We start from the raw sequence: 123,534 nt of genomic DNA on the forward strand, positions 1-123,534 counted from the left end.
ACTACAGTATCAGCAAAAACGTCACTTTCGGTACTCTGGTGAATAAAAAAATTCGCAAAATAATAATAATAATAATATAGTTTTTTTAAATATAAAATAATCAAGATTATTTCTTAATTATTATTATTTTTTCTGTAAAATTGAACATTAATTTAATATTTATAAAATCCATTTGAGGATATAAACTACATCTTATCGATAACCGGAAGTATATTCGGCAAGTAGGAAATGGCGAAAGGAAGTTGTGGAGAATGGATGAATCTCTTATTGATATTTTGCTTTTTACGTTTAAACGGAAAATAATTTGGTAAAATTTGAATTAACTATTAAATACCTTTAATTTTTTACGCTTCTACGTAGAAACGTGTAAATTATGACATTTTTAAACCCATAATGTTACATTTATTACATGTAATGTTAAGAAAATACATCAACGAATGGGCATTACACAATGCATAATCTAATACACAATTTAATCATGAAATGTTTAAGTGTGTATTTAAAATATTAAATCTTTACATTCATTTTACATCTTGAATGTTTGTATACATTCTCAATACTACACATTTAAAATTATATGAATCTAAAGCATCATATTCTGTTTAGATCACACTGAAATAACCTTTTTGGCAAGGGACCTTAAAGTGGAGGTTACATAACAAAAGTCATTTTGTTTTAATTATATACACTCCTCATTTAAAACATTTATCTTGTCTTTATCTGTGAATATAATTTGCACAACAGCAGTGAAGTTCTTCTGTTATCAACATGATTTTGCTTAAAAATTTTGTAATTAGATAAGATTGTCTTATTGTTGTAATTGTAATCAATGGATTATGATTGTTTAGAAAATAATTGTGGATTATTTGCAATATATTACTGTTCTAGTGTAATTTAATTATGTTGAATAATTATAATACAGGGTGAAACTAACAGTAGGTGGAATAGGGTTTGTGTTAGGGTTATACTATAACGGCGGTGTATGTTTAACTTGGTTATGGTTATGGTTGAAAAATTACGTTGGACACGTATTTCGAGAAATTAATACGTGAAGATACTTGTGCAAAAATGTTTGTCAAAGTATGAAATGGTAAAATGTAGACTTTGAAGCTGTGTAAATTGTGATGGATGGCAGTTTGAGAACCTGCATTGATAAAATTGTATTGTATTGTATTAGTACATATAATTGTATATGTAATCTCAATAATGGTTCACCCTGTATGTATGTTAATACCTTCTGCATATTTATTATTAGCATTTCATTTTGTCAACTTGTTTTTATGATTAGTGAATTGATAAATTATTATACTTTCTGGTAGAGTATATTTTATTACAATTAATCCAAATCTATATCCACAGATTCTTGTTATGCAGTTTTTAATGTATTTCTGCATAAAGTCAAAGTTATAAGGCTAATATCTGTTAAATACCAATCAAGTTAGATATGAAATTTCATTCATTTTAGTAAAATCTTTCACAATCTTAATGATTAGCATAATATATTATTATGCTAAGGAATCATAATATAAAACAATCATATCGTAAACAGGAATGTTTGACTTTTTTATTTTATTTTTTAACATTTCAGTGTAGTTGACAGAACATAGAAACATTAACCCTTGAAGTAAATAAATACAAATATCTGAAAAAAAATCTAATACTTAAATACATCAAAATAAATGTTGATTATAACAGTTGTATATATGATTACTATTTGCAGTTCTACAAAAAAAATAAATAAAAATACATAACTAAATGGGTTATATTTGCATTAAAATTGCATTGAAGTGTGTGTTCTTCATATTTTATGCTCATATATTTGCTGAGTAAAATTCCTCCTAGTATAATTTTCTAATGTAGACAATAATTATGATAATACTGTTTATCTTAGGGAGTATCCGGTGGAAAGAACTATTAAAGAAGAAGGTGTTAAGTATTCACTTTTTTTAAAATACAATAGAACTTTGATCATCTGAAGTAATGTGGACTGATAGTATCTGGGGTAATCAAAAACTTGGACTAAAACAGACGACCACAGTCATTTTAAATTAAGAGTATAAAAAATTTAATGAATTTAATCATTTAGAAAAAGAACGTTTTTTACATCAGTTACTATACTTTTAATATGAATGATTTGTCTCACATTAAAGCTAAAGGATGAAAACTAACATAATACAAAATGATTTGTTTCTATGTTATTGTTTTAAACTTTTCTATAAATTACAGTGTAAGAAAATTAATAATTTCACTTACAAGTTTGCCTCAGATAATTGAGATTCTACAGTATTCACATTTATTTTGTTTTCATGTTTCTATATACTTCTGATAATTAGCACTGAGTTCAGCGTTAACGTAGATTCTTCTTTTTATTGCAAGCACTTTCGACGAAAAGTTACGATCGTCGTCTTCAGGCGAATGTGGAAAGAACAAATTTGAAAGAGGCACGTGCCGAACGTTCCAAACCGAATAACGGAAGATTTTCGTTGGCGAATTTTTAAGAAATATAATGTATTCTTTTAGCGTTCGGTAACTTCGCCGGTTCGAAGGAGATTTTAGATCGGCACGAATTGACGGTGCATGCGCTGAAAAGCACACACGCTACGTGTGCGCTTGTCGGCGTGTTTGAGTGTTTATGCGCTTGTAAAGAGTGACCCAAATTTCGGGCAAGTCCAGGGTGGGGACGTTGCATGCCTCTGCTGTTATTGTGAGGATCGCTTCCCAGATGAATATTATTTTTCTATTGTTGGAGCTTTTTAGGAGCGCTGTTTCTGACCAAAGCGGAGTGTAACCCTGTTGTAGAACTTTTCTGGTCAGCTCTGTTGTTTGCCTTCCTTTATTTATATCATCCTGATGTTCCGCGATACGGCAGGCGATCATTCTTGTTGTTGCCCCTATATATTTCTCTATTTCTCCTGTTGTTGGATTTTTTTTTTTTTTTATTGCAAGCTCTTTCGTCGAAAGTGCTTGCAATAAAAAGAAGAATCTACGTTAACGCTGAACTCAGTGCTAATTATCAGAAGTATATGCAACTTTGGCGTGAGTTAACTTTTATTATTTTCTATTTCATGTTTCATTCTAGAAATTCCATGAATTGTTCTATGTATCCTGATAATGATCTATCAAATATGCTGATTCTGTTTTTTATTTAAAATGTTTTCAATAAACATTGCTGTTTATGGCATAATTGTTTGCTTAATAGTTAAAGCAGCATTGATATCAAATTTGAACTGTAATATTATTTGAAATTAATTTCTTAATGTATGAATCATTTATTAAATTATCTAATATTAGGTATTTTAATTATTTATTGGATTTTTGGAATAAAATCATAAGCTGTTGAAGAGTTATGGAGATAATTACTAATTCTTTTCTTTTTTTCCTTCCTGAATGTACCAAAAAGTTATTTCTAGAATATATTTCAACACAAAATATCATTTTTCTTCATTAATTATCTTCTTTACAGTTAGACAAATAATAAATGAAAAACAAACATATTTGCATTTTTTCCTATCAGTTTGCTTTTCTGAAATCTTCCTTTACCAAAAATATTTCGAATAGCATTTTTGTACAATTAACATGTTTTTCTTTTCCAGCTATTATGTACATATAACAAGGGAAAGTATTGGAATCATGTCAAATTTGAACCTCTGAGTTTTTTTGCAAATCTCTGCATTTTGAGTCCCCTTGAACCAAAAAAGTCAAAAGAATGGGGAAAAAAATTCCTCTTGTGTATGTTGGCATCAATTTTATTTAATATCTCACAATGGGGTAAAGATTAAGAAACAAAATTTGCACTCTCTGGAACCTGTAACTGGCATGTAACGCATATATATTGTATATCACGGGTGACAAACATTTTTGAACAAGTCAACTAGTTAAGGAATTCCCTACATACACTCTGTCCAGGGAATTCCTTAACTAGTTGACCTGAAGAAGAGCAACGTGCTTGTTCGAAAATGTTTGTCACTCACGCTATACAATATATATGCATTATGCACCAGTTACAGGTTCCAGAGAGTGTAGATTTCACATCGGTGCTCAAGTTGGAATCATTTCTGTGTTAAACAAAATTTGGCATGGTAATTCATATATAAGAGGCATTGATGCTATTAAATTTTGGAGGTTAAAGGTTAAGGGGTTCAGAAGATAGATGAGGGTCATATGTCATGTGCTACTTCTAGCACCAGAGCCTGTTGAGATTTTATATCTCAACAGGCTGAACTTAATGAAGATTTTACTTGTTAGTATTTTACAATTGTTTATAACAAAATCTCATTACAGCTGGAAAGTTACGCAACTTGTTACTGGATATTTCAAAAATGTGATTAAGTAAAATTAAAATCTGGCCAATGCAATTTTGCATTTTTTTGTGGGGGTGTAGCCTCAAATAAAAGGTCATCTTTATATGTGAAAATTGCTTTGAATTGTCAGTGGTGTCAATTAATCCACCATTAAGAAATTAATTTCAATTAATTGAATTGAATTGAATTGCCACTGGTGTTTTGAAATGACAGAAAAAGGAAAAAGAAGAGAAATTTTGTATATTTGTGATATTTTATATTTTTATGTAAATGAAAATATGATTATTGAAGATAATTGCTTATAATCATAATTTTAAATGTTTATATAAATATTTCTTTTATATAGATTATTTATATATGAAAATACAGTTTGGTTTATTTTCTTGGAATGGAAAAAATTTCATGATGACAGGAAGATATCGGAGAAGTGTACTTAATCTGTAAGTTTTTTAACTAGTTCTTTAAGCATTTTTTTTTAATTGTTGATTACTAATAACTAAATTATTTTAATTGAAGACAAGGAATACAACAATCTGTAATTGATAATCATCCTTTACCTGAAATAGTTGATGGGACACCTAAAATTGAAGATTTAAAATTAGATGATGATTATAATTATTCAAGGTATAAGAATATAAATTTTTCATAGACTAGACTAATTATCTTAACATACATTTAAATAAATTTACTTCATTCGGAGCTATTTTTAGTATGCATTCTAGTATGCATCAGTCTTAGCCACAACCAATTCATTGGTGAACACTTCAGCAAGCTTCTACTGGAACATCTGGCAACCTAACAAGATGGCAGATGTAAACAGCACTATATTGGCATTCGCAAACTTATTTTGTCAGAATAACTTGGGATTAATACTGATGAATATTAAAAATGATGATGATGATAAAACATTTTCATTCACTGCTACTGTTGCTATGCTAAAAGAACTTCTCTCTATACTAAAATGATAACATTTCATACCATTTTCATGCATAGTCTTCTACTTACTTCTAGCAACAGAGCCTATATGTTTCATTGTTTATATCACCAAATAATCTTATATTTAATTACAACATATGGATTAAATAATATTACATGTTAACTGTCTTGTTCAATTTTTATGATTTTTTTATAAAATCATTAAATATAACCATGCAGGCAGCCATATTGCTTTATTGGAGTTCAACATATCCATGACCAGATGAGTGCAATGCGCATCGGTTGCTGCACCGGTGAACTCATCGATGAATATCGGAACACATTTTTGTACATTGCGGTTTACCAATGTGCTGTTTAAAGCATACTGGAATGTACCCAATGTCTCCATTTTCTATAGGCAAACACAAAACATATCAATAATAACAATCTATCTTTAATAATGAAATATTATACCATGTAGATAATAGCAATTGTCATTTGATTATTAACTGCTTAATGTGGCATTAAGATTTCATTTCTTTTGATTTACACGACCAATTAATAAAAACGTTGGGCTTTGAGATGTTTCCATATACCTCTCTCGTAAACCTTGTCACCGGTGCTGCCAAAATTCATACGCTAACGTTTTCGGCCCTTTACTAGGTCCTTCTTCAAGCAAAAATTAGCCTTAGTTAGGCTAACGACAATCTTGCGATAGTAATTATCAGTCGACATAACTTATCAATACAATTCAGTTCATCTATACACACCGGGGTGAAACCATATACCTCTCTCGTAAACCTTGACTATCGCACGATTGTCGTTAGCCTAACTAAGGCTAATTTTCGCTTGAAGAAGGACCTAGTGAAGGGCCAAAAACGTTAGCGTACGAATTTTGGCAGCACCGGTGACAAGGTTTACGAGAGAGGTATATGGTTTCACCCCGGTGTGTATAGATGAACTGAATTGTTTTGAGATGTTTCTCTTTGTTTTATCATCATTCAGTTTAATTCCAAAAGTCTACAAAAAATTGTTTGATATTATACCTCTGTCATTAAGTTAATATATTTTACTTTAAACTAGGGTAAAAATTTATTGTCAAACAAATGTAAAATAAATGAAAAAAGCCGAATTTAGTGGATTTTCTTTCCATCTGTACTTACAACATGCTAAGGTGCTTGTATTTGGCTAAACTATGGTGGATTTGACCATGTGCCAGTGACACAAATAGGATGTAACCTTGCAGTTGGCCACTCTCTAACCACTTAATACTGTAGTATAAGTAGGCAATGATGTAATGAATGACTGTACTGATTAGAGACAAAGTAAATGATGTTTCAATTTCACTTTTATGATACAAGATCCTCACATTTTGGCTAATTTTCCCAATTAATGTCTTTAGGCATAGTTAAAACATTATTTTATTTTTTGCAGCTAATATCATAATATTTTTACACTTCAAATTTCGCCAGGATTGTCTTAATTTCTTCCAACCTCATTTTTGCAATCGGCGTATTCTGCCCCTCTGTATTCTGTGTGTGACTATAGAAACAAAAGTCTTATATAACAGGCTGGTCAAACCTTGTCTTGACCCCCCTATTGTCCTTACCCTATTGTTATTATCCTCAAATATATTAGAGCTGCATCCCCTATTGGAATGGTATTTTATATTAAATATGGTTAAAATAATACAGTTACCATTGTTCCATAGTAAATGTCCCTCTTACTTTATTAATACTTTATGAATATATCCTTAGTTTTCAGTTGCCTGTTAAAGGTTAAGTTTTAAGTTATGCTCAAAATTCACATGTATGTCACACTACATAATATCAGTACACTTACGAAATATTATATATGTGTAAGTATTATGTAACAAGTTTATAAAAAGAAATTGCATAAATATACAGGAGCAGCAGTTTAAGTACAGGATCTAGAAAAACTGTAGTTTGGCCACCATGGTTTTATAAAGACAATGATATTTCAGTTACATATTCAGGAATACATAATTCAGTTTTTGTGATTACTATGCGTTAAAATCACATTATTTCATAGTATTAAAATACAGATAAATAAAGATAAATAATTATAACAATGATTTTATTAAAGTAATAATGAGATTAAATTTCATATGTAAAAAAATTTTACAGATTTGATTCAGATGTAATACAATACTCGACAAAATTAGAAGATAGAAATGAAACATATGCATTATCATCTGATTTTACCAGTGGAACAAGATGCACACAAAGTGTGGATTCGTGGTGTGATGATGTAAGCAATTATTTAATTAGTTTTTCCATAAAAACTAAAATAAAAGATAATAAATTAACTACAAATGTAAAATAATTAAAATTTTTTTTGTTAGGAATTTGAAAGAGAATGTACTAAGAAAGTTGAAGAAATGTTAGAATTTATAAATGGAATAATGTATGATGATAAACCATTTGAAGATATAAATCTTGAACTTAAAAATGAATGCAAGTTGTGGATTGAAAAATTTCCTCATTTTAGGTGATAATTATGCTAATATTATGTTAATTTACATAAAAATTATTTTAACAATAAAAGAAAATTTTTATAGAATTACAGGAAAACAAATAGTACAAGTTGAAGATAACAGCATTCAGTTTCATGTTTTTTCATATCCACCATCATCTCCCATTCAGTCTGAAGTAACCTTTGATCCATATTTCAAGTAATTATGTTGAAATTTTTAATAATTATTATCATCAAATTTTATTAAGTAAATGATTAGTATTTTCAATCATTAATGTTTTTTTTTTATTATAGAATTAAAACTATTACATTTATTACTGAACAAAATAAAACATGAGTTATTAAATGTAGAACTAATAAATACTAGTTAACTCTCTTCAATAAACTGTTATAGATTTTGAATCATTTGAATATTAATATCATTTATCTGTTTGTTTCTTTAAAAAGATTTTTTTTGTTAATATGTTATTTCTAGATTTTCTATATTTAAAAACTCCTGTTTAAAAATGTAATCATCATAATGTTAAAAAAATAAGCAAGAAAAACTATAATTCAGTTGTATAAAATTTTTCCAGGACTTTCTTTGTAACTATGATAGTAAACAAAAGAACCACAACACAATTTACATTTAGTTTTAGCTAATGGCTTTAATCAGAATTTTATAAATAATAGTAATATCTTAAGTAAATTATCCAGAATAAAACTATTTATGAATATTTCACTGGATTCGTCTGCATAAATTTATGGATTAAATTAATTTATAAATCCTAAATCTAATATAATATTATTAATCACTCACTAATATTAAGTGTTTGAGTAGAAGCAATTTCTTATAGAAAAGCAAAATGGTACACTTGAAAGATGTCAAGTGTTACCAGAAAAATATCAAAAAGTTAGATGTTTGATAAACTATGTGATGTCAAAAGGTATATTGGGAGTCCAAAATCAATAGCAAAAACATTTAGCATAATATAAAGACAATTGGACCCTTGAACCTTACACACCACTAAGAAATGAGTAAAAAAGTGTCATTGTCAATTTGCCTTGAACCAAGATCTGAAGAAGTAATGCATACTTGGCTCATCTCTCAGTTTAAAATCTATCTTCCCGAGAGAATTAAGAACTTGTAACTACGGACCAGTGTATTGAAAAGCAGAGAAACTGTTGAAAAATTTTTCTTGAAAGATCATTTTCCCATTGTAATAAATTTTATATGACATTGCATTTAATGATTGACTTATCCATATAATTCAAACAACCAGAATTTACAATAAATCAGCTATCAATCATTGCTGGAGTCTTTCTAGATTATAAACTAATTTATGTTATTTTCATCTAGGTTAAATTTAAAAATATTGACTAAATGAATTTGAGTTTTTTAAATTAATATAATTTTAAGTTTTCAGGTTAAAGGAAAACAATTACCAATTCTTCCAAGTGAAAAAGAAACTGCTACATTAATTGAAAATGATCTCATTAACAATGAAAATGCTAATGTACCAACATTTGTTGAGGAAATTATTGCTCAACATGGTGAATATGAAGAACTTTTTGCCTGTCATAAAATGTATATAACTTTTTAAATTATTTAAATAATGCAAAATGTGTTTTTTTACTTTATTGATTTTTTAAAAATTATTTTAAGCAGTGTACATACTTCAAGCAGAGAAAGTTCCTCTTTAGATAATAGTGCATTACATCATTTAAATATTGATTTTGTTAGGGAATGTGTTCTTGATAAAATTATGGAAAAACTGTGGCCAGAGGTATGTATAAAATTCAAATTTGTTAATTATCAAAGTTTATTATACATTGATAGTATGTCATTTATTTTAGTTACTTTTGGTGTCACACATAATTCAAGAAGAACAAAATGATAAAGGTATTTTATCAATCGATTAATGAATGTTGCTTGTTTTTCTTGTATACACTAGAATCTGTTTATTGTAATCACTTGGAGACTCCTATTTATTATTTATAATAATATTTATTCTGCTTACTCTTGACGGTATAGTAACACTAAAATTAATGGAAATTCTGGGTTTTATTTACTCTTGATATTTAAAAGGATGTTAAAACAAAAGAAGTTATAATTAATAATCTTCAAGTTATACAGTTATTATTAATATATATACAATGTTATTTGCCTTTAGTTTTTCATACTATTTTAATAATGTGGTGTAAAATTGAAGAAATGCCATCAGTTTAATCCATGGTATTGTGAGTTAAAAACAACAGTTAAAAATGTTTAAATATTAAAAGCATTGATTAAGATTGATAATGTTTGTATGTTATCAGTCACATACTGAAGCTGATAACACAAAAAGACAACTTAAAAATGCCTATTTGCTTGAAAAATAATAATGATGAATATAACCAAAACTCTGATTTTGATAACATTAGATGACTGATAATAATATCCATGGTTACAATAAGTGGATTTAGTTGTATTTTATAATTATAAATTGTTAAATTTCTATGAACATTATACTTTTCTAATTTATAAATAGAGGAAATGTCAAAAAAAGTTCTACCATCACTTCCATCCACCATATCATATTTAAGAAAGTCTCAGTGGGATCCTGAAAAAGTAGGAAATCCATTAGATGGTATATTGACAGTTTCTTCAAAAGTTCTTCAGAAAAGAGATCAGCGTCTCAGGTAACAAATTGCATTTAAGCAAGAAATTTAATTATACTTACAACTGTTATTCAGTTTTTTCCTTCCATATAGTGTGGAATCAAATATTGTAACAAGACCAGGTTCCAGTTTAATATCACCAAATAGACTTACTTCCCTGAATTCACTCATACCAACAATACAAGAAGTGCCTTTAATTAAAACTACAACACATCACTCTAATTTTAATTTTCCAAGTGTTCCAAATAGTCGTACATCTTCAGCCCTTCAGCAATTTAGAAAATTTTCAATAAAGGATTCAGAATGGCCAAAAGTGCTTCAAGTAATATATATTTAAATATTTTATAATTAGAGATGTAGTGAAAAACTAGTAGTGTTGGAATTTAGAACAGGAACAAATTTGAAATGATGTTAGAATAATTTATAATAAAGAATATTATATATGAAAATCTCTTAATTATATTATTGAAATATGTTACTATAGAAAAAAATGATATATTATAAGAATGAAGTGTGGATTAACTTATGATTATAGAAATTTATCAATAATTAAAAATATAAAAATTAAAAAAGTAAAAATAATACATAATGTTTTACATTTCAGGAAGAAACTGAAAATTTACCATCAGTTACACATACATCTATGATCAATGTACAAAGGCAAATTAGTGAACCATTTGATGAAAAAAGTGAAACCAAATTTCCATCTACTCATTTTTCTCTTCCTCCAATTATCAATAATAATAATAATAATATAATAATTTCCAAACAGGTAAATTCTAAATTTAAAAGATTATGAACAAAGTCAAAATGTTTAATATATTGATTGCTTTCTCATTTGCAGATAATTGACATCATACAATGGTAGAAATTTATACCAGTGTAATATCAGTTCTATTGTAGAATTTAATTTTTTCATTTAGTTAAAATCAATTTGTCAAACCGAAGACCTTTGTGTGAAATCAGTAAATTAAACCTAACAGTTGTTTTTTTATTTATGAGCTTGCAGCATTATTATCATCTCTGTAGGTAGAAACCATAGGCTTATAAGGAATTTTTACCATAAAAAGAAAATTTAAAATTTCACAATGTTTTTTTATTTAAATCATCAAAAATTCTCAAATTTCTAAGATTATTGAACTTTATTAAATGTTCTGTTTAAAAGAATCTTAAAATATATTTTACCAAAATAAAAATGAATTGACATTTAATCCATTTATATTTTCTGGTAGACAATTTTTCCGATTGTTTATTCTATATATTGGCAGTTAGACAGAACAATCAAGTGTTTTAAACAATCATCTGTCATTGAGCAACAAAACAGAATTATAATCAGAAGATAATTGATATTTTATGTCTGTTTTATTTCCAATTTATTAATTACATTTTTAAATGTTATTTAAAACACATTGCAAATCAATTTAATGCTGTGTGCTTACAATGTAAACAATAACAAGGCAATCAGTATGTTAAATTCAAAAAACATTTGAATTATAAACAATATTGAAAATAACTTTTTTTTTGTTTCAGAGTGTCAAATCTCCATTGTTTCAATCAATGATTGAAAATCCATCAGAAAAATTTTCAAAACAGCTGAGTAAAAATGAAAAAGTGGATTCAAGACCCAGTACTTGTAAAAGTAATAAGGTAGAAACTCTGTATAAAACCATATAATTCACGAATATTTAAAATAATATGAATATTATAATTATATTTTAAAATTGGATTGTCAGGATAGCAACCTGGACTAAGGTTTACTGTTGGGTTTTTTTAATACAAAAATTAAATTAAATACTTTTCTAGAATACTTCTAAAGGTAGTTTTATTTTTTATTATAAGGTTTATCAAAGCAGAGTTACTAATCTGTATTGTAACTGATCTTTGTTTTTTGTGCATAAGAAATTAAATTTTCTGTTTATGCCAGAATGATAAGACAAAAGATAGGCTATATATTTTCTTGTAGGTTTGTTATTTTAAATCTTGAAAAGATAGACTTATGCTTTACATTAAAATAATTGTTCTTAAAAAAAAGCTGTTTATCATTTGATAATTATTTATTTAGAATTTCTTTTATTTTGATTCCAATTTTCTTTCAAATCTGTTTATTTAAATCTATAAATAAAAAATGTATCAGTAAATTCAAATTCTTTTAATACATATAGAAATTTAAAAAAATTTTTTCACACTAATATTAATATCTATTTTATTTTAGAGTATCAGAGAGAAGAAATCTAGAATAAAGTAAATTCTAATAATCAGCAAACATACAGTATGTATAAAAGAAATTTTTTAAATTTATTAATACAATAAATGAACTCTTTCTAGTAAATTAATTTATGTTCTAGACCCTTTTGATGTACCAATATTGGGAGGATTATCGGAAAAATTACTGTCACCCTATCAGTTTAAAGATTCAGAAGCACATCTGCCATCTTTGGAGCCTAATTTGAATACAGATCAATTAGTCACGTTGTTTCCAGTTGTAAAATCATTAGAATTGCAAAGACAAGAAGATAATAAGAGAGTAATTAAAAGAAACCAAAGTGCAAAAAAATACAGTTAGTACTTGTTAATATTATTTTATCATAAAATATTAACCAGAAATTCTAATTGTTTATGATACAGAAAATGTACTATAATTTTAAAAATTTTAAAATAGTACATAAAATTAACATAAATAATTACCTAAAGACTGTCACAAAAAATAAAACATCTCTAATTAATTCAAGTTTTAAAATTTTTAAATGTTTTTCTTTACAGATGTCTTAAATCGAATAAAAAGATGACCTTCTTATTCATCCATTTTGTAAGAAATTCTATATATTTATTGATACAGATACTACAATATTTTACTAATTTAAATTGTAAATGATTCTGATGTGATAAACTGTACATAACATTGTTATATAAATTTTAATAATAAATAAGGAAATTTTTTAAATGAATTTGCCACAGTTTTTATATCATTGAATATTACAAATCAAGATTACAGTATAAACCTACTTAAATTATTAAATTATGATAAAAAAATATTTTAAAGTACAAATAAAATTAAATTAATTATACATTTAATATCATAAATGTGTTGTATTTACAATATGAATTTTTTGAGTACCAGTATTTGTAATACTGATGAGTAAATGAAAGTAGAATGTGGACAAGTAACATTCAGCATTGGATTGAAATGATATGAATTATAAGTTAATTAAATATTTTAATTATATATCCAGCAGAAAGATGAAGTATCTAGTATGAGATCTTCAAAGAGAGAGAATTATCAATTGGAATACATTAGTAGTTAGTTTAATATCACAGTGAGTCATAAGTGTGGTCAACAGTTCATTCCTTGAAAAGACCACCCAGTAACTCCCTGTTTGGGCTCATCGGGAATTTCTAGAATGCAGGCGTTAACAACGGAGACAGAATGTCTTTGTCCCTGGAGTAGAGGACAAAAGGACTTCACTTTTGCACACAGACCTGGTCCTGACAAAATGTATATTTAACTGTTCCTGTTGTAACCATTATTGTGATAATAACCTTTGGTTATATTACAACATATATAAAAGAAAAATATGACAATCATTTTAAGAAAACTGTTAAAATATTAGAAAGAGTTTACAATAAAACATCGGTTTTCAACTTATTTTTATCACAGAACTCTTTCACTTTACTAAGAAATGTTGGAACCCTGACAATTTTTAATGATTATAGATAAAACAGCAAAAACAATTTATTGAAAATGCAAAAAAACAAAATATTAATGATGGAAAGCAAGTATTATTACTTAATTAAATTGTGAAGGGTTAAACTTCTTTTCTTTCAATATTTTAAACAGTGCTATGTCTGAATTTGTACCTTTATTTGTATCCTCCCTTTCAGTCTCCTTGTCAATAGAAACATTTGAAGTACTTGCTATATTTTTCTTCAAAACTCTTCTCTCAGCCAATGCTCTGTGATTTTTTAACCCCTTGGCAACATGTGACACTCCTCTGACATGAGGGTCCCATCACTAGTATCGTAGTAAGTACAGTATAGTACCATCAGGCATCTGACTGGCCATTCCTGTCATTAGATTCAATAGGCTTCTGCTGCAATTATTGACAAATTAAAGCATATTTAACGATTGTATTATTATTATTTATAAGTTGGATAATTTTTAAGTTTATTTTTGGAATTATTTTCTAGCTTTAGGTTAAGTTTTACCCTATTTATGTTTTCATTAACTTGTCAAACATTATATCATGATTTAGGATTGTTCCATTACTGATAAATTGGTCCCCACTGTTTATACGGCTACAACTCTAGCACGTGTACAGGATGTCATAAGAGGACTTGATCTAAGGTTAGAATAATTACACTTCATATCCCAAATCTGCATTGGCACATTCATATATCACTAGACTCAATGGATTTTATTGTGGAATCCCAAATTTTATTGGCAGAACACAAGTTGGGAATGCCTGCCAATGCCTGCATTTTTATTTAGATAGCCAGAAAGAGGGTTTTATTATATTTAACATGTTTGGTCATTTCTGTTTTTATTCTTTCTGCTTTGTGGGCAATAATAAGGTCTTTTAATCTGGCCCATCATGGATTGGCCAAATCTACAATAAAGGCAATCTTTGGTGATGAAGGACTGTCTTGATGTATCTAGGATGGATTGCCCATAATAATTCCTGTGGTTTTAAATTTTTAGTTGTTAGTACAAGGTGCAGCGTGGGAACTTCCTTATTTTAAAAAATCATAAAACAAAAAGTATTGGAGATATCAATTTAATTCTGTTTTTTTTTACATAGAGGTACATTTAAAATTTTATTTCATTAGGTTTTGAAAATGATATTTTGAAGGTGGCCTCCGTTCTGATCAATACATTTGGAGAGTCGAAATTGGAAGTTTCAGTCCACTTTGTCCAGCATGTCTGTGTTTATGTTGGCAATAGCAGCATGAATATTGTTCTTCAGCTCACCCAGGGTCTTTGGATGATTGGTATACACCAAGGATTTAAGATATCCCCATAAGAAAAAATCGCAGGGGAATCTGGGAAGCATGCTGGCCACTGAAGATTGTCCCTCAAACAAACTCGCATAGATTTAGTTGTTGCACCACTGCCAGTGTGTATGGATGAAATCTCGGGTCTTTGTGAAGCATTCGTCTCATTGTGTGATCGGAAATTCTAAGTGCAGCTGCATGTTTGCATGCAGATCACTTAGGGGATTTCAAAATTGCCAGCCTTACTCTCTCAACATTTTCTGATGTCCTGATAGTTCTTAAAGGTCCTAGTTTCTTTTTCTGCACACTACCAGTATCCATAAACGTGTCCATCTACTGAACAATCAATTTTCTATCAGGAACACGACCTGCAGGCACGATATTAAACTGTTTCCTGATGCATGCTGGGTTGAAATGACCGAACGGCCATTGGAAAAGTAAGTTGCCATGGCAAACACGCACTCCTCTCTCGTCCACTGCACGATCGTTACTAAACTAACCATACAAAAAAACATTAGGCCCTACCCTTTTGAATGCACTCAACCCCACTCTCCAAGGAGTAACGGCTGCCATGTGGCGCGTGATTCAAATAAGGAAGTTCCCCGTGCCGCACCCTGTACAATGTGATTAATATATGCTATACTAACATTTTAGTAAGATGTTGATAACAGGTCATGTGCAAGACATGTCAGAATCTGTAATTAGTACTAGATTGGTTATTCAGGCAAGCAAGCAAAAATAACTAAGAGAAGCAAGTAATATCTCACTCAAAGGTTTACTGTTACTAGGAAAACATTGCAGGAAAAGACAAAGTTGTGTGGTCACTTTGCAATGGAAAATATTTTAAGACTTAGTAAATTAAATATTGAAAAGGTTTGTAGAATGAGGTACTGCAGAATATCAAAGGAATGAGCAGACCAATATCTAGAGACACCAAAAGAAAGTAGGGCAGTAGGACAAACTTTCAAGAAAGACCCTGAAACATCTGTTGTAAATATGACTGCAAAGCATGTCTTAGCAATAAGTATTCTATATGATGTTAAAGCTGGGAACCACTGTACACAGGAAAATAACTAACCCAAAATATTTCCTGAATCAAGGAAACTTTGCAAAATCTAATTTCCAAAGCTTGTAGACATTAGGTCAAAGTATAAGGTGTTGGTTTTGGTGATGAAACTTACTGTCCACATGATCCAAGACAAATTGTTGTTAATACAAATTTATTACAGAATTAATTATATACATAATATTTTTGGATAAATAAAATTTTCATGTTACAACTGCCACACAAAAATGCAGATTTTGCAGACATGGGTCAAACATGCATTCATTAAGAGTACAGAATTCAAACCTCTGTAATAAATAATATTTTTATACATTTCAAAAGAGCCATTGCCATGTTAAAAGTAACAATATCAATCAATCCCAGGTTAGAAGCTTATAATTATTTCTTAAGATTATTATTAAAGTAATTTGTATTATTGAAATAGTAACCTATTGAATGTGTTAAATATATTCATGAAAATTATATAAATCCATTAAAAAGTAATTTAAAAATGGTGTAATTTATAGTTTAAAAATAGTGTTTTTGTAAAGCCCAACAAGCAGTATTATTACTTGGATGTCTCCCAGACTGCAAAATAATTGAATAAAAAGGAAATTTTATTATGCAGATTTGTTGTATCCAGAGAACAGTCACAAATTTGATTATCATACTTAAAGTTTTCAAAGAAACTTGCTTTCTTCACTTTATTCAAAAGGAAAATGAAGGTTTACCTCTCTTGAAATACTCTCTGCAATGTTTTTGTCCAATTTATTTATTTATTTATTTATTTATATATAAAAATAATAGAAAAGAAAACATGTTGACAAGTTTACATCAAAATATTGTTATTTAACATCTTAAAATGATTAATATTTTAAAAGATTTAATAAAAACTTGAAATGTTTCTAAAAATATAATATTTTTTTTAACCAAATGGATTTATTTCACATGACACAAAAGTTTTAAATTCTCCATAAAAAAATTGCTTTTGAACTTAAAATATATCAATTATTCAACATTCCAACTAATATTTATTTTCTAGTTTTTTTTAAACAGATTATTTTTAAAATTTCCATATGGTTTCCATACGAATTTAAGTTTACGAAACATACAAATTTTACATATAAAAATGGCGGAAAAGTCAGTTAATCCAGATATTATATAAAATGAAGATAAGATCAGATAATATTAATAGACCTCATCAATTCGCATCATCAGAGTAATCTAAATGGAACTTTAGATTATTCTAAATTCTTAAATGAATTAAAAAATTTACATATTTAATTTTAACAGTTTCCAAATATTCTATTGATTTATTATTATTTTTTTTCTTTTAGATTATTAGAATTTCATTCAGTAGACTTAGGACTGTTACAACAAACTGATTAGTCGATATTTTTTGGTGAAATTCCTAGAAACTAATTTGTTCCTACCTAAATGATGAATAATGATACTAGAATCATTAATCAGAGAAGAATGTTCGAACAAAACTCGAGAATTAAAGATGATGATTTGAACTTTTCGTTTGATGCTGAAGAAAAGTTCGAACGTTCTTTAGTTCTCTAGTTGTATTCAACGAAAAGCTAATTTACTACTGTGAATTCCATTTTTAATTAATGATCGATTGAAAGCTTATTCCATTAGTTATTCGAAAATTTCCTGTATATATATATATATATATTTTTTTTCTAATTTAGGCTATAATGGATGCAGTTATAAATCAAAATCACCATCACATCAAAGAGAAGAATTAAAATATTTTTCCAAAAGAATGCAGGAATGTGTAACACAAGTTATGCATTCCAAAAATAATTTTAATTTTTTTAGGGTATGCAAGCGTATAATTACTAAGATTGCTTAAGTAAAATTACGTTACTATCCATATAGTGTAACGTAAACAAACGGTCTGTATGCATATTATGTTCCTTTATGGTATAAACACGTATACGGTCGAACTTATACGATAAATTCTGCGAAATTTCATAATTTACGTATGAAATATCACACACTAGCAATGACAATTACCGTTATTATTCGAAGAGAAGTATGCCATATTATTACATCGACGTCACCACAAAGGGCCTTCTTGTTGGATGGATACTGGAACAGAAAGTTTTTCTGTTTTTGTAAAAATAACTTACGCTATATTTTTCGTGTAATAAGTCTAGGAATAAGGAGGCCAACATAGTGCTCACAAGTATGGGGGAGGACAGGTAACTTCGGCGTACAGGGCAAGTTCGTCAATTTAAATTTTCTTTAAAACAAAATAAAAGGAGACTCTTTTTAGAGGCTAGACGGTTTAGTTTTAATGACGGTTTGTTGAGTGTGGTGTCTGTGTTGTTCTCCGACAAGCGTAGTTGAAATATCGAATGAGTTGTATGTTTCATTCAATTTCTTATAATATTTTGCTTCCATTTATATAGAATTTGCATGTTTTGTTATAATTCCATAATAACGAAAGTTACTTTTCCTGTTAGAAGGATAAAACATTAAATTATTCATGTGACCAGATCATGGCTCGGTACCCTATTCTCAGGGTTCCACTTAATGTTTCTAAATCATAACTATTGGGGCATCTTCGGCAGTATTTCCGATCTTGTTCCTAATCGTGTTTTGCTATGGTTTGATTTGACCGCAAACAACAACAAGCGGCAGAAATAACTGGATCCCATACAAAGCCACACTAGAAGCCAAGGCTAAAGTTAAAAAATCAGGAACTTGCAGAAGGGTAATGGATTTGGAGAAATCGGATTCACTTTGACTCCCCCTTCAATGGGTGCTCTGATCGTGGTGCTTGGCGGGATCTTAGGATTCCACTAAACTTTAAAGATCGCATAAAAGTCCTAAAGAACCGGAAAATGACGATAAAAATACTTATTGCATATATTGCAATGAACAATATAGAACTGCTCAGGAAAAGTGGATTATGTGCTGCAAGTGTGAACTGTGAGTCCAACGCGGCTGTACAGATGTGGAAAATGAATTGGTTCAATTTATTTGCGATATACGTAAGGCATAAACAATTTGCTGTTAAGCATATTTTATTTCTACTGTTTGTTTGAGTTCACTAATTCATTTAACTTTATATTGCTTTTAACTTGCGTCAGAATGTTTTCATTTGTTATCTGTTTGATTATTTTTGTAATTAATTTTTGTTTACATTTTCTTTACTTAAATATGCCTTTGAACTTTTATTTCGTTTTTATTATATTAAATAAGTCTTTGGAAAAGCATTTATTTGTTTTAATAGTGAATTCCAACTTATACATTGTTAATAACACAAATTTATATGCCTGCCTATCTTGCTCCATTACTGTTGCCGAAGTTGCCCCTGGTATGGGGGCAACTTCGGCAATAGCTATCTTTTTATAAAGTTGTTATTATTATGATTACTTTTATTTCCAAACTGATTTTAACCAGTTCTATGGTAAGGATACATTCTGGTAGACAATAAACAACGCTTTTCTTTCATTTTACAGCAGTATTTGTTACACAAAATTTAACTTATTCTTAACATGTCGAAGTTGCCCCGTCCTTCCCTATACTAAGGCTAAACAAGAAGCGAATTATAGTATAGAACGGGTGAGCAAGCAAGAGTTCAGTGGGAGCCGAAATGTAGGGTTTTGCAAAATGCATGGGAGTCGCAGTTTTGTACTGTCGTGGCAGATAGTATGGTAAGGCGTGCGATTTTATTATATAATATAAATAAAATATAAAACAAACATTGAATTTTTTTAATGAACATATTTTCACAAAATTATAAAAATAAAATTGTAAAAATAATACTAAAAAACAAAAATTAACACTTTCAGCAAGAGCCGCATTTGCCCATGTCTGGTATAGAAGTTAGATGAAGTAAACGAAATTCTAACAGGAGTCAATATATGGATTCGTGGTTGTTGTTCTTTGCTTTGCTTAAACCTCGGCTTCCTGTTTAATTTCGGCAAAATTCGCTTATCTGTATTCATAATTGGCAATTTTTCTCAAAATAAAATTCTAACTAAATAATTGAATTTCTATTTTTGTTAATATTTATTCAATATTGATAAATTTTTATGTCTATTTCTATGTTAATTTTCTGAAAAAATGTTCATAAATATAAGCCAGGTCTCGAAGAGGAACTAAGGATTTTGAGATTATGGCCTCCTAGGAGATGAGCCTGGCGTTGCTCGGGCAAAAAACAATAACAAACATTAAGATTATTAGATTATTTTGTACTTCTAACCTTTATATTATATTATAGTATTTGATTTATAAAAGTAGGAATGTTACCTTTAAGAAACTCACAACCCAATATCAAATGGTCATCTGACAACGAATCAAATTTCGCGAAAAACGGACCAAATATTTAAACTCGACACCCTCGAAAACCACTTAAATCGTATTTTAGGCAGGCTGGTAACCTGGTATTTTGTATTTTCCAATTCCAACGCTGGTCCGATGGAAATTCGGGATCGTTGCGGAAGGGGGTTGAAGTAATTCTACCAAAACTAGTAGTTGACCTCCTCCTGGAAGAGAGGTTACTCAACGACTACTAATTAATACTGGTCTACTATTAACATTTGAAAAGTGATCCGGGTTAGACATGTTGTGATGGCCCCGCACGTGATCGAGTTGCTAACTGTCTATCCTTCCTCAATCTCGAGAAAGGAGTTAGATACATGAATGTCATTATTACACGTAGAAAGCTTAGGAGCAGGAGGCCCAGCTTAACTATGTAGGAACTTTAGATTTAGAATGAATGTCACGTTACTTCGATTCAAAATTTTCCCTCCGAACGAAGTTAGATGGATCTCTGGCACGACTCTATTAATAACAGGGAAAGTATAGTGTACTGTACAGGGGCAAAACCATCACTAAAAAATTGAGAACATTGTGATGAAAAGTTGTAGGCCTGCATTATGACGATGTTAGGATAGATAATCGCTGGTTAGAATTACTTTGGTTTATTTGGTTACTGCAACGCGACACGTGAGCGATCTGCCAGGGGAATGCATCCCAAGAAAACTCACAGGAAGCTGGACCCTATTTAGGTGAAGGAAATCCGGAAAACTCCACGTTGCCAACCCGTTTCCCATGCCCTAACCCACGACTACTAAATACCAGAAATCGGTGGTTTTATGCACTCGGTTACAGGAGAGCGCTTATTAGAATTAATAAAGTACCGTTCAGAAATGAGAAAACCGAATCGTTAGATGTGGAAAATTAAATACTTATATAGATTATTCACAGGATAATACTTTCAATTGCACGCAGGCAAGTGCTATATGCTACCTGTCGCAGTAATTATATAGCGCAACTATTTCGCGCTATATCATTGTCGCAGTAATTAAGTGAACATAACCTATATATTTTAAAAGCATATTTTTTTTTCATAAGAATTATATTTAGTTTATTATTTTTTAAAATTTTTTGTCAACTACGTGTAAATCAACAAATCGAATGTAAATAGAATTTAATTGATTTCCAGAAATTCGATAGATATTTTGGGATGGAATGTACGACATTATCTAAGTAAAGGGTATAAAATGTAACTGCCGAGTTTCGTAGCAATTGGTCGAACGGCCTAGGATTGTATAGCGAACAAACAAACAAAAACAAACAAACAGACAAACAAACAAACAAACTTTCTCACTTTAACTTAATAATTATACTATCACTCTCTTCTTTATTTTAAATCACATTTTCTTTTTTTTTTTTTTTTTTAATAAGGAAAACATTGACATTCTTAATGTATTCCAAGTGTTTGTTTGCTTACTTCGATTTTTATGAACATCACATCAATCATTTTTAAGAAAAAGTTTTTAAAATCGAAAAAACTACAATGCCAAAAATAGCATCTGAGAAAATAGCATTGATGCTAAATATAACCAGCAACGAGTTGCTTAGCTTTACCGACTGTTATGAAATTTTATTTAAAAAATAACTTTTACATTATTAATTATAATAAATAACAGATGGCGCCATATACAATTTTATAAAATTTTATTATAAAAAACTTTTTATATTATTGATTACTATAAAATGGCAAAAAACTTAATTTTAAGGGTACAGATGAGTTATACTGTATATATATATATATATATAATATTGTTTATGGTAATAACGAGTAAAATCATCATTAAGTCCGACTCCTCTCGATATATGACATATGACACCCCTGTCTCCAATCCCTCGACCTTTAACCACCAAAATTTAATAACATCAATGCCCCTTAAATGCAAGCTACCATGTCAAATATTGTTTCTTAGTCTTTACCCCATCCTGAGATATTAAACAAAATTGATTACAACACACACTGAATTTTTTTCCATTTTTTGACTTTTTTGGAGGGTACAGGGGTCTCAAAATGTGCAAATAAAAACCAAGGAGGGTCAAATTTGACACGATTTCCAATACTTTCCCTTGTCTTTCTCTTGTATGATCTTTTAATGGTTTCTTTCTCTTCTAATTTTTTTTTCATTTCTATTGAATGTTACCTCATTCTTTGTACAACATAAATCGGAAATGAAAGTTTAATAATCTAATTCTGATTTTAAAAAAAACAGGACATTTCGGTTTAGATTTTTTTGTCTGATCCTCTCATCTCCATCATTCTGGGGAAGACAAGAGAAAAAAATCAATGAGTATAGTTGTTCCTTTATGTTGTAAAGGTGCTAAATTGTAGAACAATTAAGTTTAAGGGAGAGAATTATTGTTATAACTTATAACAAATCAGAATAATAAAATTTTCTGTTTTGTAATCTGTCTTACAACTATAACCGTTTGTCATTGTCTTATTTAGATGTAATTATCGGATGGTAGATGTATCAAATCGGAAATCTTTGTGTTAAATACTTTGTATATGGATTAAACAGATATAACAATTCTTATAAAACAATTACGTGAATTAAATTGATATTGAAAATATCAATTTGTATTAATCTTATATAAATTATGCCGTATTTATAAAAGGTTAACATCAATAAAAACAATTTATTGTGAATTATCTAGCAGTAATTAGACTGAAAAAATCGTCGCTGAAATTGATAACAAGTAGAAAACCTTGTTAGTCTGATTTATATTTGAAGATTATCCAGTTAACTTTATCAATTAGATTAACTAAGAAGGAGAGATTCAGTATAAAAAGGTGTTTTCTTAGCTTAAGAAAGCAATTGGCAAGATGGAACGATCGTGCTTGTACTCTCACAGTTCCTTCCTTATGTTTCTGTGTTACATAATTTTTTCTATTTGCATTTTCTTGCAAACAACAGAAGCAATTCGATCTGAAAAAGAAGATGAAGACCAGCAATCGGATTTGGTACCAGTCATTTCGAACGATGTAGCTAAAAAACGACCACCTGTACCCTTCCACATCACTCAATATTTCAATGAAGACTACTTAATAGAACCGGATGAAAAAGATATTACATATAATGGGAAAAGAGCAGATATTTTTACTTCGAGCTTACGTCGAAGATATGAAATCGAACATAAGCATCCAGCCGCATCTTTGATGTCTCTGAATACCGTTGCTTCTCGAGGAAAGCGCTCTCATTCCTCTATCGAAGTACCAATAGGTTTCATCGCTGCTCGTGGAAGGAGATCGAATTCCATTCTAGAAGTTCCAATAGGATTTGTTGCGCCTCGAGGCAAAAGATTAGAACCGAATTTTCAGGAACCGGGTTTCGTGGCACCCCGAGGGAGAAGATCGAATCCTTCTCTCGAATTACCAATCGGTTTTGTAGCAACTCGTGGATAAAGAAAGGACACTCATGGATTTACGACTTTATGATTATTGAATTATAGGCCCTATCCAAACATTATCACTGCTGTAACCGAAATGAATAAATAAACTTCTTTGATAATTTTACTAATTGTTGTCTTTTGAGGACTGTTTTTTTAAAAAATAAGATCATCGTTTCGAACTGTTATAAAATATTCACATATACTTGTATATTTAAAAAAGTGCACATTTACAAAATTTACGGATTATAAAAAGATAGATCACGTGTTCTCTGAATAGCCTGTTAATAAAATATTAATTCTTCAAATGACCGGATATTTTTATATTAAAAGATTTTCCCGCTGTTATGGTGGACAAGAATTCGAATTTGATTAACATCAGAATTTTGCAGTCTGAACATCGTTCTCTCTCGGGTGTAAGATTTAGGATGTAAGATTGATATAAGACAATGCAACACAAGGGCGATCTGCCAGGGAGGAGTGCCTTCCGGAAGGACTTTCTATGAGAAAATGGTCTCTATTTAAATGATAGAAACAAAGATAATTCGGAAAATCCCGTAAGACAAAACTGAAAAAAATACATAATCATGGCCGGATGACAGATAGTAGAGAGACCATCCTGCCATTCTAGAGCAGAACTTCTTAAAATAAGGAGCCGCAGGATGCCTCATGGGGCCCAGAAGCAAAAGCGACATTTTCATTAAATAAAATTACTTTGGATGTAATATGATAATATTATATGATATGAAAAAAAGGTAAAAATAGGAAATGATTATGCCTGAAAATAAAAAAAAAATATAGTAGGCTCTACTACGCAGAGGAAAAATTAATCAAATTTGCTCAATGGAACGGGTTTGCGGGTTACACATGGAGCCGCAAGTTATAACTAGCCTTCTCTAGGAGCAAGTTATAACTCTTATTTAGTTTAAGAACCACTGTCCTAGAGAATGTATTTATAAATTCTAATAACGAGTAAAATCTTCATTAAGTCCACCACGAATTAACCCCACACGGAATATAGCAAGTGACCCATTCTACTTTCCATTTCCTCGATCTTTAACCACCAAAATTTAATAGCATCAATCTTCCTAATACTCAAACCTCCCTGAAGAATTTCAGAAATTTTCGACAAAAGGCACAGGATTTATTAAGCGTTAAAGTGGATAAACAAAAGCGTGCTTGCACACACATGTACAGGGGAAAAAATGCATTTCTCGACATTTCGAGGTCCCCGAATCTAAAAATGTAAAAGTCTTCGGGGGGGGTATTTTTTGACCGATCATTATACTTTTCCTTTATTATATATCGAACCTCCGATTATCCTGGCGCGAATTATCTGTGTATCGTGAAAATATTTTTAAGACATATTTTTTGAAAATAGAGCTTTAATTTTATGTACAGTACTTATACATTGAATATACTAGTACATATCAGCTTATGAAACTTTGGACTCACGCTTGTGTCGCGTTATAACGGAGTTAAGTATATGGTGAGCTCATTTAAAACCTCTGAATATTTATATATATATGTAGGCTATATATATAGTTTAAAGGGCTATTTTCGATTATCCGGGATAGGGATGAGTTTTATATAAAATTTTAAACGCTAATAACGAGTAAAATCGTCATTAAGTGTGACCCTATTGGAGATGCATACGACCCCTTTATCTCTCCACTCCTTCGACCTTTACTCACCAAAATCTACTAGCATCAATCCTCCTAATAAACCAATCTCCTTGCCAGATTTTAGCAATTTTCGGCAAAAAGCACAGAAGTTATTAAGCTTGAAACGAGATGAACAAATTTTTTTCTCCACACACACTAACATCCATTCATACAGAAATTATCCTCGAATTTTTTGCATTTCTTAACGTTTCAAAGTGTCCTAAGTCCAAAAATGTAAAAATCTTGGGGGGGGGGTCATTTTTTGACTGATCGCCATACTTTCCTCTCTGTTATACATAACAGCCAGAAAAGTAATAAAATGAGTTAATTGTCTCTAAAATAGATCAATTAAATGAAGCAATTTAATTTTTGATGGATGAATTTAGTAGAATTACTTTGAATTTTAATAAAATTTATGATAATTAATTTTAACTGTACAGGCATGGTCCTAGGAAACTGGTATCTGTTCGTAAACAAGATATAGTTTATTAGGACGTTCAGCAGCCTAAACAGTACTGGAGCTGTTGAGTTAAGGATTATTGTGTTGAGTATTTTTCTGCTATTACAGTAGCGATGTTTCGGAACATGTTTGATGTTTTGACATCACATTCAGTAGTATTTCATTTATGCTACCTTTTGCAGGTTGCAACTGATCAATGATCAGCTACGCCCATGCAAGAGAATAAAGACATTATATATCAATACAAAGGTATTATTATTTGGTGGAGAGAAGGGTCTGTTATACGTTATAGCTTAGGGCCATAAAATATGTAAGTCCAGTCCTGTATGGTCCATACGATCCAATACCCACAGTTCTGGGGAAGATTTTCCATAGCATTCACTACGGTCCCAGTCGTAGAGAATCTTCCACAGAACCGTGGCTGTTATTGGAACGTTAGAATTCTACTCGTACACTTGTGTGTAATCATCTAGTAGTCTCCTAACTATATCTACACATGCCAATGAATGTCCATTGGTTTTTGTCAAAAATCCTACAACACTACACCGCTCTTGCTTCGTAGGCTGCTGAAGAGGAGCCACTATTTTATCAGTTTGTTGCCTTATGTTCTCGCGCATCAACAGTGTTGTCACTTGCATACATTGGTGCTTCTGTGTTGGAAGTTTCGTTTGTCAAAATTACTGACATTACTCGTCTTCCCGACTTTTAATGGCACTTTTCCGGTTTTCTAATGAATATGTCTTGTATATATTTATTCCATTTATTTAACTTATTTCCAAATACTGTTTGTCAATACATCTCCCATTTACCCAACACATTTTTAGAAATTACAACTAATTTCGTTAAGAATTTTTGTTATATTTCGGTTTTGGTTCCAGAAACAAAAAAGACGGAAAAATGTAGTTTTGTATGTAAAAATTACGGCATGAAAATAACAAATTAACTTTTTATGAGTTCGAAAAGCACGAGGTGACTTATTTGTAACTGTCCGAGGTCCCACCTTACCTCTCTAAGATCTTGGTATTTGATTATAAAGATCCGTTTGATAATATCTCTATACTAAATTGTTTCCAAGTACTCATAATAAAAAACTAAATACTGTACTTAAAATTAAAAAAAACACACACATTATTAATAAAATAAGTAATTTAATTTAGCAGTTTTAAAACTTTTATTTTATATTTTAATTAATTAATTAAAGATATTGATGGATATAAAAACACTAATTTTTTTTATTGTTAACGATAAAAAACAACGCCTTTACTAAAATGTAGAGGCATTTTCTTTAATCTAATTTTGTTTTATTTCAAATTTTTTTCTCTAGTTTAACTCTTAAGTTTTTTAAAATAATAATAAAAAAATCACTTATTTTATAATTTACTTTATTGCTTGAAGCCTCGCCTAAAATTGATTTGTCAGGAGCCTTAAATTAATTAATTATCATGTCTTTTTTTATATTAAAAATTAATGTCAAAGGTGCCGATTTTAATTAGCATCTTAATAATAACGTCGAAGTTGTTCAAGTTTTTTAAATTTTTTTTAAGAAAAGAAAAATTGTGTAACCTAAAAAAAAAAACGCTTTTATTTAGTCGTAGGAAAATGTATAGAAGACACTTGCTACTTTTGTAGAAAGAGATGAAAGACCATGTTTACAGATTAGTTAGTGTGTTTACATTACTTACATCGAAATAACTGTTTACTAGTAGTGTTTATACTACAGGACTTCATGTTTACCGACTTTTCAAGGCAAAATTAACATGAATAAAAAGTAGTAAATATTCATTTAAACTTAAGTATCTCGATTATTAATTTGTTATAATTGTTCCAGAAATAGTTCCAGTTTTATTTGTATAAGAATTTAAAATTTTATTGTCATCTTAAGATATATATTAGCGATTTTAAGAAAAGAAATCTTTTTCCTTCCAATTTCTTTAAAACAAAGCTGATTGGTGCTGAATTTTCTTTCTGACATACTAAATAAATTGTAGTAATGTGTTTATAGGGTTATAGCTCTCACTTTTAGCTATTTTTATCTAATTTGATAATAGATTTCCAGTATAGAAATAACTTTAATCTACTTAACGTAAAATTTACAACATAACAGCGCGAATTAACTGAAAATGTGAATCGCTTTCAAATTAAATAACCGTAGTCATTGTAAATATCATATATTCAACACCTTGGAACTGCCATGTAATCTGACAAAGGAAATCTTATTATAGTCTTACAAATTTATGGCTAGAAATTTTCTTGGATACATCGCCATTATCTCTGTCTAGAAATCCTATATAAAGTTGTTTGATTCGTCTTTCAACATCAAATCACCATGAAGAAAGAACAGTGTACCGTTTCTTTCAGTTACTTCGCCATGTTTGCCATTTGGGTATTTCTAGCATCGTATTCTTGCTTCATAATAGTCGAAGCAGTCGATTTTGAAGAAGTGCGACCAGAATTATTATCTGTGGATTCTATCAAAATGAAATCTAAACCAAATCTAGATTTCATCTTGTCACGCAATAGAAGACAGCAATCTGATAATGGAAGACGAATCGATGTATTCGTAGCAAGTCGAGGCAAAAGAGGAGAATATGAAGACACCAATTCGCAACAGACTTCAACTTCTTCCTTGGGACTCATTTTTGTAGCATCTAGAGGTAGAAGATCAGAATCCAACATCGAATTGCCAATCGGTTTCGTTGCAACACGCGGATGAAAGGCAATATTTGGACTCGAAAAAGATAATTCTTTAAAGATTTTTATGCTAAAGTAAAAATTACATTGTACCGTTAAAAATATCAATAAATATTTTGCATTTATGATAATTAGTTTGTATTTTTTTTTAAATTTTCATATTTGATTAGAAGAATTAAGACATAGACAACTATCTACGATTTAAAAACTTTACCCAAAAATGTTAACAGAAAAAAACTACAACTTTTAAAGATTTTAAGTAACAGAGTAACAGTTTATTATATAAGCTTACTATTTACTTTTATTCTTTAGAAATATATAATCTACGTATTGATTATTAAAGACAGAAATTACATTTGATTGCAGGGCTGACTTGAGACGAGGTGACTCCTCAACTGCAATAATCCAGTCAGAAATATTAAAAACGAAGAAAATTAAATAAATATTAAAAATAATAAGCTGAATAAAATAAAGTTCTGTAAATAGACTTTAAAATCGTTTAAAAATAGTTCATAGAAGTTGCGAACAGGGCGCGGTAGTGCCCTGTTGGCAACCGTTCTGTAAGCTAGGGTGACAAAAATTTGTTTCTACTTAGATGCGAGTTACCTTTGAGCGGCGGGCGCTGTGTATTTGTAATGCTATGATGCAAATTAGGAAATAATTTTGATACGAAAAATCAATTACAGAAGTACAGGGTGAGAAAGAAAATCATTTAACACCCCCTGCTACAGAATATAGAATGTACCCAAAGAATGTACTGTACTGTACATTGAGCATATCATGTAACGTGTATAACTCTGTAACCATTCGAGATAGGTCAATAAAAGCAATCAATTTCTTATGAAATTCTGATTCTAAATGATGTGTCACATGTCCCTTCCTATTTACAGTTTCAGAGTTGCATTCAATATGGCCGCCATCAAGATGGCGGCCGTGCGTCGTACATCAATCTGCTTCTCCCTGGGTTTAATATGTTCTTGACATGAGCAAATTAACTTTGGGTACATTTTATATTCCGTAGCAAGGGTGTTAAGTGACGTTTTTTTCCTTCCTTGTAGATCAAATAGAGTTAGGCCTATTAAATACAAAAAAAATTCAACATTTTTGTCAATCAATGAAATGAACATGGAATTATTTATGTTAAAGAATATAGGAAAGTAGACCTATAGGGTTAAGTATTTTAATGCTCCGAATCCTCTGGGATCTCCGAGAATACCCATGCTGTGGAGGCCATCACATCAGATATGCTCGCTCGTGCCTGGCAGAAGTTCGACAACCGCTTGAATGTCTGCCGGATGATGCGCTTTTAGGAGAACTTTGAATGACGCATAGCAAATCTTTACGATTTAGATAAGTCAAAATTATATGAGGTAAGAAATACAGAAAGTACACATCTATGAATCTACATGAATACCCTGTATAATGTGGTACGTTTATAGAAAACTATCAGAAAATCTGAGTATGAAAAGATTGTCGTATACTTTAAATTGTCACTAATAAGGTATTTAAGAAAATTAAAACAAAATTTATAGATATAAAAAAAGGCATTTACTATAGTTTGCTGGTATGAAATCCATACAAAATTGCTCTTAACATTAAGTTAATCCCAAATATCCATAAAACAGAGAACTGAGAAACGACAGCCAAGATTTTTTCGAAAGCCAAGAAATGTGGACAGAAAAATATGTATATAAAATAAAAATAAAACCATGCTGTATTTACTCAGTTGTATACTTAAATAATATAAAAATTAAATAAAGTAAAAAATAATTATGTAAAATAATTGACTGACTGCACAATTTATCTTAGTTAGTATATTACGTTACAGAAATATATCTCTGGTTTTTTTAAATTTTGTAAACAATGAATAGCAGCATACAAAGTTACAATTTTATCTATTGGCCTGACTTACCTACTTTTGTATAGTAACATACAAGGTATTTAGAAAATCCAGTAACGAGTTGCGTAACTTTTCCTGCGAAAAATATTTATGTTTAAGAAACATAGTGTAATTTGTGACTCTTGATCGTCAGATCAAGAGTCACAAATTACACGGCGACATTTCAACATCTAGATCTAGTATATATATTATCGACAGTGTATGAAATGTATGCATTTTATAGAATGCCTAGATGTAATTAGCAATCTATTTAAAAAAAGGTTTATTTTCTATTTTATTTAACTATTTCCAAAAATACTTAAGAGTTTTATAAAATGCTTGTGACTTTTTATGCAAAGTATATAGAAGAGTAAGTATATACTATATAATAATAATAACATTTCGATATCTGTAAAAGTGGAATAATGTAACAGTAATTTTACTCTTCATTCGGTCTGGTTTATTTATTACAACATATAGCAGTATAAAGACATTTTGAATTACAAAGAATTTTTCAGGCAAAAACACTTTAGGTTCTGACATATATTTTTGCATATGTACTGTACTTCACAAATTCTTGTGCAGTAGGGGAAGGTGGTGCAGGATGAGGACGTTAAGGTTTGAAAAGTCATAAGATGGAAACCACTTTAATGAGAACAATAATTTTTTTATTCTCAGCAACTACAACATTTGGTAATATATAGGGCCTAATACAAAATTAAATTTTTGAAAAACGTTTCTTAAAACAAGAAAATTTAATATTTTAAAATTATATGTAAATTCACCATCTTGCCCCACCCATGGGGTAAGATGGAGATATTATTTTTATATACAAGAAGGACAAATTAAAACGGTTAAACTGTCGTTTTCTTCAATATTGGCACAAGAACAGTGCGCCCATTTATCACAACGGCTACATTTATTATTATTTTCCGAATAAATAAATATAAAAGTTTGAACTTACTCTTTTTTACTTTACCAGACGATACTGTCACTTCGCGCATGCTCAGTTTTGCTATTTTGTAAGCAGACGATATTTTTTTCGTGAGAAAAAAATTTTTATTTCGATTGTTATCTCACATTTTATTTCTTGTTAAGATAGTATTTAAATTTAAAAAATGTTTTCATAAATAAAATAAAACGTAAAAACATAAACAATAAAATAATACAGTATATACAGTACTGTATAAATTTATTACAGTTAGATATGATTTAAAAGTGGAATATTTCATTTTCTATAAAAATATCATTTTTAAAATTATTATTTTATATATTCGAAAAGGTGATATAGAATTATCAATGAATTTAATTAACAACGAATTTAAAACTAGTTCACTGCACTATATTGCGGTGCCTCTAGTCAGCAGCAGAATTCGTGGTTAAGATGGAGTATCCCATCTTGCCTCAACGTGCACTTTTCATACTGACTGCAAACACGGGTCAACTTTATTTCAAAACTAAACAATTTCAGTCTTAAAAGTTATTTCGAATACCATAATATCTTCATCTAAAAGGTAATGTAAAACTTCACAATAATATTTATTTTGTAGAAACTTTGTAGCGGGCGTAAAATTAGACGAAGTATTGCTGAAACATGGAAAACTGTTACTTCCAAACAAAGAGAGAGATTCGGGCGTTCTCTCGTCCCGTGATCCCTTTTGAGGTTGACATTTAGTTCCCCAAATAACAGCTAGATGAAAGCACGTTAATCACGAATAAACAGACGTCCCCGTCTTACCCCATGGTCCCATCTTGCACCACCTTCCCCTACCTGCTGATTGCTCAGTTGCTGGTGATCTGAAGAACATTTTTTTTTTATCTTTGGGTACATAAATTGGCATAAAAAGAAACTTTTTTACACATTTATGAAATATGATGTTGAATATAGCTGTTTCAAAACATCTTATTTGGTTACCAGTTGATGAAATTTTTGTGTTGTTTTAAAAAGACGTTTAACCTAGCAACTGATTAGCTATTTTTTGAAACCGTTAATTTTTAAATTTTTGCTTCTAACTGAAAACGTTTTAAGGAACATTTATAAAAGTAGTATGTAGGTCTGTAAACTAATTACATGATGGGAGAAGGTATATACTATTAATTTTATTCTTTGCCAGTAAAAAATCTGACATTCTAAGAATGCCTAGCCAAAGTATATAATTGTATTCATTTTATATTTTTCTAACTGTTTTTAAGCATTCAATACAATGCCTGAATTTGATGTATTTCACCTTTCTACTTAAATGATTATTAAATACACGTACGAACTAATTTCATAAACGCCAAATATTTATTATTGACATATTTTCATAATACAATTCAGTTTCTAGTCAAAATATAAATCTTAATCATTTAATTTCAAGTTTAAATTCACTTTCATCCGCGTGTTGCAACGAAGCCTATCGGTAATTCGACATTGGAATCTGATCTTCTACCTCTAGATGCTACAAAAATTAGTCCAATCGAAGAAGTTGAAGTCTGTTGCGAATTGGTGTCTTCATATTCTCCTCTTTTGCCTCGACTTGCTACGAATACATCGATTCGTCTTCCATTATCAGATTGCTGTCTTCTATTGCGTGGCAAGATGAAATCTAGATTTGGTTTAGATTTCATTTTGATAGAATCCACAGATAATAATTCTGGTCGTACTTCTTCGAAATCGACTGCTTCGACTATTATGAAGTAAGAAACAGATGCTAGAAATACCCAAATGGCAAACATGGAGAAATATCTGGAAGAAACGATACACTGTTCTTTCTTCATGGTGAACTGATGTTGAGTGTCGAATGAAACTAGCTTTATATAGGATTTTTGGACAGAAGGATTAATGACGCTGTATTCGGAATAGTTCCAAGACATAAATCTGTGGGGGCTATAATAAGATTTTCTTTATTAGGTTATTTGACGGTTTTAAGATGTCAAATATACACTTTCGATGTCTACTATTATTCACTTTGATAAACATTTACTTTTTCAATAAAAAATAATCATCGGATCATCTATTCGTTAGTTAATAATTTCTTTGTAATTTTTATTTTATAATTTTTTTCTGTATTTTAGCATATTTCTTTTATTATTTAATTACAGTTGTAAAGTAAATTGTTGAAATTATTTTTATTAAAAAGTCATCATCAAAAAAAAATAAAATCATAGTCTTTTTTCTTATTAAAACGGCAGAATTCAATTATAGCCTATCCCTTCTCTATCAAGTTTTTCTCTAATACCTTTCGTAAATATCATAACATAATTAATTTGGAGATTGGGAGAATACAATGAACGTCATAAAAGAAAGAAAAATAGTGTCGTACAGTACATGACATGATAATCCTTAGTAATATATGGAATATCAGTTCTGTTCTGTGCTTTTATCCAGCATTGCTGTATTTCCCCATTGTTAATAAAAGCTAATAATGCATTAATAATTAACAAGAATTAATTTGATTTTTGTTATTCTATTTTGTCAGAGTATACATAGAACCCGATTAACCGACGTAATGTGAACCGATGCTACCGCGGATAACCGAGAATTCGGATAAGACACATTTTAAGCGCTTTTTTATACCTTTGTGAATTCAATCATACACAACATCAACACTTTTTTTATCATTACGAACAGTACAATAGTTTTAAAAATAAAAATGTGTATATTTATCGATTTTCTTACCTGTTTATACAATTCTCTTAAATTAGATCTGAATGTATGCCCCATTTTATGACTCTGTTTGCTCAACTGAATCTCACATAAAAACTCAATTATCAATAGAATCAGATATTAATGTATTTCAAGAAAAGTATCAACACCGTAAGAGACAGAAAATTTAAAAAAAGAAATAAATTTAGAAGTGCATGTTCTTTAAAAATAATTTGTTACTCGAGAGAATGGAAACTTTATTAGAAGTAATGCAAATCTTAAGTATACATACGTAATCATCGAGAATTAAATTATTGAAATTTTGCGTAAGTTGTAAAGAGTTCTTAAATGCATTAAATTAACAGGTAAATCAATACATTTACCTGTTAGTATACATGTATTATTTAAACTTGTTACTTTATTGTATTAAAAGAATCTAATTAATCTGATATCCAGAAGCAATGTCTCAGTTCATTTCGTTTTTCATAAAAATGTTTAATTAACAACCTTTTTCTCAGTTACATGTACAGCAACAAATAAATTTTATCGTCGTGAAAATGTAATTTTTTCCTTCTATATACAAGAAAGCAGGAAAGACACAATATAAGGAAAACTAGTGGGCCTACTTTCATTCTAACTAAACGAAGACTAGCAATAGAGCAAACCTCATCTTTCTGGTAAGCAATATGTCCCTGGAATCAAGTATATAAAAGAAGAGAAGAAAAGATATATACAATATATATATATATAAAATATATACAAGAGAAGAAAATATTGCATTTAAAATAGTTATTAGGAAACAATTTTATTTTCATTATTGAAACAGCATGCTGTTTAACAATTAACTTTCTTTTTTTTGTCTCTTGCCGCCCTTGGGACACTAGAAGAGCCCTATTTTGTCCTTTGCCGATTAAACTATGCCCACAATGTGGGTGACGAGAGGCAATAACTAATTTACTAAAGTTGTATCTATTTGATTCCAAGTTTTATATTGATAATGTAAATTTTTCTTTTTATTGAAAACATTAGAAAATTTTGTCTTCTAATATTTGTAATGAATAATATTTGATTTTGTTTTGAGGGGCATGTGAAAGAATTCAATGGCTACGATGTTTCTCTATCCGAAATAATCACTAAGTATTAAATCTGAAATAAATATACATGTGAATCAATAAATTAATATAATAATCAAATTACTGTATTTTGGTAAAATACATATATTTGACTCTTTCCGCTCTGTGGGCAGTAAGATGGACTTTTATCAAGTATCTCAAGTTCCGTCCCTATTATGGGCTTGGCCCATAATAGGTCAGAAGGACAGGACCTGACATATCCGTAAGGAACTACTACGAAAAATGTCATAAGTTTTTCGACACATCTGAATTCGTTCCTGGGTCCTATAAAGCAGTAAGTCGACACCTTACTCCTTCCGTCTGAAGTTTTATATTTGAAATATTAGTTCAATGTAGTATCAATATTATATACTACATAATAAATTGCAATTTTCGTTCATTCTTCTTGATTTATTTTCGGAACTGCATTATTGCAAATAACAACGTTTAAATATTGTATTTTGCTCATTTGTTAAACCTATTTTGGTTTATATGAAAGGTGAAGCAATTCCTAAGGGCTCTACTGTATTGTAATAATTTTGAGATATAAATTAAGTAGGTGAGATATGCCTAAAATCTAAGAAATACAAAAATCACCATTTTCTGAGGATGCTGGTTTATTCAACTTATTATTTATAGAATATCATATTAAAATGATACCATTTACTCCAACAAAATATAATATCGAAGTTTGTGTGCGAAATAAAACTGCTTCAGCCAAAATCTTATTAGATTAAGTGAAATCATTTTAATATGATATTTTAAAATATATTAATTATTAAAATATTCTTTTTTGGCGAAGGGTCCTTTCGTGTGCTAATATTGTATAAATTTCAGATTCAATAACATTGAACAATTGAACCAGCAATTGATCAAACTGTCTGTTGAAAGTCCAATCAGTAATTAAGAATGTACACACTAATTTCATCAATCTTATTAAATCTTTATTGGTATATTTCCATAATGAAATTTAGTTTACAGTAGAACGTAAAATCTTGAATAAATCATTTAATTTTAAGCTTGTCATTTTCTTCCACGAGTCGCGACGAAACCTATTGGCAATTCGATATTAGATTCCGACCTTCTACCTCGAGGTGCCACGAAAATTAGTCCAATCGAAGAAGTTGAAGTCTGTTGCGAATTGGTGTCTTCATATTCTCCTCTTTTGCCTCGACTTGCTACGAATATATCGATTCGTCTTCCATTATCAGATTGCTGTCTTCTATTGCGTGGCAAGATGAAATCTAGATTTGGTTTAGATTTCATTTTGATAGAATCCACAGATAATAATTCTGGTCGTACTTCTTCGAAATCGACTGCTTCGACTATTCTGAAGCAAGAATACGATGCCAGAAATACCCAAATGGCAAACATGGCGAAGTAACTGAAAGAAACGGTACACTGTTCTTTCTTCATGGTGAACTGATGTTGAGCATCGAATGAAATCAGCTTTATATAGGATTTCTGGATAGAAGGATTAATGACGCTGTATTCAGAATAGTTCCAAGACATAAATCTGTGGGGGCTATAATAAGATTTTCTTTATTAGGTTATTTGACGGTTTTAAGATGTCAAATATACACTTTCGATGTCTACTATTATTCACTTTGATAAACATTTACTTTTTCAATAAAAATAATCACCGTGTTATCTGTTTATTAGTTGATAATTCCTTTACCTCTTTTTTCTAAATAGAGCATAAACACTTAATTTTTGAAAATTTCATACTTTTCTATTTTATGTTTATTTACAAGTGTAGAGTTAATTGTATTGTGCATTATTCAAAGTTCTTTCTAATTTTTAAAAATTCTTGTAAGTATATACACCCTAAGTCTAATCTTAATAAAAATGTCTACTTTCTTATGTTTTTATAATTTAAATAAATAATAAATCGCTAAACGATTCTTTTAAACCAGACCAATATGTATTTCCTGGCATTTCTTCTCATTTTGATTCCGCTCACTCAATTTAATTTAATTTTAAACTCAATAATATTTGATGAAAATTAGATATTGGTGTATTTAATATGAGATTTAAAGAAATCAAAAAATAAATAAAACAAGTAAATTTGTAATTGAATGTCAATTGAAAGTAATTTATATCTTTCAAGAAATTTGCAGTCTCATGAGAAGTAATATAAATCTGAAATGGATATACGTAAACATCAGAAATTGAATTACTACAGTTAGCATGCCATATAAAAACAAGTTCGGAATCACCGTTAAATACAGTACATTTTATTCTGTTGCTATATATATAAATTACTTAAACTCTTTAACTTTATTTTGTTAACTTTTCTCTATCTAATTTAATTTTATGGAAAATGCTCAGAAGAACATTTTATTTCGTCTTTCATCGAAGTGGTGTACTATCAATACTTTTTGTTAATACATTACTAATATATATCTTAAAATAATTAAATAGTATATTTGATGTTTGTTAATTTTTATCCGCTAAATTCTTTATTTAATTTAATTTACTTATTTATATTATTGAACTGCAATTTGAAAAAAATTGTAGATATATAAATTCTCACTGTCTTTCCTTAATCTCGAGAATGGAGTTAGATAGATAAAAGTGAAGATCAGATATGGAAACCTTAGGGGCAGGAGATTCCTGAAAAGTGTTAGATGACAGACACGACTCTATTATTAGAGGAAAAGTATGATGTACAGGGGCAAGCCACTACTAATTTGAGGTACAGAGCATATATTTTAAATGAAATAAATTAAAAATATGATTAAAAATTGCAGAACGGCAGTGTGAAAATGTCACAATAAATAATTGTTCTTTTAGAATAGTTTCTATTATGTATAACATTTATCACATGATTAAGTTATTGAAATGCAAACAATTAACAGTTTTATTGTTTACTGTTCCTTATTTTGTTCTGTATTGTGACCTCCCAATATGTTATTCTGTAAATAATAATTCATTTTAAAAATTGTATGGTCTTTGAAATTTGCTGTTTACCGTTAAATTACGGTCCCTGTTTTTATCCATGACGTACGCAAATGGACGAAATCACCACCCAAAGATGATCGTCTGGTATTTCAATTTATTACCGATAGGATGGCTTTTCTACACCTTTAAACTTTGTTAATCTCAGTTCAATATTAAATTATTATTGTCGTTGTTGTTAAATGATAATTAATTACTACACAATGCTTGCTTACATATACTTTATTGCACAGTGCTTACTTATATAATAAATTATCAGTGTCAATGGGATGACATCAAAGGAATTAATGAGATGTACAGGTTTTAAGCTATATTTTCCTTAGTGTCTAGGGAGTAACTATGAATAATTTGGTCAAGATGAGTCTAAGCGCGTAGGAGTTAATAGGGAGGATTAAATCAGGGACAGTGGGTGGGGTGTCTAGGTTTTATAATAGCCTATATTTTCCATAGATTCTGAAAAGTTAATATAAAAAAATTTAATACAGCGGTTATTTTCAGATTTAGAAGTACAGAACAGACATCGGACAGACAGACAGAGTTTATTATATAGGCCTATATATAGATTTATGTTTTTATTTTAAAAATGATATTTTTGTGGTGTCCTAATAAAGATTTATAAGAAATAAATTTTAAGTTTACTTTTATTAAAGAAAAAATTTAGAATAAATAAAACTTTATAAGTTAAACGAACTAAGAATTTCATTTTAATAATTTGAATACAGCAATTTGATCTTTTATTCAAATAATAAATCATATTGTGTAGCAATCAAATGCCAATTAAATTTTTAAAAAATTATTTTAAAGGAAAAAGCATTTTCCGATATTCATTTACTTTCATTAGGGTTTAGTTTTTAATAATTTTTTTTATAAGACATTACAGTTTAAACAATCATTATTGTAAAGGAACTGTTTAAAATGTTAAACTGATGAATTGCTAAAGATGTTACTTCTGTTATTGTGACGTCGTTGGGTAAGTCTAAAGACATGTAAAAAAATAAAACAGTGAGATTTCAGATATCAAGAGGGTCCGAAATTAAAAGAAAAATTTTACCAAGATTACCTTGAATTTTCTCAACAACAATTGATAATTCTCTGTAGATCACCACATCAATGACGGAGAGAACACTGAACCATGTATTGATAATAGAATAATTAGCAAACTTATAAAAAAAAAAAATCATCAAGTAACAGCGGAATTATTTCGTGAAAAGTGAAATTATACTTCATATTATTTTACAGTTTAGTTTATTTCAATACAAAGTAAACGTAGTGTTATCAATTACTGTATATTATAATAATATTGAAGAAAGAAATAAATTTGACAAAATGTTTATAATATTTAAGAAATATAAATTTCAGTCAGATACTTTCTTTTGGTATGTTAATATTATATAATTTGTGCTGTGTATCATAATATTATATAATTTCACATTCAATAACATAAAAAAGAAAGATGGCAATTTAACAAATTGCTGTTTTGTCATTTTGTTCAATCATTATCAATCGAATCGAACTATTTTAATCAATATGAAATCTTTATTAGTATATTTTCAGAGTACAGTTTAGTTTCCAGCCGAACATATATTATTGAATGAATTATCTAATTTGAAGCTAGTCATTTTCATCCACGGGTTGCAACGAATCCTATTGGCAATTCGAGATTAGATTCCGATCTTCTACCTCGAGGTGCCACGAAAATTAGTCCAATCGAAGAAGTTGTAGTCTTTTGCGAATTGTTATCTTCATATTCTCCTCGTTTTCCTCGACTCGCTACGAATGCATCGATTCGTCTTCCATTATCAGATTGCTGTCTTCTATTGCGTGGAAAGTAGTCTAGATCTGGTTCAGATTCCGTTTTGATGGAATCCACAGATAATAATTCTGGTCGTACTTCATCGAATTCGACTGCTTCGACTATTCTGAAGTAATAATACGATGCCAGAAATGCCCAAATTACAAACATGGCGAAGTAACCGAAAGAAACGGTACATTGTTCTTTCTTCATGGTGAACTGATATCGAGTGCCGAATGAGACCAGCTTTATACAGAATTTCTGGATAGGAGTAATGGCGCTGCATTCAGAATAATTTCGAGTCATAAATTTGTAGATCTAATGAGATTTCTCTTGTTAAATTAGTTAACAGTTTCGAGGCGTTGGATGTATGGTATTTGCAAGAACCGGTGATTATTTACTTCGTAAAAGATTGATGCAATTCGAGTTGTCACGTTGTAAATTTATGTTAAACAGATTAAAAGTTTTTATATACTGGTAAGTAGCATCATATTAACAAAACAAAAAGCTTTTGTAATAGAAATCACAAAAGTTATATATTCTGTACACGGTGAAGTCTCTATATAGTTTTTAAGAAATAATGACAAACCTTTGACCCAGATTGCCCATAAAAATTGCGAATAATGCAATTTGTATTCGAACTTCATCACTCATCTGTAAATTGGTAATTTGCCGCGTATCGATCCAATAAAAAAACCTGCAGGGATTAACTTTAAAATTTAATTGAAACAAGTAAGCTGTTTTGTTATTTATTGTTACACAATTTTTTTTTATAGATATGATCATATAGAGTAATAACTTGAAAACAAATTTTAAACGTAGACTATTGTTTTCATTTTAATGCAAATTTTATACGTGAAAAATCTGCATCTCGGCTAATTTTCCACTTATAAAATTATTTTTAGATATTTCTTTTTCTATAAATTTATCACAATACAAACTATTCTATTCGTTCATATTTGGTAAATTGTTATAGGGTATAGTGTTTCACGAAAATATCAGATTATCTATCATTAGATACGAAGAAGATCAACTCAACCGATGACTTGGAGGAGAATTTTTTTCTTTTTAAAATTGTATTTTCTTATTTTGCCTGGAGTTTCCAAAACTATCGATTGAGCCTTATTATTAGTCCTGTCTTCTTTCTAATATCTCGCGGCCATTTGCTGTTTCTATAGGTATGTTACAGAAAAATAAGCATCGAGGAAAGATGAAGGACAAAGTTTTCTCGTGAAAATAGAAGGTAAAGAATATAGTTTTAGACTTTTTACAATTATATTTTAGATTTCACCTTCATTTATTGATTAATGTATTAAATATATATGATTTTAGAGTCAAGCAGGATACATATCTAAAAAATAAACATATTTTTTCATTTAATTATTTCCTTATGCGTTCTAATTACGTCTGTAATAAAATTAATAGCCTAATTGATTATTTAATCAATAAAAAATCATAGATGGACAAACAAATTCTAGTTATTCTATATTATCTGTGAAAGTTAACATACATAAAAGCATAAAACATCTTGGAAAATTATTTAAAACTTGTGATTTATTTAAAAAATAACACATAAAAATTGCATTTAAAATAAATCACAACAAAATAGAAATTATAACATAAAATGTTTGAAGTAAATTAAATTTGAAATTTGAAAAAAAAAGTGTATAAGAACTTATCTGATTATCACTAAGTTCTGTTGCATCTGATAGTCAAAATATTGCATTAAATTATAAGGTAATGTAAGGATAACACGAAAGAAAGGCAAATAATGGAATATTCTTAACTAGATGTCGATAAATTCCTAATAGATTGATTAAACTATATTTTAATATATTAATTACTCTGGAAAAGTAGATATGGAATATAAAGTTAAGAGAATGAAAAATTAGTAGCAATTTTTAACAAAAGCTTACTTTATATATTGTATATAAAATAAAAAGTTTAAAAAACACCCGAAATCTGAATGATTTATTAGAAACGGTAGACAATTAATTTTGAGCTTCTTTTCATCGTTTAGGTCAATCTTTGTTTTATATTTTTGTTCTTTTTATAGGTGCAATCTGTAACTGAAAATAGAACAAAATAAAAAAAAAACTCTTAATGATATTTTTTCATTGCTTTAATAATATTAATGAAGAGTAAAGTAGAACAAGACGGTACATATTCGTTGTTTTTTTCTTTTTTTGTATGAATCTTATCCAGATGGACACGTCAGTCTACAGTTTTCGTACTCTTATTCTGTTAATAAATTAGAAGAATTAAAAGTTTGGGCCTAAAATAAAATAAAAATTATTTTTATTTAAATATTTCGTAAAAGTATTGCAAAAATTTTTATTAACTGGGAATAAAAACATATGCTTGCTATAAGAACATTTAAAAACAATCAAAAGGTCTATTTTGAATATTAAAAAAAAACACTTTGTCATTCCTTTTACAAATGAAAATATTACTTATAAAAATACAAATTATTCACTAAAGTTTATTAAATTTTAACTATTAAAACTATCAAAATTAATTTGATGATCTAAACATATTTATAACAGAGGTTTCTAGGAGTTTAAGGAACTGGATTTAAACAAATTAGGTTTATTTGAATTAAAGGAAAACAAACTGAGACGTAAAATTGTATCTTATAATGTTTAAGTTACGTATAAGAATAAGGTACAATATACAAAAGAAAAATCACAGAACAAATGAAGAAAGTAGCACACAATAGCGATAACAAATATAGCAATGTAGAACAATAAAATAAAATTTCAATAATCTACAAAATTAAGCGTTGGATAGGGTAAATACTAAAATATATCAAATTGGTAATAATTGTGCTTTAATAGCTGTTTCTATATGTAAAATGTTAATATTATTGTAGACCTAACTAAATCTATCCTCCATCTTCATCGCTCTTTTAGTGGGCCTCAGAAATAAATTTTTCCCAGGCTCTCTCAAATTTTAGGACCCCCTTAGTGACAGAAAGTTACATGTAAATACGGCAATCATTTTATGATAATTTCAGTTAATATATTTATAAAATCAACAAGTTATTTATAGAATGATACATATACATATTCAATTAGCATTACATTTATTCGAAATGGAAGTACTTTCTCTCTCCTGTTGCATGTAATTTTCCATTTCTCTCTATAAACAAGGCTTAATTCGATTTTTTCCAACGGCCAATGCCATTGGGTTAATTTCATTAATGGCTGCGATCACGTCACAAAATTTATAGACAACAAATCGAAAGAAATTAATAAACTGTTATAAAAATTTATACGTGGAAAATTACCAATAACGATTTGTTATTAATTCAGCATGTCATTTAGTTATCATGGATGTTTCTACTTTTCTTAGTTTTATCTAGTTGTAATCGGTAGAGATTTCAGTAACTTACCAAACAACGGTAATATTGATATTCTTTATCGGATAGATGTGTTTGGCAACTTGCATGTGTACACGATATCGGAAAACATTTCAGTTAGAGAAAAGCATATCGATAGCCCGAGTCGATATCTTCCCTTTGCATGATAAACGGCTTCGTCTTGTTACATGGATAACGTGCATCTTGAAAGACACTAATCAAAATAAAATATATTTCTCTTAAATTCTACAGACAATTGTTTCTTTAAAGTTATATTAAAGTTTAACATTTAATAAAATAGGTTATGCACAAGATAGTAGCGAGAGAACGGGATAATGTTCTCGATGCTAAATGAGAAACTTATTTTTAATACTAAAATTTGATAAAATACTGAAACGATACTATTATATTGTGACGTGATAAATGTCATTTCAATTTAGAAACCAAAAAGATTAATGAGAAAATTATATAATAATTCAATTCTTGAGCTTTATTAACAGAATAATGTACTCGAATAACAATAATAAATATATTTAAATCTTAAACAATACTCTTTATAATAATTTTTAAATGGGTAAGCCTTTCCTTTTCTTGTAATACAAATAGGCTACTTGATATTTTAACCTTATATAATTTTTTAAATAGATTTGATATCTTGGCAATCTCGATTTACGAATTTTTCATCTATCATGGTTCATCTGATGCATTCCAAAATTTTATACGACGTTACATTAATTGTAGGAACAACTTTCAACCAAAGAAAGATCAAATCTCATAAACTACTGCTTTCAATTCGCAGTGATGTCTTCGAAAAAATGTTTTATAATGCTGCATCTACCATTAAAGAAGAAATTTTAATTCCAGATATAAATCCGGATATTTTTGAAATTATGTTAAAGTAAGTTTTTTTTTTTTAAATTCATATTCTTTGGAATATTTTGAACATTATTAATGAATACTTTTACTGTTAGATATATCTATACGGAAAGTCTAACGGCAGATTCACTAGATGATACCATACAAACTTACTATGTGGCTTCTAGATACAACATAGTTCAGCTCATGCAAATGTGTAGAGCCAAAATAGAATCGCAATTATGCAAAATTAATGTTTGTTCCGTTTACGAGATGGCACTCGACTTAAACTTTCATAATCTTAAAAATAAATGCGAGGATATAATATGCAAATATGCAAACGAAGCTTTGGAATCAGATTCGTTTCTCAGATCTTCATATAAAACTGTTCAAAGTATAATCTCGATGAATTCATTAAATATAAAAAATGAACTGTTTCTGTTTGATAGGTTAGTTCAATGGGCAAAAATGGCGATTCGTAAAGGAGCAGATGGTAATTCTTTCAAGAAATTGAGGAAATTTCTCGATCCACTCTTTCCACATATCAGATTCTTGAGTATGAGTCACGAAGACATCTTTAGAGGCTTGGCAAGAAGTGGTGTCTTTAGTCAAGATGAAATAATGAGCATAGGAATGAACATACCAGAACCCGGAGATGTGCCCTTGCCTAAATGGTGCAACAAGAACAGAAATGCAAGAAAATGTCTTTTTATAGAAACACTGGAATCAGAAAATGATAGTTGTGTAGAAGAAAGTGATAATAATTCTACATCATCGAAAGAAATTAATCCATTAACAATATCCAAGATATTAAAATCGGATAATTCCCCTTATTCAATTTTGCAACTTCATCACGACTGTTCGGCAGGGAAGATAAGAGATCCAAAATACACAGATGGGACATTCTGTATCGAATGTATGCTAAATTGTGATCAGGAAATTATATTGTATGGCTTTAGCTTTTACATAAAATACCGTACCATTTGTATTGCTGAATTGTATATCGCGGAAGGAAGCAATTCGTGTCGATTAATTCCATGCATAGAAAATGCTAACGAAAAATCATCATCTGTGCTTAATTACAATCACCAAATGATGATGTCCCAGCCATTGACGATCAAGAACAACATTGGATATTATATTAAAGTTTTCACTGATGATGATGTCGGAAGTTGCACGAAATCTTTCTCGACTACGTCCAATTTGAAAGCTTTCGGAGTTGATTTTAATATTAGATACATAAATATTAGAAATAATTCTCATTTTTATGAATTATATTTTACTAAACCTTCTTATTAAATATAGAAATATAATTTTAAAAAGTATATTCTTGAAATATTAAAATATTCGTCTAATGTTCGACAATATATGCTCAATAAAATTTAATTTAAAATTATAATAAACAGCATAATATATGTTTCCTTTTTTAAAATGATTTTTCCAATTGCAAAAAAGTTTCTTAATTTATGCTTTAAGTTTCTATCAATTAATAGAATTAGAGTATTTTGGTTCTTGCAATAAAGTCTCTCTAATGGAATCTAATGTAAATTAGTTCAAATTACTCAAATTTTGGCAAGAAATAATAGTAAATTTTAGTACTAATTCTTAATAAAGCTACAGTCCAGTATAATACACTTTCTTGATAAGTGAGGTCCACCAGTTGGTAGTTGATCGCGAATTCGGGGCTATGACCAACCACGAGAATATTCCAGTGTTAATGTGAATATTCTGAGCTTTCTTCGCGTGTTTCTAACGCAAATAGGGGGTCAATTTCCCCATAAAACGTATTCCCGTGAGGCATCCTTCTTGGCATATTACCACCTTATCCCATCAATGCAATTCTTTATAAAATAATTTCAGAAAGAAAGCATATTTAACAGACATTTTGTATTGCTTAAAATCTATCAAAAAAGCAATAATAGGCCTACTTTTCTGTATCTTTACATAATTTCTAAGTTTGTAAGAGTTTTACCGAAGAAAAATATTTTGAAAAATGTATGCAGAATGCATGCGAAAATTGAATAAAAATCTAGCAACGAGTTGCGTAACTTTCCCAGCCGAACTTTAAAATTGTGTATGGCACCATCTGTTACGAGATTTTACTTTAAAAAATTTTATATTATTAATTATTATTGCATGGTCAAAAGCTTAATTTTGAGAGAAGAGATGAATTTTATAATATAAAAAAAATAAATAAATAAAAAATTGTAAATGCTAATAACGATTAAAATCTTCATTAAGTCCGACCCTACTCGAGATATGACACTCCCTTTATCTCTCAATCTCTCGACCTTTAACCCCGAAAATTTATTAGCATCAATGCTCCCTAATACACAAACCTTCCTGCAAAATTTCAGAAATTTTCGGAGTTATTAAGGATGCAAAAATAGTCGAGTGACATCATAAAGATGCTGCAAAGCCATCAATGATCTCGACAGTATATTCGGATTATCGCTAGTCAATCCATCTCAAAAGATAATTAATATTAATAGAAATATTTTGGTTAATTTCGTAAATTTTATATCATGCTTACTTATCAGATGAGGAATTATTTCGTCCATTTTGAGCTTCTAATGTACCCAGCATCTGAAGCAATCCTATATTTGCAATCAAGTCGAAAGGTTTTCGAGTTTCTCTTCAAAAAATATTGGTAAATAATGCCCGAAGTTTATATCTTTTGTAGGAACCTTGAAATATTTAAATTTAGTTAAAATTATAATTCAAATCAAATTAATTTAAATTTTTCTTCCAATACAAATTCCATCCGAAATTTTCTCTTACAAGTGTTACAGGGATTTCTCCAGAGCAATATCTCTGTCGAAATCGTGGTATTTGAGGATGATATTCGCTTGTATTCATTTAAAAAAAATTAAATAATATATTCAGCCAATAAAATAACATCAAATATTCTATTGTTAAACAATAATTGTGTAGAAAATGAACAAAAAATAAATTAGATACGTTTTAATTCTCGAAATTGACCACAGATGGAACCACTCAATTTTGGATCAATCTTCCTTTATTTTTAAGTAATTTTAATTCTCAACTGTATAATTATCTTTAATTATATAACATTGAAAAATATTTTAATTAGTTAAATTAAATTTTAATAAGTTTAAATAAAATTCGTTTCCTTTTTTTATATTTGTTTAAAGTTTAATTAATAATTCTATATTATATAAGTTATTTATAAATGAAAATTATTCATATTTAATAGAATATGTATTTGTTTATATTTTTTAATAATTCGTTATATTATATAAGCTTTAGAATTTATGTATATACAGCAAAACCTCTAAACAACGGACACTAACTAACAGAACATTGAAAACCTGCAGTTGTTGTTTAAAAGAATAAAAAAATTTAAAAAACTCACCGCTGTTTAGAGGTGTCCGTTGTTGAGAGGGTGGTCATTATTGAAATTTTTATAGTTTTATAATTAATTTAATGCAATTTAAAGCATTCTATACGCAAAGAACTGTACATAACTCTTCCCCGAAGTCTATACAACACGTTATATAAATATGTAAATGTTAAAAGGAACGTTTTATATTTAAATAAATAAATAAATAAAACTTAAAAATTTAATTGCTATAACATAGTAGCTTTCCATTAAAACATTTATATTTAATTTCACTCAGTAGAATTCCGCTTTGATGAAATTTTAATAAGAACGAAAACAAATTAATTTTAAATGTCAAAAAAAATTAAATTTAAATATATTATATTTAATTGAAAAGTTTTATAATTATTTTCATTAAACTTTAAAATTTGGTATATACTTTTTAATACCCTAAACAATAATTATAATTAATTTCTATGCCGTTTGCCATTTAATTAAGTTTCGTTAATGACTAGCAAATTAATTAATTCAAAAATTAATATATTTAAAATAATAATTATTATAATAATAATAATAGTGTTTAAATTTATTATTTTTATGTATATTTTTTAAATTGAATTTATTTTACTAGAGTTTTTGAATTATTAAAACTCGAATGAATTGATAAAGTGCTTGGTTTAGGAGGATCCGAAGATGGAATTTGTATGGATGGAATTCAACTTATGAAATTTTGATCCAGTGACAAACAGTAGGTGGCAGCGCTGCAGTACATGCTAAAGAAGGCGAGCAGCGGCTAAACGTCATTCAGCGTGGTGATCGCCGCACGTGCTGATGTTGGTAGCAAAGTTGTATCGTGTCAGGAGTGGAGGGCAGGATGGAAGATAGTCCAGCTATGGACAAAGCTCTATCTAACGGTATTCTCAGGCACTCGGGTGCCAAATGGTGGACAATAGGACCAGCTTTAGTCGTTTGGACACTTTGTATATTCTCACTTGGACTTTCTATTTTATGTGGTTTACGGTTGTTACGTCTGGAAGAGAAAGTGGCCGTTTTACAAACGAGATGTCATCAGTACGAACAGAGGATATTCGACTTAAGCAATGTAGAAGATAAGATACAAGAGATGATCAAACTGGTGAGCTCGTTAAAACTATCAAATTTTCAATATTTTATTTAATTTTTCATTAAAATAATATATCTTTTTCTTTGTTTTTTTCAATTAGATTTATTATTTTTCTTCTTTCGCATTTACAGTATAATTAATATAATCGAACGAGAATTTTAATTACATATTTACTTTAAAAATTCCTTATTTTTTTGCCTATAAATTAAGTCATAAAGCATTGAAAAGGGAGCGAAAAAACTTGATCTCTATATTTGTTAATCACTGCTTATTAACTATTATTAACACTCGTGTATTGAAAACATACTTCATTAATTCAGCAAAGGGATTTTTAAACGTGGGTCATTGTAACACGTCTCAACCGACCACTTTTTCGTGTGACAAAACTTCGCTTGTCTGTTTGACCGCGGAAGATGGGCATACTTTGTCTCCCGTGCCCCGTGACAGGGGTCAAATTTGTGGGTCGTCGATTTGTCAATCATCTGTTGTCATTTTGTTTGTTGATGTTTCATTTTAACAGATGTTTGTACTAACGAAAAATATCTGATTGAAATTCGTTATGTCTGACACGTCGAAGTTAACCATGCGATACTCTTTTTTTTTTTTTTTTCCTTTTAATTATCGAATAGGACCACCATTTAAAAATTTATAAATTGTAATGATAAAAATAAAAGTTAGTGACAAAAACCCTATTTCTCTTTAGCAAATGGACAAAGAACTTAGTACAAAAAGAACTCGAAGAGACATATCAGCTGCTGCTGAGTGCATTTGTCCACCAGGTAAGACTTTACTTTTAAGTAGATTTCTTTTATCTTTTTCTTTTTTTACTTTTCACAATCTTTTATATCGCTGAAGTACTGTATCAATCGATGGGAATAAACCAATAAATGTGACATTCGAGTGTCAATATCAAGGAGAAAAGATTTTATTTAATAAGCAAGCAAGTTTCGTCTTCTCAATGTTATTGATCAAGATAGAAATGAGTAAAATTAATTATGGTTTCTTTACTATCAAAAACACTATCGAATGCCAATAGAATTTCCGTTCTAAAGTTTCTAACCATTAAAGAATTTTACCCGTAATTTTAAACTAATCATCGACTTGAACTTTACAATCGTTTTCACAGAAAATTCTGTTACGTGTATTAATAAAACTACGATTGTCATTAAGGTAAACATAATAGTAACAAAAGGGTTATTTCAATTAATGCTACTAATTACAAATAAACATTCAGAGTGTGGAGTTCGGGTTCAGTCACCTCAGGAAGCGCTACAGTTAATGTTTCCTTTCACTCTCAGTTATAAAAATATCATTTACAGATTATAATACTTTTATTTTATAAAGTTGCTAAGTAAAGAAAGATGATGAATAATCCTTTTCCAATTTCTTACACCTTCGAAGCGATTACAAGTGAATAATTTTCTTATTTCTTTTATAATTTGTAACATTGCAAGATTTTTTTTCCTCGTTGTTTAACAATTCATTAAAGCAAAAATCTTTTAATCCTTTCTCTCCAATGATTTCTTGTAAAAGAGGAGAATTTTTTTACCGGATAAATTGATAGATAATTATGCAAATCAACTTTTTTAAGTTTTAAAAATGACATTATTCATTATCTTAAAGATTGATGACTAATTGATAAGATCGTAATAAGTTAATATCAATGAGTTTCGTGTCGGACTATGAACTCCAAAGTTGAGTTTAATTAAACACTTGGCTTTATTTCCATCTTTATTTAGTTGAGTTTCGTGTATTATGCGAATCTTATCTTGTCAAATTTAAAGTTTAGGAAACGATATAATAATGCCTTTTATTTGATTTTTTAATACATAACTAATAAATATTATTTAAATAACGAGATTTACTCAATTCATTCTAGACGATAGCAATTTGTCAAGGGTAACATTCACACATTCAAGTGTTTTTATACCTCTTCTTCTTTCTCTTTAATACTCACGTGTCAGCACGTGCCAATCATGTACACCCTGTGTTCGGGGAATGTACCGTTAGCATGCTAATATGTAATGTAACTACACAAGTAGAAGTATGGTCGAGAGAGTAAAAATATGTCGATCACGTATCGAATTTTAATTTTAAATACGCTATTCTAAATTTTCCTCTTCCTTTTCATTCCAGAGATTGATTCGCTTTCTACGCTATAACTTTTCCACATACAATAGTTGAAAATGAAGGAAACTGCTGAGAAGTGTCTCTTTTAAATCAATTATTTCGCCTAGTTCTTTCGATGGGGTGATAAAAGCCTATTCTGTACCAATATTCAACTTCGGTGCAGTTGGATAAGCTTTCACAAAAAAATTACAACCTGTGAGGCCAACTTTAACACAATTAGGAACCCCGCGCTTGACAGAGCACCCTCATGACTTCTTAGGTCCATGAACCGCTCATCCGGATTATAAGGCATTTGAAGCCACTAGAAAGACCACACTCGCCTAATAGGGAGCTTCTTCTTATTCTCATACACTGTATTTAAAAAAAAAAAAAAAACATAATAAAGTATATGTTTCTTTTTAAAATCCCGAATGTAGATACTGATATAAAAAAGCCATTTAATACTTTCGATTAAGTTTTAATTAATTCCATTCATTCAACAAAGTATATCTAATGTTTCATTAAAACGAGATCATTTCTACATGAGTTACGTCCTCTAAGGTGATTTTAGTTTCTATATTTAGAAGCGATAAAGTTTAGAAACTATTAGAAACTCGCTTTTAACCATTAGCTGATTAATTTGAGCCATGGAAAAATGATCGAAACCATATTCATAATGTTTTTAATCGTTACTTTAAAGGTTCTACCCATAAAAAATGCTCCATAAAAAATAACAATATCTTGAGGGATTTCATAGAAAATTTAAGTACTGTATAATATTAAAAATATCAGCAGAAAACAATAGAAGAATCATTAATAAAATGTAGACGAGTCCCTTAAGTACTTTAGCATTAATATTAAGAAAATAATTGACTAAAAGGTTTTTTATATTTTCGTTTATTAAACAAACAATCGAGTCTCTTCGGGCATTTTTCTCGAAAGAGGAAGAGCATTAAGATAGCCGAAGAAATTTATTTACGGCTCCAATAATTACAAATAAAAAAAAAAGAACGGTAGTAACGCTATAAATCGCATCTTAAGTAATAACGACATTCGCACCTTATTTGTTTAAGAAAGTTGGAGGTGGTCAACTACGTTCATTTAAAGTTAACGAGCAAAATGTCGCTTTACGATCCCTCGGAACTTCGTCTAAATAATAACTTGGGCGGGAATAACAGCCATCGGCTTTCTTTCCAGTTAAACAAGTTGGGTGTATTGCTTGGGATCAACAATATTTTGTTGATGGATTGGTAGACGTTTATTACTTTGGGTAAAGACACGTGATGAAATCTGTAATAATTAACGATCTCGCTTAAAAGTTTTCTAAAACGTGATGGAGTTTCTTAATTGAAAATTTGTAAATGGAGAGAGTGGAAAAAGAAAAAAAACTAGATGATACAAAACGATTTCTAAATCATTAGCGCAACTCTATTAATAATAATAATATAAAAAAAAAGGAGGAAGATAAATTCCGATTTATCTGATAATTGTATTGTACTTATTGTGTCGACGATTAGGTGTATCTATAAACGGTGTTTTTATTACATCTAGTAACTTTTAATTATTCGGCATAATCCGAATATTCGTTACAAGTAATAAAATGTATGCAAATTATTCTCTAGAAATGCTTTTAGTCTGTAATGGAAAATAAGAGTTTTAATTGAAGTGAATAAAAGATTAAAGTTTTGCTTCCATCGACAGCTTTTCTTATCGTCTTTCTTTATTTTGTTTAAATTCATTTGTTTTCTGTCATCACGTAGTTAAATTTGAATTGTATCTTAATCAATAAAATCAATGTCAACGGTAAATATTTATATCTTTGCGAATTATTAATTATTCACTCTAAATTTGTGGTATGAATTTAAGATCTTAGCGCTCTAAAGCGCTCTTTATATTGTTATGAAAATTATAATTTAAAATTTATAATATTAATTAAATTGTTGTTATATAAATAACATTATCAGAATTTGAAATTTATAACTATGAGTTTAATAAATTTTTTAAAAAATTCGTAATTTTAACAAGATGAGATACAAGAAAAAGTTTTTAATTAAATTTCTATTTTTTAAGCTTATAAAGTAACTAAATTTGACATCAAAAACATTATTAAACACAGATTAAATTCTAAAACTTAATAACCTTATCGAAATGATTACAAGCATTTAATTTATTTATCACAAAAATCATTAAAATTAAACTGTTCAAAGTATTTTTTTCTAATTTTAAATGCGATTTTAATTAATTGTAAACACGTAAAAACATTTTATAAGCTTCAGTTTCGTTTGAAAAGAAAGAATTTAAATTTAAATCATAATTTATAAAATTGCTCTTAATTCCCGATTTTTTTTTAAATGATACGTCTTTATTTAGTGTACGCTTTGCTGTAATATTATAAAATGAGGTTAAAAGCAGCGATGTGCATCTAGAAGTGTTTGAAATTCAAGGGAGATAGTAAAACCAATAAATATCTTTCAACAGAAAGACAATAGAGGTAGTGCAATTATCAGATTGACATCATATACGGAGTATACACGTCTATAAGTAATACTCCCGTCCCGCAATGTGTAGTTGGACGAGGCCTTTCCCGTGGGTTCTGCCTGAGGCACAGCGACCCACGGGTCACAACTCTGAGAGGGGAAGTATCGTTCTATAGTCAGGAAACAGTTCTTCGCACACTGCATCTGCTAAATTCTCTATTGAACTATAAAAATATTATTGTAAATTATACAACCGTTCCAACTGATTTATTTAAGATTTGATATAAATGATTTGATTTGTTTATTAAAATTTTTAAAAGAAAATAAATAAATATTAAATTATTTTGCAATTAATATTCATTTTATGTAATGATGTAAAAACGTGATGAGAAATCTTATCACACTTATAATTCTGCATAATTTTCAACTCACTATTATAACAATTGGTATAATTTTGTATAATAGTTATTTACCGGTACTTAATACCACCGTAATTATATAATTAGATATTTTATCATCGCAATCTTTCCCTTTCTTTATCTGTCTCCTCTCTTATTATTATTATTATTTTTTTATGTAGCTTTCTGAAATTGGTTAGCGTTGTAATGCATATAACTTACATTCAGTCAATTGCTATCTGCGGAGCAACAAATCTAGAGCAACATATCCAGCTACACAGCAATAATTGAAGTCGAAAAGGAGGAAAAATATCAATGCCCTCTTCGTTTAAAATTGAGCAATCGCTCATTGTGTCACATTATTCCCACCCATTTATTTAACATACGCTTATGCAAATTCCATTGATTGTTTGGTAGATTCTTGAATTCCTCTTATGTTATATATTAAAACAGATTAAGAAAAGTAAAAACATGACGATTAATAATTACTTAAATATTCGCATAATTTCAAAGACTCGATTCTCTGCAACACGATCTCAACATTCCTCACTAAAGAAAATCTCCTTGTTTACTTAACCCGGGAAATTCTTCTGTAAGTTTAATATTACACGTAAAGAATTCCTAGTTTAAAATGTGATCCCAGCAAGGCAAAGAAATGCATTAAGTTAAAAGTTATGAGCGCCATTTTTGAAGATTTGGGGTAATTTTTTTTTTTTTTTTTTTTTTTTTTTTTTTGCAACGAGGCCCATTCATATCATCGAGAATAGCTGTTAAAAACTACCTATCAACATGTCATCGACAGAGAAGGGTATGATTGTCATTTTGTTCCAGACATGGCACACCCTGAGTTATAAAACTCCACCCAATAATTTATAGAGTTGATATAAATAAATTTTATCATCCTTCAATAGGATAATTACTTAAGATTAACTGAAACCTAACACAATAACAGTTATTATCATCTTGCATAAATATTATTAAAGCTAATTCCGGTGTGATTATTAAAGAAAATCCACCTACTGTACTTAAGAAGAGAATTGAGACAATAAGAGACATTCTTAGATTATGGTTGTCAGAGAGGATTATTATTTTGACACAAATGTGTTGATACAATCAAAACAATTTGTATCAAACTGTTATTTTTTTCTGTAGCCATTTTGTCAGCAGTCAATATCTTTACGATTGTTTATGAACTCGATTTGACATTAATTACAAAGCTTACATTGCTGCTTCACCGAATTGATTGATGCAAGTAAAAACTTCTGCATAAATTTTTCTTCGAGGTGAACAGGTGTATTTTTTTTCTAACTTTAATAAAGTTAATTATAAACTTTTTGCACGAAACGAAAAGAAATATTATTCACCATTATGTTTGCAAATATTTAAAAGTTTTTAAAATTAAATAATTAGATAAAATGATAAATTCCGTATCGATGATCATTATCGGGTGTTCAGGAACTCGAGAAGAATCCTATTAAGAAAAGGGAAGATAAATTGCACAAAATACGATATAGTACAATATTCTCTCGCGTGATTAAACTACTCATACTAAAAATATATTTTCTCTTAAGATATGCAAATTAAATCTATTAGCTTCATCATAATTCATTCTCTTGAAATTCAACTAAACAGGTGCAAACGTATTATTAATTTTCCTTCCTGTTGAATGAACGCTTTCATTGAAGCTTTATACTCTTCAACTGTTAACTAAATTATTTATTTATTTTTTCTTTATCTCTTACCTGAGCTTAGGGGGGAAAAATATCTCACCTGTAGTTATCCATTGTAACCGCTGAAGTCTGACTCAGCTGTACAACTGTTGACTTCACACAACATGATTCACACTCGCTACGTATCATTAACTGCAAACACTCCTGTCTCCTGTCTAAAAGACAGCTGTATGTGCTATCACCATTCGGGGCATTTCTATTTGTGGATCTTTTGCTTGGATAAAAAGTTTGTCCAAGATGTGCTACTATTCTTTAATCTATAGCATTTTTACCGAAAAAAAAACCTGGCACATTCACATTTTTTTTTACACCTTCTTAAAGTAGTTTTATGACGAGCTACTCGAAATCGTTTATGTGAATTTGTTGCCCAGAGATGAAAGCAAGTTTTTATTTATTTTAATCCCCAAAGCAATGTTTCTAAAATAATCTTTGTTCAAAGAGTTATATATGTATATACAAGGCTACCTTTCTTGCTGATATAACTTATAGATAGACTATGAGTGACGTGTAGGAGACTCGATAGCGTTGTTCGTGCAGCGGGTTATATTGTTCCTGCATTCTTATCACATATATATATCTATATAAAAAACGACAAGCATCTCATGCATTCGAATACATTATGTCTACGTAACGAAAGAATGCAAACGTGTATAAAAATCATATTTATGAAGGTTGCATCCCTTTTTACAATGTTTTTTTTTAACCTTTAAAAATACATTATTCAATCTACACGGCCATATATCACGTGTTATTGAACGTGTATATTGGGGTTTATAAAAGAAAATAATAAAAATACTTATAAATTTTATTTTATAACGTTACTTTGTTTAATTTTAAGTGGATAACGTGAGCTATTTTTATTATTATATTTTTTATTACGGTTTATTTTGATAATGACGAAGCAAGTGTTACTTTTTATTCGCCATTCGATTCACGTCAAGTTTCGGTCATTTGGTCTACTAATAGGAAACAGAAGTCACGTGATAAGTGGGGGAGTCAGATGAATAGCAGGAAATCAACAGGACACGAGTACCGCACCTGAGTCAGGGGTCTAGTTAAATGTCCTGATTGACCCTCAGAGGTCAGCAGGAGTGGAGAACTCCACCCAGAAATTTTGTTTAATCCCCCTCCTCGGATTTTAACTACAGAAACATTGAGCACCCTTCGTTAACTTTTAATAATAATAATAATAATAATTAATAATTTGCATTGTTTTAAAAAGTAATTTTAACACAAGTTAATTACGTTGAACCATATATTTTTGCTAATAAATTAATTTACTCTTCGTTAATTTTACGATTTTTATTCGTATAGAAGATTGTGTGTTGATTTTTAAAACGAGCTTTAACGACTGCGATTAACGTTAGTAGTGGGATAATTTTTAAGCAGAAGAAGAAGAAGGAAAAAAAAGCTGTATGAATGAATACTTTAAACGAATTAAGCATTTTAAGTGGAAGTTAAATCTTCACTTAATATTTTAAAATGTTTACTACAGCGTTTCCTAATGCACTTTTCTTCCTGATAATTGTTAACGATTTAATTATCATTTAAATTAATATTTCTAACTAAAGAAAAAAAAAGTCTCTAAACTTATTAATAATTTTCAATCAGGGCAAGAATTAAAAGGATAAATTAGCTTATCTACAAGGTTGATAGCATTCTAAACGAGCCATACATTTTCTTAACAGCTATTTATATGCGTAATCAACGTTTTATTAGCACCAACCTAAAATTTTAAAAATATTATTATCCACTTTTACAAGGAGTTATTTTTAATATGCAAGCATGTTATTATTAATACCTTACTTTCTACTATGATAATAAGTATTCCTATTATGTTTGACAGCTCAATGGCGCATTTAAATTTATATTACCCAACGTCTTTTCGGGTCGATGAACAGACGGTCAAAATTGCCTGTCTCAAATCCAACTTATATTAAAGCAGTCACTTTATCAAAGAACATAACTCGGTGGGAGGTTGGAACCCTATGTGCAAAAACAGTTTTTCACCATTTATAAGTGCTCTTATACAGAAATTTTCTTATGCCACCTATTGAGTCGGCTCTATTTTTCTCCCCCCTCCTCTCTTCGTCACAGTGAAAGTGATTAAAAGTTTTCTTCAAACTTTTCTGAGATGTCGAGGAATACTTATATATATATATATATATATATATATATATTATTTTTAAAAAGTGGCCTCCGCATTATCGAAGAATCTTTAAACTTTTGGAAGATCTCTTCGCATCCTTTATCTTTATTCGGATGATAGTTACTCCCAGTCTGATTCTTTCTCGTTTTCTCTTCTCTCTCTCTTTAAACCATACTTTATCACCTTCCTGCTGTTCTCTCCCATTCAAATATATCTGACGGGACGAGGTTGATCGGTTAGTGACGCCTGGACATGCAACTACAACGTCCCTAGTGGCCTCAGCTGTAATCCTCACAATAATGTACTGTAATCTCGTTAGGAGTAGGCGGTTCTGTCATCTAAGTCTATCAGAAAGCATATCAAAAAGCTCTTCTCCTTTACTAAATGAATGGGGATGAGTCGAAGATATTGCGTTTTGGGAATACCTTATCTTTTTACTCTATAAGACGAGTGACAATTGCATCTTATCGGCTTACATTTGTATCTTTTAAAAAAAAAAATTGCGTTTTTATCTGTTTAAATAATTTACATTCGTTACTAAGTCACAACGGGAGTAAATTTCATATATAATACAATTAATTCGTTCATTTTTATTATAGCTGTAGGTTCGGCTATTGCTAGAGGGTTATAGATAAATCGTAAACATGAATTACAAGCAATCATAAAATCTATAAAATATAAGTGTGTAGGTTATTCGTGGCATTTAGTTATGAATAATAATTTTGTTATAAAATTAATTCTGTAAAAGTTCTACCTCATAAAACTTATAACTGCCGGATGTGGTTAAAATAAATTATATATCTGCATTGCACATAATAAAATAGAACTGTCGAGAATTTAATTTTACATATTCTAACTTATTTTACATTTTAATTATTAAAATGTAATAATAATAATATAAGTTTTTGCACGTTAATATTAATAATAAAAGGTATTTTTCAGCTAATGAATCGAAAAATATAAATATATATATCTATATATAGCGTACTAATAGCCTAAACTTATACAGAATTGGAAAATAAATTAAAAAAATCAAATTTCAGAACCATTAACTTGATTTAGTTTAGTTATATAAATCACAATAATTTATATCAATGACACCAAATTGCCATTTAGAATCATTAATAACTCATGAGAGATTCGATTTTCACGTAGTCTTCTATTTAAAGAACAAAATATAAGAATGTCGGCTATATTTTGAATATTAAACTTTAAAGGAAGAAGATTTTTCTTTAAATTAAGAGGGAAAAAAAGAATTATTCATTAAACAAATTTCAACAAGTTTTCTTGCTATGAATAACTTTTTAAAAAGAACACGGATCTAGATACGGCAGGATGTCCTAATTTTACTAGGCTGCCATCGTGACCCCAGTAAATGAATCTGTTTATGTCCTATCACCCTTTTCTCATACTTCCCTGTCTCACTAGAGAACCTTGTTAGCCCATAAGAAACATAAAGGGGTTCGCTAAAGGAAGCTGAAACTTTCACTAAATGTTACTGTAAGCGTATCCTTAATAGAATCATATCTAGTTTATTTAGTATCTTATAAATCATCGAGTTATGTGCTTTTAAAGAGGATACGATAACTTAAGATAATTATACTTTTAATAATAGATCTTTCTATATTAATTATGAGAGATATAAATATGCGGTATGAGTAGTAACATCGTTTCAAAGAGTCTTTATCTATATTTAAGATGCATTTAATGAACAGGAAAGAGATAACTACATATCCTTTTCCTGATAGATAAATTTTTCATACATTTATACATATTTGATAATAATAATAAAAAATATCTTTTAGGGAATTGATGAATGATAGATAATTATCCAAATATTAATGATTAAGGAGATGAAATTACTCAAACAGTTCTTGCTTGTACTGCTTTAATATTAAAGGGATTGTGCTTATTTCAACAACGTTATAACTTTTATTAGCTATAGATTACTGTCGAAGGAGACCTTGAAAGTAAACCCGCGCTTCTGCACGGAATACATGGCTTTTTTTATATATGTTTTGAGGTTTTATAAGTTTATTTTGACAAATTCTTCGTTTCTACTCCAGGAAAAAAAAATCAATAAACATGGAAAACCTCTCGATTCACTATCTAAACTTGAACTCCAAATAAACTTTGTTATTTTATCAAGGTAAATCGACACGTTTTTCTTATTCTACAGGCTCTTTAAATCGATAAATAAACATATAAATATGGATTATAACTGGGTTTAAATACAAATAAATATAGTAAGTTGGCGTGAGAAAAGATAAAAAAAGTATATCTTTTATATAAATATCAGGGGAAATAAAACAAACATTTGTGCTAAAACGTCATTGAACGATAAATCAGAATGCTTTTAGTAACATTCCACAGGACTAAATTCTGATGTAAGAATGTTGTTGTATAGGAGTGTCTAAAATCAGTACTTTGTCAGCAGAATACAAACAACTTCTAGCAACAACTACACACATAACAATGAGTCTGTGGAATGCGAGTTACGTAAAAACAACTTGTTTGTATAACATTAAAGAAAAATGACGATTATTACGGAACAGATATATAATTCATGTACAGGCACGTCTTTGGTGTAATCATCGACTGTACTCTAAGAATTTAAATTAGTTATTTATCTCTTCGAAATTTCTCATCATTAATAATAAAGAAAGCGATACAAAAATTCGAAAATTAAACTATTTAAAAAAGAATATTCTTCGTTGTAGACGGCTCATTAACTTTACTTGGCAAGTTAACCAGAATACTATAATTAATGTATTTTTAATATTGTTTAAAGGAAAAGGATATTTTTCTTAAGTTTTTTTTTTCCTTAATGAAAACAGTTAATGAAGTTATATAGAGTCAAAGCCAACGATTTCCAATAAGAAAATAATAAAAAAAAATATCTATCTATCTTGAGGAAACCGTGTTTTGTATTTTCGTTTCTTTTCTTTTCTTTCGAAGACACAATGTAGTGACGTAAACTTAAACACTGGGCGAATTTTTCATCCTTTTTATTCGGTTGGAACGCTTTTTTATTACATAACGCGTTTCGGGCCGATGCCCCTCTTCAGCCAACTAAACATTAAAAAGTGAGAGATGACTATATACAAATATTTAAAATAAATATCGTGACAGTATACATAATTAGTTTTTTAGAGGTTGTTACCTTCTAAATCCTGGTAAGAGCTTGTATACCGTTAAAAGCTGGTCCGTACCTCATTCGGTAGTTTAGACGGATGTAATAGATAGAAGACTTTCCTCAAGATAGAACTAAAATATTATTATTGAAACGGCGAATATCATCACCTAAGAGAAGAACATGGCCCAATACCAAGACAACAAATACCAACAAAGGATAAAAGGTGAGATAGATAAGATATTGACAGACCTACGTTACCTCAAAACCCACCTTAAAGAGAATACACCTTTAAGAACACTCTCTCTTCCACGGTCCATCACAGAAAATATCCCAACAAGAGACAAAAAATACATCAACCTCAAAATACTAAGATCAGCGATAAAATTTAAACACATTAAAATTAGAAGACTAAAACGAGATTTACAAAAATACAATAAAAAGGAAAGAAGAGCAGATCCAAAAAATAAAGAAGAAACCACTAACAACTTACCAAGAGATAATATAAATAGATATCAGACAAATAAACAAAAAAAAGCTAGCTAAACGATTTGGCCACCCAACTATGGAAGAAATAATAGAATGGAAAACATCCTTGGTATTAAATAAAACACAAATCACGATCCCCGAACATATTCTAGAAACAATAAGAAAAGGACTAGACTTTAACGGCCCTAACACTTGGGAAGTATTGGATATAATACCTAATTTGGATCGTATGTGCAATGAACTCGAAGATACAGAATCAAGAATTCTGAAAACGACCTTAAGTAATAAAATTAAAAAAATATACTGTAAAAAAACATAATAAAACAACTATAACAGATAAAAATTACTATAAATACAAAGACGAGATAGAAACATTGCAAAAATTCTTAAGTGATAATCAGCTAGACCTCATTAGAGCCGATAAAAGTAAACAAATTATTATAGTAACCCAAAAATGGGTTAAGTCAAAACAGCTAGAAATAGTGGAAGGCAAAAAGTTCCGAAAACTACCAATCAATCCGAAAGAAACCCTATATGAAGAACTAAAAAAGAGAGTTATAAAACTGCAAAAACTTAACAAAATTACAAGAGCAGAACGAGAGTTCATCCTTAATCAAGATAATGATAGAACACCTAAACTGAATGTGAAACTTAAAACCCACAAAATGGGAGAAAAAGTAAGACCCATAGTCGATTTTAAATTCGCTACCTTATATAATCTGGAAAAATTCCTTAAACAAAAACTTAAGAAATATCAAAATTCGAAGCACTCTATCAAAAATACAGAGGAACTTTTGGACAGTCTAAAAAACGTTAAAATAGAAAAAAACATCAAAAATGGCTAGTCTGGATGTGATTGATATGTACCCGTCGATAAAATGGGAATTAATCGAAGATAAACTTAAAAAATTAGAAGTAGAATCACATATCATAGAATTAATAGAATTTGCATATATGAGTAATTATTTCGAGATAGATGAAGAATACTACACACAGAATAATGGTATTAGTATGGGGTCCGTCATAGGCCCGAAACTAGCTGAAATAATAATGATCGACGTTGACAAAGAAATTAATAATATAACAGGTATAAAATATTATAAAAGATACGTAGATGATGTCCTAATTATATATAATGATGCAGAAGTAAAGCCTAACATGATAAAACATATAATAAACAATATAGATAAGGATATCCAATTTAAAATAGAGGAAGAAAACGTGGCCGATAATAGTATACGATACTTAGACGTCATGATAACAAGAAACGAAAACGAATTAGATTTTGAACCTTTTAAAAAACCATGTTCAATCAACACCACAATAAAATATACTTCAAATATACCATTGTATATAAAACAAAACATCTTTAACATGGAATACCGAAAAATACAGAATAGAACTAGTAAAGAAACTAATAAACCCAAACACATCATCGAATTGAAGAAAAAGTTTGCCCTAGACGGGTACCCAACCAGACTGATTCATAAATGGGAAAATAAAATTACTAATAACCAAACAAAAATAAAAGATAAAAAAACCGAATCGAAACCAAAATATACCAGCTTCCCATACATTAGGAACCTTTATGAAGAAATCGACATAGATATGAGGAAAAATAATATAAAACTTGCCCCAAAATACGTAAACCTGTTATCTAGACTTAAAGCGAAACAAAGAAAAAAGAAACAGACGATAAAAAAAGAAGATATGAAAAACATAGTTTACAAGATACCATGCACTTGCAAAAATACCAACTTCTATATAGGAGAAACAAAACGAAAACTCAAAATAAGAGTGAAAGAACATATAGCCGATTTAAAGTACAACAGACTAAACTCAGTATTCCATGACCATTGTGTGTTAAATAACTGTAAAATCGATGATACTAAAACAAGCATTTTACATAGAGAAAAGAAGACATACAACAGAAAATTCAAAGAAAGTGTAGAAATCATTAAAAATAAAAATAAGACCTGCATAAATACTAATCTAAGCATAAAAATCAATGAAAACTGGATTAAATTACTATAAAATATACTATAAAATAAAAAACTGTTTTACGATCTGTTACGTCATTTGCATAGCGACAAATATTAAAAATACTAAAAGCGGGAAAAAATAGCAATGGCCACGTGCTATGTTCTAAAAAAATCACCGCTAAACCCCCCGAATAATTTTATCGGAAAAGAAACCTATTAAAAAAAAAAAAAAAAAAAAAAAAAAAGAAACATTCCCCTGCTAATGCTCGACCAGACATATGCAAATTAAAAATAGATCGTGCTCCGCAGTTGAGGTGGAGGAGTACGAGCTCAGTGTTAGACAACACACCGGAAGACGAATCTCAGGTATGGTTTCACGAATATGATTTGTGAAAGAATAACCCCGTATACTTCTACAGACTGATACTAAACCTTCCTTTTTTATGGAATTTTTATCAAGATTCGTACCCTTGGACTATTACATCCGTCTAAACTACCGAATGAGGTACGGACCAGCTTTTAACGGTATACAAGCTCTTACCAGGATTTAGAAGGTAACAACCTCTAAAAAACTAATTATGTATACTGTCACGATATTTATTTTAAATATTTGTATATAGTCATCTCTCACTTTTTAATGTTTAGTTGGCTGAAGAGGGGCATCGGCCCGAAACGCGTTATGTAATAAAAAAGCGTTCCAACCGAATAAAAAGGATGAAAAATTCGCCCAGTGTTTAAGTTTACGTCACTACATTGTGTCTTCGAAAGAAAAGAAAAGAAAAAAAAATATATCATTTAATCAAGCGAATTCTTGGATTGAATAAAAGAAAAATCAGCGAAAAATTTAAAAAATAACTTTCCAGTTGAATAATGATGTCGAGTTAAGTAAGAAAAATCAGCAAAAAAACCGTTTATTTAGGAAATTTCGATAAGTTGCTTGAAAGAGAAGAATTAATGAAATATTTCTATTGCAACATTATTATTAAAAATATCGATAGTAATTTTGATTAGTTAATTAAGTTTTAAACGTAATTTAGACTAATAATAAATAAAATTCCTATATAAATTTAGGAAAGACTCTGTTATGAGGAGAAGTATACTTCTCTTAATGACAAGTCTCTACCTCAATTGTTAAGACTCTTCAGGATCTCCTTTAACTCCTGAAAGAGAGAGAATGGTGGTATATTTCAAAAAAGAAAACATATAATATAGTTTTATCCAATATAAACATTAATTTAATAAATCTATATATATATGGGTAGTTTACAAAATTGAAGTTTCATCTCAAAAATAAATAGGCACTTATAAAGAAAATAAATCATAATTTAGGCTACTAGAATTATTAATTTTGCTGTTGTAGCTCTGAAATAATAGTAATCTGTACTAAATTAAGGGCTGTTATAATTTATTAAAAGTAAAATAATGTATTAGTAAATGTAGTGATGGTTAGATGAACATGTTGTTGTAATATAGAAATGGCGTGCTTAATGATACTGCTTTAGCACAGTAATGGTACAGCAAATGATGCTTTTGTCATATAGCGATGATGTAGATAATAATGCCATTGTGCTGCAGTGATAGTATACAATAGATAATGCTTTTGTAGTGCAGTGATGCTGTAGATAATGATGCTGTTGTAGCCTGCTGATGGTGTAGATAATGATGCTGTTGTAGTGTAGAGATGGTGTAGATAATGATGCGCTTGTATTATAGTGATGATGTAGATAACGATCTGCTATTGTGGTCTAGTGGCTGTGTAAACAGTGCTGCTGTTGAAGCATACCGGTTGCATAGTAAAAATGCTGTAAAGTGTAGTAAAAGATTGCGCTAGTACAAAGTATACAGTGAAGATTTATATTTAAATGTATACAAAAAGTAGTTAAAATGGTTTTATAAGAAAAGTGTAATTGTAAGAAAAGAATAAACTAGACACTAAGCTGATAAAAGCTAAAGTAAACTAAGCTTTTTCTCCTCTGAGAAAAACAAGCATCTTTAAATCTTTACTAAATAAATACCCGTAATTATAGCAACCCGCATTACTTCAGCACTCAATAGTATGGAAAACGTTGCTAGAATCCCTTTAAATGGCCATTTGGGGATAGGGACTATCCTTTTGTCAAGATTTCTATAGGAAGAAAAATGGGTATCTTTAAGTAGATTTAGAATAATGATAGCAAAAGAAGGAAAAATCCCAACTTAGATAAGTAGTAAATGTCTTCATCTGCATCTGTGCTGCTACTGCCAGTTGCAAACTTCCAACTTAAAATTTTTGCATGGTTTTTTTTACATTGTTATTTTGTGCTCCTGTCAAAAATTTTGTTTCTTAGTATTCATAACAATAAAACAGTTTCTAAGTTTGAAGAGAAGCCAATTCTAGAAGGTCAAAGAAAATGAAAAAGAAGGAAAAAATAAAAAGAAAGAAACACGTCATTGACGGTCAACCGCTATATAGTATTATAGTGAGTATGGGGAATAGAAGATGAAAGACGGATAAGAATGGAAGGTGAAATATAGTTCAGTTAAAGCTTTGAGTGGAGTGGTGTGTCTTGTTGTAGAGATGATCTATTCTCAGGAGTATAAAAACGTTTTGGTAAATCCATCTTGAAACACAATGAAAGAGCCAGGAGTGATTTGATTGTTTGCTAGTTTCTTGTTCAGGTGGTTTATTCAAATTGACGACTTTCGATTGAAACGAATGCTCTTTTCCCATTTCTGTTGACCTTCCTTGTATTTTTAAGAACACGAGAATAAATAGAATATTTCTGCAACCATCAAAGTCAAATTTTTTACTTTTTCAGGGATATTTTAAAGGTTTTAAAGTGTTTATTCGTCGTTTCTCTTCCTATATATCAGTAAAATAATTTCATTTTTACAAACAGAATATTTTCAAACTACATCTATCATCTTATTCCTTACTTATTTTTCCTTTTCTTTTTTTTCCTACAAGAAGTAATACTTTCTTGTGATTACCTTTGAGAATATTAAACCGACATTTTTTATGATTACTTAGCATTTTCGACGGTAAAAACTATTTATTTATTTATTTTTTCTTATAAGAATAAAATTAAAACTTTTGCGAATTTCACATTCTGAATATTAAATAAGAATTGAGAAGAATTTTTATGCTGACGTTTGGAAATTTTAAAAGAGAAATAATAATAATAATAATATAGTTAACTTTATTTAGAATTTGCATAAAATAAAATAAAATGTGTACTAATATAGTTTAGAAGTAAATAAGTTTCATAAAGAAACTTTAACATGTGACTAGAAAATAAAATAAAATTTATCCAATGAATTATTAAAATATTGAAATTTTTCAAAAAGTTCTTTTATTAAATTTTTTAACACAAAATAAATATTTTAAAAAAAATGTCTACTGACAATAATGTATTTATTCATAAATTATTATTTAAATATTCTATTAAAACTTAATTTACATTAATAAAATTTTATTAATATCTTTTTATAATTGATAAGTAAGTGTGTATTGTTAACTGAACAATAGTAAATAATTCTAAAAAAAACCTTTTAAAAAAATCCAATTAAATCAAAAATAATTATAAATTTATCTATTTAAATTGTATTTTTACAGAATAATCAATACTAAAAGGCTTTTTTTTAAAATGTTAATTACACTTTTATCATAATTAAATCTACTAATTACTAAGTGTTAGAGCTGTTCCAATTATTTTTTTTATAATAAAAATAAGAGCCAAAATACAGAAAAATTTCAATTTATTTCAATTTTGTACAGAAAATCGAATTAATTTCTAATTCGATTTTCTGTACAAAATTGAAAGTGTTTACTTCTAAACTAAAACACTAAAATTTAATATCTTAATAAAATTTACAAAGAAAGAGAAAAAAAAATTACTTAATTTAGTACCAAAAAAAATTAAAGTTTACTTAAATTAATCAATAAATTATTTAATTTCTTTCTATTTTTTTTTTTAAATTTTGTAATAATAGTAACAGCAGTAGTTTATATAGGTCCTACATTTATATACATTATCTTCTTATAATTAACTATAATGCGGAAATCGCTCTTTCAGTCTGGTTCATATCTCAGGAAATACTGTTTTATTTAAACTAATTATAATTCGTCAATGATTATATAACCATGTTCAATGGCCTGTATTCATAACTACAGTATATATATATATATATATTATAGTCTATACTATTATATATTATAGCGTATACTGACTGCCTGATGGATGAGTGTAAACTTCTCTTACCAACATACCAAAAATGACCAATTACGCTACCGATACTATCAATCAATATAATCGATGTGGCGATTATATAATCGATTTTAGACGTCGAAACATTCTACACATCATAGCCCAGAGCGAGTATGTAATACATATTAAGAAAATAATAGCGCTAATATAACTTATTCATGTGATGATATTGCGGTACCAACCAATGGCGGGTGGGTACATCGATGATTGATTTTGTCAATCAGAGTAAAATCAACTGTTCTGTAAGGAAATCTGCCATTGGGATTTCTTTATCGTGTCATTCCTGTTTATATCAACTTAATCTACTCGAAACATCGATTAATCACTTCTCTTACAGCAATATGTCCTGTGGGATGAAGCTGTCAGGTCATCTTTACTTGAATTTCAATTGCATTAACTTTTTTACAAATTTCAATTTTAATTTTTTTTTTACCTTTATAAAATATCTTATTTTTTTCATTATTATTTATTTATTTAGAGAGGTGTATTCTGAGTATTGCCAATAAAACTAAAATCGCTTAAACCATTTAAATTTTCAAAGTTTAGACACGAAAGAATAAATAATTTTTACATTTTTATTGAGAATTTTCTAAGTTTGTATTGCTGTTTACTTTGAAGTTCTCTTTCTATTATTGTTATTTTTTTTTCTTTGGCTTTCGTGTGTTTGTTTCCTATTTATTAACATTTGCATATTTTTTTATTATTATTATTATTTCAGTTCTTTTTATTTTATTTTTATATTCTTGTTTTTCAAGATTTCTATAACTTTGTCAATTTTTCGAAATTTTGCGGTATTTTTTATAACCTCGTTTAGATTTTTATATTTTCTGCTTTATATATTTTTCTATTTTTTCCTTCTAACTTCATATATTTTCGGTTTATAAGTTATAAGCTAGATATTTTATAAAAAGTTTTTCTTAACATGTTTATAGGCTATATACTTTCAATGACTACTTTAAATTGTATATATATATATATATTTTTATTTATTTATTTATTTATTTTGATCTTAGTAATTTTGTTGTTTTACAGTTTTCAAATTTTTATATCTTAGTATATATTTTTAATGTTAAATATTTTATTACTTTAATAACAAATTTAATTTAATGCTATATAATTGATAATTATAAATACGTCTTAGAGAAGTGAGATGGGGAATCAGATCAATATCAAGTATAAGGCCTCTTCTCTGGAAGCCATAAAAATATATAAATAAAATTAATAAAAACATTTTTTTTATCATTTAATAAAAGAAACTCGAATTTTTTCGCGTAAAAGATTAAATTTTGGGGGCCTTCTGTGTCTAGGTTTTGCACCAAATGGTTCAGTTCTATTAGAGCATGTAAAAGAATATATTAAATATTAATAAAGAAGAATTCTATGTTTTTATAATTCTAATTTCTTTCTTAATATTTTAAGTAAACAAGTAAAAAGTTTTATATTTAATCCTACGAATAGTAAAAAAAAAATTAAAACGTCATTTAGATCCCTTCGATAATAAGAAGTGTATGAAAGAATGAAAGGAAAAAAAAGAAAGGCGAGAGACAATAAAACATTTTAATTAATCCTATAATCGATACAGTTAGAAAAGATACAAATCTACTAATTTTCTACAAAACCGAGGAGAAGACAGCTCCAAAATATCCGATAACCGACTTTAACAACAAAACCATACATCATCTTGACGTGTCATCTGTTCAATTGTTGCTTAATTTCCTTTACTCCTGTAGGAATTATTTCAAGCGAAAAGTTAAAGCGGATAGGATTAAGTTTTAAATTTTTCGCTTCAGGAAATGACAAAAGAAAGATATAAAAAAAATATATATATAATAATAAAATGAAAAAAAAAGTAGAAGCTGATTTTGTCCGCAAAGAAATTAAAGTCAAAATCTTAAAAAGCTTGGATTATTGTTGGATAGAAAATGATACTTACTTTATTCTTGCAATAAGAGTAATTGGATTTTATTCAAAAAAGACAATATATATATATATATATATATAAAGTTAATAATAGTTTTTCTTCTTCGAATTATCTTCTGATTGGATTCTGTTTTATGGAGGAAAAAAATAGTTTTAATAAGTCTTTGTTAAAAACCAAGCAAAGGAGAATTATTGGAACTCCAATATAAACTTAATTGAAGTGTTTGAAGTTTGGAAGTAGTTGCGATTACGTCCGAATTTTTTTTTTTTTTTTTTTTTTCTTTTTCTTCTTCTTCTGCTTTAGAGTCTAGCTTAGTAAAAGTAATAGTGGGAACATTTTTATTCTAAACTTTTCTTTACGTTATCTACGATAATAAATTTGAAGAGAGAAACATAGAAAATTTTTGACTTCTGAAGTGAAGGCACTCTTTCTTTTTTTCTCTATATCAAAACACCTGAACCGATTTTCAGCAAATCACGTGATTGGTTTCCTAGCAACGAGGGTGGACTGTCTTGGCGGGAGATACGGTGAAAAGGGTGGATAAGACTTCGACACTTCAATAGATCTGAGGGGAAAATTGATGGCTCCTTTGCTACCCGACTAATCAGACGATTCTGCTTCCCCTCCTTTCCACCATCTAAAAAAAAAAAAAAAAAAAAAAAGGAAAAAGAAAAAAAAAAAGAAAATTTTCAGTTTCATTTCAAATTCCAAAGCTCCAGATTTTCAAAATGCGTTTCTGATGTTAGGATTTTCGGTTACTTTTGCCCTCTGTACGCAATCGTACGGTTGATATGACGTTAGCATCGATGGATTTAAAAAAAAAAAAAATACATTTTGATTTCTTGTTTGCGTTTTAATTTATGATTTCTGACTTCTTTTTTAACATTTTGAAATAAGAACGAAAGTTGTAACCATACTTTAAGCACTTAAATGGTTTCTTTTGTAAAACATATGGCACCCACGATATGAGCATCCTTCAACTGAGTGAGATATGGATTCTTGCACATGGCTCTTTCTAAAGTAGATTGAAATTTGTGATAATTTTTAAAAAATTCTCTATAATAATAATAATAATAATAATAATAATAATATTTATTTGAATATTTTATCCGTATTAAAAGTTTGAAAAGTCACTCAAACTGAGAGTTACTGTCAACCAAATTGAAGAGAAGAGCTCTTCCAGTTTGCTTATTATAAAGTAGAATAATGTAACGATTTTCTTATTATTACACATCATAGTTCGATTGTCAAAACTGCGTGAATGTGTTCAATAAAAAAAAAATCATACCCCGGGCATTTTTTGCGTATTTCTTATTAGCTAGTCTGTAACATTTTTGCCATCTTTAGTTGATGGAAAGAAAAAAATGTGCCCAAAGCGTGGTTTTAACGAATAGTAAAGCGCTGTGGGGCTTTTTCCTGTTCGCGTACGCACTTTCTGCATGCACTCCATTCAATTTTTCGCTTTATGGACTAAGATTAGGTAGTCAGGGTGACCAATAAATGGATTTAACACCACGTGGATCGAACACACGTGGTCAGAAGTGCTAAGAATAGTATTCTCGCCGGCGTTATTTTTAAGAGGATGATAAAACATAGAAGCAAATTGCTGAATAGATTCTTTTTTTTTTCAATTTGTACCGTATAACTACAGTACAGTAATCTAATGTTTTACAATGAATATATATATATATATATATATATATATATTATAAAAGAAATAAAATCATTTCTTCGTCTTCGTGTGTTTAAGATTGAAAATTTCGCCCCAGAAATTTTTAAATAAAAAAAGAAAAATATATATTTAAATGCAAAAGTGTTTTAATTCATTTTTATAGCCGAAATGCAGTTTAATTTTCCTAAAAAAAGATATACTAAAAGTAGAGGATAGATCAAAAGAAATAAGGGATAGCTCACCTTTTGGATCGAGTTCAAACTTTACACCAGTTTTACTTAATATAACTTATATAAAAGTTGACTGAAGTAGCTAAAGCATGTCTTTTCTTTTATACATTTTTTTTACTTTTAATTTTTATATTTTCAAAAAATAGTCTGGGGGCGACGTTATGTCTGAAGTCTGAACGGTTGACGCGGTTGACTCATGCTAACATCGATTATTGCGTCAATTGTCTTTTTGTCAAATCCATATTGTGTGGTGAATAGGGTTGAGATATCTGTTTTCTGTACGTTATAACAAAAATCTAATTTTCATAATCGTTTTTTAACACTAACGATCGATTTTCTACACTCTATTAATCTGGAATAGATCAATTTTTCCGTAAAAAAACACAGGACAGAAGGGGGAAAAACACATCAACTACTACTAAAATGCATCAATTGCTAACTGAAACATTTCAGTTTATTTTAAAAAAACGCTTCAATTTTACATAAAATACATCAATTTGTAATTTAAAAAAAAAACAGCAAAATATCTAGAAAACCATAAAAAGTCTTCAAAATATGAATACTTTTTCATTCGTTTTATCAATAAACAATTTGCTTTACTTAAAAAAATATTTCAAGTATGCGACTTTAATATTAATAGAAAAAAAATTAATGTTATTGTCGGTTTATATTGTAAGAGTTATATTAAAAAATAAATAAAAAAAAGTCTGCATTGTAAAAATACAAAAAATTGTACGAGTCCACACAACAGACGTAAGACATTTTGTTCTTTTATTCTTGTCGTAGAATTGAATTTTACTTCATGTTTTAAAGTATATAAAGCGGATTAACAAGCTTATTTTAGGATTAAGCATGAAAGAATTTACGTAGAAATCGAAATCGCGTAAAGAGGATTATGGTAATATATTTTCAAGTATAAGAAAGAAAAATGATGTATTAGCTATAATGACGGGAGTGTAAGAGGATATGAGTGCATTTCAGGATCAATATTTCGGATAGTCACGTTTTGAATAAATATATCTTAAAAAATGATACAATGAATAGAAGTAACTTTTCACCAAGAGAATTTTTAAATGCGCAAGTTTAAATATTACACGCCTATAAATAATGTCACTTAGTAATAGTAAAATTTTAAATTATGATTTATTACCCCGTTATGATCAATGAATCGATCAAAACTAAAAAAAATATATATATATGGTTACTGATATAATCGTATCATTTGTCTGGTTATCTGTTTCTGCTCCATTTACACAACGTTAATCTTATTACTTAAGATGATTAATCAAGTAACAATTGAGGATTAGATGTGTAAATTATTTTTATGATATAATAAACCATTATTTTGCATTAAAAATCGATTATTAATCGATCGATTTAATTATACTAAGCATGCAATTAATTAAAAAAAAAGGAGTAGGATTCTTCAGTTGTGTGTGTGTGTGAGAGAGAGAGAGAGAGATAATTATCATGTTATCACTTACAAATTTTATGATAAACAATTACTAAAACCATTTATGTTTATTTAATAGCGTTATAAGTTATTCTTTTTGGAAGATTATTAAATTTTTCTAAGATCTACGCCTCTATTTAAAAAAGGTAGAGTGTTTCTAAATACACACTCGACGGTATATGATAATTAAATCTCTGCTTTCAGATAACGGTTGAATTAATCATTTTAATCGATATTAGCGGATAGTTATTCTTTTGTGTATAACAATAAAGCAATTCTGACAGCAGAAATTGTTGAGATGTTAGGTTTGAAAAAATATATATATATATATATATAGAAAATTCGATTGTAGAAAAGAGCAAAGTAGTGAAGACAACAGATCGAATATCTTGTGCGTTGACAGCTTGGATGTCGTGCTGAGAATGCTACCAGAAGTGATGTCTGTACACTTGAATGACTTTTCCAAACCGATTCATTTGATGATTAACTAATTGTCCAAAAAAATCGCATCTCAAAATATTTACGATGACAATAATTGTGATGGTTTCCTAGTTGACTCGATATAGATAAACTACACCACAGAAAACTAGCGATAAAAATATCATTAATTTCTATTATTGGTTGTAATTTACTTATAACAAATAGTTCGATATATAGAACAATTATAAATAATCTGTCAATATTTTAAAATGATAATTTCTTATATTTCTTATTAATACATTATAACATGACTTGAGATGTAGAATTATATAAGGAATTATTTTAATTATTACATTTAAATTAAGATTTAAATAAAATTATTGGTTTTAAAGATAATTATAATTAAAAGAATTTCGTCACAGGGGAGTGACAAACTTTATTCGATATAATTTAATCAGAAAAGAATAAAAATAGTAATTAATATTAACTAATTACGTCGCGAAAGAATGATTATCTGCTTTTATAACTGGATTCCTTCATTCTAAATTTTAAATTATTTAAATATATATTTTAAATAAAATGAATAAAAAATTAACTAATTCAGAAAATGAAATCTAAATTTTTCAACATTAAATTTAGCAAAAAGTATATTGAATTAAACATTTCGATTGTAGAAAATGCAAAAGCTAGTTACATTTAGTTTACCAAGTAACCTATTGTGTATGCAATCCAACTATTTGCTCTATTCAGCAAATACAAATTAATTAATAAATTCGTATAGAATGAATAAAATTAATTATCTTTTAATAAAAATTCAAATCGAATGCTTTAAATACATTTAAATAGTTCAATTTTATTGACTTTATAGCTTGCATATAATATATTTTAACCAATTGCAAGATACGGTAGATGCATCGAAAGACAACTTAGCAGACTGTTCACCATTGGGCAAACACTATTTGCATTAAAATGTGAACACTTTCGTTAAGTTGTCTTCACTTTATATCGATCTCTCTTGGGAAGAATGTTTTTTTCATCCACTTCTTTGTTTTTCTTTAGTCAAACCTTTGCTGGATTTGTTTGCTAAGCAGTTCAATTAGTCTATATACATGAATGACTGACTTGTCACTCAGGAAATGTTAATTATCGAAACTAGGGAAAATTGGTGTTTACTTAAGTTATATTAAAATCTAGATATATTTATTTAATTTAAAATTGCTTGATTATGTTTATTTAAAAATTACATGCGTTCAAATAAATAGAAAACTTCCAGCTTGAAATCTGTGCTTAACATTTTTTTTCTTACTTATAAATGTAAAAAGAAATAGTAATATATTTTAATATATATATATATATATATAAGTCAGAAAGGACATATATTATGTAAGTTACTCAATATTTATTCAAAACATGAAAAGAAGATCTAAGTAGACTTAAGAGATTTCAAACAAATCAAGAACTATGCTATTACACACAAAGACTAATGGTTTCGAAATGCGAGATTTTCTTTGGCTGTCAGCAAATATCTCTCGCTTTTATGAAGGATCAAACAGATTTATATTCCACATCAAACGAATGTGGCATATTACTATATTTTCTTCTTACAAAACTTAAATGTATTAATTATTCTAGCGAAAAATCCGACAGGTATTTTTTGTATCTAGATACAAGAATATGCCTCTTAAATAAAGGCATATTCTTTACTTAAAAGGCATATAAAATAAACCAGAAAAAAAAATATTTTTAGAGGTTATGTAACGTTTATTATAACAGATATCATTTCAGTATAATAAAAATATATAAAAAATTTGCTAAATAAAATATCGAGTGCTTGGGTTTTACGAATTATATATAATAGAGGGATTATATATAAAGTTTTTCTTGTATTTATCGAAAAAATATACTACTATATAACATTCAAAATAACCATCGATAGTAAGATAAAGTATGATATCCTTCTAAATCTCTTAAATCGGCAGAAAATGATGGGAAAGTCTCAAAGTATGCTCTTTAGTAGTTTATCTATATCATACATGATTCACTGCATTCCATAAATATACATGAAAATAAATGCTACTTGCGAATATGATCGACGTTAATATTATATATAGGCTCACATTTATTGTATGACAATAATAATGATGTATTGTATGATATTGACACTGTATTTTCTTGGATTATATATAATACAATTACTTGTTTTCATATTAATAATTTTATTTATATTTATACCTGAATTGTTATACGTTATTTTTTGAGGTGTTTAATTAAAGCAAATTAATAACAGAGGCATGTTCAAGAATTATTTAACGTATTCTAACTTGGATAATTTATAGGAAAATTAAACTAGAACTTCGTGAGACTTATAGAAAGATTCAGAACCTATAAAAGTAAAGATTCCTTATTTAGCCACGTACTGGTTTTATGTAATCGCCCAGGAGAAAGGATGATAATGACGATAATATCCTTAAGCCAGATTCAGTAATTCAGTATCAGTAAATATCAATAATTGTCTCGCTTTTGATCTAAATTAATGTTATAATAAAATTATTATGTATAATTCATTCGTTTTAATAAAAATTTTAAATATAAATTAAATATGTATTCTTCTAATTAGATTCAAAATATATTAACGAATCTAATATTAATCTTATAAAATTTTCATGAATAAGTATTGGTATGGTAGTTTTATTTATATTTTATTACATATTTATATTTAGAGTAAGGTAATTTAATATAAAAAATAATAATTTACTATCAATTATTCATAAATAAACACATATTTTGTTATAGAATTCTTACACAGCTTAAGTTTAATCTAGTTTCATAACTCTCCATTTCTGTATATAATATATATAACTATATATATAGCTACTTGCTATATATATAGAGCACAAATTAAAAAATTAAGACAAAAAAATAGGCTAAATCATCAGGAAATGACTTCTAAATGGCATCCTGCAATAAAGTTTCTGATAATACTAATTGTCCCATATGTATGACATCACATATCATACATTCTATCGGATAATCTTGCCATACAAAAAAGGGGGTGCCCTTTTTTATAAATTAAATACCTCTCTCGATACGATAAGAATTATAATTTTCTAAAGAAGAATAGAAGGAGTTATGTTTTATTTGAAAGCATTCACTATAAAATGGCTGTATAATAAAATTTTCTATTAGGCGTTTTTATACTCTGATTATCTAGTCGTCTAGCTTGATTCATGCCCAACTGATGCCATTATAGGTATTTAAACAACAGTAAGAGATTATAACCTTAGTAAGGCCTCCTAATTTTTCCTAACGTATAATTAACACTCCCTCAGGTAGTGAGATAAAACATTCAGGATTTTATCGTGGCAACTAACATATTTGGTTATATTTCATCCTTTATTTTCTACAACATATGAGTAAAAATTATTGAAAATAATGGTGATACAATCACTTATCCGTTGCGCCATCTGTTGGAAATGCCTTTAATTAGTAAAAATGTGTTAATTGTCCAGTAATTTTGCTATAAAGTTTAAGCAAATATAATAATTTCAGCTTTAACAAGTTTAAATTTATACAATACAAGTTATTTTTAATGTAGTAAAAGGATCAACTTTTATTCTTTATTTATTAATAAAATAAAATAAAATAAATTATTAGGTACTGTTCTGTAGTTTTCATTGTTTTTTTTAACAAAGTAAGCTTAATATATTTACTTTTCTCATGCTTAAAGTAGCACGTGGCAAATTACTTTATTAAAAAAATCAAATTATATAAATAATAAACATTTGCCGAAATCAGTTAAATAACAGAAATGAAAGAGAATTAATAGCATTGCTCCGTTAAGTAAAGTATCATTTATAACAGGCGAGGTTTTTTTTAAAAAAAGAGGGAGAAATTAAGGAAAATTTTATTTACAAAATCGTGTTTGAATGCAATTAAATTAAAAGTCGTAAGCTCTGACGTCACGACATGTGACTTAAGTCAGGTACCCAATGCCTGTCATTTGGCATGGGTCCAACTTATCTTAATTGGTACGGGGACAATTCCCTCACCAATCTGCACTAATTTGTCTGTCTGTTGAGGAAAAGGAAGACAAACGATTGGATCTTTGACGGAAAATCCTTAATTACCTTCAAGATAGACTTTTCTACAATGGGGTGGAAATTCTCTTACCTTGTAAAAATTTTTTCTCCTTTCTTCTTTTTATTTTTTATTCTTTATTTATTTTTTTTCCCAAAGATTAAAAGCCATTCGGAACGATTCTCGAATGCAGATTTGCATTTAATTCATATACTCTATCGACTTTATTATTATTATTTTTTACTGTATTAAATTTCCTTTTTTATAAAATATATATATATTTTTTTATAAAGTTAACGCTTCTAAATAAAAAGAAAATATATCAAAAATGTGAAAAACAATAAAAAAGAAATACACACAAAAAATATCGTCACGAAACAAAACCATTTCTTAGCAGTTTTCTATGTTATAAACGATATCACTTATGTCGTAGTAAAGTGAAAAATATCATAAATGTCATAAACAATAACAGAAACAAACATAGATAAAGAAATTGTCGTGAAATAATACGTTTTCTTATTGAAACTTCTAGCGCTTTATTTACGACTTGTGGACAAAATTTGAATTTTTGGTCAAACTCATACACACAAAAGCTATTCTGGTATCAGGGGTCGTCGGCATTAGATTCCTGTTAAAGGTCACCGTTTTATGCTATTTCTAGCTATTCTGGGTTTTTGAACTCTATTGAAAGCGTGATCGAAGAATACAATTCTCCAAATGTTAATGACATGCAGATACAGATTGATTGTATTGATATTCATTTCTTATAGAGAAATTGCTTTTCGGCTGTAGCAAAACTTTAGAATCCATATCGATTGAACAATATAAATCTTTTTTTTTTTCTTCCCCCCGTTAAAAAAACTCATAAATATTTAAATTAGAAAAATAATAGGAGATAATTTTAACTTTTCTTATTATTAACGTATACGTTTGCATTGTTTTTATTATTCTTTTTTTCTAGTTTTTTTTATAATTGTAGAAACTATTTAATTAATAAACTTTTGGGGAACAAAAGATGTAATTTAATATAAGACTAAGAATAGGAGTGTTTCAGAAGATAAGAGGAGGAGATTTCCTTACTGCAAGAGAGTATCGATTCTCTCTCTACCTTTCTAACAATAGGTGGTGATAAATTTACCTGTTCTTTGTCTGAATGTTTACTGTTAATATTCCACTTATACCTATCAATTTAACTTTTGTAAGCCAGAGAGCTTGATAAATTTAGATGTCAGAAAATTTTAAATATTTTAAACTAGATAACTAATTTATAATTCACTGTTTTTTTAAATAATAATAAAATTTGCTTATAAAGAAGAGATTAAAGCTGTCAGGATATTATTACAAATAGTAAAAAAAAATAAACTAAAATTGGCATATTAAATTAGATATTCTCTACATTAGTTTAATTTATTTTTCAAAAGTTGCATGCAAGTAATTTCTCCTTCTTAAGTTATTAAAATTTAAGATATATATATTCAATAAATATTTAATTGAATTTTTGTTCTTAAATTAGAAAGAGTTAAAACAAAATATTCATTTTATATTTTTAATACTTAATTAAGTTAATGATGACTTTTAACTTATTACTCTTGCTTTTCATAAAGTACAAGATGACAGTTTGATAGAGAGTAACTTAACTAAATATTCTGGAAATATATATTAATTTAAAGAGTTAAAATAAAATGTAACAAACATGTTACACTTAATTAAAATGGTTGATTACATTTTTTATATATATATATATTTATTACTTTTAATACTTATCTTAGCAATGGCTGATTATATTAATTAATTCAGTACAATTAAACAGGTATGGTGAATATGTTTGATATCCTAATTTAATTTTAAAATAATCATTTACAAAAGAAAATACTTATATTTTAAATAATTACATTATTGAAGTGATTGTTATGTTTCATAATAGATTAAAAAATTAATTATGAAAGTCAAGTAATCAGTAAGCAAATACATTATAAAGTTACATGTATCTACACTTTAAAAGAGTACATAGCTTCGTATGATCAGATGGTGATGTTTTATGTCAGTAATTTTAATAAATTTAGAGTGATAAATATTTAATTTATATTATAATTTTATTTCTGAAGTAAAGTTTTATAAGAGAAAGAATAATTCTTCTAAAGGACAGACAAATACTTGTATCTTTTCATACACAGTATTATAACAAAGTTGAAGTAACGCAGCCTGAAGAAACCACTTTGGAATATATATAGCTTTTTTCCTTCTTTTATTTACAGGTTTCTCCAGAATCAAGTGTTGTTTTTTCTTTGATATCGGTTTCTTCAGATCACACTATTGTACTTTTGTCTTCTTTAATAAGTATTTTTGGGACTATTGTTTCGTTTTGCTCTCTACTGTTTCATTCTCTAGGATATTGCCAGTCTCAAAAGTCCAATGCAGGTTGATGTTTTCGCATGAAGTATAACTACGACATTCCAACTTCTATGCCGTATAATATCAGTCGTTAAGTTGTGTTTAATACCAATTTAAATTCTCAACAGTCTCTTTATTATGTGGCATACAACGTTAATATATTTCAAGAAAGAAATTCATCTCAAAATAAAATATTGGATAGCACGCTCTGTTACTGGTCTCTTGTGTCTTGTAAGCACAATATTATTTGAGAATAAGAAATATAAATTTTGTTTTAAATTTCAAATATATATATATATTAATAGGTGAAGAATAGAGAAGTTGTGTACTACGGGAAGAATTTCTTCCAGATATATTTGAATGTATACAGAACTGAGGAATGTTATTTCCTATATAATCTTGTTTTTTCATATGTTGGCTACATATTGACGTATAACAAACATATCTTGTGTTTCATAGTAAAGTGCATTGTCTGTTTTCTAGAGATACATGTCTATACATCCAAAACGAACCGTGAAATTAACTGCACAACACAAATACCTTCACCTTTCAAAAGCAGGAAAATATTATAAATTCAAAATACATTCTTAAAAGACGGATGGATCAATCTTCAATCAAATTCTTATTTCTATTTATTTTTAATAGGAATTTAAAACGGCAGACATTATTTTAATAGTTTCTTTTATCAAAATTGGTTTCCATTTTCTCCATTGAAAATGTTTCCTTTTTATTATTATATATGTATTTTTTTTTAATCTCCCCTCTCCTAAGATACTTTTTTTGTTTTGTGTTTATCTTAACTTATTCTCTTCAAATTTAAATTCAAATAATTCTTTCTTATTCGTATTAAAAGCCATTCGGCTGTGTAATAAACTTAAGTAAAAGTTAATAGTATTAATTTTAAAATTATCAAAAGTAATTTTAAAAAATCTCCAATATGTTCAACATATTTTATAAACTGCTGAATAGCATGTAATTTTTTTAGTGTGTTTAGCTTTCAGATGTCACGCTTGTGACAGACAGATACATTACATCTGGAGGATTGATCTGTCTGATATATCTTGTCCTTTCTACTTTCGTACATGAGAAATGCATCGTATGTGTGTTAAAGTTGACAAAAGCAAGAGCTTAAACGAAAAAAGAAAGAAAAAAATAATGTTAAATCTCTGCATCTAAAATGTTATATACAAAACTTCATATTAAATATCTTTCAATTGATTTAGAAAATTGCAAAATACAAATTTAAATAGAGGAAAAATAATGTTGATTCCCCAAAATTTAAAAAAAAAATAAATAAGAAATATTTTTGATAAAATTGAATCTGTACGAAAGGTTTCAAGATAGTTTCTCTCAAAATCCAATATCTAGATAATAGATTATTTCAAAACAAAAAATACAATATTCAAAATAGATATTCGTATTCTTAACATAATAAAGTTTATACCAAGAAATATAGAAAATATGAAAATACTGACTTAAGTTATTGCATGACTCTTAGGACCTACTGTATATGATTTTAGAAAATCCAAGAATTTCAAGAAAGAGGAATTCTGTTTTTTTTTAGACAGAGGAAATATGCAAAGAATTTTCGGAATTGTTTGGTGGCTTTATCAGAAATCGGGCATTTGTTTCTTTTGTCGTGATAGAAAATGTATTGAACTTGGTTATGTTGTAAAGTCTGTTCTAAAATGACCAAAACAGAATCGACTTTCGAACTTACTTTTCTGGGAAAAAATACATTCGATAATCAGTTTGATTGCCAACCGATCGAAATGTACAATCGAATTTTATTATTTAAAGAAATTGTTCTGTTTCTTTTTTAAAATTCTATGCAAAATTTATTACCATTTTAAACACGAAATGGTGTTTATTAATTATTAATATTACATGCTGCATTAATTATTCTCATTCGTTATTACATATTAAAGGTAATTAATAATATTCACTATAATTTAATTATTTATTTGTATTACTGTATACTTTTTTATGTTTATGAACAATCGAATTTCTTTAATATTGTTTCCACGGGCGCTAATTTCCGTAATAAAGATGTCTCCTTGTAAAACATCCACTCGCTTTGTACAATTTAAAAAATTGTTATGCTATATTCTGCTATAATATATATCCTTGACTATGGCCACGCTTCAGTTTCATTCTAATAATAATTTTCGTGAAATTATATTCTTAAAAGAGTACGATTTCTTAAGGTTCCAAAAATATATTACACAAGCAAAATAACTGTAAATTTATTATTGAAAATGGTAAACAAAAAATTAAATAATAGATTTAAAAAATAAACAAGATGTAATGTATTTAAAAAATTATAATTTATAATAATATATATAATAGTATAGCCTAAATCTATTATAATAATATGATTATTTATTATACATTATTATACGTGTATATATAATTATAATGCATGTATAATTGAAATTATAATTATATATTATATAGTTCCATTTGCATATGTAAATATGTTTTTTATATCGTTATTTATACATAAGTACTTTTTAAAATACTTTTAGTAGTATATAAAACATTAAAATATATAATAAACAGAGTTTATATATAAGCTATTAAAAGTATTAATTACTTATTTATCGTTATACTAAGAAACTCAGTTAATTAAACGAATGTTATATATATATATATATATTTAAATTATTTAACTTTTTATATTCTAAATGTATAATGAATAATGAATTTTTAAAAAGTTTTAATAATTTAAAATCAAAAACAAATCGTATAGGAGCTTGTGTGAATAAATAATTTATTATATAGTTAAACGTTTGTTTACCTGTTGATAATTTAAATCTATTTTTTTTTTCCTTTAAGTAATGTTTATTATAGATTTAGATGGTTTATTTATTTGAAAGAAAGCAAATCGTAATAAATATTAATTACTTGAATTTAAAACGATATATTAATATTACTAATAGATTTCTTCAATTATTTTTAAATTAAAAATTATTAAAACTTGATTCGAAATTTTACTTGTTTAATATTAACTATTCGATAATTTTAAAGTGAAGTCAACTACATTAAAATGAGATATTAAAGCTATTAAAAAGTATTAATTACTTATTCATCATTATAATCAAGAGACATTGTCAGTATGCATTTATTTGCATTAATAACGCTCATTACACCGAATTAGTTGGCTTCTATATCAACTAAGCCCGCGGTCATTTTTGGATATGTCATGAGATTTGATCGTTATACTTTGTTAGCCATCAAATCCTGTTTTAATAATTATCCAAAACTTTCATAAGACAAGATTTGATTATCTAAGTGCGTAACGCCTCTTGCATGTTTACAATTATTACGCTCGTTTAGCCTATTGTCATAATATAGATATGAATAAGGATCAAATATAATATCCTAAGCTATTCCTATTCATTCATTTGCTAGAATATGATATATTTCAGGAAGTGCAAAACGATAAAATTCCGTTTAAAGCCGCCATTGTTCTACGTAAACTTACACGCAGTTTGTGAGTTTATTATTAAAAAAAAAAAATGTTTCCTTTTCAATCAATTTCTGATCAGGTTCTTTTTTTAAATGAAAAATTCAAGTTCTGAAATTTAAATTGCTTAAATATATATATATATATATATATATACAGGCATATAGACATACGTAGAATACAAAGCGAATGCCAACAATGGCCGTAATATTCTTCCGTTTCTAGTAAAAGAAAATTGCTAGAAGTTATATAAAAGAAAATAGTAAAACGTGAATGTACAATCGTAAATTTCTCATTTTGAATTTATAATACGTGCCGTGTACAAAACTGCATCGTTCGAATTCTTCACCGAACAAGAACTTTGAAAAAGTAAGCTGTCAACTACAAGACTTATATTCTTAGTATATTGATACATGTCTGGCATTTTGAATGGAATTTTCTCTTTCCTGTCATTCTTATTGTAGTAACTTGCGACATCTTTTAAACATCAACTTTACTTTAACATTATTTAAACCTAGATCTTTTGTCGTCCTATGTTAATAATTATTTATAAAATTTCAACATATGTTCTGAAAATGGCATATTGTAAATTTTAAGTAGTTCCAAAAATATACTCGATAAAAGAATTTCCTTCTGTACTTGGCATTTTTCTAATCTTTCGAATATTAAGGAATTATCTAACGTTTCCAATGCTCATAAAAGTATTTATTAATATTAAAAATATATATATATCTTTAAATTTTACACACAGCTTTCACTATGTTACATATTATCTCCACTTTGCACTCTTCGCTGCCATTACCATAACGTTTTAACAATTTATAGCTATTTTAAGGGAATGTCTACATCATAAACGTCTAAATAACGAAGATGAACACGTCTTAATCCTCTTTATTTTATGAAAACTGCGGAATTTTATTCATTTTAATATCAAGTAGAATGATTTTCTAAATTTTGTATTTTTTTTAATATTATTTTTCTGGATCGATTGTACGAAAAATGAATAAAATAACATCTCGGATTAATCATACGAAACTGTAAATATTTTTAAAATATTTCGATTTATTCATCTTACAATCACTTTACCCTACACTTTAATGAATTAACATCAGATAGAATTCCAGTTATTCAAAACTGTTCTTAATAAACATGCATACTCATTAGTGAAGTATATTTGTTTCCGTTATGGTTTACAAGCAATTTTAGCCATTACTGCGTTATAATAATGTAATGACGGAAACTGAAAGAGAATTCAAATACTGATCTTTATTGTATAGAGTTGCATCACAAGCGGTCATCACCATACAGATATCATTGATGGTAATTACATTATCAAAGTTAAATATCTTGAAAGAAGCTATTTCGGAACGGCATCACGTTTAGGCAAAGCAAAAGACCCACTATCTTCGTGAAAGAGTATCGAGAATGACGAAACTTCAACTTCCACCCCTAAAGGGGAATCTCTGATAACAAAAAATTACCTCTATCCAACACTTTAGAAGAAACAAGATCGATGTTAAGATACGACTTCCCTATAATTTTGATATAATCAAATTTTTTGCCTTGATAGGATACAGTTTTTTTTTTCCTTTCCTTCCTTCCGTCCCTCTTTCTACTGCAATATCTCTCCTAGCAATAACTTTGTATAAAAGGCAGCGCTGAACCCAATAAAGGGAGTTGTATTTTATAACAGAACAGTTATTATAACCTTAAAAATCTGAAATTCTCTTCGTAAACTTCGACTATTGCACGACAATTTGTTAAATTGTTTTGATATTTAAGGAGGATTACTGGTAGATTATAGTTTTTACCTTTAATAAAGTCGTCCAATAAAGCTTGCGAAAGTGGGTTAGCTGTTATTAAAAACAAGAATTCAAGCTGTTATTATCTCGGCAAATGACCACAATGTCTGTTACTTCGTCTTTTATAACACAATATTCTTGAAAAGTCGACTCGCTGCTTGACATTCTTAATATTATGTTATGATTGTAGTAATTAAATAAAGTTTATTATAATGGTTGTAACGGAATGTTAACTATCTTCAAGCTTTCCTTCGACGTTTCCATGAGAATAAAGAGAAATCTGTATGAGTTACAAGAGCAAAATTCATGTATAATAACAAATAATCGAGTTTATGTTTACTTTAATCTTAAAAATTATCTTTCACGAACTCAGAATATTAATTATTTTAATTAAGAAACGAGACTAGTTTAATGTAAAACTTGTCTAATAAGCTATAAATCTTAAATTACTCTTTAAAATATATATTCTTCAGTTAGTAAACATGATAAACTGAGCTGGAAATATGTATCTTTGTATAAAAATAAAACTTTAAAGTCAGCTATTTATTACAATATATTATCGAATAATCATTCTGGCAAAGATTTATTCTAACCAAAGAACATCTAACGAATTTTTAACGGAAAAATGTATGCGATAAATTTACCTAAACGAACAATTCTGTCACTAAACTACCTAATTAACTCTATCATTCAATTTCCAATTATGAAGCCAATAAAATGGGGTGAAAGAACAAAAAAAAAAGTTTGTCATTAATGTGTCACTTTTGATTTATCTCCAATATATTTTCCATTCGGAGTAACATATGGATAATTCTAATTTGCATAGCAGCATTTAAAGAGCTATAATTTATTACGAATGACATTTTTCCATTATGTGTGAAATCGTAAAGAAAAATGATATAAAGACTGCCATTAGATCAATTTTTTCTCCCCTTCTTACGCAGCGATTAAAGAATAATTATTTGCTGAAAACGGTTAATGAGTAATTTTAGTCAGTGGATAAGCAAATTTACTTTTTAAATTCTGATCTTTGTAAACATTACTATTTACCTCGTTACTTTATGCGTTAGAAAGCTTGACATTTCAAATAACTCACAAACAAGCATACATTTTGCTTATATTTTCGGCAGAAATCGACTTCAGACTTGAATAAAAATTTGATATTAAATTAAATAAAACTTTTATGGTAACGAAGAGTTTTATTTCTGTGTGATTAGACGAACTTAGAAGCTTTATTCTGAAGAATTATGAATAAATAATTATAAATATTCGTGCCGAATACATTCGTACACGTTATTTTTCATATGCCAATTATAAGGGATGCTTGAATTATTTAAGGATTTTTAAAGATATTTTTTAATGAAAAAAGCCAGTCATTTCTGTAACGAAACCAATTAGAGAAGATATCGTTTATTTTTGTACAAACTATTACATTCATTAATCTCTTTTCTGGACAAAAGTCGACACCCTTCTACACCCACTCCATCAGAGCTTCCTTTTCACTCCCTTATGATAGATGAATTAGTAAATACAAAAGAGTCACATTGTTCTCTTACACTAATAACAAATTTCTATGGAAAAATAACAACATATCGCCTTCTTTCATTACTAAGAAGCTAAAATAAAATCCAATTTTTTTTTAACGACGAAAAAACAACAATAACGCGTTTTTTCCCTATTAAAAATTGTAATATAATTTCCAATTTTCTCCGAAAAAAATATAAAACAAAACAGTTTTTATATAAAGAATATATAAAGAAATTCAATATGTGAATTTTAGTAAAAAGTTTCTGATATTGGAAAGAAAGAAATTGCATTTTTATATTACGTTATTACTAGAATTTCTTCCTGAAATTTACGAAATTCTTTTAATAAAATCGAATTTTTGGCGAGAAAAAATAATTATATTATTGCTAATTTCATTTTAATTTATTCAAATTTTAATTATTGTAAAAGAAAAACAAAATTCTTATTTTTAAGTTTATGATAAAATTGAAAATTTTACAAAGTAAACCATTTAAGTTTTTTTTAAATTAAATTAAAAATTCAAATATTCATCTACGTAATATAAAAATAAAGTTCTTCTTCTACTCTATGTACTTATAATAGCACTATAGTTTATTGTTTGAATTTTGTAAAATAAAATAAATGGATTTCTGAGATATATTAGTAAATTTTATAGAATAAATGTAGAAAATAAAATACTAAAAAGGTTAGGTTAGGTTTGGTTTCAAATCAAAGTTGAAATCTATTATTTTTTATATATAAATTTGCCAAAGATAAAAGGTAATATGAGTACAGATACCCCCTCGATAACAATAAAGCATGCAAAACAAAATTTCATATGAAGTAAACATTGATTTTGGAAAAGAAAATAATAATGCAATTTTTTATATAATATTAAAAAAAAGAAAATTTAGATTTAAAAATAATTTTTTTTATCAAAAATTGAAGAAAATATTCATATTATGGCAATTCATAATAAAATAAAATTCAAATTGTGATCATTATTTTCATTTGTCATATTCGAAGAGTAAAGTACAATTAAAATTTTAAGAATATTGTAAAGACTCGAATAGACCCCTTGTGTATCTATTTTTTTCTTTTTTTAAATCTGAAGTGTAAGCTTATTAAAATACTATGGGTTTATTTTTTAATGCAACTGGAAGGTGGATTTATTCGAGGGTAATTTAAATCTGTGGGTCTAATCGAGTACTTTTTACTATACTTTTACTAAAAAAAAACCCCATAGTATGATACAATAGTAAAATCTGTTAGGATGATATTTATTATATATCAAATTTAGATTTTAAAATATTTTTCTATACTTTTATCCAAGATGAAGGAAAATTCGTATTATGGTAATTTATAGTGTAGTAATTCATATTTCGGTAATGTATACTTTAGTAAAGTTTACAAGTTTAGGCAATTGGTTTGGGTCCCCCACTAACAGGGGATCCAAAAATTAACTCGAAAACAAATGTCTGAATTCAACACTGTACACGAGGCTTCCTAATTCAAATTCTCCTTGGTCCTATGAAGCTATAACGCGCCAATAAGTTTACAATATGCTCATTTTTTTCTCTTTACTATCCGAAGAAAGATAAAACTAGATTTAAAAAACACCTTTTCCGTTATCAAAAAAGAAAATCCGTACCATTGTAAAGTGATGATATTAATCTTTTATATAATACTAATCCAGAAAAAATTCAAATTAAAATTTTTAAAATATCGATCACATCGCGATCAAGTTTATTTTCACGTGTTAATCTAGGTGAAACATCTAATTATATTTTATCAATGATGCACAAAACTCTCGACGAACCAATTAAGTCTTGTAGAAGCAACTTAAACTTTATGAAAAACTTTCAATAATTACAGTGTATAGATGATCACATTTATTAAAAAGAGAAAAACTTGTTTATTGATGAATCTATCAGCTTTTTAATTGAATTTTAATCTTAACAAAATAAACTTTAATGACATAAACTAAAGATAAGAACATCAATTAGTGTAGTAATTAGATACCTTAAGGTTATTTAAAAAATGTTCCCCCCCCCAGTTTTTTTTTAGTTAAATCTGTTCGTATTTATGTTTAAAACTTTATAAAATTCAACATTATTTTCTTTAATGACTATTTTTATTGCTAAAAATCTTGTCAATATCCACATGGATAAGTCTTACAGTTGGTTTACTGTTTCGTATCTATTTTTACTAATGATTGCAATGGTTCAGTGAACTTCATCTTCGTGTAGAGAATAGAAACTTTTTTAATGTATTTTTTTAAATCCTTGGTAATAAAAACAGGTGAAGAATTCTTTATCGGATGAGTTTATAACGCTTTTCTTTATTATTATTATTAAAAAAATTTTCACGAAAAACAACCTAAACTATTTTATATTTTAAGCATAACTACAGCAATTTCTTTAGCTCAAAAAATAAATAAAAAAAATTATATTATGGATTTTTTAAATTAAAAACATCTAAGTAAATAGTTTGAAGGAGGGAAAAAAAACAACTTTGATACTATTTTAACAATGTTTTCAGTTTAATAATAATAATTTAATATTTTAATTTTTATCTGCATAAATCTGAAAAAAATTAATGAGATAAATTATCATTTATTTAATCTAAAATTTTCTAATTTTATAATGGATCTAGCTGAGCTAAGATCTGATCTAAACTGTAAAATTACTTCGTGATCGACTAGATGATTGGTTGCAGCTCTCTACCTCAACTTTAATACAAAAATATTTAAATATATAATAGTTTTTAAGCTTAATTTTATTTTAATTTTAAAAAAATCCATATTTATAAGCTTTAAAAAAGTATGATTGATGACACAACTTTATAAAATTAAAGGTTTCTTTTTTTTAAAAAAATGGATTTTTTAATCATTTATTTAAGTAAAAAATAATTAAAATAACGATTACTTTAAATATTTATTACTAAAAATGCACTTTAAAAATTAATATATTTCTGATAAGATGCAAGCGAGAGTGCATTACAAATACATTAATTTTCGAGCTTTATCGTCGAGTAGAGTACATAAAAATCGAGTTCTGTTATATATTTTTAGCAATAAATCTGTTTTAAAAAAATGCATAACTTTTTTAATAACCCGATATAAAAATTCTTTAAATGCAAAACGATGGAATGTTCAATGTACAGATATTGCATTGAACATTCCATTGCTGATTCTATCTATCTATATATATATATAAAGGATTTCACGTGTAATACGTGTCCTGACTTTATAATACTTTTATAATTCTACATTTCGTTTCGAAATAAAATGTTATATAAATATTTATTTTTATTAAAATTTAAATTATTATTTTTAAGGAAAATAAAAGGGATATGTTATAAGCCAAATCTGCAGTTTTTTGAAAAAATGATGTAGGCGTAACTAAAGATAAATCCGTGACAAACACGCTAAATTAGGGTCAAAAATCACAACGTGCTTCTCACTAAAGGAACAACGAGTGTGGAAGTCTAGGTAAAGCCTCACTTTCATTAATGGCATGACGTCATATGGAAATCATGTTGGAAGAAAACAGGAAAATGTTACTAATTAGTTTTACAGGAAAAAAAAATTTTTTTTGTCTATCAATATATTTATTTATGTAATAATAAATGCATTTTAAATGGTGACATAAAGTAAATTTTATTTAAAATTATAAAGTAATAAAATTAGATATGGTATTTTGTATTGTTTTTCCCTCCTCTCTTCTCTTTTCAGTGAGGGTTTAAATCGATTTCAAACGCTTCACTTAACTTTTTCGAACTTGAGTTGCTTCTACTGTTTCTGTAAATCATTTTAACAACTTCGTAACTTTTGTGTGTGTTCTCCTTAGATACAGTAAACAGCAATTGCTCGTGCAAGTACTCTCGACTTCGTACTTGACACTCCCGAAAAGTGTTTACGTTGCAGACTACACAGCTTCTGACGCGTACAGAACTTAGCAACACTCCCTCAAGCTAGATAAACGAATCTTTAAGTACATATTTACAATGATATTTTTTTTTTATCCCCATAAGAAAATAAAAATCCATATTTGTTTACATTATCGCCTCGTTTTCTTACATTGTATAATCTCCTGTATTTATAAAACAAAGAAGGAGGGAAAAAATTATATTTTAACGGAGCACGTCACTTCAACAGAGTAATTGCATTTGTTCGAAGTAATTTAGTAAACATGAGATACCAATCGATATAGGATAAGTTAAAATGATGGACAGGGGATACGTATAAAGCATATTTGATTATCCTCTTCGGTATTGTGATGATCAATTTACTTCACTTCTGGCTTGCCACGTGATACGTTGATTGCTAAGAATACAACGATTTGCTTGTAACGAATGTATAAAGATAACTTGATAGTTGCAGTATGATAAATGAGGAAAAAGGATATCCATAGATGATTATATATAAATATATATATATATATATAAAACTAAATAGATTTTATGTTCTTTGTAATTCCTCTGAGTAATTTTGTTTAGCGCCTGTGTAAGTTAATTATAAAACTATTAAGTAAGTTACAACAGTTTAATTTTCTGTGATTAAAAATAGCTATAATTTAAATGAAAATAGAGTATTAAGTGCAGCAAATGACTTCACTTCATGTCTCACTTCTCCTATTGGATTGCTCGATGAGGCATTCAGTCTTTTCAAACATACTCTCCACTCACTGTCTCCGTATCTTCTGTTTTTGTTTAGTCGAGTATAAAGAATTACAAGAGCGATTACCTCATTTTACTATGACTAAAATTGATTTTCGATCGTTTTAAAATAATTTTTTGAGGATGCTGATTAATGATATTATTTCTGTATCGAAAAAAAAAGAAGACGAGAGATCGATCCCGTTCCCTCAATCACTTGACTAGTTTTAAAATTACTTTTTATCGATTCGATCGCTTCTCAATTTTCCAGTTTTGTAACTTGTCATCTAAAAAATAATAATTACAAATAATAAAAAAATATATATATAAATTAAATTACGATTTTCTTATATCTTATACCTTACAGAGAAAGAATTTAATATTGAAAATTTGATAAAGTTCGAAATTTATGTTATTACAGTGAAAGAAACTGTCAAAGTATAGGAACATATGACGCTGTATTCTGAGCTTGAGGCAATTTTTAAATGAGCATTTAATCGAAAAAAAATACTTGAAAATATTTTCTGAAATGCCATTTGTATGTTTTCTCTCTACCAAATCAAAGCACTTAACTTAATTGAAACGTATACCGTGCAATGTAATTTTTTTTTACTAAGCTTTTCATATGATATTTTCGAATAAAATTTGTAATTTAAATATTAGATAATACAGTTGATTTCTAGATTTTAAATCAATTGTAAAAGCTGTTGCGTCAGTTGACAGCATAACTATGCCACAAATGATATTTAATTAGTTGAACAAACGTATATTAATCTTAATTAATAATTAGTGAATTTGTCACTTGTAATTTCATTACACACAGTTTAGAATAGAGGATAATTAAACAAGCTTGTCTGATTGAGAGCTTTAAAAAAATAAATAAATAAATGTCAATTTAATAAATTTAACTGGTTTATTAATAAATTTATAACGTAAAAAAAAAATGCTTTTCCCTAAATCTTTTTAACCGTTTCCTCGAAAGGAAAGATAAATTATTAATGAAAGATAATTGAGGAAATTTTTATTAATGATTCAAAACGGATCTGCCGAATTTGTTCCCTAGTATTGGTCATGATAATGATTAATTGTTACACAACTCATTCCTTTGCAAGTGTGGAAGATAACGTAGGGCACATCAAAACAGGAAGCAGATAGCAAATATAATAGCAGCCTATAGAAGTAATAAGGTCAGTAAGGTTGGATCTTGCCTGAGTCATGTCTCTTATCGTATCGTCGTTTGACTCATCTGTAGTTTGTGAGTCATGGATTGACAGGACATCACATTGTCTGTATACAGACAGTTTCTGACAGATGAGAATACAACATGACCGATACATTGTCATTGTTAATGGCTAGGGGTGGATTGTCATAATCAGGGATGACTCTATAAGTAATTGTCTTGTAAATTTTAATGAACTCGAATAAATATAGTGTGTTCGGGTATCTTTTGTTTCCTTATCTTAATATTTAAAACGTAGATAAAATACATTTTCTCCAACTGTAAATATTCCTTCACCGCATTTCTCAACGTATAAATGGAAAGCAAGCTTCGAGGGGCAATTAAGAAATCGTAAAAAATTTCTAAAAATTATTAAAATTTAATTAATAGTTTATATATTTTATATATATATTATATATTTTTTATTGAGATAACCTGATTTTTTTTTATCATTTACATTCTACGTGCTTGGCATGTATTAGTTTCCTACCTCCAGGAAATTGACTCCACCCGATTAGTTAATACCTCTTTCAGGAAAAGTTGTTCATCTAAACATGACGTCATTTTCTTCACGCCTGTTCGATTTCTACATTATTTAACTGTAGTCTGCGTGAAAAAATAGATATATAGGAAAATTTAACGGTTGCCTTGACAACCTTAGAAACATAGAATGAATAAGAACTCTTAATTCAAAATGTTTGTTTTCAGACTCTTCTACTGTAAGGATTCATAGCTTAACAAAGTAGATTTTTTTCCAATGTAGAAAGAAAATGAATAGTATTTCTTTTTAAATAAAACATTTTGTTTTATAATTGTCGTAATAATATATATATAACACAAATAAATAAATAATTAAATAAAATAGATGCCAATATATACACTATAAGCATCGAAATAGCAGAAAATGTTTAATCAGTATACCATAAAATATTTTTCTATTCTAAAAGATGTTACAGCATTTCCATGGTAAATATTTATTAAAATATTTATATTATGATAAATATTGATACTTTGTGGTAATATAATAATGCTATTCGTATAATTAACTCCAGAATATCAAATTTATACAATGTATAACTTCCATCTTAATTAAATTAAAGTAACTTAATTAGCTTAAAAATTTCATTAAAATAATAATATTATATATATATATTATTTCAATAATCATCTCAGTGCAAAAATGAAATTATTTATGTTATTTCTCTTAAATTTTAATTAAACAGGATTATTGACCTTTGGGTCATCCTCCATCATGATTAAATATAATGTAAGAGCGCTAGTTTATCATATATTTAAACTTCACCTCACTTAATCAGAATATGTGAACCTTGGGAGGTGAAGATATTCTCCTTCACAAACAACAAGTCAAGTAGACCGAGATGTTAGTAGCTACACTATAATCACATACTGTCAACATTGCAATTTTTTCCAGTTACCTCTAGTGATTTACCACCAGAATACTCCCGTAATGTCATAAATTGCGTTTTCATATATCCACTAGAGAAAACCGTTGAGAGAAGAAAGATATATATATATAGATATACAACCAAAAATAAAACTTATATGATTTAATACTTTACGTTAAAACTTTCTAATGATTGTTAGAAAGTAATTTCAAGCCAGTAAAATTGATAGATGGCTAATGGGAAAGGATGTTTCACCCCCATTAGTTTTTATAAAACAAATTATGATTCTGTTTACTCACAATTTACATAATAAAATTTCTATTACATAATATTACATAAAGATTATTAAGTAATTTATAGTAACGTTATATATATATATATATATATATATATATATATATATATAAATATAATACTTTAATAAGATGATGTATATATTTAGTTGTTTAAATACATAAAAAAAGTGTTGATTAGTACATAAAAATATGTTTAAAAATCTTATTTTTTTATATTTTTTAAATTTTATTCTCTTTTGAGATAATGCTAAGAACTGCAAGCAATTGTCCCCTGTGGCAACGTATATACAAGAAAATATATATAAAATAAACAGAAAAACTCCTAAAAAATATTTAAATTTAAATAATTTTTAGTTGCCTAAATATATTGTTAATAAATTTATGGAATTTAATAAATATTACACATTGTTTATTCGCTAGTATACCTTCCGAAATATTATTTATTATTTACTAAAAAAAATAATAAAAAAAATATATTTATTCAATAAAAATACTTTATTCAAACAGCAAAACATTTTCTAAAATGCTGAAAAAACTAACATATTTTCATTCTTTTTTTTCTATATTTGCTGCTACATAGCGAGACTCTAATGTAATTGAGAATGTAGGTTTCAATAAAAGATACAAAAGATTGAGAGAGAAAGAGGGAATTTTTTTTATTTTGTTATTAAACTAACTGAAAAGTTTGATTATAACATTTACAACTTTTTCAGACAGTTGAGAAGAGAGGAAAATTTATATATATATATATTAAGTAACTAAACTTTTCAATTACTTTATTACAAAAAGTTCAATCCAAAATCCAGATTTTCAATGATGGAATATAGAATTATCTAACACAAAATCGAATAATCTAACCAAAAATTTATAAATTAAATTATATAAAAACTAAGACAAAATCTTCCAAATTTATTAAATTATTTTTTTAAAAAAAGAATTTTATTTGTATGCTATTAAACAAATGCTTTACCTGATTGAAATATTTCTTAGTGTTTAAATTTTATTTTTATCAACGTGCAGTTAAAAAAAAAATTAACTCTTTTACATAATTTTTTTTTAAATTAAAAACACTTAATTTTAATTCTTCTTAATATTAATATGTGGAAATTATATACAAATTTTAAAAAGAAATATGTTTTTATATTAATTATTTTAAGTAATTTAGTTTATTTACTCATCCTTCTATAGCAACAAGTAAAAAAAAATTGTTGCATCCCACAGAAATTTACTACTATAAATGCAATTTTTTTTTTCTATTGTAAAAGCAAAAAGTACTGTTTTCTGAAACCTGTGTCGCCATCTAATGCTACATATTTCAAATACTTAACCAAAATTTACTGTTAAATTAAAATTAAATCAACAGATAATTGAGCTATTTACGAGTGAAAATGTAAAAAAAAAAAAAATTTAAATTTTCTAATTTTTTTTTCTTTTTACTTTAAAGCGAATTCTTATTCATTTATAAAATAAAACAGTTATATTCTAGTCGATTTTACTAAGAAAAAACACGTTTTTTTTCTCTAAGTCATAAATGTTTTATTGTTATTATTATATTCCGATTTTAGAGAATAAACTTTCTTAAAATATGTTAAGAGTTCAATAAAAGGAAAATATATTAATAAAAATAAAAGCGGAAAAAAGGTATGAAAGTATTCGAAAGACATTTTAAAGTTCATACTGACGAATATATTCTGTTGATGTACACTTTATTGACTGAGTATCAGAAAAATTTCAGCGCTGTGTATCAGCACACACACACACACACACACACACACACACCAGCTGGATACATTTACGGTTTAGCAACGTTTCATAGTCCAGCTGTTGCCAACAAACTTTCTCAAAGAGAAATCTTGATATTTGTATGTATAGGGGTCCTTTTAGAAACAGAATTGATCCAATAACGTATATCCCGATCCAGTTGGTTCTTTCGCATCACGTGATTTCCTAGACACGTGAAATAGCTGGCAACTGGGTCTAGTGCAAATCGTTGGAGTGTGAACAATATCTGGAGTAAAGCGAATGGGATAACTTTGATGCATTTGTGGTTGACTGATAATCGTTTGACTGATACAAAAATGTCTTTACTACGCTATTGTCTTGCCAATTTTCATTTATTGGATTAAAAATCGATGAAAATATGGGAATCGACTCTATTAGCATCGCTCTTTTGATCTGGTAATCCCTCATCCGTTCTCTTACTATCTTCATCCTTTACTCGATTCTCTTCGTCTTTATTCAGATTCCTAAACAAAAAGTAATTAGGATACTTTCGGTTTAAAATTCTGCATTAATCCACAAGAAAGAAAAAAAAAGAAAAGTTTTTTAAGATCTTGAATAAATCCAATAATGAAAATGTTTCCTTTATTTTTATAGGGATGTGCTTCACTGCAACGTAGCAATAACGTATTTGAATGTATGGCAATGACAATTTCTTCCTGGAGTTTTGTACTGTTCGATGGTATCTGTTTGCATAAATTTAGAATAAAGAAACACTTTACTTTCGGTAACTTTTATTTTCTGTATCACTCACGATATAGCTCTTGTGTGACGGAGAATATAATCTCTATTAATCGATACAAAAATTAAGCAAGGGGAATAGACATCATAAAAGTTTTTAGCTCACATGGTGAATTTCTAAAAGTGATTTAATGCTTAATCTCCTTTCTTCTTCTTCTTCTTTTTTTTTCCTCCTCCCTTTTCTTAATCTATTTTTACGCATTAATTTTTGAACAAGTTTATCCAATATAGCGAATCAAAGAAACAGGATTATTAATTTTTTTTTCCTCCACATTTTCTACATCAGCTGTTTTATTTCATATTTTAAACATCTCTTCTCCTTATAAATTTTAATAAATTTACTTATAATATTAATACCTGGTTATGATATTTTAATTAATTTATTTATTTCTATTAAATAAAACAAAATTAATTAAATTCTTATTATAATTATTAGATAAAAATTCGAATATTTCAATCATCATCTTCATCGATTTAATGTTTATTTTATAGAAATAATTGCGTTTAAAGGAAATTATATAGTAAATTTCTAATTTTATTTAAATTACACCTTTCTAAAAAATCCATTTTCTATGTCTCTATTAAAGTGATGTGAGCAATATTTAAAATTTTCTAGTAGTAAATAAAGTACATAATATAAAAATCCCATTATTTTTTCATCAGATAAAAGTAAACATTTTGAAACAAAATTAAAGATACAAGAGCACTTCAGAGTAGAAATCTATGTTTGTTGTTATGGTATTTTTTTTATTAAAACTCCTGTATCTTTATACATATTCTAAAAGAAAAATGTAGCAGAGTTACTTCAGATACAAGATCTTAAAAGGTTTAAATTATTACTTTTTAAAGTTTGAAAATATATAAATTATAAAGTTTGCTTACACTTTTTATACCTTATTTTATTTTTAATGTAAGTTATCAACTTTTCTTAAGATAAGAATTTAAATAAAACAGTTTTTATACAGCGAAACACAAAGTTAGTTTGACCAAAATTGAGTTAAGATCGTATCTTACTAAGTCTCGTAACTTTATGAAAAAAAAAAAAAAAATTAGTTTAAAAAAAAATATTCTTACAGACACGAATGGGTGGGGATGTCTCATATAAAGAACATTAACTGAATAATTTTAATAAATTAACTCTACTAAAAATATAACAATAGTTATATAACGCATGATATTAATTATCATATCAGAGATTATCTTACCATTTTTTTTAATCGTTAAAAAAAAAGTGTATAAAAATGATTTTTAAAATAGTTAATTACGTTTTAGAAAGTTGTTAGAATCGTAATTATTTTCTTTTGTTTAATGTCATTTGCATAAAATGCTCGTTAAATAAGTGAATCGTGTGAATGCATTACGAATAATTCGTATTCAAGTCGCAAGAAACTTTACAGACATTTTATCAAATACATCTTTTAAGATACACAAAATTTCGTTGCTAGGTTACTAACTTCAAATAACCGCATATATACAAACACTTAAAGAGATTGTCTCCGAGGAAAAAATACATAAATTATCTACGTAAGACAAACTTTGATCAAAATCTTCTAAGAGATTATTTATGATTGGTTTCTCCCACAGACCAATCATCTTTCTTAGAAAAGAGTATAATCTGATTTTTTTTTTTTTTTTTTTTGGTGCTTTCAATTGTCTACTGAGAGAAAGAAGTCTTCTACTTTTATACGATGAAATTGTTTGATCTTTTCTGTTAAAAGAAATACAATGAAACAAATCGAATTATGGAAAGACATTTTTACTCGAAACTCCAAAAACTGCCTCCAGCTTTATTTTTTCTGTTTTCAACCGTCTATTTCGGTAAAAATTAATTTTATAGAAATTTTAAAGAAAACAAAGAAGACTTTACAAGTTATGTATTATCAATATTATTAAACTTAAAACTTCATTTTTGTTTGTGTATAGTCTAGGCTCTAGCTTTTGTTTGGAGGAAAACCTCAGTCGAAGATTCCCAAAGGTATAGTTTCCTGTAGGGAGGGTTCTCTGTGTAAAGCAGATTTTCTAAAAAGGGAGATTAGATAACTAAAGAGGAGTTTAACCCACTAAAAGAAGGCGTTCGACTAGTAAATGTTTTCATAAGGGGAAAGTTCAGCTCTGTAAAGTAGATTCTTCTAAAAGAAAATAGTCTTTTCTGTTAAACTAAAATTAGTTCAATAGGGATTTATATAACAGAGGAAATCCAATACTGCTTGCTTTATATATATATATATATATTAATAAAATAATGTTTTAAAAATATTAACTATAAAATATATTTAATATGTAAATAAATGAAGCTGTTAACTTTCATTACTTTATTTAATCTGAAAGTCAAATTAGCTATCATAAAAATTAATTACTTGTACTAATTTTTTTTTTTTTAAATTGATTTTAGACGGTTATTTATGATGGAATTTATATATATATTGATGTGTAGATTCTTTGAAAGCTTTAAAAAATGAGTTGACTTTAAGACTATGAAATTTTTCCCTTCCAGAGTATTATTTTTGTGTGTTTGTTTGAGAAGCATTTTGCCAAAATAAACAGAGAAGAATAGACATAAAATATATATATATATATATAAACTTATGGTGATAAATATTTTTCAGCGAAACTTTCACGATATAAATTATACTGGAACTATCAAAAGTTTGTAATTCTAATAAAAATTTGTTTGATAACAACTGATTTAAGTTATATTTTTTAACGCTAAAAAGACTTTAATCTAAATATATTTTTTATAGTTTCCACCTACAGAATTTAATATTTTTTCACTTTTTTTAAAAAAATATATATTTATTTTATAGTTATGAAAAATTTGTGATATAAAGATTAGCCCAAAAGTCTGGTGTATGTTATATACTTTAAACTCCAATCTACAGAGAGTTGGGTTAATCTCCATATTTAAAAATTTAATTTTAAGTATACCTTTTAATTTAATTGACTCCATAAGTATTATACTAATTAAAAAATTATTTAAAAAATAAAAAAATATTATCCTTAATATAAACTCTCGACTGGAAATTAGTTCTAAAAATAAACCTGCTTTCTTTTTGTTTTTTTTTTTAATGTATACAAAATCGATACACCTTAAAAAGTATATTTTTAAGCTTTGTCCCCTTCTTCTAAAGTTAATCTTATTAGATAAATAATGGAATTATGATTAAAAATAAGTGATATGATTAGAGTATTTTCAAAATAAAACTGTCAGGGCGAATTTAGTTAGATAATTAGAGGAGATAATTAGAAGTAATTATCTCACGCTTGTATGAACCTCGATGTGAAGAAATGTAATATAATTAATCATATTTTATGAATAATTCAAAGACAACAGAGAGTTAACTTTTATCGTGTATCATATTATACTTTATTATGTAAATAACACTAACTTCAGTATTGGGTAAACATTAAATGAATATTGAATACACATTAAGCTATAAGTTTTGAAGTTGCAGTTACTTAACCAATTATACAACGAGTTTAAAGCTTTTTTTTTGAATGTGTTCAATAGACCTTATAGATTTTCATCTGTATATAGTATTGATGATAATTATCTTCAATAATCCTTCAAGATTATGATATAAGTTTGGATTAATAAATTTTACAAAACTTCCCAGTTTTTTTAATGATATACTCGACACTGATGTGTACAAACGGACAGCTGGGCAATTTGTTAGGGCCTCCTACACTGAGAGGTCCTAAAAATTTAGTTTTTTATGCGAAAAATATGTTATAAAAATGTTTTAAATTAAAATTTCTTTTGATAAGGAGTGAAGAAGTCTGTTTTTTACTCAGTTTATTGATTTTATTCATACATTTTTAACACTTTTGAAGGAGTAGGATACCACATTTGTGACTACTCTGTCTCATCTCACTTCTCTCTCTCTCTCTCTCCCTGAGAATATAAATTCTCTCCTTAATCATATACTCGATGCTGTTTATAACTAATAAAAATAATCAATTAATTATAAATAGATTCTAAACTTTATTTAAATTTATTCTTAACAAATCTATAAACTTACACTTTAATTACCTCTTTGGTAGTGTTTAGACTTTTCCAATTTTGAAAATAAATCTTTTTGTTTTTAGATTAATTTACTTTCTTTTCATTTGTGCATCAAAGTAATTAACCACTTACATTTAATTTTATAGAAACAAAACAGAAAAGAAAATTTTAAAAAAAAACAAAAAAACGAAGTTTCACTCACAAAAAAAGAAAAGTCAACAAATTACACAAATTAATTTTTATTTTCTTCCAAACTTTTAATGGCAATATAATTAAATTTTTAATAGTTTAATTTCATTAGCGGATTATTATAATTACATTTTAAACGGTTTTATTAACCAATAATACGATTAAATAATAAAAAAATTTCAACAAATTAACAAATGGATAGGACATATATCAAAGAATAAATTGCTAACGAATGAGAATTAACAACGTATTCTGAGAAGAGCAATTTCTTTTGTTAGAATAGAAATCAATTCTTGAAAGAATGACAAATTCCATTAGTTCCTAAGCTAACAATGCTTCTTAGAAATTAATTGTTTGCCATAATTAATTTTCCTTTCTTTCATCTAACAAAATTAACTTATCTGTTTTTTCCTGCATCCTTTCCTAACATTTGTCATATTTATAGTTTGACAACGTAAACTTAACGTCAATAAACCGATACATTTTTAATAAATATGTCAACGTTTATTCTTTCGTGAAGAATTTCTCATTTGTTTTCTGTAAAAAAATCTCCGTTTTATACCTTTCGAACACTTAATTAATAAATATTTAAATATACTAAATAATATTATAATTATTTTTTAAAATACTCTGTTAAATTTTTATGTAGACTTTTTTTTATAGTAATTAAATTTATAAAAATGTAATGTAATTTTTATAATGGTAGAACTATTATAATAACTTCTATAAACTTTTTAATTAAATAAGTAATATATATATTTTTTTAAAGTAGCATTAAATTTTGCACGTTGTATTTAAATATTTACAACACTTACTTTTATGATAACAAAATAAAATTAAATAATGAATATTTAATTTGTACATAAATATAATAAAAAAAATAATAATAATTTAGTTTATAATTTCATAAATGATAGAGTTAATATTGTATTCTACATTACAACATTAAGTAAAGGCCTATAATTTTGTTATTATAGATAAAAGAATTGCTGTTTGTACTTTTAAACTCTATTTTTTTACAGTAAAAATGCTTATAAATTTAATTTTTTAAATTAAATTAAATGTATAATTTATGAATATTTTTAAATATTCATTTTCAGCCCGTTCTTGCAAATGATATCATAATAAATCATCATTTTAAACATTTATATCTGCACGGTTTTTGTGACGTATGTAATGATTTAAAGAAAGTTAAAGTAGTAAATATTTACTTATACACACAAAAAAAAAAAAATAAATGAATTATTAAAATAATAAATTATTCATTTGTTTTTTTCCAAATGAAAAATCATTATGTAAACTATAAATTTTAATTCAGTTAATGATAACAGAAGCAATTAATTTGATAGTTTAATGCATAAATACTTCTTGGACATTCATAAAAAATGAAAGTATTTATATTGATGATAATTAAATCTTCCTTTACTTAAACTTTATTACATTATGCTATTGATTGCTGTGGATAATAGTGTGTAATTTAGAAAATTGTTACTATCTGTGATATATCTACCATATACTAATGGCAAACATTGTGCAAGAATATAATTATTTCCTCTCGTAATGTCCCGAAACGGAATTATTGGGTGGAGTGAAAAGAATGGAAAAAATGCACACACACATATACACATTTATAGATACATATGTACAGTACGTATATATATATAGTATCTGTAACACTCAGCAAAATTACTTATTTGCGTGTGGTACATGTTATCAGATTAAGAATTTAAAAATTGAAGGAGTTCGTATATTTTAATTCATATTAAAGTCAGCAGCAGTCTTATTTTTACTTATTCTCCCTCTTTTTTTTCGAAAAGGTAATCGTGAGAATGTAGAAATCTTATATTATACTTATATTTGATTCTGTTTCTCACTTTCCACCTTGATATTACTAGAGGTAATTACTATAATACAAAGAAAGAAAAAGGAATGATGGATTTTTATCTGTAGAAAAAAATATTAATAGATGAAATTAAGCTTTTTTCTTCTTCTATATTTCTGTATAATCTATAGATATGATTTTTTAAAAATTATATATGAATTATAGAATAGATTTTTTAAAATTTATTAAAGAAGTAGATCGAAATTGTAACTTTAACATTCAATGATTAATATTACACATTTTTTAAAGAAAATTGCCTCTTTTTTTAATAGAGATTTAACATATTTTTAGATTACAATAACTTTACAGCAATGCATTAATATACATTATATATAAACTACATTATATATTAATGTTGATAGTTATTGTAAATCAATATGAAAATACTGTAAGGTCTAACGTTATTATTATATAAAATTATTTTTATATTATATAAAAGTTTATTATTTAATAGATGTAATATAATACCATATAACTAAACTAATTAATTATTATAATATATGTAAATAATTACTATAGATGAAATATACTTTTCTCGATTTTAAAAATATTCTTTATTATTTATGTATAAATTTAAGCTTAAATTTAATTAAATTCAATTTTAGAAAATAAATTTGTTGTTTTAAATTAATTATATAATATATTAATTAAAAATTTAATTTTCGTAAAATTATTAAAGATTTTTCTCTACAGCTATAATAATCAGTAAATTACTCTTTTGAAATTTAATCGAATATACAAATAAGTTTTAATATATAATTATATTTTTATATATTGTTTAATAAATAGCCGGATGGCTGAGGTCAGAGCTTGTATGGGCCCCAACGGCCCTGTATGTCAGGATCCAGGTCCATACAAGTTCTCAATATAACAGGATCCGTGCCCAATACAAGCTCTCAGTATGACAGGATCCGGGCCCCATATAAGTTCTCGACGGCCCTGTAAGTCAGGATCAGTCCCTTACCACTCGCCCTCCCATTATGGGTCTGGTAGAACCTACAATAGGTATTAAAAAAAAGTCCCTCTTAGTACCCACAGGGTGGAAAGAATCAAAAAAAAAAAAAAAATATAGGTCTGCATTCTTATATTATTATAATATATTAAATAATAATAATAATAATAATAGTAATAATAAAGCTCATTTATATATTTAATTAAACTCTAAAACATTGATTTATCGACTGTTACAGTTGTAGAGAGAATGTTTATTAATGTTACTAAAATTAAATGCTTAATTAATATATTATATAATTAATTAAAAACAATAAATTTATTATTTTACAAATTATAAAATGTTACTATTTTAATTAAATTCGAAATCAGCATATTTTACTTAATCATAAAGTTTTTTTGAAACTTTCCCTCCCCCCTTATCTTTTGAATTATTTATGTGTTGAATTTTAATCCTGAATTCGTGGCATTAAATCGATGATAGATAAAAAAGGAAACTTGGACGATTGCTAAGTTTTGGAATAAGCGAATAAACACTTCATTTAGAAACTCGCTTTACGAAAAAGAAAGTAACGAATATTTTAAATAGTTCACGATCAAAATTTCTAAAACAAGTGGAGATTTTATTAAAATTTTCAATAATTTATCAAAGAATTGCAAAAGAAAAAATATATATTTAAAATATGAAGCAGTTTTTAAATTCAAATTTGACCATGCTGATACTCCTTTTTTAGAAAATATTCATATAATTTATTAAGATATTAGAATATATTTTATTCCAACTCGCGGTTTTTAAAACCCTCCAAAAAATAATAAAAACATTTTTTTTTTTTGTTGAAATAAAAGAATGTCTGTCTGGTACATAAATCCATTTCCGACATTTTAAAATCATTTCTATCCACTAAGCAATTTTTTAAACGTCACGAAAGAAATGAGAGAAGAATGGCGTCGAGATCTACACATTACTGTGAAAAAGATGATTGATTTGTTAAGAAAAGGAAAAATTCTTTTTTCCATAGAAATACTAGAAACAAGTTCCATGACTGAATGACGAGCTGTTCCTCTTTGTTCTCTCTTATTGACAGGTGTTGCTGTACTTTCAGATCAATAACTTCGGCTTCTTTCCAATATATGAGTTCATGTCTGTGAGAGATGCTTAAAGAAAAAAAAATTTTTTTTTTCTTTTATTGGACGGAAGAGAACACTTGCTCATTCTAACTTTTAGTAAATACGATTTCCTCCTCCTGAAATCTAGAATCCCGAACGAAATGATAAATCCATTAAAACATCACAGATTTCCTACAGGTGTTACTGGTACAAAACTTTTTAATTTCGAATTCTAAACCGAGTTATGAATTTTAAAAGCATCTTCGTGACTTCGAAACATGTTATAAATCTACGAAGAATCTTTTCTTATTCAGAAAACAATTTATTACATCCGAACTAAAAGGTTATTTATGTATAAATAAAGATCTATTTCTAAAATGATTTGTGGTATTTTAATAAATTATAAAATTGAAAAGTAAGTAATAAATCCCTCGCGACAGCACGACAAGTCGGTTTAGAACCATTTATCTCTGTTAAATCCCCCCGTTTTAATGGTTATTGAATCATGTTAATATTATTAAACACTCGTAAAATAAAACGCTAATATGTCCGTGTTAAAATTTACATATGACACATCCATTACTTTATATATATTTATATTAATTTTCTCTATTGAAATTTATATATATATATATGATATCCACAGAGCAGAACCATATAATATAATATGGTCAATAGAATAAAAATAAATTTACATATTTTTAAAATTATCGATGAATCAAGTTAACGTTTAAGATAGATTTTTACATGTTATCTAGGTTATCGCTGTTGTAATACTCAATCTAATCTGTCCAGCAATATCAGAAGCCGTAATGATGCCATTACTTCAATGTTCTCGACTGATACAAAAAAAATGTCATCGTGCTTGGACTGTAGCATCTTGTAACAGTAGTTCTTACGACGAATGTCTACATCCTTCCCATTTCCAATGATGCATTGTTGTTAGTTTCGATGTTCAGTATCATTAGTATGCTCTGCATGTGACTTCGACTTAATTTATTGCTGACAGTTGCATGCATAAATACTGGCAATGTTAAATTTTCCGGTAAGAAGAAGAAGAAATTTCTTTTTTTTATGCCTTTAATTTGGTATTTTCTTAAATGGTTTTATCAATTTTTAAGTCGAAGCGATAAAGAGTTGTTTAGTTACCAGAATTGGCACCATCGACTCTCATTCGATTTCTCTTTTGTAAAAAGAAGTAAGAACCAAAGGAAATGTTGCAGGTAATCTTGTTTAGCTTTCTTCATTTATGTCTTGTCGAGCTAAGTCTGTCAACGATTGTCGTCCTACTGATCGATTAGATGAATTGCTTCCTTTTCATTCTATGTTAAAACAATAATCGAACGTTTCTTTCATATATAAACAGTATATCTTGGCCGTTTTTCTTGACTGATTTCTATTTTATTCTATTAAAAAATTGTAAACAACTTAAATATATGAAAACATTTAAGAATTTATAGTTTGTAGCAGAAAAATCGAATTTTAAAATTCACATCACTACGTTTAACTTCCACTGTTGCATTTAGATATTAACCAACTTTTCAACATCGGGGATCGCTTTAAAGCTTTCAGAATTTTCGAATAAATTTTCAACATTAAGTTAATGGCGTGAGAAAAATAATCTTTTAAAAAGTTTAGTTTGGATAAGGATTTTTCTTTTCCGAGTATACATACTCGATAAGAGTAAATTGAAGTCAGTTTAATCATCAGAACATAGTTGGACGAAGCTACGTTCATCCTCTGCCATTTCACACCGACTTGGGTATTAAACGAGAAATTTTAACTCTGTAAATATACGAAACTAGTTTGTTTGTGTATTTAATACGAGGTTACGCGCAGACATAATAGTTAACAGCCAATTTATAAAGAGAAAAATCCATAAAAGTGTACTACTGTACGCATTTTCAATAGCTTATAACAAAGTAAATACTGTAAATAGACTAATCAGATAATAAAACGAACAAATTAAATTGCTAATACTGTATTGGTGTTGATTAATTATATATCAAAGATATTTAAAAATATATTATAAAATTGTAAGACATTAAATAATTCAGTAGTAGTTATAATTGTAATTATAGAATGCTCAATTGAAGCATTTATACTCGGTTTTTAATTATATTTAAATTTTTATATTATTTTTACACAAAATGTATTTAAAATAATCATATTTAAACATATAAATTCGAAATTTATAAAATTTATATTATACTTGAATAATTGATACATAAAAAAAATTAATTTTTTATATACTGTCATGTAGTGTTTGTGTAATTTGCATTTAAATGAGGTCTAAACTTTATAAATTCCGAATTTTATATGTTTAAATACGATTAAAAAATACATAATTTAAGCATTTAAAAATAAATCAAACTTCAAAAAACGTAATATAAAATATTAATTTAAACTTTTTATTTATGAATGTTATATATAAAATAATTATAAAATACGTTAAATTTTAAAATATTTAGGTGATATTTTTTAAAATAATCAATAATATTCAATTACATCAAAAGTTTATTTCAATTAAGATTTATATACAGATTTTTAAAGAACTGGTGGCATATATGTATATATATTTTTTTTAACGAAAATAGCTATAAAATTTATTAAATTTATATAATAATAGTAAATATATAACGAATAAACAAACCAAGGAACATCATATTCTAATCTTTTTAATGTTTTATAAATCAAGTTTCGTTGAAAAACTACGAATAGACAAACAAACATTTTTTCTTTTCCCCGCAAAAAAGAAAAAAAAATAATATATATATATATATATATAATATATATATATTTATATTATTAAAATCAATATTTCAAATATATCTTCCATTTTAAATAATGCATTAAAGAATTTAAATACGGATAATGTTCATTTATGATAAAATTGAAAAATGTATAAATAAATCTAAATTCCTGTAATATATTTCTCAAATGGTTCTGACATTTAGCGTACAGTTTCATTTTCTAGTAAACGTCAAAAGTTAATTTTCAGTAACGTATTATTACTTCTCTCGTTTGAAGCTTACTTGTAATTACGAACAAAATTGGAATCGTGACTGCTTTCGTCTCCAATATAAAATTAAAGATGCGAGACACTGTTCTGTTTGAGGTGGTAGCGCTTTCTGGTGAACGAAACTAGAATTAAGTTTCTATTTCTCATTAAAAACACAAGAAGAAGACAAAGAAATATCAGAAAATTCATTCATACAAGTTGTTACATCCATCACGAATCTCTTCATATAATTGTCATTCCGTCAAGAATAATCCTCGTATTCCAGAAAAGAAAAAAAGAATTTGGTGATTAAACAGGGTGTAACTTTACACCTTATCACGTTCTAAAAATAGTAACAGAATTCTTCCTGTGATATAAATAATAAAAATCAAACTTATTGCAACTAATTTAAATTAATATTGGCAAAACTCAATTATCAGTTTAGAAATGTAATTCTACACCGGAGATTAGTTTGGTAATTATAGATTCGACTAAATCTTATTTTAATTAGATAATGATGACAAAATCCCCTTTTGAATGGTTGATAACAGTTCGATGTCTGACAATGCTAAAGTCAAACCGCATCATTAATTTTACGATTGAGATGAGATCGTGTCGTATAATTTACATTCGATATTATTTTTTTCTTATATACATATATATAGTTTTCTATGAAATTTTCGGTATACAATTGATTAAAGTGTTTTGTTATACATTTGTGGGACTATAAAGTGGGTATATATCATCGTGTGTGGTCGTTAAGAGAGAGAGAGAATCCCTCCGGGTTGTCGAGTTAAATAAACGTTTCCAATTAATGATAGGGATAGAGTAAATTAGCAGCCAGGCATGGTAGTGTTAGGTCCCTTGTGTTTATATCTCACCGGTTGAACCGCACGCAACAGACAAATTCAAGAATCTCCTTTGTGTACTATGAGTTAGTAAAACCATCATTTCGTGATCGCATTCTCCGCTCTTTCGGTATGTTTTTTTGTATTTTCATTTTTTAAATTTATATATCTGCTTGATGGTACTGGATATTTGCCAACCTATAATATAGAATTAATGTCTTTTTTTAACTACTTAAATTATACCAGAAGAATATTTGTTACATTCGCAAAACAGGAATAAAAACTAAAAAAAACTTTTATAACAAGTAACACGACCAGAAAAGTATTATATTCTAAATAATTATATGGATGTACGTGTAATTTAACGTAAAAAAAAAAAGAAAATCGAATTTTTATATATGTTAAAATTAATTCACGGTAAAATATTTTAATATAAATAACAATTTACCGTTTAATTAAATGAGCATTAATATTAATTTTTAAAGATTTATTATTTTAAAATTTAGATTGTTGCTTTAAATAAGATATTAGATTTCGAAGATAGTACACGTTTTATACAGGAAACTACATATTTTTAGGTGTAAATTAATAAGAAAAAACATTTTAAACACGAAATTGTATATGTTCCTGAGATGAGAAAATCAAAATTGTTCTCAGCTGGAGAGAAACTTTGGTGGAAAATTTAATTTTTTCTTCTTCTTCTTTATGGTTCAAAATAACGTAAAAATATTTAGATGCATCATCATTAATTCATATAAAAAATTGATGGATTCAGTTTATATCCAGATAAATCCAATTTTAGATCCAGGGATCGATCTAGAAAGGAGCGATAAGGGCGATCGACCCTTGAGATTTTTTTATTGTTAACACCAACTTCATTATCTCTTTCGAATGAAATGTTTATATTTTATTATTTATAATCACTTTTAAAAATTTTGTTACATTTTTTTTTAAATGCTGTTAAGTAATTATTAAAGCGATAAAACTTGTATATATTGTCTACACGAATTAAAAATCTCTCCCAAGATTTGCCCTGAATCGTCCATTGAGTTTGTCGAATATTTTTGTAGTTTACTTAATTATATGTATAAAAACATACTTATTTTTGTTATATTCGACAATTTTAAAATGTTTAGCAAATAAAATATGAAATGCCTAGAAGACTAAAGCGAAATGGAAAGATGAAACTTTAAAAATATCGCCGGCGAATGATTGATAATTGTCAAAAGATTGTACAAATTTGTACTTTCTCTTGCCTTCAGATACATCTATAATGGCCATTACTTAGTTTCTTAAAATGCCTAAAGGTCTGTCAGTTTTAAATGCAAGCGCAGCTAAATTTATATTTTATATATTTCTATAAAGTTTTGAAAATTTTATATTTCTGCTTCGATAAAATTTCGAAAACTTGTATTGAAATATTGCAAATGACTAAAATTATTTTTCAAACAAATTTTTATATATTTATGTTTCAATTTTAATATATAAAAACTATAAAATCAACTAACTTTAGTCTTTGTTTTACGTAATAGCAAACATACATACGTACAGAGGCGGATTATGACCTTCCTGGCATCTAGGCACAGAAGATTGGGGGCCTCTGCATGATTTTACGACTTCATAAATTACTAATGGCTAATTGTAGTTATAGAATTATTTATAAATCAACGGTAAAATGCTTCGATTTTTCCCAATTTTGGGCCCCCAGACTCGGGATTCCTAGACGTACAGTACCTATTGGACAATGTGATATTGATACATATATATATCAATACGTGTAAGCTTATGCCTACACGTACAATGTGCACGTAGATATACTGTTCCTGTACATTAATGGTACATTATATCGTAAGCAAAAGAGATATTTGCCTAGGATCACAAGTGAATTTCAGTTGACTCTCTAACTAGTAATACAGTCATTTATTATATAATATATACCGGTATATTACTTGTTATTGCTTTATAGTAAGTGTTACTACTACAAATTAAAGGTATATTTTTTTAAAAACATATCCAGTATTTAAATATAGGATGTATGGCAGGTGGGTTTACTAAATTTATCATTTCTAGGGCCCCAGATCGATGGTGTGTGTATGAGATATGTAGTATATACATATATAATGTTTAACATACACACAAAATATTGTGTTATGTATTGTAATTTGCATTATATGTATTTAAATATATATATTTCTATTTATTTTTAATGTATATATACATATATATTTAAGTTAAACCAGATGTCATTTACTTATTTACTTTTCTATCAGCATCAGCATCTATATTATTGCATTTAAAAGTAATTATTGAAAGTAAAAGAAAAAGAAATTTATCATTAAATAAATAAAACGACTTTTAATCAGTAAATGTTTTCGATAATGTATTATTTATCCACAAATAATTTACTTCTGATATAAAATTTCTTAAAAGCAATTTGCCAATTAATGTCATAATTACATTAATTGATGTTTTGCTCTTCTAAAAATAAAGTCTAAGTTAAAAGAAAGTTCGCATTATTGATTAAATAATGTATTTTCGAAAACATAAACTGATTAAAAGTATTTTTCTATTACTCTCTCTCCATTTTGTAAAAACAACTGAATTTCAATTTACTTTCTTTAATCATTGCACAAAAGAATATTATAATTATAGTCTTATGCATTTCTTTTTCAATGGATAATTTCTTTCCTGGCGTATACTTTATTGTAAAAATGTATATTAAAACCATTTAGAGAGTCGGGGGGTCTCTTAGTTTTGTAAATAAATAAATGAAGAAAAATCAAATACGTACAGGAAGAATGTTTTAATATAGTAAATGCACTTATACACATGTAACTTATCCGCAGTGCTAGCAGCTACATCCAGTGGTAGAGGGTAAATGTAGATTTGCACGTTCTAATTCGACCCCCCCCCTTAATATCAGTTATATTACCGCATACAATTATTTGAGTATGAAGGAAAAAAGTGGCTATTTGATCACTACTTACTATCACTCTGGATGATTAATAAAAGAAATTTTTAGATTAGAAATGGCTTTTATTTTATACCGTATTTGATTTATGTTTCAACGTTAATACTAGCGAAGAAATTAAATTATCCGTTTAAATTATATCGCTGTAATAAACAGAAAATTTCGCTTTTCAGCAGTAGACTACATTTAAAGTATTAGTTCACGTCTAATTAAGCATTTAGTTGTAAACATAACGATAATTACATATCGAAACATTTTAATACATCATTCATCTTCAAAGTGTTATGAACATCCCTTCAATATTCTTCGCCACTTCATCTATTTAATAATTTATACGTTTGTCATTATTAATTGAATAATAATAAAGAATTCTAAGCAACATTTTTATTAATATTACTTTTTTCACACATAAATTAAACTAATTATTTCAGCTAAGAAACTTCTCTTTAGTACAGAAATCAATATCGTGCAAATACCTACCGTAAGAGAAAGAAATATCTGTTACAAGGATGTGAGAGAAATAAAAGAATTAGGGGAAATAAATACATGCTACACCGCATAAGGGAGTGCAAGGGGCTTAAATAAAGAAAGAAATAACGAAGTACAGGATAAAAATTTGAACGTGACAAATACACAGCCGTGTTCGCACGTTCTAATTCGGTCCCTCTAATTACCCTACTAGCATAATAAACATAAAAATGTCAAGTGAAAAAGTAATTCTAGCGAATCAAAAATTAAATCAATAATTTAAATAATTTATTTAACTAAAATACCGGTATTTAAATTATAAATATAACACCTGAGACGTGTTGTTTTGTTTTCTTTTTTTTTTTTAATGTTATAAAACTCAAAATAAAAAAATTGTATTATTAAATAATTTATATTAAATTATTTTATATATATTCTAAATTCGAGAAAACTTTTAGAAATTTGAAATTAAACAATTTTAGTTAATAAGAGTTGGTTGCTTATATGACTACCCCTGGGATAGTCAAACTAATGAGTGCCCAAGGCAATGATATTGCGTGTGTCAAAAGCTAAAATATCTTGATAAAATGATATACTGTACTAATAAAATTTACGTATATTATCGAAACAATTTTACTATATAATAATCTATTAATATATTTCTGTTAAATTAATAATATAACAGAGAATAATTTGTATTAAAATGTTTAGAATTATACGAGAATTCAGACAAAAAAATTTACAGATTTTTTATAAAATAGCAATAACGATAAACATTAAAAAAAAAAACTTAGAAAATTAATTTAAAAAATTTTTTTTAATTGTAATAATTTTTCAACAAAAATATGATTTACAGTAATTGACTTCTGAAGAATTAACTTAAATTTTAGAAAAAAATCAATTGTAATAAGAGCATTCTTATTTAAATCTTTCTATTCATTTTAATTAGAATATTTTAAATTAAAATTTATATAATATATATATATATATATATATATATACACTTATGAATAATAATAATAAATTGAAAAATTTAAAAGAAAAATATGATAACGATAATAATTTGTATCTGTCTAACGGTTTAATTATGTCTTTTTTTAAAAAAAAGCTGGGCCTTTTTTTTAGTATTTTCATTTCAAAATTAAATTAATTCCATTGAAGTAAATTAAATCAGATTCTAGTAATACGATTATATTTTTAGTATTCTCTGAACTGAGCCAGAAAATTAATTCTGATGAATTTTCCCTATATATATTTTTTTCCTTTATTCTTTGTTTTTAATCGAATGAATCTGCTTAAGGTTCGTAAACAAAGAATCAAAACTAAAACAGAAAGATAATAAATCAAACAATCGGTTGATTAAATTTCAAAAATACTTAATGCTAAAATTGTCTTAGACCAAACTTTTTTTAAATTTCAAACTCTAAAAACTTTAATCACTTCCCCCCCCCCATTGGAATGAATTCAAAGTTTAAAAATATTTATTTATTTATTTATTTAATTATTATTTAAACTTGCAAATATAATATGAAAATACTGTATCTAAATATATTTATATTAACTCCCTATTTTCTGTTACTAATATTGTAAGGTAGATTAGATACGTTAATAATAATCAATGAAAGAATTGATGTGGGCACCATACATGGTACTGTACATATTAAATGTATATGCTTGTAAAGTCGTTTTTCAATAATGGTGAATGAAGGGGAGTGATAGGATAAGGCAACGCAACACGAGAGATCTGCTAAGGGGAGTGTCTCCCGGGAGGACTTCCAATAGAAAACTGGACGCTATTTAGGTGTTAAACACGTGAAGAAACCCCCCCCCCCCAAAAAAACACGTGGCCAACCTGTCAGACGTGATTCCATGACCAACTACTATTCGGTTTTAGGTTGTATTATACGGGCGATCTACCTCCCGGGAGGCCTTTTATTAGAAACTGGCTCCTATTTAGAGGTTACTAAGGTGGAAAAAAACCTGGAAAACTCCATTTGGCCAGCTCATTGGCGAGGTGCAAACCCATGACCAAGTTCAGTAGTTTTATACACTTCATGGGCGTATTTGGTATCCATTAATAGTGAATGTATTACATTGATAAGATATATAAATATTATCTAGAAACTAAGTCAAATTGTCTCAAAATACATAAAATTATTATTCAATTTTAAAACAATATCTTATTTTTGCTGCTTAACATTGTAAATTATGCAAAACTAGATTGCAAATATTGCAAAAAGTAGAGAGATAAAACAAATAAAAGACTTCTGATAACAACTTTTTAATCGCTTTAATTATCGTTTAAATTAATTTGTTATAGCCTATTAGTTAAAAATAAATTCATAAATGAACAACGGTGCTTTAATTGAACGCTGTTCATATAAAATATGACATTTACAATCTGTAATTCTTCAAATGTTTAAATGAAAATTAAGTTAGTAGTCTTTAGTAAACAATTTGTTCTGAAAGTGTAATTATCTCTTGTGGCGGTGTGGGATTTAAATAGTCGAGTGTGAATCTTGATTTCCAGCAGTGTTTGTTTAAGTACAATTGCTGAACTTTTCTCTCTAACTTTACAAAAGCATTTAAATCTTTAAATGATATATTTGAAGAAGGGTTCGCGGATGAAATGCGGTTCAAATAATTTTTTTTTTTTTTTAAATCCGCAGTTTATATACTATTTTCATTTAAAATATTGTTCTTTTCGTCCTGTCAGAACTAAGAGGGCCTTTTTTCCATGCCCATCATGAGTTCAGCTAGGTCCACAATGGGACGACTGTGTGAGAAACGGGCCCAACGTATCTAGATGGACTATCCTCGAAGAATTCTTGGGATTTTTAGTCCCGTGCAGATTCGATTACGAATTCTCCAGAGCGATAGGGTGCCACCTTAGCCGCTCGACCATTCATTTGAGATGAGGGACGGAGCCCGATATGACTGGAACAAAATGCCTATAAAAATTTTTTGGGGTATTCCACCCATATTCGATCTCGGACATCCCAAAGCGGTAGATTGAATTTAATTTGAATTTAGCGGCATGAATTTAATCTGAAAGCTGATTACTCCAGAATTTCAAGTCTAAGAATTTATTATCTCATGGAGCATATCTGTTTTGATGGAAGTTGTTAAAATACCAGTTAAAATCTTCTGGAGTACTCTGGTTAAAGTTTGGATTGGTTCAGAAATTTTATTGAGTGGTTAACTCAGATAAATTGGGCATGTCCTTTGACAACCGGGTGATCGAAGCACCAACTGCGGCAGCTTGCCATTCTTGGGGACCCCATGAATGCCAACGCTATGGAATCGGAATCCGTTTTGTATCCAATAATATTTTAAGTGGTGTCATCCCAAAGTTGAAGGATAAAAATTATTTTTATTCTTCAACTTTGGTACCAATGGCACAAAATTCATAAGCGATCTATCTTGAATAAGTCCTTGTCTCCGCTGTGGACCCGACAATAGTGGGCATGAAAAAAGGTTCTCTTTGTACTTACAAAGTGAAAATAGTGTTTTTAAAATAAGCGTATTTTGAAATTTGTATCAAAATATAGCTAATTTTTACGTTTTATTTTACTTAAAAGTGATTATTTAAAATTTTTTGTTTATATGACGAATTGCTTCAACATTGCCAATTTTGAGCTATACCCGCAATGGCATAGATTCGTTCAAAATGAACAAAGTGGAAACGCTATATTTTAAACTAGCAAAAAGAATTATAAGGATCGGGTTCGAATTCCACCCGAATTGCTTGTAACGATAAACAGAAGCTTTATCGTTACAGGTCGATTTATTAATCTGTTAAATAATATTTTATAGTATATAGCTAAATAGATTACGTGGATATTTAGTGAGCGACTATTGACAAAGATTACTTTTTAAAATACTTTACATAAGAATGATAGGATTCTTAAAAGTTTTAAAAAATTTCTGTAACAATATTCTTGTATACAAAATATTTATATATAATTTATATAACGATTATTATTATCTTTTTTATTTTCCCGGCTTTGTTATTATAACAAAGGGAAAGTGTAAAAAATTGTCCCCAAGATTATTTTACATTTTTGGATTCAGGGGACCTTGAAACCTCTAGAAATGCAAAAAATTTCGGGTGTTTTTTTTACTATGTGTATGGATGTGTGTGTGGGGGGAGGAGCACGATTTTGTTCACCCTCTTTGAAGCTTAATAACTCTTGTTTTTGTAGAAAATTTTCTGAAATTTTGCAGGACGGTTTGTGTGTTAGGTGAATTGATGCTATAAAATTTTGTTGGTTAAAGGTCGAAGGGGTTGGAAATAGAGGGGGTCGTGTGTCATATTTCGATTAGTGTCGGACTTAATGACGATTTTACTCGTTATTAGCATTTACAATTTTTTTATAAAACCCATCCCTACCCTCAAAATTAAGCCTTTTGCCATTTTATAATAATTAAAAATATAAAACTTTTTAAAAATAAAATATCATAACAGATGGCGGTTTATTTTAAATTTTAAATGTTGCCGGGAAAGTTAAGCAACTCGTTGACGGATATTTTTTTACAAATTAATGATAATTTTATAATAGAATTCATTAAATTTATTATTCATGTTTAATAATTTATTATTATTTCATTATATTGGTTTTTACTTGAATTTAACCCAGCGAATATATAAGGATATTCTTACCACGTGTGGGTTTGGAGGCTCCTCCCATTTGGTAATTGAAATTGAAAACTATTAATGCTGTTTAAAAAATGTTCATGTTAAATGTTAATTAATATTGTTTTTTTTAAATGTTTTATTCCATATATCTGCGTTATAAAAATTAATAAACTAATGTGAGTTTTAAAATCATTTACAGAATATTGGCAGGAGCCTGGCATGCTTCTAAGTGACAAGCAGCTAAGTAACAAGACAATGACATAGTTTGTTTCATATGAAATGGGCCTGCACACTTAGCTGCCTGCCACCTAAGCAGCTGAGCATTTGTAGTGTGGCATCCTTGAAACTCAGTCTTAACATATTAACATGTGACAATTTGCTTTGAGCATTGAGAAAGAAAATTTCTTAACTATGCCAATTAAAAACCTAGAGGTTTGTAATTGTAAGGCATTTTAATTGTAAGACCTTACAATTAAAATTATTGTGGCATAATTGTCAACATAATTGTCAACATAAAGTTCTAAACATTTTTTTTTCGCAAGATTTTTTAATTTTAAGTTTGTCTAAAAATGCATACAGGCTACAGTATGCAGGCTACAGTATACAGGCTAGTTAAAAACTGCCTGTACACTAGACAGTTTTTAACTTGCACGCATAGTGTTTTGAGTAAAAGTTACTTTTAGAAAACTAGATATTTAATTAGATTATTTGAACAACAATAAACCATGTATAAAGTATTTATTATTATTTATTCATTACCATTAATTTAAAAAAGACTTTAGTAATCAATTAATTGTAGTTTTTAAACTACTATTTGTATATTGTTAAATACATTATATAAAATAAGTCTTACACTTAAATCAATTTATTTTTTGAATGAGTTCCACTGTTGTAAAAACAAAAACTTATTGTAAATAAGAAAGATAATTTTCAATTTTTAAATATATTCAAAAAATATTTCTGTGGTAAATTTATTGAAAAGCTAAATAAAGGATATTAATGTCACTGATAAATTATTCTGTTAGCTTGTTACTGATCTCGGTAAATATTGTCATTTTATAAACAAATACCTAGGTACAGCATGGCATCTGTTACATTCATCAATCAGATGTTCATAAGCAATCTGCATTCCATTTACTTTATTTACATGTACTTTATACATCAATTACTGTAAATAGAAGCCTAAACTAATTTCTGCAAGATTAACAATATGAATATTTACTTCATTAATATTCAGATAGATCTAATTGGCAATTATTTTAAAAGTAAATAATCAAAATTGTTTTTTTTATTCTTAAAACAGCCTAAATTTATAATTTATTATTTTTTAATCAATTTTAGGACCTCGAGGTAAAAGGGGAAAAAGAGGAAGTAAAGGTGAACCCGGTTCTCCAGTAAGTTGATTTTAAATTAAATTAATATAGGTTATTTTATTATTAACATTATAGGTTACTTTATAGAACAAATATATTTAAATTTATAAATAACAAATTCCATTTTCTTGATCATTTTATTTGAAATATTTATAGAAAGTATATGTATAGATCAAATACTTTATAAAAAGTATTATTTGATCTATATTTTCTATATCACAATTATGTATTTAATATAATTATATGAAAAATTATATTAAATATTTAACTGTGTTGATTTTCTGTAGACATTGGATTTAATTGTAAATAATTGAACAATCCTGCTTGGAATTAAATGGAGAATGAACACAACGTAATAACCGGTTCAATAATCATTACATACACTTAATAGATATTTATTTTAACAGTAATTTATAACTTCAATGTTTTGTTTACAAGTATTAAAACAACATTTATATAATTTATGATATAAATAATCCATAAATTATGTGAACACCTTAAGGGAAGGGAAGGGACAGAAAAATATATTATTATACACAACAGGGATGAAGGAGACTGATCGAAAATGGTCTCAAAAACTAATTGTAATTAATGGACAGCTCCTATGATATGTAATGTTTTGTTTAAAAAATATATATATTATAAATGATTATATAATAACAATGGTATAAAATACAGTAGAGAGTCGTTAATCTGAACCCCGGTTATCCGAATGATTTTCAGTCAGACTGTGTTGTGCTGAATCGAACGTTTTGGATACTAGATTTACTTCTAAAGTATAATTTTCATGTTTTTATATTCTTCAATATATTTATTTTGTTTGTACAAAATAAAGAAATAATTTTTAACGATACAATAGCCTCGATTATTATTATAAAAATTTTCGTTAGGCTTAGAATCAATGAAAATTTAACACAAAGTGACACGCAATGGAGAAAAATTTGAACATCGGACAGGTTAATATATTTTTTCATACATAATCGGTTATCCGAACAACCCCAGTCCCCAATTGATTCGGATTAACGACTCTCTACTGTATTATAGAAATATGGTCATATTAATTTATGCATTATAGGATTACCAATAAGTCCATGCTCACCAGTAGCTGAGCGGTTCTGTCACTAAACACCGGGAGTTCGGTTGCGGGTTTGTACCATGCTCGGACTGGCTGGCCACGTGGAGTTTTCTCCACGTTTGTAACACCTGAATAGGGGCCAGTTTCCCTTACAAGACCTCTCGGAAGGCATTTCTCCTCGCGTAACATCACGCCCCAGAGAAGGCAACGGGAAACCACTCTGGATGTAACTTCCCTCGGCGCATTACTAACTACTTACTAACCTATGCCAGGTGTTCGCTGACATCAGGAATCTGATATGGCATACAAAGAAGAATAAGTCCATGCAGTTTTTGTTGATAAATGGTGATAGACATTATGAAAAGTAACAAACTTAATTTCAAATTTTGAAAGCTTGACTTTAGTAATCATAATCATTATTTTGTAATTCAGCAATCATTTGGCTTTAATATATATAATGGGATTCAGATGTTTAAGCTTGTAACTGTTTGAAATTGGCATTTCAATCTTACAAAAAAGAATAAAAATTGGTTGTGTTTTGTGTGTTGTCAATTGAAATATGGATAAACAAAACATTTTCAGCATATTATGCTTTTTTTTAAAAAAAGGCAAAAACACAGTATAAACCTATAAAAATATATATGCAATGTATGATAAAGATGCCTTGAAACATGTGTGCCAGAAATAGTTTGTGAGATTTTGTTCTGTCCAAGATACACCATGCTCAGGCCAGCCACTAGAGATTGGCACTGACAAAACGAAGAAGCTAATTGGCACTACTCCCCTCTCCATACTATATGACATGGGAGATTGCAAGCATTCTCCAAATATTGAAATTGAGCAAGGAAAACATCTACATCAAGTTTGCTATGTTAGCAAGATCAATGTTTGGGTTCCACATGAACTGTCTGAAGCAAACTGCTTAGAATGCATTTCCATCAGTGATTCACTAAGAAAGTATGAAGAGAAATTCATTTCTGAAGCAGATGATAATGGGCAATGAAAATAGATCATGTACAATAATGTAAAGACGTGGTTCTCAATCTTTTTGAAGTTGAAGAACACTAAACTTTGACATTTTTTTCTGCAGAAAATTTACAATACGTCAGCTTTAATACAGGAGGTGGCAAACCTTTTTGAAATCAAGAGCACATCTCGGTCTAGTATATGACATTATTGGCATTTGCTGATTACATTTCCATACAAAAATTATTTTACATTGTATTGATTTTTTGTTTGCAACAATTTTTAATTGTATATTTGATTTTTTCACGGAACACTTGAAGTGGCTTCATGGAGCACCCACGTTCCGCAGACCACAGACAAACCACGGACAAGATGTAAAGCACAAACAACCATGGAGACTGAATGGTGAACCACCACAAACCACATTAAAGTCAGTGCTCCACCCAATGCAAGATCATAAAGGGACTGGAAGGGTGTTGTGTTCTATGAGCTGCTTCTGAAGAACAGATCAATCAATTCAGATCTGTATTTTGGCCAACTGACAAATTGGATACAGCTATCTACGAGAAGCATCTGAAATTGGTAAACTGGAAGGGCATCATTTATTGTGACAATGTCAGATTTCACTCATCCTTGCAAATATGGCAAAAATTATTGGAGCTGTTCTGGGAGGTCTTTCCACATCTTTCATACTCACCAGATATTATCCCTTCTGATTACCACCTGTTTTATTTCCTTCAAAATTCTTTAAATGGACAGTGTATTTTTTCAGAGGAAAGCATCAAAACAGAACTTTGAGCAGTTTTTTGTAAAGACAGTAAGTTTTTTTGAGTAAGGAATTACAGAGTTACTCAAAAGATGGCAAAAGATTGTAAATGAAAATGGCCTATATTATGACATAAAAGTTATAAAGATTGCAGTATGCAATATCTTCATGTTTCCAATGTGCAATACTCACTACAGACATGATATTTAAACTTAATATTTAACAGCTCTGGGAGGTTAAACTGTTAGAATTTAGTTTAATGATTATAATTATTAATAAATTTAAATCTAATACTTTTAAAATTTATGAATGTTTTATTACCTCAAACAGGGACCAATTGGACCTCCAGGTAAACCAGGATTTCCAGTAAGTATAACAGAATTCGAAAATATAATAATAAATTCTATACCAAATGAAATTATATATAATAAATTTAATTTTCAAACTAACTTTTCTGTCTTCTTTTTTTTTTAAGGGAGCAATTGGTATTGATGGGCCAAAAGGTGATCCGGTAAGGTTTATTTTTCTGTCTGACACTCTATTTCCTTTCCAATATATATGAATGCTTCAAAGTAAAATATTTTTGAAAATAAATTTTGTTGTTGTAAATGCAGAAATTTTCTTTAATAATGACCCAACCATTTAGCATCACAGAATCTATTCATCATGCATGATATATTTTGACATGTTTTTTGGAATGTTGTATGCTTTAGTATAGAGATTACAATGCATGTTGCTAAAATAGGGACCTATGGGCCTGCCTGGTATGCCTGGTGCAAAAGGCTTAAAAGTAAGTTTTACTTTTGCATGTTTAGCTTTCTGAATTAAGCATTTATAAATTATCTTTAAGCATAGCTTTCAAATTTGTTACTTTTAGCATAGCTTTTTATTATTTTAAATATTCATACATTGCTTTGTTTATAATTTATATATGTATTAAATGAGAACTAAAATATCAATAATTTATTATTATTATTATTATAGAAAGAAAAATTACTTTTAAATTACACAATTATTAATGACATAAGATAAACAATGTATCCAGTTATTTAAATTATCTAGAAAATACATGTGTAATTTATTTATTTTCAAAAGCATTTATATGTACTGTACTATATATATAGATTTTGAAAAGATAATTTAACAAATTTTTTGTGAAATTTTAGCATAAAAAATCTTAGTGGGCATTATTTATTGAATTTATTTTAGATGTATGAAGAAATAAATAACCAGATAATTTATAAAGTTGTAAAGTTACATGACTTTATAAATTATCCCCTTAAAGGAAGTGGGTTAATTTACTCATTCTTATAAGAACATCGTGTGACTTTATGACTTTATGAGTTTATTTTGTTAAATATTCTTATAATAATATTTTGCCACTATATCTGTATTAAGCACTACACACAAAATCAATATCCAGCAAGGAATTACAAAACTATGTATGTAGTTTTGTAGTTTCTTGTTGCACATTGATTTTTGTGTGCAGTGCTTAATGTTGTATTTCATTTGGTTTACATTATTATATTTTAATTGTATCATAAACATACAGGCTATTTAGTGTATTAGATAATGTTTTTTATTTATATGCTCATAAATATTATCTGAAATTTACTTGAAATACAAGGTTGGGAGAAAGCTTGTGTTGCTTTACTGTAGCATAATTTTTTATATCAATAGACAAAAGTTGCATTATGCTTAATATTACATGATCAACAAGTGTTACACTACATTATGTATTGAAAAATTCAGTTATAAAATTAAATAATTACAATTGGCTGTAATAATATGTTTAAAATATTCCTATTCACAAACATTATCCATCTGCTTATTTGAAGAAATCTCAAGAAATCGTCCAACTATCTCAAAAAAGCATATTCTATTGCTATGTGAACTTTAGATAGATCTGATAATATGTAGGTCCTTATTTTAATTTTAATATATGTCAAAAATATAAGAACGCTATATTCTAGTTAGGAAGATTAGTGTTTTAATCAATACTGCTGTTTCTATTAGAAAATACATAATTTTAGAAACTGTACGGTATAGTTCATGCAATTGAATGCATGATATACAGATCACACAGAGGTCTGCAATTATGCAATTGGTAAAAGTATATAATGTCAGTGATTTCACTAGAGAAAAAAAATCATAAGAGATTGTACAGGGTGATTCACTTGAACTGAACACTTACTTTGTTCAATACCTCATGATTTGCGCAGTCTCATTTGAGTAAGATAGTGTAAAACGTACATTGGTCGACTGCTTTGTCATGAAATAAAGAATTGTTTCATTTGTGTTTCATGCTCATATTTATATTTTATACAGAGATATTCCATGTAACAAGTGTTCTGTTTCAAACGAATTCACCTTGAATGTTCTCCTCCTGATGCTCAGAATTTATCTATATGTTAATGCAAGGCTGGCACATGGTAGGCTTTGAGGATTTAATCCCTCTTATTTGGGAAGAATTATAAAATTAAAATAAAATTAGAATTAAACAGTATATTCTATATAACTTATATTTATTTTCTACCAATTCTGTTTCTTTTTAGTCTAA

General features: G+C 27.8%; 3 protein-coding genes and 1 long non-coding RNA gene across 7 annotated transcripts; 3 read left to right on the plus strand and 1 right to left on the minus strand.

Annotated features, from left to right (window-relative positions):
* Positions 1 to 205: 205 nt before the first annotated feature.
* LOC136973149 (primary cilium assembly protein FAM149B1-like) lies at positions 206 to 13,284 on the plus strand. 2 transcript variants are annotated; one of them, XM_067267844.1, is made up of 16 exons: positions 206 to 307; positions 4,648 to 4,741; positions 4,818 to 4,925; positions 7,364 to 7,487; positions 7,582 to 7,727; positions 7,798 to 7,911; positions 9,112 to 9,279; positions 9,358 to 9,478; positions 9,549 to 9,594; positions 10,223 to 10,373; positions 10,446 to 10,674; positions 10,957 to 11,124; positions 11,883 to 11,999; positions 12,565 to 12,621; positions 12,698 to 12,910; positions 13,113 to 13,284. In XM_067267844.1, the coding sequence occupies exons 2-14, from the start codon at positions 4,659 to 4,661 to the stop codon at positions 12,595 to 12,597; spliced, it is 1,608 nt and encodes a 535-aa protein (XP_067123945.1). In that variant the 5' UTR covers positions 206 to 307; positions 4,648 to 4,658; the 3' UTR covers positions 12,598 to 12,621; positions 12,698 to 12,910; positions 13,113 to 13,284. The 2 variants fall into 2 exon arrangements, with proteins under 2 accessions (XP_067123945.1, XP_067123946.1); XM_067267845.1 differs by having other exon boundaries at positions 9,361 to 9,478.
* Positions 13,285 to 42,119: 28,835 nt separating this feature from the next.
* On the minus strand, positions 42,120 to 43,867 carry LOC136973147 (uncharacterized). Of its 3 annotated transcripts, none has more exons than XR_010880453.1 (3): positions 43,693 to 43,867; positions 42,462 to 42,539; positions 42,120 to 42,367 (listed from the first exon to the last, which is right to left on the minus strand). It is a non-coding gene; the product is annotated as an uncharacterized lncRNA (long non-coding RNA). The 3 variants fall into 3 exon arrangements; XR_010880452.1 differs by having other exon boundaries at positions 42,457 to 42,539; XR_010880451.1 differs by lacking the exon at positions 42,120 to 42,367 and having other exon boundaries at positions 42,403 to 42,539.
* Positions 43,868 to 44,146: 279 nt separating this feature from the next.
* LOC136973145 (BTB/POZ domain-containing protein 3-like) lies at positions 44,147 to 45,880 on the plus strand. Its single transcript, XM_067267841.1, has 3 exons — positions 44,147 to 44,233; positions 44,305 to 44,557; positions 44,631 to 45,880. Exons 1-3 carry the CDS (start codon positions 44,230 to 44,232, stop codon positions 45,811 to 45,813), a joined length of 1,440 nt encoding a protein of 479 aa, XP_067123942.1. The 5' UTR covers positions 44,147 to 44,229; the 3' UTR covers positions 45,814 to 45,880.
* A 2,672-nt stretch (positions 45,881 to 48,552) lies between these two features.
* LOC136973146 (collagen alpha-1(XXIII) chain-like) lies at positions 48,553 to 121,691 on the plus strand. The gene is made up of 6 exons (XM_067267842.1): positions 48,553 to 48,992; positions 49,684 to 49,759; positions 118,136 to 118,188; positions 121,305 to 121,340; positions 121,450 to 121,485; positions 121,589 to 121,691. The coding sequence occupies exons 1-6, from the start codon at positions 48,732 to 48,734 to the stop codon at positions 121,646 to 121,648; spliced, it is 522 nt and encodes a 173-aa protein (XP_067123943.1). The 5' UTR covers positions 48,553 to 48,731; the 3' UTR covers positions 121,649 to 121,691.
* Positions 121,692 to 123,534: the final 1,843 nt, after the last annotated feature.

Source organism: Centruroides vittatus, unplaced genomic scaffold (genome assembly GCF_030686945.1).
Source record: "Centruroides vittatus isolate TY-2023 unplaced genomic scaffold, ASM3068694v2 contig_3092, whole genome shotgun sequence".
Classification (NCBI taxonomy): Eukaryota; Metazoa; Arthropoda; class Arachnida; order Scorpiones; family Buthidae; genus Centruroides; species Centruroides vittatus.

Coding starts and splice junctions, on each gene's coding strand:
- LOC136973149 (XM_067267844.1), top strand. CDS start 4,659: ATGAAAATACAGTTTGGTTTATTTTCTTGGAATGGAAAAAATTTCATG. Junction 7,912..9,111: donor ACCTTTGATCCATATTTCAA/GTAATTATGTTG, acceptor TATAATTTTAAG/TTTTCAGGTTAAAGGAAAAC. Junction 12,000..12,564: donor GTACTTGTAAAAGTAATAAG/GTAGAAACTCTG, acceptor ATTTTATTTTAG/AGTATCAGAGAGAAGAAATC.
- LOC136973146 (XM_067267842.1), top strand. CDS start 48,732: ATGGAAGATAGTCCAGCTATGGACAAAGCTCTATCTAACGGTATTCTC. Junction 121,341..121,449: donor CAGGTAAACCAGGATTTCCA/GTAAGTATAACA, acceptor TTTTTTTTTAAG/GGAGCAATTGGTATTGATGG. Junction 121,486..121,588: donor ATGGGCCAAAAGGTGATCCG/GTAAGGTTTATT, acceptor TTGTAAATGCAG/AAATTTTCTTTAATAATGAC.
- LOC136973145 (XM_067267841.1), top strand. Junction 44,558..44,630: donor ATTTTTGAAATTATGTTAAA/GTAAGTTTTTTT, acceptor TTTTACTGTTAG/ATATATCTATACGGAAAGTC.